Here is a 134,558-nt window from a genome sequence, read left to right as displayed (position 1 = left end):
TCTTGGCATGTCAGTGTGTCTGTTAGTCAAGGAGAGATTGGTGCCAAGTAGCTGTTGGATTTGTGAGGCCAGTGCACAGCGGACAGTCTGGCACTGTCAGCCCAGGAGCAAGTCCCCAAGAAGACACTGTTCCCATGGAGACCCCTCCTAGAGAGGCTGGAGAGTGGAGGGATTGGCTGCCACCTAGCTTCCACGCCTCCTTCCAGGGGGTCCAGTGCCACCCCAACTTCTGCTGTCCCAGCCGTGGCCCCAGGGACCACTCACCTGGCTTTGCGGTGACCCTTACCAGGTTTAAAGCTGTCTGGACCCGGCTCCTTGTGGCCTCCATCACCACTTCTCTGAGAGGTCAAGAGGTAGGTTTGAGGGGAGGTGGAGACACTCCTGCCTGCTGAGGCACAGGGTTGGCCTGTAGCCCGGAAGTCAGGGGCCCACCTGTGCAGGTATGGGCCATGGAGCAGAGGGCTGCCCACTCAGGCTGCCTGGGGCTTCTGCAGAGAGCATTCAGCAGGCATCTGCTAAAATACTCTGCCCACTGCCACAGGGTCAGGCAGGGCCAAAAGGCAAAGGAGGCCTGCATGGGGTCAGGAGAGACAAGGGCTATGGAGTGGTACCTCATGCCTTCAGCCCATGGGGGTGGAGATTTGTTGCCCAGAGTTTCTGGGGAGGGGGCAGAACCAGTCTATGTCCCCTCCAGTCCTTGGATGTCCAGGACGGACAGTCTTCATACTGCCCAGGTCAGGAAAGCACATTGAAGAGCCGGCAGGCCAGGAGGGAAGCCCTGAGGGCCTGACCCTGTGCAGGCTGAAGAATCTGGACCTGGTCTTGGTCTTGGACCACAGGGACTCCTGGCCAATTTTCCCCTGAGGTCTGTACCACTCTTGGGAGGGGAGAGGCAGGCTGGTGGCAGGGAGGCCTGGCCTGAGGACCTGAGCAAGACAGACTCCTTGTGAAACTGGGGTGCAGATGGTGAGAGACCTCCTGAGACTCTCGGCTCCTCTTCTGAGCCCTCAAAGCCCTGCCATTTGCCCAATCAGGCTGGTGGGTTGAATGAGGGGTTGGGGGGTGTGCCTAAGACATCATTTGGGTCATTGAGAGCCAGGCTCAGGCCTGGGCAGAGGCAGGGGTAGGGACTGGGGGTGAGGGTTGATGGTAGCTGGGGGCTGGGGGTGGGGCCAGTAGGTGGGAAAGGGAGGGATGGGACAAGTGTGGGGGAGTAGATGGAGGCAGGGCACCACTCTGATGACTGGCCTCACCCTCACCTCAGGGCCATGCCCCCTCCTCCCTGCCCAAGTAGAAAATGCTTGTTTTCATCAAAGGTCTTTGACTGTAAATCATCAAAACCTGCCTCAAAAGGTGGGGATGGTCATTCTGGGGTTTAGAGCCTGCAAAGTCCAGGCCAGCGCTCACTTTGAGAACCTTCCCTTCTCCCTACTCCCAGCTCCCTGCCTGGGAGTGAACTTGTCTAGTGGGACCTGACTACAGCTGCCAAGCACTGCTAAAATTAGCAAGAGTTCACAAGGGGGCTGGGTGGCTGGACAGAATGCCAGGCCCTCCAGCCAATGGCCCGTGTGGTCATCCCCAAGGAAGCCCTTGACATGATTGATCTCTTTCCCAAAATAGAGCAAAAAGGGCTTCACCAGACTCACATGTGACAGATCACTGTCCCACCAGACCCTGGCTCTGTGCCTCTGTCTTCACAGAGGGGGCAGGACTCATCCCTGGGTTTGGAGTCCCCACACTAGCCTTCTAGACTGGCCAGACCAAGGAGCAGCTGCCCTTCTCTTGGTCCAGGCTCACAGTACCTGAGAGGAGGATCAGAATCCCCCAGCTCTGTCCTCTGGGAGGCTGGAGAGGACAGGGCTGGGCAGAGATCAGTGAGCCCCTTTCTGGTTTCCTGGACTTCCGGGCCCTCTCCAGCTTGCGATTTGACCAGCGAGCATCCTTCCCCAGATCCCTTTCCCGGGCCTCCTCCTTGCACCTGCGAGGGCAGGAAGGAAGGAGGCCAACACCCCCACTTGCCTGCACTAGTTAATCCTCCAGAGCCAGACTCTCATGCCTCAGGCAGCTCTCCTGTGCTCCCACCACAGGAGGTGTGCCCTGTCTAGTTGCTTCCCTTTCAGGTGTGGGAGTGACACCAGAGGGTCAGCACTGGACTGGAGTCAAGGATCACTGTAGCAAGTGACAGACCTGTCCAGGGAAGAGAGGCCAGGAGAGGGAGGACATCAAAGATAATGGCTCCCGAGGGATGCCCAGGACACAGAGTTATCAGTATCGCAAGGGTTGTCCTGAGGAGGTTGGATGAATGTGGTCTCTGCTTAGACGTTCTCAAAAATAAAAACAACAGAGCTGCCCAGCAATGGGCTAGGATGTCTCAGCAGATAGTGAGCTCCTGACTTAATGGGAGAGAGAGAGATGTAGGGTATTAGAGAGAGTAGGAGCCGAAGGACTTCTATGTCCTAGTTAGTGTCCTCATCCTTTGGTTGCTCAAGGAGCTGGTTGATAGGCCTGATTTAATTTTCTTTTTAATTTATCTCTAGGAAATAATATAGCAAATTCAGTGATGGATATTCCAGGTTACTCTTCAAAGGATCAAAAAATGAAACATAATCCACACACCCAACTTTAAGAAATTGGTTAAATAAACTATGCTACATTTATATGCAGTCTTTTAAAATGATAAGATTGATCTGCCTCTGTTGGCATGGAAAGATGTTAATGACATTTTGTTTAAAGAAAATGTGGGACTTCCCTGGTGGTCCAGTGGCTAAGACACCATGCTCCCAATGCAGGGAGCCCAGGTTTAATCTCTGTTTAGGGAACTAGATCACACATGCCACAGCCAAAGATTGAAAATCCCGCAACTGGGATTTCTCTGGTGGTCCAGTGGTTAAGAGTTCACCTGCCAATGCAGGAGACATGGGTTCAATCCCTGGTCCAGGAGGATCCCTCATGTTGTGGGGCAGCTGAGCCTGTGAGCAGCGACTACTGAGCCTGCACCCTAGAGCCCATGAGCAACAGCTACTGAGCCCATGTGCTGCAACTACTGAAGCCTGAACATCCTAGAGTCCGTGCTCTGCAACAAGAGAAGCCACTGCAATGAGAAGCCCATAGCACTGCAACTAGAGAGTGGTCCCTGCTTGCCACAACTAGAGAAAACTCTCTCCCAGCAATGAAGACCCCATGGACTGTAGCCTACAAGACTCCTCTGTCCAGGGATTCTCCAGGCAAGAATACTGGAGTGGTTTGCCATTCCCTTCTCCAGGAGATCTTCTTGACCCAGGGATCAAACCTGGGTCTCCTGCTTTGCATGAAGATTCTTTACCATCTGAGCCACCAGGGAAGCTCAATGAAGACCCAGTGCAGCCAAAAATAAACAAATAAAAAACATTTTTTAAAGAAAATCCCACTACTAAGACCCAGTACAGCCAAATGAATAAATGAATATTTTTAAATGATATCTATAATAACAAAACAAAAAAGTAAACTTGATTAACAAGGTGAATTTCATTGCATGTATTTTATATCAACATTAAACAAAGAAGAGTAACAGATGAAGTAGAAGAGTCAGGGGTCCCAATTACAGGTGGAAAGAGACAGAGGCCCCTGGAGAGAGCTGCCTCATCCTCAAGCTTCCCTTTGCAGTGGTGTCTCCCTTGCAGGAACCATGACCCTGGAAGTCGTTGTTCCAGCTCCCTCATGGCACTTGGAACAGGAAGAGGGAGCTGGTGGACACTTGCTATCTACCTGATCTCAGACAAGTGATTCATTCAAAACTTCTGTTTCTGTGCCTATAAAAATTCCTGAGCCTTGGCCCTGGTCAGGTGGGTCAGGTGCTCCTGGGCAGTGCCCTAGACATGTGTGCTCTTGGGGGTGGGGGCAAACATTGTTTCTTGCCACCCACAGCTGGTTCCCTTTCATTCTTACTCAAAGAGCTTCTGTTTGTGGCAATGCACCCAGTATTGGGGGTTGGACCTGCCTGGCCTCACCCCCATCCTCTTCTGGAGACAACAGGAGGGAGGCAGCTAGGGAACATGTGGCAGTGGAAGCCCCACCCCTCTTGCATTTGGAGCATCACTGGATCTGTTGGTACCCCATACAGCCATGAGACGGAGGACAAGACAACCCGTGGGGTTGACCCAGAGTCTGACCTTGGGGTGTCATTGTATTAGGGTGGGAGCTACCTCTATTTTTTATGTGAGATTAGGAGCCTATCGATGAATTCAGTGTTAGTTGGGTGTCTGGTACAGCCTAATGGACCATAATTGCCACATGAGGACTAACAAGTTATTCTGCTTTTCTTCATCTGAGCAAGCCCAAAGAAGGGGAAGCAAGGGACAGTGGGGCACACGTTGGTAATCACCCTCAATAGAGTGGCTCAGGAAAGCCCCCAGGAGGTGAGGCAGGAACCGGACTCCACTCCCTTCAAGGTTCTGAAAACCCAGCTGGAAAATGTTTAACAACTGGCTCTCCAGGGGAAAAGACCTGAGTGGAGGAAATGAGCAGAGACGGGCTGCGGCCACCACCCCCGGCCTCCCTAGGGCCTGGTCCTCTGACATAGCTGGGCCACCTCGCAGAGGCTGTGGTTCTGGCAGGGGCTGTGTGACCATAGCACGAGGGGCTCTGCCACATGTTCTCCTATCACTCTGGCCCCACTACCTGCAGAAGGAGTGGGGGCTCTGTCCCACCCTCTGACTTACACCAGGTCTAAGGATGCCACTGGTCAAGCTAGGTCTGCTGCTGCTCCCCACATGGATTCTTTGCGTGGCTGAACTGTACTCACGAGCTTTGCAGTCACTTTGAAAACACCTTAGAGAACTAATTTACAACAGCAAGAGCCTACATTCCTTGTTTTAAATGAAAGGCAAATGATGTCCATCCAAAAACTCCATCCAATTATCCAGATATCACTAAAACTCTCTTCATATATAGCAACCCACCAGTGATTTTTGCATAATATAGGACATTCAAAACACCGATTACCTAATTATCTAACTCTTAAAGAGCTCAGTGGCAGCTGTAATTGTATGGAGTACACAGCAATCCTGTTCATGTCACAACCTATCACGTTGTAGATGTTAGAGGCTGCCATGACCCCCTTGTACAGACATTGTACTTGCCCCCACTTGTTCCAGCTGGCTGCCAACAGCTCACAGCTGGGCCCTTCACCTAAGACTTGCCTTCAATCTACAGAGTCATCCTGCCCAGAAATACCTGGGAGGTTATGTGCCTCCAGGATTGGCAGAGAAAATACAGTATGTTGAGCAATATTTGGGACATAATTAAAATTTTATTTGCTGTTTATCTGAAATTCAAATATAACTGGGCATTTTTTTTATTTGCTAAATTTTTATTTGCTGAATCTGGCAGCCCCTACCTTCCTACCAGGGCCCCCAACAATGACTGCCCAGTATAGAAGGGCAAAGGCTACCTGGCCTCAGGAGACACGACTCACACATGAGGCCATTCATGCCCCAGAGCTCCCCATGGGATCAGACTGCAGCTTGACTTCTGCTGAATGTGAATCTGCCTCCATCCCTGTCTTACCACGTCCCCCATGCACCCAGCCTCACCCTGTGAATTCTCCTGCTCTCTGTCACAGTATGGTCCCAAGAGACCTAAACCATCTGGTCTACACAGACCACTGAACATTATATCAGCTCACCACATTGATGACATCATCCTAGTTGGACATCATGCTAGTTGAACACAAGAGGCGAGTACCATGGATGCCTTGTGGTGAGGCACATGTGGAAAAGCCTCAGGGGCTGCCACTGCAGTGAAATTTGCAGGGGCCCAGTGGTCTGGGACATGCCAGGGACAATTGCTTTAAAGTGAGTAACAAATGATTGTGCCTTGTTTCTGTTATCGTTAAGAAAGGTGTGTAGTGCTTGATAGGCCTCTTCAGATTTTGGAAGCAGCATATTCTGCACTTGGCGATACTATTCCAACCTATTCATTGGATGAAACAGAAGGCTGATAGGTTAAGTGGAGCCAGAGAAAGAAAGGGCTCTGCAGCCAGTCAGCCACAGTCAGCCCTGACTCTGAGGCCATGTGACCTGGCAGCTGTGATACTTGAGATGTTACACTATGTGGAGTGTGATAAATCCCAAGAGGAGTGTCACAGACCGGACCCTGGGCTCCAGACCAAGCGTCCACCACCTGCCGCAGAGAACCAAATACCACTTGAAAGGCAGCTCCTGGTCTGTCACTGGGCCCCAACAGAGCAGAACATCTGACCATAGGACACTGAGTGACGGATCATGTGGACAGAATTGCCCATCCTGAGCTGGGTGATGTCAGAGCTGCTAAGTCATCAGATTGGGCAGACGCCACAGCCATCCATCATAAGAAGGAAGGAGAGCGTCTGCAATCAGGCTCAAGCAGGGGCAGGAGGCTCAGACCCACCTCCTGTCACTACCACTCCTGCACGGATGCCCCTGTGCTCCCCTCAGCTCACAAGGATGGTCTTCCCTCTGTCTGGCTTCCGGAAGGGGGCAAAACCCACCTGCTTGCTCCACAGACAGGTCAGCTTGGCCCATTGGTACAAGCTGGAAATGGGCGTCTGCCAGATGGCAGTCCCACTCAGGGATGGCTGTGGAAAACAAATGGGGAGAAAGGCTCTCAAGAGTCAGAGTTTGGAGCAGTCACCCAGTGCCTCCCCTTGTGAGGAGAGAGAAATAGCCCACAGGTCAAGGTACCCATAGACCATGGACAGGAGTGAACAGCTTAGCTGGAAGGAGAGAGATTAGAGGACTGGGCACAGGAGTGGGGTGGGGAGGAGGAGTATAGAGAAATCCAGGTGCTTGGGAACAAGTCGGCAGAGTTCCAGCCCATGAGAAACCACCTACTAGAGAAGAGACACTGAACAAGCATGCGGAGGGCTGGCCGGTAGCTTCTCACGTCAGCTCCGCGTTAACACGATGCCCTCACAAACCATTGCCCGTGGCGGCAGATGTGGAAGCTGTGTCTACGCCCCAAAGCATAGGCTCCGTCTTTCCAAGGCCAGCCTAGCTTTTGCTGTTGTCAAATGTATGACCTGCCAGTGTCAGAGACCAACCTTAAACCCCTGATGTGACACTGTTCCTCCAGGGCACCAACCGGCCACAACCTGGAACAAGTTGATCATACGGAACCCATTCCACTCTGGAAGGGGCAGCCATTCATCTGCTCTTCCAGGCACGTGTCTGCCTTTCCATACTTCAGTGTCTCAGCCAGTCCCACCACCCAAGGAACCACGGATCTACTAATCTGAGATCCCCCACAACATGACCACAGAGGAAGGACCTGCTTCATGGCAAAGGAGGCTTGGCAGTGAGCACACGATCAGGATGCACTAGTCCTCCCACCTAGCAGCTGCCTCCCTGATAGAGCAAACAACCTCCTGAAGGCACAGCTGAGCTGTCAGCTTGAAGATGCCCCCCCAGTAGAAGGGACCAGTGTCCTCCAGGGTGCAGTGTCCACTCTAACAGCCACTGGGTGATGCTGTGTCCCTAAAAGGTAAAATATGTGGCCTGGGAACCAAGGGCTCTTCATCGTTCCTCATGATTGATGTGGGGGGATCCGTTCTTTCTGTACCTGCAACCTTAGATTTTGAGGGCCCAGAGGTCCTGGTTCTCAGAGGAGGGACACTTCCACTAAAGATACAGGAAGAGCCCCACAGAGACCCTGCAACCTGGTCAGCCCTGCTCCTAGGGCCAGTAGCCAGGCAGGACACCTACAAGAGCCAAGTCCCAGGAGCTGGGCTGAGTGCAGTGAATGACTGGGTCTGGGGCAGCCAGAGTGTGGCGGCAGATTTCAGGCTGCAAGGCTATAATTTGGGCTGTCTTCTGAGGGTCTGGCTCTGCACTGAGGTCATGGGAGGCTCTGTGCAGGGGAATCCCCCCTGGAATTACACTGATATGGCTCACTCTGGACGCAGCAGGGAAAGTGAACTGACTTGCAAGGTGAGGACCTGGAGTGGGACGGCCAGCTTAGCTGGGTGGAGGGGGGAGGACAGGAGAGCAGAAAGGCTGCTGGGTGCCAGCTGGCCACAGGAGAACACACAGCAACGATGTACTTTGCAAGCCAGACAGGTGGTCTTGGGCCAAAGCTGAGAGCACGCCTGTGAGTGGCTTGGTGGGGGCAGCTGGGCTGCCTGGGGACCACACTGCTGTAAGGACAGGCATGGACGAGGGTCAGAGGGCCTGAGCAGAAGAGGACCCTTGTTCCATGTCCCCACACCAGCTCTCTGACTCCAGAAGGCAGCTGATTCTAGTGCCTCAGGGAGCCAGCGTCTTGGGAACTCCAGTGGGTGCGCTGCCCCAGCAGAGCCCCGAGTCCTTCCTGGGAATCGTGTGTAGCGGAACTCACGGAGAGGAGTTCTCCTTTTGCTCTGATTGTAACGCTGTAAGGCTGTGAGCCTGGAGTTTCTATGGCCACATCCCGGCCCAGTGGAGAACGCACTTCGTCCAGAAGGGAAAGCAACACCAGCCCCTGACAGAGGCCGACAGAGGGCCCTTGGCCATCCTTGGACCTCAGATCCTGCTCCCCTCACCTCACCTCTGCACATGGAACTTGGTCCCATCAGCCAGTCCATCCCCTCTTTGCTTCCCCTGCTTCCAATGAGTTTACATTGCTTATGGCCAGAGATCCTGACGAATCCCTGGACAATCATCTATCAGAGTGGCTATGAACTGCACTATCCAGGGTGGTAGCCACTGACTATATGTGGTTCTTGGTCACTTGACACGTGGCAAGTCCAAATTGGGAGACGCTGTATGTGGAAAATACACATGGCTTTGGAAGGCAATATAAACCACAGCGTGTAAAATATTTCATTAACAATTTTTATGTGGATTGCATATTTCACTGATAATATTCTGCATTTTTGTTTTGTTTTTAATTTTTTGACCATGCTGCAGAGCATGGATGCTGCAGGATCTTAGTTCCCTGACTAGGGATCAAACCTGAGCCCTCAATAGTGTAGTGGAGTCCTAACCACTGGAGCACCAGGGAAGTCCCAATAATATTCTGTTTGTGTGTGTTAGTCTCTCAGTCGTGTCTGACTCTTTGTGACCCCATGGACTGTAGCCCACCAAGCTCCTCTGTCCATGGAATTCTCCAGGCAAGAATACTGGGGTGGGTAGCCATTTCCTTCTCCAGGGGATCTTCCCAACCCAGGGATCAAACCCGGGTCTCCTGCATTGCAGGCAGATTCTTTACCAAACGAGCCACCAGGGAAGCCTTTAATATTCTGTTCATAGTGGGTTAAATAAAGGTTTATGAAAATTAATCTTCCTATTTCTTTTTACTTTTGTAACACGGCTAATAGCTGCTACTGCTAAGTCGCTTCAGTCGTGTCCGACTCTGTGCGAACCCATAGACGGCAGCCCACCAGGCTAATAGAAAACACTACATTTCCCCTAGACAGTGATGTGTGGAGTTGTGCCTGCGTTAGAGAGAAGGCTGACACCTTGAGAGTCACCTTTACACACAAGCAGAACACATGGCTGTGCACATGGGCAAAAGCAGTCAGCTCTGGGTTGCTGTCCCTTCATCCTCACAGACAGGAAGTATCAAGTCCAAGTACCCCTGCCCTAGGAAAGTGATTCTCTCCAGCACTAGTGATTCTTTCCTGTCACCCAACATGTCCCCTCCTGGATGTCCTTCCCACCTGCAAGCCCTCACAGACAGCCCAGCCTGTCTGGGCTGGCTTCCTCTACAGGTCCCTATGCAGTATCCCTTCTTGCCAGCCTTCCTGGCCAACTCACCTGGAAAGGAATGGAAAGGAAGGCCAGGACTTATACCTCATCCCAAACTCCGTAAGATGCCCACAAGCCATACTTCCTGGTCCTTAGTCCCTTCCTTCCACTGTTAGTGGACCCCTAGCCCCTCCCCTAGCCTGGCCCCTCCTGCCCTCCAGTGGGCCATGCAGGACACTGGTACCAATTCCCAAATGCAAGGAAAATGCAGGCTGTGACTTTGCATGGGTATGGGTTTGGGAAGCTTCCTCCTTTGCCCTCCTCAGGGTTGCCCATGAGGGAAAATAGCTCTGTGTGGTCTATTTTATTTTGACTAAAAGTGTCAGAATTTGATTAAAAGTGTGTGTGTGTGTGTGTGTGTGTGTGTGTGTGTGTTGGGATGGGGGAGGTGATGTACAGCTGAAAAGAAAAAGTCCTCGAAGCCAGTGAGCCAAAGTGTAAGGCAGGCATGCAGGGCTGAGCTCATCACTGAGGTGGGGGTGGGGTGCCGTGGGAGGCAGAGCCACAGCTCCTGAGACATTCTAGTCCTTGGAATCTGTGAAACGTGACCTTACATGGCAAAAGGGATGTGGTAGATGTTTAAGAACCCTGAGATGGGGAGATGGTCCTGGATTATTTCATGGGCCCAATAACATCATAAGCATCCTTGTAAGTGGGAGGCAGGAATGTCAGAGAAGATGTAATGACAGACCCAGAGGCTGGAGGGAGCAGCTGCTACCTTTGAAGCAGGAAGAAGGAGCCATGAGCCAAGGAATGCACACGGACTTCAGAAGCCAGAAAGGCCAAGAACATGGACTCTCCTCTAGAACCTGCAGAGGAACTGGCTCTACTGACACATTGATTTTAGCCCAGAAGACCCATTTCAGACTTCTGACCTCCAGATCCATCAGTTGATAAATTTGTTTTGTTTTAAGCCACTATTTGGGATCATTTCTTACAGAAGCTATAAGAAACTCATGCAGAGAAGGACCAGCATTTATATTTTTATATCAACTGTGTGAATATGTGCTCAGTCGTGTATGACTTTTTGCAATCCCGTGGACCGTAGCCTGTCAGGCTCCTCTGTCCATGGGATTCTCCAGGCAAGAATAGTAGAGTGGGTTGCCATTTTCCACCACAGGGGTTCTTCCTGACCCAGTGACTGAACCCACATCTCTTACGTTTCCTGCATTGGCAGGCAGATTCTTTACCACTATGCCACCTGGGAATCCCTTTTAGCAACTACTAAATGCATAAAAGTGTTCACATTAATAAACATATATCTGGGCAATTGTGCTTCCCAGACATACCATGAGGGATGAGCAGTGTTGTGGGGTGGGAAGGGATCACCCTACCACATGTGTCCCCGGCTGGTCCCTGCCTTTATGAGTACTGCCAAGCCTCAGAGTCCCCCTGGAGGAAGACTGTACACAGCAGCAGGCAGCCACAGGCCCAGAGCATGGCAGAGAATCTGCAAGGCCTGGCATCCAGGCTGAACATGTCCAGGCTTTCTTGGAAGTCCAGAGGTCTGGCTACATCTCAGCTCCGCAGGTGCCCAACTGTGTGACCTCGGGCATGACCTCTGACTGCTACTGCTAAGTCGCTTCAGTTGTGTCCGACTCTGCGTGACCCCATAGACGGCAGCCCAACAGGCTCCGCAGTCCCTGGGATTCTCCAGGCAAGAACACTGGAGTGGGTTGCCATTCCTTCTCCAATGCATGAAAGTGAAAAGTGAAAGTGAAGTCGCTCAGTCGTCTCCGACTCCCAACCACCCCACGGACTGCAGCCTACCAGGCTCCTCCATCCATGGGATTTTCCAGGCAAGAGTACTGGAGTGGGGTGCCATTGCTCGATTAATCACAAGCAAGTAAAGGTATAGAGGTGCACCCCACCCCATGGAGCAGTTTGAGCATAAACTGGCTGTACTACAAAAGGAGCAGACGCGGCCACCAGCACCTGCTGGACCAAGGCACCACGTGTGGGCATGTGGACACTGAACCCAAGGGTCTCAGAGAGAGGGTACCGGCCACTCTCTTATGTACCCCCCCCCGACACATCCTTCCCTGCCTGAGGTCTTGTGGTGACTTACGAGCGTTTGCTTATCCCATGGGACGAGAGGTGGGCCTGTGACAGACCTGGTCGAGCAGGTTCCAGGCAGGTGCAGAGGTAGTGAATGTACACCCACAGAGGGAGCTGGATGACACGGGGGAGGGGCTGGCACCCAGCCCTGCAATGCAGCTCCTGTTCGATAAACTCCTCCTGGGCAGACTCGGGCTCGGTCATTGGAAACCCCAAGTCCTGCCTGATGGTATTTTTTTCACACTACTATTATAATTTCCAAGTGATTTGCCTCTATCACTAATTATATGATTGTGTGTATGTGTGTGTGAACAGGGAAACATCCACTATTTCTTTGTAATGAACTGAAATCACCGCACAGTAGTGGGCCCCTCGTGGGCTATTTTAAAAGACATCTATCACCATTCTCATTGACTTTTTCTTTACAAATGTATGCATTGGCTTTTTTCATAGTATGTTCAAGGGACACCCTGCCTGCAGGTGAGTCTGAGGGGATTACACGGGCCAGGGCCAGGGGAAGAAAGCAAGTGCTTTCCCCCAGCACACAAACCTTGATGTTTCTCCCTGTGTGCATGGCCCACAGCTGAGACAATGCTGCCCTGGAAACTCTGGAGGAAGGCGGACCTTGGCCACATCCAGGAGCCACATAGGCAGGAACCACGGGGTGTATTTGATATATATGACACAGGTTTCATTTGAGCCTGTGGATGGGAAAATGATGTCCCAGGACATAGAGTGAGGATACTGTATCTTCTGGAAGAGGATGTGTCATGGTGTGGCATCGCCTTCCTGTTGCCTGTCTACTTGTGAGACTTCTCTGCCTTCTACTCACAGTGGGAAGCTCTTCTGGAAAGGTCGGCGCTTGGTAACCTAGCACAAGGGGCTCCTCTACTTACCCCTTTGAGAGGCGCACACTAAGGGGTTCACATGCCTTCAGTAGCCCTGGCAGGCCATAGTACAGGAGGGGAAACTGAGGTCTGGAGGGATTTCAAAGTCACCAAGTCCACCCTGCTAGGAAAGGGAAGAGTGGGTTTGAACCCACAGCCCCGGCAGGCACAGGCTGGGAGCAGAGGGCGATCCTTGGAGGTGGAGCCGGCCTCCTTCCCTCCTGGGTGCCCAGACTGGTTCTTCTCTTCTGGGAGTGTTAACCAAGGGAGTTCTTTATCTCCTCCCATCCTTCACCTCCCCTGGGGGTGAAGGATAGATCTACTGGATCCTCATGGGCAGGAAGCATGTCCACCCAGGTCTGTCTTCATTGCCCTTTGGGGGGTCAGCAGAGCTCCTCCCTGGCCAGGGTGGCCGGTAGAGTGGGCCCCCACGGGCCCTGCATGTAGGACCAGGGCCCATGCAGAACTAGCTCACCACTCCTCAGCATCTCTGTGGTTTGCCCAGGGCGTAGGGGTCTGCCAAGCTGTGCTGGGCAGGGTCAACTGGAAGGTCAGCAGGCGTCTATGGGCATTTGTTGGACATAAGGCTGTGGTCTTGACTGCACATCCCCAGGCAGGCTGTTCTAGCCATGTTGGAGTGGTGAGAAGCGCCTTCCTTCACAGAGTGGAATGGGTGTGGGGATGCTTCCTCCACCCAGAGCCCTGGGGCTCTCAGACAGCATAACTTCAAAAGCTCCTGGTTCCCCCAGTCTCCATCTGATCACGCTCTGGCCACACCTCACAGAAGTCTCCACATCCAGCCCATGCAGCACATGCTGCTATTAACCCATTTTACAGACCGGGCAGGTGAGGCCCAGAGCCACCCAGATCTCACCAGGCCTCAAGGAAGCTGACTCCAGAGCCCAGACAGGCTCTGCCCTCACCAGCAGCCGCCTTTGGGCTCATGAAGTCACTGCCTAAGAACAAACATACTCGCTGAACCCAGGTCTCCATCACTCACCCCTGTGACTTCGGCAACTCACAGGGCTTCTCTGCCTGCAGAGCCTTCTTTCTGTGACATTAGGGGCAGGACAGCCTCTGAGCACCATCCCCCAGAACAGCCAGTGATTGAGCATGGGCGGACCTGGCCGGTGGAGACCTGGGACCAAGGACCCATCACCGGGGCCCTTCCCCTCTGTGAGACTCCGGCTTGGGCCCAGCAGTGGGTGGTGGGGTGGCGGGTACTTGGAGCACTCCTCCCCTGCCCCCGCCTGGGCAGGTGTCAGCCAAGGGAGCAGAGCAGAGATGGACTAAGATGCATGAGGAGCATGGGGAGGGATTGGGGATCAAGAGTAAGGCAGGATGACTGCAGGGGGGCCTGAGGAATTGGGGTCCAGGGGGTGCTAGCCACCCACCTGGAAAGGTGGGCTCTCTGGTATAGCCAGCCCCCACACCTGGCCCCTCATCCTCCTTACCCCACAGGATCGCTCTGGCTCCAGGAACACCCTCCAGCCTTCGTGGCCTCTGTAGCCCCACTCCTTCCAGTGCCCCTTCCCAGTCACCTCCCTGCTTATGGCTGGTGTAATTCCCGCTGATTCCAGCTGCTGGTGGGACCCCCAGCATCCAGCTCAAGGAGCCTGTGGGAAGATTCAGAGCTGGAGCACCCCGGCTCACCCCAGCCCTCAGGAGGACAGCCAGGAGGACCTTCTGGCATCAATGGCTGGAGGAGGACAAGCCAGACTGGGGTCTTCTCTTCAGGGGTCAGGGAGAGGCCTGGACCAGGAGCTCAACTCTCTTGGAAAGGAGAGTCCAAGACCAAAGAGAGGAAATGTGAACACTTGTCCAAAAAACAAAAAAAGACACCTGCCACCCCACCCCCCCAAAAAAAGCCATCATCTGAGTCAAGGAGAAGTGGTCCATTTTCTGAGGCAGAAGGTACATCTCTTTCCAGATCAAAACCCTGCTTTTTATGAAATGTGCCAGGTGGGTTTAAACCTTACTGAGAAAAGGGGAGGTTGGAGTTAGTGCTGTATCTATATTTGAAACGTGAGTGGCTGCAGCGAGGGATTCCTTGGAGCAGAAGTAAACAAACAGAAATGGATCCTCACCAGGCACGTGTACTTACTGGAACTTAGTCCCATAAAACAGACTTCTCCAAACAGCTCGATGGCTGTACACAAACTGGTCGCCAGGAAACGGCTGCTCTTTCAGAAATGAAGGGATAGAATCCATGGCACGAGGGAAGAGGTGGCCGCGGTCAGAGCACCAGGGGCCTTGGCTGACGCCAAGCAGCTTCCCCAGGGGCCCTCAGAGGCTGAGGAGGGACTGGCCCAGGGACACCCCGGGGCTGAGTACAGCAGGGATGCAGAGGGGGGCCAAGGGGATTCCAGTCTGGGAGGGACCTGGGCAGGGGCAGACCCAGACCTGAGGGGGTGATGTGGAAGGGAGGGGATTTGGGGAGGAAAAGGGGGCCTCTTTTCACTGTGTGTCCAGCCAGAGAAAGAGAGAGAGACAAAGAGACAAGAGAGACAGAGACAGCGAGAGACACACAGAGACGAAGAGACAGAGACACAGGAGAAGGAGAGAGACAGAAAAACAGAGAGACAGAGGAAGAGAGAGACAGACACACACACACAGAACTGTATTGTCCTTAGGATCAGTATCTACCTGAGAAGGGAAGGGACATGAAGGTGGAGGGGAGGGGCCGGGCCTGCCCCTCTGTCACAGGATTGGAGGGGTATTCCAGATCTTTCCCTGGAGGGCCTCCCTTCATCACAACTCTCATCTCTCTTGCCTCAGGGTGGTTTCAGGGCAGCTCTGCAGAAACCGAGGGAGAAGGCCGAGAGTACTCTGTGCCTCTCTCTCTCAGCCCGTCTGCCCTCCGGTCCTGCTGTTGCAGGAGCAGGCATGGGCCTCGCTGGGTCCATACTGCCTCTCACTGCTGGGTCCCCTTGGCCGCTCCTGACCCCAGAAACCCCAGACGACAATGCTTCTCTGGAGCAGGGAGATATTCGGAATTTTAATTCTCTTTCTAAGGCACCTGGACCCTGGGGCCTGGGATGCAGGCGGCTTGCTCAGCATTCCTGGAGCAGTCTCTGCTTCATAGTCTGCCAGCCCAGCCCCCCTGCGGGACTGCAGGGACAGCGTGTCACAAGAGCCAGCAGCTCCTGCTTGAGAGGGGCCCACAGCAGGCAGGCATGGCCCCAGTCCCCACTGCTGAATCCACACCTTACTGGGTCACAAGAGCCCGGTCGCCCCATGCTCAGGGTCTTATCACCACTCTGTTCAGTGGAGCCATCTGCTCCTCCCTACTCTGGCCCCTCTGCCAACACATCTGCTTGGGGGCCACCTGGAGCTTTGTGTTCTCCTGAGCATCTGGCAGTAGTAGGGCCTCCAACCAGCTCAGGGGGCAGGGGCCCCAGATAGGCTGGGACAAGTCCTGCCGGGGAAACTGGGAGAGCATGCCTGCTCAGTGATGCACCCTCACCCCATCTCTGAGCCTTCTGCTTTAGCAGCAAAGTGCCCAGGGCAGCTGTGGAGGCTGAATGAAGAGAGGTCCGCCCCCTCCCTGGCACTCCCCCCACCCCCAGTGCTATAGACTGAATCGTGTTCCCCCAAATCCATATGCCAAAGCCCTAACCCCCAGTGTATAGTATCAGGGTGTGGGGCCTTTGGGAAATGATCAGAGTTAGGTGAGGTCGTGAGAGTGGAGTCCCCACAAGAGGAAGAGACCAGCATGCTCTCTTATCTCTGCATCCCCCCGCCACTATGTGGAGACCCAGCAATAAAGAAGCTGTCTGCAAGCCAAGAAGTGAGCCCTCCCCAGAAGCTGACCATGCTGGTACCCTGATCTCAGACTTCCAGTCTTCAGAACTGTGAGGAAGCAGTGTCTGTTGGTTAAGTCACCTGGTCCACAGTATTTTATTTTGGCACCTGGGCAGACTAAAACACCTGGAGGGTCACCTCCCCAGTTTTCCTCCTGAAAAATGCTCCCCAAATCCACCACACACAGCTAAATATACAGGCTATGGAGCCCCCATCCCTCCTGCCCACTAGCAGAGGGGCACAGATGAGAGAGGGTAAAGAATAGACCAGAAGCTTCCAAGGGTCTCCAAGAACCCAATCTGAGGCCACTCAGAAGTGGTGGCCGTCAAGAGATAGAACTCTATAGCAACCTAAATCTCCACTGACAGATGACCAGGTAAAGGAGATATGGTCTGTGTGTGCTCACTTGCTCAGTCGTGTCCGACTCTTTGTGACCCCATGGACTGTAGCCTGCCAGGCTCCTCTGTCCATGGGCTTATCCTGGCAAGAATACTGGAGTGGGTTGCCATTTCCTCCTCCAGGGGATCTTCCTGAACCAGGGATCAAATCTGAGTCTCTTGGGGCTTCTGAATTTGCAGGCAGATTCTTTATCACTGGGCCACCGGGGAAGCCCTAAAGAAGATGTGGTATATATATACAATGGAATACTACTCATCCATAAAAAAGATTAAAATAATGCCACTTTGTAGCAACAAGGATAGACCTAGAGATTATCACACTAAGTGAAGTAAGTCAAACAAAGACAAATATCATATAATATCACTTATATGTGGAATCTAAAAAAATAATACAAATGAACTAACTTACAAAACAAAAATAGACTCACTGGCATAGAAAACAAACACATGGTTACCAAAGGGGAAAAGAGAAGGAGGGAGGGGTAAATTAGGAATTGGGGATTAATAGACACACATTACTACATAAAAAAATAGATAAAACAAGGATCTATTGTATAGCATCAGAAACTATATTTAATATCTTATAATAACCTATAATGGAAAAGAACATGAAAAAGGATATATATATATTCAGTCCATGGAATTCTCCAGGCCAGAATACTGAAGTGGGTAGCCTTTCCCTTCTCCAGGGGATCTTCCCAACTCAGGGATTAAACCCAGGTCTCCCACATTGCAGGTAGATTCTTTACCAGCTGAGTCACAAGGCAGGCCTATTTATATATATATTTATATATATATATATATACACACATATATATATACACACATATATACACACACACACACACACACACACATATATATGAATCACTTTGCTGTATACCTGAACTAATACAAATCAAAAAATTCTTTTAAAAAAAGAAAAAGATATTTTTAACCTATCTACAGATGATGAAACTATGGGGAAAAAGATAGAGCTCCATGCCAAGGGAATGACTCAGAGTGTTGAGGTTCCACAGGCTGGAGGTGAGGAGAAGTGGCATCATAGGAGCAGGTCTGCTCCCAAGGAGCTCTAGAAGAACCATGTATGTAGCCGCCATCTCCCCACCCCGGGGAAGCCACTGAAAATGGTACTGAGGCCACACACTCCTGCAAATTATAGAGGAAGACTCCAGGTGATCTGAGATGTCAGCATAGGCAAGAGACACCAGGGAAACAGAAAGAGCAAAATCAGCCACACTTGAGGTCCCTCCAGTGCAACCAGAACACTCTCCTTCTGGGAGTCTGCAGTGGATACAGCCCCAGCTGACCTGCTGGGGACAATTTTGAAATTGCTCACTGCTCCAGGCCAAATGGCTTGTGGTGGGGATAGCATTTCCCAGGGGTGCAGGGCTGGACCTGGGCAGGCCTGGCAGCAAAACCTCAGACCCTTAGGATGGCCCTGTAACCAAGCTGAAGCTTCCCGGCTCCCAGACAAGAGGTGGGCCCTCTGGACAGCCAGGACGGACAGGAGGGGTATGTGCATCGCCAACAGCCCCCGCCTCCCTCATCTGGCCCTGGCAGCCTGCTGACTGGCGCTGTAAGGGCAGCCAGCACAGGCCTGAGTCAAGTGAACAAATCAGCAGTGCTTGGGCCCTCTTTCTTTGGAAATTTGGCATTTTGCTCATCAGAATTTTTTTGCATTGATTTTTGACTCTTTAGAATTTGCATTAAAATATTTATATTGATGACTGATGTTTCTGGTGCCCCCTTAAAGCATGGGCCAGATGAGGGGCCTCCCTCTCCTCGTGGCCCTGACAAGGCTGTCGGTGACCCCCATCCCCCCGGCGCTCTGGAGCCAACCAGCACCCCACGCATGTGGGACAGAAACAGTTTACCACAAGGAGGATTGTGTCCCCAGGACAAACAAGAAGGGGGCATGCGCCCAGCCCCTGTCTGATGTGGTGGGCTCCCCACAGCAGGCCACAGGCCCCACCTCTCACTGCCACCATGCCAGCTCTCTGCTTGTGCCTAAGACCCCATCTCCCTTCTCTCCAGCTGGCCCCCATGGCCCCTCTGCATAGGATTTCTCATCCAAACTCCAGCCAGAGCCCCGGTGACCAGCAGATGTGGGCTTCCTTCTGCCTGCAGCTTGTGGGCGCCCCGACCCGGGCTGGTTGTTTTTCTCCTAACATCATTAGCTCTGCCAGGAGCAGAACCAGTCCAGTGTTTATGCTGACCTCGTCATTTCACAGAAGAAGGAGAAGAAAAGACATGTGAGGGGGAAACCATGCCAAAGGGACTGGATCCGCGCCCTCTCCCCCATTTCCCCCGCCCCGCCTGGCTGAGGGGAGCGGGCAGGCGCTCCTCTCCGCCCTGTCGCCAGTTCTGGCTCCTTTCCTCACTGCTTGGGCATAGAGCTGGCTCACAGGATGTCTGGATTTTTCTTTGTTTTGGAAAAAGTAACTGCACTCCACTTCTTACCAGGAGGAACGGTTCTTAGGCTTAAGTGATTCTTGCAGGGAGGTGCGAGCATCTGAGAGCTCTCGTGATTTCTGTTGAGTCTTGCCTTGTGGCTAGGCAGTTGGTTCTGCCACTAAGATCCCACGTTCCCCAACCCCCCTCCCCAGCTGGGGTTTTAAATTCCCTAGACCCTCTACCCAACAGGGGTCACTTCCCAGGTCTCCTGGCAGCGGTGACTCCCAGGTCACAGGGCTGGACTCTAGAGCAGCAGGGAGAGGACTCAGCGTGCCCAACCAAGTCAATGCCCCACAATTCACTCCCAGCAGATTGTCCCTAAAGCGCCTGCGCATACACACAGCAACGGAGGCACAAACACTTGGTCAAGTTAAACAAACCACTGAATGCGAGAACATGGAAGAAATTCTTCTAGAAAACTGAATGTGGCAGAGAGCTACCTTTTCCTTCTTGGCGATCTCCATCCTGGCTCTGTCATCCAGCATTTGTACCACAGCCAGCCCAGGGGAGCTGGGACCCCTCAGCGCTCCTCGACAGGCTTCCAAGGCAGAAATATCCCCAGACTTCTCCCAACCAAGGGTCACGGCTGGCCCAGGTATCTGGTTGAGTATGGTCTGCCTTCTGGCTGGTTTCTGTCTTGATGTTCAATCACAGAGTTTCCTCCTTTTCATTGTTCTCCAGCTTTCTCTTCTGGGTCATAGTTGGGACCTTTCCCCACTGAGGCCTCGTCAGGCTAGGTATGGTCGGGGAAGGGCCATTGCTGGGCTCCCAGGGCTGGTCAGCTTTCTCTTTGGGCTGTGCTGAGCTGTGACAGCGTGGTGCTCTCTAAACAGACTCAGCAGAAAAGGTCCTCCTTCCTCCCGTGTCTAGGGGACAGCCTTTGAGTCATGAGGCTGCAGACGACTGTGCGTCTCTCACACACCAACCTGCTTCCCTGAGGCTCAGTCACCACCCAACACTTCCTGCTCCGACCAGGTGTGGAGTGGGGAATTCTCCTGCCAGGGCTTTCTGCACTCCTGCGAGGGCCCACGCTGCCATGGCAACCAGGAGCAGGCCTCTGTGCTCACACCCTCCAGCTTCTGCAGGGCTGACCATCCTGTCATTAGAGCTGCCATGCAGAAAACTGGAGCTGATGGCAAAAGGCCTCCATCTTGACATCACCATAGCAACAGCCCGATCACCTTATCGCTGTAGACTTTGCCACCTGTCCTGTTGCCAGGGGAGACTCACAGGGTCTTCCAAACTCATGTCCTAAGGGGGAGAGGCCCCCAGGGTCTGGGAGCCAGAGGAGAGGGGATGGGTGGCTTAGCCACTGGCATGGCCACACGTGCTCAGACCACTCTCAAGCTTAGTCACTGCCTTCCCTGCCTACCATCTGGAAATCTGAGCTCCGCTAGTATCCAGCAGAGGGAGCAAGGAAGAATGGCCAGGGAGAACTCTCCAAATGGATCTGCTGTAACGTTTTCAAACCACTTTTGTACTGATGGTCATCTGGGCAGTTTCAGGTTTTCTCCATTGCAAATCTTGGTCTTTTACCAGAGTCAACACATGCATGTGTTTCTTCTGGATGGTCCTAGAGGCTGAATTGCTAGGTCAGATACTGGGCACATTTTAGGATTGCTCAAAAAAGACTACATCACCCCCTCAAATGGCTTCACCAATTAATCTTTCCACAGTCACTGGAAGTTTGGTTCCATGCTGGCCAATCCATGAGTTGATAAATCTTTATGACTTTTACTTATCTGTTGTGTTTCATTATCATTTGAATAGCAAAGTGCTGGACACCTTTTCATATGTTTATAGTTATTTGTATTTCTTTTCCTAAGGATGATTTGTTTTTATTACTGAACTATTTTGTTATTAAATTGTCTTCTACTTTTCAGTTTGTATTAACTATTTTTATATTCCATCCATAATATCTAATAATCCGTTGCTTGTTAAATATGTTATAATACCTGTCCCCCATCTATTGCTAAGCATATGGCTTGATCTCTGATGTCTTTTATCACACAGCATTTCTTTTTTATGAATTTTATTCTTTGCTTTCTTTTGTGAAGCTCTTGTCTTATTAAGACAAGCATTTTCCACCCAAATTAGAAAAATGTTGTTCCACATTTCCTCCTAGTATTTTCCCAATTTGTTTATATTCAGCACTTTTGTCCCTCTAATTAGTGCACAGTCTGAGGGTAGGAGTCTAATGAGTTTGAGCAGGCTCCAGGAGTTGGTGATGGACAGAGAAGCCTGGTGTGCTGCAGTCCATGGGGTTGCAACAAGTCAGACATGACTGAGTGACTGAACTGAACTGAATTAAACTGAGGAGACTAATACTTGCTGGCTATCCTTTTCCCACTGACTTGTGTTGTTGACTGCACCACGGTTCGTGCTCCATTGTTGTATTTCTCTGTTGTGAGGGAACGGTTCAGCTCTGGTCACCCTGAAGGTGTTCACATAGGCTAAGTCTGAAGCACAGCTAGCCTAAGCACTTTGTGGTGTTCCAGGAAGTGAAGCTGGACTTGGGAGGAGCTGCACCGAGGCCACCTCACGCTCTTCTCCCCATCTGCCCAGGAAGCATCCAGGAGGGTTTCCCCTCCTCTCTGATTCTGAGATGGGAGGCTTTCTGCCCCAGCCCCTCAGCATGTAGCTGCCATCTTGACTGGGCTCCCAGCCAGAGGTAATGCCTTGAGGTGACTCGGGGAGCAGGTATCCTGCCTCTTTGGTTGAGTATCATCCTTTCCAGTACATGGGACAGGATGGAAAGCAGCACCTTTGGGTGCTCTCCTTTTGCTTTCTTTTTCTTTTTTAAGTTGCTGCCTGTGTTAGTAACAAATTGTCTGAATGTAAAAATGACTCTTAGAACTCTGCCTGTCCTGTCTTAGCCCCAGAGTTGTCTATGAACTAGACATCTCTCTGTCCATTCCTGTGGATACCACACTCTTTCAGTCAGCATAACTTTTTAGCTTTTTTTTATATCTGTTGGGACAAATATCTCCCTTTTTTCCCCCACAAAAATTTTTTTTTACCATAAGCCTCTTATCTTTCATATAAACCTTAAAATCTACTCATCCCTCTTCATTAAAATAATGCTGCTGATAATTGCACTGGAGAGGCATTGAATTTGTGGATTGGGAGATCCATTTTAGAGAACTGACATCTTTATAACATCAAGTCTTCTCATTCAGAATTTGGTACATGCCCCATTTGCTTAGGTCTTCTTTTATGCCCTTCAGCTTTATTATTTTTCTCTTATAGATAAATAAATTTCTTATTAGATTTATTCATAAAGAAAGGAAATGTATTTAATAGGAGAAGGAGAAATTGTCATTATAACTAATATTTATTAAAACGTTTATGATTGACAAAGTACTTTTGTATTCATTATGTCATTTGATCAGATAATCTTGAGGCAGTAGGCAGGGGTGGTATTATTTTCACCACTTTTTTCCCCCCACCACTTTCAGATAAGTTCACTGAGACTGGGGAAGTTGAAAGATTGGGCTGGAAAGAACTGTGATGCTCACCATCCCCCAAGGACAAGAGACAAGGCAATCCTCTTGCAGAGCCCTCCCTCCCTGGCCACAGTTGATATGTTACCTAATCCAAGGGCAGCCACACACTGCACACTGGTCAGAGCCTTGAGGGTGGCCCTACAGGAGACATTACCCAACAGAGACTACTTGAAACAACAGGTTGTAATTTGGAGGCCTCTAAAGGGCAGAATCTCTGGGTATTCAAGTCTCCAAAGTAAACTCCTGCATCTTCTCCCTGAGGGGAGGTAGAGGATGGTACATTCCTGGCTGAAGTATCTGTGGAGCAGGAGGGGAGAGAGCGGCTCCCTTTGCTTTCCCTGCCCCCTACCCAGGTCCGGGTGTTTCAGCCCTTCATTCTGCTAAACCCCCATCACCTGTACCTCTCATCAATTTAAACCTTTCCACCTTGGTTAGTATTTCCCATTTTTTGTCCTTCTCCCGCTCTCTTTGTGTCATTCTAGTAGAGTTCATATAAACATACTTATTTCATCTTCTATGTTTAACCAGAAGTTTGTACCTACTGTTTGGGGTTCACTGACCTTTTTCATCTGAGCAGGGATGCAAAGCTTCAGAGGGTGGAAAGGTTGGGGAAGGGGAGGGGACAGAAGGGGATGGAAGAGGCTGTGGAGGGGGCTCGCAGTCCTCTCAATAGCTTGTGCTTTTAGGTTCTTCATAGTGCCTTTTCCTTTGTGATGTCTCCCATTCTGCTTTCTGCTCTCAGAGGTCCTGGAGATCAGGCTGGTGCGAGGCCCAGACTCCTCTTTTGTGGCGGCCGGCTCTGTCCCTCTTGCTCGGCCTCCACTTGCCTCCCTGCCTTTCTTCCTGTTCTGCAGAATTTCTCCCACTTTTTTGTGCAGGTCAGCACCATAGTGGTAAATGTGCCTCAGGTCAAGTTACTAGTCTAAATGACTGTGTATCCAGCGTGGGCTCTGTATCCATCCCTAGATGCACAGCAGGAGAGTGGTGCCTAGTGTTGCAAATATAGATCCTGGCAAGGCAATTCTGAGGGGGCCGTCCCTCTATTCAGCGAACTCCCAGCTGGGTTCTGTCTTCCTTGGCTGTGATCACTTCCTGCTCACTGCCTCCAGGTAAACCTTCTCATAGTATACCCCGTCCCCTCATGCTCTGACATCTTCTGTTCCCTTTGGGCTGGTGGCAGAGCTATGTCTGTGTCTGTCTTCCCTGTGGCCTGGAGAACCTGGTGGAAGCACAAGACAGGTGAGTAAGTGTCATGGGAGTGAGCAGCATTCCTGGAGGCTGAGTCTGCTAGCAGACCCTGCCTGGTGGATGGCATCAGGTCCGTGCTCCTTAGACTTGGTGAGCTACTAAGAAAAAATTCTCCTCTGCCCTCTATCGTTCTCCACCTGGGCCAAAGAATTACACTGACAGTAACAGGAGAAATGCATACAGGTTTTATTTAAAATTTTAGTTGCATATAGGAACCTTCACAAGAGAATAAAGACCCAAAGAAGTGATGAGAAAAAAAGCTTTTATACTTTTATCTTTTTTAAAAAAAGGCAATAAATTTGTGAAGAATTGACAAGACAACGGTTTTGGGTAGGGAGAGTAAATTGCGGAGAAGTGACTAAAGAAGCTGTGAGTTGGTTCAAAATAATCAATATGTCAAAGCAGCATATTTAAGGTGACATGCTCTGAACTCTTTTGGAAGGCTGACTACACTGATGGCCCCCTTCAAGGCCCCTTTCCTGGGTAATCTGTGGAGGCTGGTGTTAGGCTTAGAGTGAAAACAGCCCTACTGCCCTAGCCTTGACTGGTCAGACAAGGGGGTATGGGGACTGAGGCCACTGAATGGCTGGGTTTCCCCCCTGGGCTGGGCCTCCTGGGGTATGCCCCTCAGCTTGACTTTTTTTTTTTTTTAATATTTACTTGTTTATTGGTTTGGCTGGGTCGGGTCTTAGTTGTGGCACGCGGGATCTTTGTTGAGTCATGCAGACTCTCCATTTGTAGCACAAGCACTCAGTAGTTGAAGTGCATGGGCTTAGTTGTTCCGTGGCCTGTGGGATCTTAGTTCCCCCAACCAGAGGTCAAATCCATTTCCCCTGCTTTGTAAGGTGGATTCTTAACCACTGGACCACCAGGAAAGGTATCTGGTTGGGTGTCAGCCCTTAACCACTGGACCACCCTAGAGGCTTCCGCTGTTCAGCTAAATTGAGCACCTACTGTGAGCTGAGCAAAGCCTCAAAGGTGGGTGGCAGTCTGCTTTGCCCAGCAGGGGCTATTTTAGAGACCCTCAGCCATTTGTCATGGACAGCCTTGTTCTAGTTCTGTCTATAACTGTGCCACCCCTGCCTGCGTGGGCGCTGCATGTATGACGTCAGCACTCCTGCCCTACAATCTTTCCTAGCCCCATAATTTCAGACTTACAGGACAGCTGCAAGAACAGTACAGCAAACTCCTGGATACCCTTCATCCTGACTCTTTTCTTTTTCATCCTGTCTCTTTAAACTTATCATATTTACCTTTAAATATATTATGGGTTTCCCAGGTGGCCCAGTGGTAAAGAATCCACCTCCCAAGCAGGAGACTCAGGTTCAATCCCTGGGTCAGGAAGATGCCCTGGAGAAGGAAATGGCAACCCACTCCAGTATTCTTGCCTGGAAAATCCCATGGACAGAGGAGCCTGGTGGGCTCCAGTCCATGGGGTGGCAAAAGAGTCAGACACAAATCAGTGACTAAACAACAACAACTTGTATTTCCTAAAAAAAAAAAGAAAGAATTCACTCACATAACTATAACACCACAATCAAATCACTAAATTAAAACAGATACAATACCATTCTGCAATCTATAGCCCTTCCTTAGATTTCAGCCTACTGTCAAATCTCCACTTCCCACAGCCTGCAGGATCCCTATAACCTACTATGATCTCTCCTCCTTTTTTGTCATGAACGATAACAATACACATAATCATCATTGTTAAGCATCTATATGACTAGAGCTTGGAATATAATGTCTTATCATTCCTAGCAATGTGCCTAGGGAAGGACATTTTTCCAGTTTTACAGATGAGAGAAAGAGACACACACACTCAGAGGGGTTAATGGTTTGTTCACTTCTGTGGTTTTGTGGTTTGTGGCAGTGCGAGGATTGAATCCAAGTTGAATAACTGCTGGGGTGATGAAGTGGAAGGTGGGTCTTACTTTTCAGTAAAACAGATGAGCTTGGGGAATTGGTAACCACATAGACCAAGAGAGGCTATCTGGGGTAATGGTGGCTGAGCAAAGCCAGAGAGTGCGGAGACAGCTGTTAGAGCTGTATGAGAGAGTTTGTTCCTTGTTTTGGTGTTGACACGTTCCTCTTACCAGCAATTTCCTTAACCTGAATCTCAGTTTGTATATCTTAAGGTGTTAATAGTATCTTCCTGTTTTTGTGAGGATTAAATGAGGTCACATATGGAAAGTGCTTGGTGTAAGGGAAACTTCAGGACGACTACTACTATGTTTCAAGTGAATACATTTAAATCTATTCCAACCAAACACTGTCCGCCTGATTCCTCCTTTTGTTTGACGTTCAGTGGCCAAAAAAAAAAACAAAAAACAAACGGACTCAGAATTTTCTTTGGAAATGGCTCTCAACCGCCCCCTACAGGGCAACTGTGTCAGTGCAGCCAGGATGGGTTACACACAGTTTAGCGTCATGTCTTTTTGAGACACTGGCCTGGCATTGGCCTCTCTGTTCCTGAGGTTTGGCACCAAAATATCGGGGATGGGAAAAAGCCCTTCCGCACACCCCTGTACTTTAAAATACCCAGGGTCGATGAAGAGGGTGCTGAGTGAAAAGGTAGGTGGTGGGAACTTCCTTCAGCCAGCAGAACAGTGCATTTGGCAATGTCCAGAGACGTTTTTCGGAGGAGGCAATGGCAACCCACTCCAGTACTCTTGCCTGGAAAATCCCATGGACAGAGGAGCCTGGCAGGCTGCAGTCCATGGGTTGCTAGGAGTTGGACACGACTGAGCGACTTCACTTTCACTTTTCACTTTCATGCATTGGAGAAGGAAATGGCAACCCACTCCAGTGTTCTTGCCTGGAGAATCCCAGGGACTGCGGAGCCTGGTGGGCTGCCATCTATGGGGTCGCACAGAGTCGGACACGACTGAAGCGACAGCAGCAGCAGCGACAGCAGCAGCGGCAGAGATGTTTTTGGTTGCCATTGGGGTACCACTTGCATCCAGTGGGAGTAAAGGCCTGAAATGCTGCCTACGGTGCACGGACCGCCCCCAACAACAAAGACTTATCCAATCCGAAATATCAACAGTGATAAGACTGAGACATTCTGATTTAGAGTCGTGTTTTGAGTGATGCTGTCGGTTTTTCAAACATACCATCTCTTTCCCATCATTTCAGATCTGGCTGCTTCTAGCACGATGCTTGTGTAACCTTCCTGCCAGTTTCCAAAGATCAAGGTCCTTTTAGCGTTATCTGTCAGTCCTGGTTGTTCATTGGAAGGACTGATGGTGAAGCTGAAACTCCAATACTTTGGCCACCTCATGTGAAGAGTTGACTCACTGGAAAAGACCCTGATGCTGGGAAGGATTGGGGGCAGGAGGAGAAGGGGACAACAGAGGATGAGATGGCTGGATGGCATCACCGACTCGATGGACATGAGTTTGGGTAAACTCTGGGAGTTGGTGATGCACAGGGAGGCCTGATGGGCTGCGATTCATGGGGTCGCAAAGAGTCCAAGCAAAGAGACACGACTGAGCGACTGAACTGTACTGTCCTGTCCTGCAAGATGCTTTCTGATAACATACCATTTAACAAACAAGAAGATAAAAGACGTACTACCCTCAAAGAACAGAGCCTCATTCACCCCCATCCAGTGAAAAAGCATTATTCCAACATTTCAAGCAAAGGTTTTCCAAGTCATGGTATGCCAAGTGCTCCCTCGGTTTGGAGCTGAATTTCTGCTCCTTTTGAAGTGAAATGGCTCTGCTACTCTGAGGTTAGCAGTTGGCTCCCAGATCAGTGGTTGGGCAGTTTTTTTCACAGGTAGTGGGCAGGCCCAGGAGACCTCAGGCCCGCAGGCTCGTGCTGAGGGGTCCTATGTGACCAGAGATTTACTCCCATGCAGGCAGGATGCAGGTGTGGGAAGGGCAAGAGAGGGTTCAATTAACTGAAAATGAGACGCAAGCCTTCACCTCCCGGCAGGAGCCTCGAAAAGGTCCCTGCCCTTCACTCAAAAAGGAGATCTGATTTACAAAACACTTTCCTAGAAGTCAGTTCGCGCATAAATCAAAGTCCCTGGTGTAGGGTTTACAAAGTACTGGCGTGTGGGTGGGGCTCTGGGTTTCACCGCTCAGAGGAAGAACAGCCCCCGTCACACAGCTGTTCCTACAGTACTCAAAAGGACTGGGAAGAAGCGGGGGGGCGCTGGTAGGACTCAGGACGGCCAGGGAAGAAGGGAGAAGGCCTCGGAGGGATAAGGACAGCGGGAGAAGGGTAAGGATCGCAGTGAGACAGCGAGGTGGCCGACGATAACCCCGACAGCCCCTCACGCGCACGCGCAGGGCCCTGCACCACCCCCTCGTTCGTGTATCCGGCCGCTTCTTTCTGCATCCGGGGCACGAAACGACTCCGTTAGGCCTCGGGCGGCGGCCCCTGACCGAAACCGGAAGTGAACCCCGAGCCAGGAGAAGGAAGCCGGTGCCGACCCGTCAGCAGCCGGCGGCGGCCTCGAGGGGCGGCGCTGCGCTGCTCCCTGCGAACCGGTATCGCGGCCAGGCGGGTGGCCGGCCCAAGGGCCCGGCGCCATGAAGCTGTACAGCCTAAGCGTCCTATATAAAGGCGAGTCCAAGACGGTGCTGCTCAAGGCCGCATACGATGTGTCCTCCTTCAGCTTTTTTCAGAGATCCAGGTGAGCGGGCCCAGAAGGGCGGCGCGGGGTCGGGGAGGCCCCGGGTCCGGGTTGGAGACCGCCCGGGAATCGAGGCCCGGGGCTTGGCCTCCCGCATTGGAGCCGGTGGCCTTTTCCTCGGCCTGCGGATTGTGCCTCTGAGAAAGTAGCCTTCTTTCAATCGTGAAAAGCCGTAGCCCATTCTGGATTGTAGTCTGTAATCAGGGTTTTTCAAAACTTCTGTCTTATAAAAATGACCGGGGGGCTTTGAAAAAGCCCAGATTCCCCCAGGTTCACGCCCAGTTGAGTTCCAGCAATCTGTATCTTAAACCAGCAACTCCCACTCAGTGGTTCTGACCCAGGAAGCTCACGTGCCACACCTTAAGCGCCACGTTTGTATTATCTGGCAGGGCTTTCCAACAGTTTGGTGTGAGAGTTCCTGGTACACTCTTTGATGTTACGGAGGAAGTCACTGAGGCCCCAGGAGATGGATACCAAACCAGCCAGGATTCCAACCCAAATTGTATGCTCTTTACGGTTGGGCTCTAGTGGTACAAAAGGGTTCTACAGTGAAGATTTGGAAGGAAGCATGGAGATTTTAGGGCTTACAAGCCTTTGAACATTTGCGAGGCACTTTAATGCAATCAAGTGTGTGTTAGAAGTACCACAGACACTTAACAGCCTGTTCGTGGGAGGGGTGGCAGTGACTCAGGCACAAAAGGAGAAGGACCCTACAAAGTCTGTGTCTGTGGTCACCCAGTCTCCAGGTCTGGATTGTTTTCATTACTTCAGTGAGGCTGTTTTGTTCTTGATGAGAGTGGCTTGCTGGGAGATCTCAAACAATTCCTCTTGTTATATTGTTGAAACTTTCTGTTTCTTTTTGGGTCCTTCTTGGTACTTAGCATTCTCTATCATAACCTCTAGTCTCTCTTCTGTGTTGCTGCTTTTCTGTGATGGAACTTTGGGTGTTAACTTGGTTAACTCTTGATTCTTTTCCTTTCTCTCTTTCCCCTACCCACATTTACTGACGATCTTCAGAGATTTCACTTTAGGACTTTCATCTCACTGGTTTTCGGTATCCAGAACAGTTTCAGATGATTAATACAACTGCAGTACTGTAGGGAAATCTCTACAAGTGTCTCTTAAAACAACACATAGTCCAGTTGAGCCCATTGTTTTTCTCATAAGACCTCCTCTCTTCTGTCCTGCCCACCTCATGATTACCAGAATGAGAACCTCAGACCTTCAAAACGTTTTCCAGCTTTTCTGGCTCTTGTGTGCAGAATGTCACAGTGAATGCAGTTCTTTCTTTGCCTAATTATAGTTCTACTCTAAGCTCTGTCTCTTTTTAGTTTTATTGCAAGGACTTCCTTATTTTCAGACTTTCCTCTAAGGGATTTTTCTGGTCCTATTCACTCTCTCAGGATATAATAATAACAAGTAATACTATGTGCCAGACATCATGCTAAGTGCTCATTTAGTCATCACAGCACGTCTCGATTTATAGACAAAGTGCTGTGCAGTAAGTCCCTTACCAGAGGTCACACATCTCGTAAGTGGTAGAGCTGGGATCCCAGCCAGGGAAGTCCACTGCAGACGTTGTGAGTCCTCACTCTGCTGCGTGGCTCTTGGTGTGATCTCAGGAGAGTATGAATCTGCTGGAACCAACTGTGGATTCCACCAGTCAGGACCCTGCGCTGACGGCCCTTTATATGACATTCCCAGTTAGAGGCTTCTTGTTAACTCTGGTTCCTCCAGCTGGACTGTTGTCACGTGTGACTCTTCCATTCTGGCCACATCTTTTTCTTGGGCCCATGAACCTCCTCCTCTCCCTCAGCCTTGGTACAAACCATTTTCCGTTTCCTTGTCTTGGCTGAGCCCTTGCCCTCAATTCCATCCCGAGTGTCCCGGGCCCATACCATGGATTAGCCCCAGCCAATCTGAGGCTAGAGCCAGCATTCACTGAGGATGCCTGTCGCATTGCAGGGTCCAGTGTGTAGCAGCTGCCATAACTTGACCGTGCATCCGCTGAACAGTTTTTGCCACTTAGGTGTCTCCGTCACAGATTTTATTTCTTCCCGCTTCTTGGTAGTTAGTGGAGCCTTGAGAACAGGAGCTGGCCTCTGCTTCTGCTGTGTCCCAAATCATACTTTGACCAAAATGTTAAATTAACTATAACCTGTAGAAGATTCCCCAGAATTCTGGAAGTGGGTTGTTTGGGTCTGCTCGGTAGCAAGCAGATGTGGTTTGAATGGTTGTGATGGTGTTAATTATCTGTATTCATGATCATCGACAGAGTGTTTATTGGTTCTTCCTGAGGTTGGGAAGGAAGGAATGAAACCAGGAAGCAATGTCTTCTTAGTGTATAAGCTCAGGGGTCACTTTGCATTGTGTTGGGGACAAGGTGACAGGAACAGGTAATATGTGTTGTGTTTCTTAGCGTTCAGGAGTTCATGACCTTCACAAGTCAGCTGATTGTGGAGCGTTCAGCAAAAGGCAGCCGAGCTTCTGTGAAAGAACAAGGTAAGAGGACCTACCACCTTGTAAGCATGTGCTGGCCCTGACGTGGTTGCCCCACCTCAGGTGGCTCAGAGCTCTGTCCACAGGAGGGGCCGCCTTGTGATGGAGAGAGCTCCCAGGACCACGATCCTCTGCTGGCTTCTCTCTTCCCTCCTCCTCCATTTCCTGTTACGCAAAATTCTGTGCCCACTGTTGGTATGTCGGTTGCTTGGTTAAATCACCCCCAAAAGCTTAGACTCGCTTGCTGTTAGGGTCTGCCTCTCTTGGAGCAGTAAGCAGCCTTCCTGCTTTGTCCTCTTTTGCCTTTGGAGTTGTTAACGTCTTAGAAAAGGATCTCCACCCAGCCCTGTTGAGGAAATACTGTATTCTGTGCTGCTTAGTGCTTTTGCCCAGGAACCTGGAGACCCCTTATTTTTCCTCATGACCTTAGTTTTTTCTTCTTCATGATTCAGGTTTCCTGTAAGAATTTTTAGTCATTTATTTTAGGGGCATTTGGTTAGCTATGTCATCTCTGAATCCTTTCCAAAGGACAAAAAACCATTTCAAGGATTGTGACTGTTTTGCAGAAGCCCTGTACAGGCTGTACCTTTTGATAATTCGATGACTTCACCACAGTCGTACTTGAGACCCCAGCCAGCAGTGGCTCATTTTTTTCTGGATGGGCTTTATCTCCTCCTCCCTCTCCTGCCCCGTCCCCACCAAGGCTCACCATAGTGGAGCAGGCTAGATTGCTAGTGAGGAAGCCTGGGGCCCTGACAGGTGATTTCCTGGCTTGAGCCGAGTTTTTTGTGTATATATGAAAACGGAAGCCGCTTAGCTTGTCCAGAGTTCCATCAGCTTGGGAGCAGAGCAGAGCACCTCTGAGGACTGCAGCTTCCAAAACACAGAGGAGCCTGACCTCGAGCTCGGGATGGGATTCGGACAAGCCCCCAGGGCTGTTTCCTGGGATGTTTCTGCGCCACTGGTGATCCTTCAACCCTGGCTTTGCGCACTGGGCCTTGGGACTTTCACTCACCCTGAAGCAGGTGTTGAGCCACACTGCTAGCAGAGCCCCTACACGTGCTGCCCTATGTGCAGGGCCTCACCGTAAACCTGGCTCAGAGCCGCTTTGTTGACCCAGAAGACAGAAGCCCAGCACTGTATCAGTCCAGCGGCTTTGAGGGGTGAGAAAGTCTAAAGCCCTCATGTCATCATCTTGTCTCCTTAGAATATCTGTGCCATGTCTACGTGAGAAATGACAGTCTTGCGGGAGTGGTCATTGCTGACAGTGAATACCCATCCCGGGTGGCTTTTACCTTGCTAGAGAAGGTGAGTTTGCAGCTTGGCTGGACTGTACTTGGGCAGACAGGCGTGGACTGGGGCCAGGAGTGACGTAAGGGATGAAATAGTGTGTCCAAAATGAGCCTGCTTGCAGCCTCCTCACTCTAAACCAAGAGACAGTCTGGGAGCCTGCTCATTCCTGTCTGTTTCATCCCGCCCTACCCCCACCCCCCCACTTATTTCTGCTTCTCATCCTGCTAGTGTCCCTGGGGCCACCTTGGCTCTCCTTGTCAGCCACAGAGTCCCAGCATCTCTCCTTCCCAGTGGAACCTTCTGGGTCAGCTCCGGCTGTGCTTTCGCCCCCACTCACTCCTCTTGCCCGCTCTGTTCCTGCTTCCGCCCTGAAAGTCGTGACTTTCAGTTCCTTCTGAGCCACACTAGGCTGCATGTTCTGCCCCATGACCCACCTCCCTTCTTCCCCTCCTCCCCTCTTTCAGGCCATCCCTGCACACTCCAGGCTCCTCCCCACCTGCCGCGCTTCTGCTCAAGGAGTCCCCCTGCTGGCCCATCCTGCAGTTACAGCGGCTCCTTTCCCCAGTGTGGGGCTGGTGCCTCCTCATTCTTCAGTGTGTTTCTTTGTGGTGCGGATGATAACTCCTCAAAGACCCTGCCTCCACATCCCCTAAAACACTCTTGCATATAAGCGCATGAAGTCTGGTGGCTGCTTAAATTCAAAGGACCTAATTACCTTTTTGAAGAATGTTTTGAAAAATTAAAGGTCCAATATCCTGTTTCCTGGAAATTCACAACCTGAGAAAAGTGGAAATCTGTAATTTGAATATCTAATAATTTATCATTCCCAGATGAGGTTCATATCAGGCTGGGCATACTTGGATTTTAATTCCAAGAATACTGAGGAAGAAGAACAGTGGACCTAGGTTTTCTCCCTTGCCATTAGCCATCCTCCTCTGCCTTCCGCTGTGGGTCCTGGGGTCCTGAGAGCCTCTTTCGGATGAGCACAGAGATGGGGCTGTTGTTGAGCTCCTCTGTCTTGCAGGTGCTAGACGAATTCTCCAAGCATGTCGAGAGGATAGACTGGCCAGTTGGATCCCCTGATACCATCCAGTACACAGGCCTGGACAGTCAACTCAGTAGATACCAGGTAAGGCGTAAAGGCTGTGAAACAGAAAAGCCAACGGCCCTGATGGTTGTGACTCTGGGTGATGTGGGGGTTGATGTCCTCCTGAAGATCGCAGGAACCCACATTAAGACCTGGAATCTGAGTTCCTAAGGCAGGCTTTTGCTTTTCCAGCATGTGTTTAAGCAGCCTGTGGTTTTAAACTTCTGAAAGTATATCCAGCTTGCTTGCCTTGTTTCCAGGCAGCCACTCCAGTCCTGACGTTTTTATTTTTGCTTCTTCCCTAGAATCCCCGAGAAGCTGACCCCATGACTAAAGTGCAGGCTGAATTGGATGAGACCAAGATCATCCTGGTAAGTAAGTAAATTAGGAGACCAAGTTCAGAAACTGAGAGGCAAAAGGATTTGCCAGCAGTCAAGCCCACGCAGCTGATGCTTGTTTTAATTATAGTCAAAGCACTTCTGAAAGTGGTGGTGGCCCACCTGTCCCTGTGCATCAGAAGCCTTGAAAGCCAGACTCACTCAGACAGCCACTCTGTGGTTCTGCCTCCATGATGCCTGCCTTAGCCTGACCCCACAGCCCAGCAGGTGCCTCCTTTTCAGAGTGTGGATTTCGGTGCAGACTGAGGCTCTCTGACTAAATACAGGTCCCAAATTGTCAGAAACAGGCCTGATTCAGAAGAGCAGGAACCTAGCATTTTATCTGAAATCTAGTTTGCAATTGCAGTTTTCTGCTTTTGTTTTTAAACTCTGAGCTACCTTTGGCTTTGGAATGGAAGTTAAGAAATGACAGTCTTCAGGCACCTCTCTGTCTTCTGTAATGTTTTTCCACGTTTCCTAACCAAGCCCTGTCTCTGCCTTCTGCTGCCTCAGAGCCTTAGTCTGTGAGCAAGCACACAGAGGCAGGGGACACACACGCACTGTCGTTCCTTGTCTCTCCATGGGTCCAGGTCACCCAGCCCATTCTGGCTGCGGTGGTAAAATCTAGATTACTAGTCACACTGCCTTTTATCCATCCCATTCATGTCTTGATCCAGTTAACTTTTTATGGTGGAAATCTGAGTTGCTTAGCTGTGTGTAGAGATAAAGGACATTTTTGCTCATTTCTCATTTTGTGCCATTTCATATGTCCAAACTTAGGGTCATGCCAATTGCCTCTGAGGGCCTTGCAGTTGAAGCAGTGGCCATCTGGGGTGTGGCAGGGCTAGGGGCTCCTGTGAGGACCTCCATTCCTCAAGTGTTTGAAAAGGGTCTGTCCGCACTAAGTGCAGAGGTGCCCTCACAAAGCTGATAGTGGTGAGATTTAGACACAGTTCCCCTGGGGGAAGCATGACACGGCTGTGCAGTAGGAATATGTGTGTGTAAATACGGGCTCAGGGGACCTCTCCTGGAGTGTGGCTATCTAAGCCTGTGCTTTGGAGGATTGGGGGGCAGTGCTTTATGTCCAGTTAGAACCTTCTAGATCCTTCAGGAAGGTCACTAGGCCATGTGTCCTCCATAGGTCTGGGTTGCTGTGTCTTGATGCTCCTATGTGGGGGAGGAGCCCAAAGGAAGCACTTTTCTATAACTAAGCTTCATGAGGGGCTGGCGTCTGCTCACCTTGTGAACAGAGCAAGGCATTCCTTTGTGTCTTTCCTCTTGTCCAGCACAACACCATGGAGTCTTTATTAGAACGAGGTGAGAAGCTCGATGACCTGGTATCCAAATCTGAAGTGCTGGGAATACAGTCTAAAGCCTTCTATAAAACGGTGAGTGTGGCCTGGCCGCTCCTGGGCACCCCTTCACTCGGCTCTCCCTGCCTCTGGGCTGCTTCCCCCCCTCCCCCAGCCTTCACAAGGTGAGGATGGGTCCTCCTCACCCTTGCTGTCTGAGGTATGCCACCTTCCCAAAGAGGTTCCAACACTTCTAATTTGTTCACTTGGACTTAAGTGTTTCACCGTTTGGGCAATAGGGGTGCTGCATTTACTTGGTCAACCCACACACGTTTGCTGTTGTGTGCCTTGGAGGGAGATGCCTGTGGGGTTAGGAGGTATCTGAACAGGAGGTGAGGGAGAAGGTAACAGAGGCCCCGTGAACCAAGTGGGTACCTCTCTGCTCTCTGAAGATATCCTTAGTAAGAAGCACCCGCATACTGTCAGATAGCTTTATGGGGAGTCAAGGCTGGAGCGAAGGAAGAGACATTCTTGTTCTTTATACTCAGCTAAACAACAGGAAGTTTCCTTCCTTACCGATAGCATTAATGGAAGGTGGACAGAATAATCTTGGGAGCGTGAACTACTTCTGGATGGCTTCCCTCCACATCTCTCTCCTTGGCAGTTCCAGAGCCCCTAGTAAAGCCAACTGGTCCCCTCAGAGCTCCCGGTTCTACATGTGCTGAGGTCCACCTCTTCAGCTCTGTTTTGTCTCTCAAGGCCCGGAAACAAAACTCATGCTGTGCAATCATGTGACGGCTGCCAGCAGAGGCCTCTGCGCTGGAATGTCGTCATCATTCACATCGGAACTACGGCCCCCCAGGAAGCAGAGCCACCTCGCAACAACCCAAGTGGGACAGACTCAACCTCGGCTTTGGAGCTCCTGGGAGAAACCGAAGGGTGGATGGGGACCTGAGGGTGGGGAACATTCAAATTCATATGTCTAGTTATTTTTGAAAAGATACTGAGGCCCCTAAATGTGTATTTGGGGGCCAGATGGAACCATAAAGCTCAGTGACTCCGTAGATGCTGCAGGGCTCGTTTCTAATCCCCTGAGAAGGATGTGGGCCCCTGACTTGTGCAAGGCCCATGGGAGGTTCAGAGCCAGCTCTTTGTGGATCTTCACATGTTTGGGTTTTGTCTGTACACTTAACTATTAACACTACAGGGAGCAGGGTGCCCTGACTCCAGGACTGGGGAGGGACAGCCACTGTGGGGCCGCAGTGGGCGTGGGGGCGGGGTGGGGGGCTCGGGCCAGTGCTTCCGTGTTGGGAGGAGACAGCTACTGGACTTACAAATTCTGAGACCTGGTTTGCATTCCTGCTGAGATTGACTTTGACTTTCTGCGGTACCCATCCAGCAAGCAAGTTCCAGAAAGAGCCCTAGAAGTTGGGGAGGGGGCTCTTGCCCTGACTTGCAGTTTGGCTTTGAGCATCTGGATCAGAGCACGTGTGCTGCAGTCTCGTGAATGGTTGTCACTTGCCTCTCTGATGACAAGAAAGACTGTCTGACAATCACCTGGGTCTTATGTCTTAGCAAGTGACCTTCACTTTGGCCACCATTACTAGGCACCAAGAGAAGATGTGGGCCAGCCTGGGGGCTCCCAACGTCTGCTTGTGGTCTGAGCTGCCCACACTCCAGCCCAGCCCCCAGCAGAAGCACTGCTGGGCACCACTATCCCGCCCCTGCCCCCGCCCCCAGCAGCATGAGGCATATGGCTCAGGCCCAGCCCTAAACACAGGTGCAGGGAGCAGCCCAGGAGGTTCCGGGCTCTTCTCAGCCTTGCTGGTCCCTCAGGCCATACTGCCATGTTGTAAACCACCTCCTAGTGCCCTGCTGCGCTTCCTGAGGACACAGGCTCAAGACACACTCTTGAGACTCAGTCTCCGTGGATGCCCCTGTTGGAGTGGTGTCAACCAGTGTGGCCGCGTCCTCCGGTGTCCTTCCCTGAGCCCTCTGTTTTTGCCCTGTTGAGGAGCACTGGCCTGACAGGAAGTGCCTGTGGCCCTGAATTCTCTGGCATGGGCCAAAAGTGGGATCTGCGTGGCCTCTGAGGACCCACCCTAAGAAGTTTACCTGCCAGCTGCCCGTTTTCTCTGGGCACCGTGCCGCCAGAGGACTTGGCCTAAAAGTAGCCTACCCATGTGAATTCTGCCATGTTTACCCCTGAAAGGCGCAGACCTGGCCTGCTCACTGGTCTCTGGGGTGGCCATGACCATCCCTTAGGGACGATTGAGAGTTGTCTGACTCCTCCCACTTTGGAGGGTACTGGGGTTGGGGGGTGGGGGGTGGCCAAGATTGGGAAGAGGGTGGCAAGGGTGGGTAGGGCTGGCCGAGACCTCTGCATCCACCCTTCCCCCAGCTCCTCTTGTCTTCTAATGTTAAGTCGTTTGGCAAAGTGTATTTTAATAACTGCTGCCTAACTTTTCTCTGTGTTCTGTTTGGAAGGTTCCTATCTGGATAAAGTTGTCTTTTGAAATTCCAAAATAGTCCTGTGCTTTGTTTTGGGCTTCCCAGGTGGCATTAGTGGTAAAGAATCCACCTGCCAATGCAGGAGACATAAGAGACACGGGTTTGATCCCAGAGTCAGGAAAATCCCTTGGAGTAGGAAATCACAACCCACTCCAGTATTCTTGCCTGGAAAATCCCATGGACATAGGAGCCTGGTGGGTTACGGTTCATAATCACAAAGAGTCGGACACAACTGAAGTGGCTAAGCACACAATGTGCTTTGAGCCACAGGGACCCCTTTCCATGGGAGCCCTGCCCCTCTTGCTGTGCCCCTGCCAAGTGTGGGGTCTGCCGTATCCTGGGGGGAGGCAGCCTCCACCTAAATGCCCTCATTCCCCTCCCCCCTCCCCACAGACCTTTCTAGCAGGAAGTGGAGGAGGGAGCCCCAGAGTGAGAAGTCCTGCTCTGAATCCTGTGACCTGGTCCTCACTGTACTGGAGAAACCACTTGGGAGGCTTCCTCAGCCACAGAGCCGGGGCCACACACCCAGAACCTCCAGATCGGAGTGTCTGCCTGGGTGTGGAGCGTCCTGTGCCCCATGGATCCTTGCAGGCTGGCGACTGATCCTAGTTTAGGGAATGTCCTCAGCAGTTGGTTGGTAGACTGTGAGTGCTTCTCACCTGTTTCATTGCTGGCCTGGGACCGACCTTGAGACCCCTGGAATAGGGAGTGGCCTGGGCATTTCCAGCTTTTCCTGCTCAGAGGACCCACTAGGGCATGGGCCCAGGGAGCTTTGCCCAAAGCAGGTGCTCTTTAAAATGACAGATGAAAGGCCCCTCGCTGACTTCCCTCTGCCTATCCTGCCATCTGCGCTGGGGAGGGGCCAGGGGACGGTTTCAGAGTGCTGGTCCACCTCAGGATTCCTGCAGGATCCCCAGCGGTGGTGGGGTGGGGCTGTGGCCGGTGCCCAGAGGGAGGCCTGGGCTGGAAAGCCTCCTCGGATTACAGCTGATAGGTGAGCAGAGCCCTAGATACTGTGGTGGTGGTGATGACTCCTCTGCTCACTGGCTCTGTCCTAGATTCTCTGCGCAAGCTCTCCGATGTGCACTGGTGCTTCCCGGGCAGCCCTCATACCCGCCTGCACACCTGACAGCCTCTGCCAGGTACCACCCACAGGGCCAGGAAGCTAGCCTCCTGGCCCATCTGAAGGTATCTGCAACCAGATGCCAAGGCTGAACAAGGAGGCCTATTGTGCCCTAGTGGACAGGACTGAGCGGGTCTGAGGCAGCACCGCCTCATCAGAAGTCACTTGGACCCGTTGGGTGTGTTTGGTGTATCAGTTTGTTTGGAAGCCCGTATTTCTGTCCTGAGAAAGCTTAAGGCGTGAGGTACAGACAGCGGCACCTGGGGACCAGGTGTAGAGGGGAGGCTGCCCATCTCAACATGAGGGTGTCTCTGGGGTGTCAGCAGGACTGCTAGGCACTGCACAGGAGGGAGGAGGGCATGAAGCCTTCGAGGGGCCAGTGGAGCACAGGCAGGTCCCAACAGCCCTTGCCTGGCAGGGCCTAAACATGTGCAGCCGTGAGGGAAGATGTTCATAGAAGCAGATGGCCTTGCATCCATGTGTCCATGCAGCTGTGTGGCCCCATGGCCGCGTGGTCAGAAAGCCGTGGAGTCAGGCGGCCATATGGCTATGTGGTCAGGCAATCAGACAGGTTGGATGGCCATGTGGTTAGGCAGGCACGCGGCCAGCACTCACTCAGACAGTGCAGGCCGAGAGTATTCCCAAGGAAGGCCCAGAGGCTTTGTATCCCTGTGGTGTGGGGGTGCAGTGGGCGACTGGGTGCCGCGTCCCTCCCTCCATGTGGGGGGTGAGCTGCAGAGGGAAGGCTGGTGGGGAGCACCTGGCTCTGCCCACCTGGGCCCTCAATCCCCTCAGTCTGGGGCCACTTGGGAGCCTCTGTACCTGGCATCTCTCTGTCTCCCAGGTCTCAGCTCTGGGCTTCTGCTGTTCGGGTCTCCTCACGGAGCCTCTCCAGGCCATGTGTCATCTTTGCAACTCTGCTGTGTCATCTTGGCATCCCAGAAGCCACCACTCCTGCTCCTGGCGTCAGTGTCTCATGTCCGTGTGCTGTCCACACAGCCCAGCGTGCAGGCCCACAGGAGCAGCCCCGGTGGCTGCAGGTACCAGGTGTCCCAAGCAACACGCACAAAGACCAGATAGGTGGAGGGAGAGAATGGACAGGGCAGCAGGGCTGGGGCCTGGAGCTCTTCCCATATAGATGTGCCCTCCCGATCTAATCTTCAGAGACCGCTAGAGTGACCAGAGGTTGGGGGGTCCTAGGACTCAAGGCGTCATTTTTGTTTCCTGTGTCTGGGGCTAACAGAGGCCTTGGGAGGACCAGGGAGGAGGGTGGGAGCAGCTGGCAGAGTTTGACCTGCAGCCTCATGGAGGGGCCCCACCTGGGCGTGCCGACTACCCGAGATGGGCTTGGGAACATCTGGCCTAGGGCTTCTGCAGCCTGGCCAGCCCAGGGCCCACACAGCAGGGCCTCGAGGGACCTGCCTAGAGGAGAGGGGTCGGCTAGATACTGGCAGAGAGCCCCCAGATACACTTGAAGCAGTTTGTCCTGTTTTCCATTTATTTGCAGTTTCCCGAGACAGAACAAAATAATAATTTTGTACACTTACAAGGCTCAGAAAGAAAAGACAATGAAACTCAGCAAAAAGAGAGAAGAGGAAAGGCCGGCCAGCACCGCGGGCAGCCGACCCTCTGCAGGGCGGGCCGGCCGACGCCGCCACACCGCAGACATCTAGCTAGAAGAGCGGGTGTGGCTTGCTCATGAGGGGTCATGCAAAAGAACTCTCCCCCAGAAAAAAAAAAAATCCCCAAATTATCCCAGACAGGCAGCTCCCTGGAGAGGATGGGTGAGCGGGGAGAGGAGGGGAGGAGGCCCCAGGAGGTGAGGGCAGCCTGGCTGCACACTGTCCATGGCGAGCCCTGCCACTGCCCGAGGACCAGGGAGCCCTGCAGATGTTTACCCTGTGTCCATGGGTGGGGACGGCTGTCCTGAGCACAGCTGCAGACAGGCAGGTGAGCGTCCACTCTGAGTGTCTGTCCATGGACAGTCCCCCTTGGAGACCAGCATCCTGTGTCCTGTTCCCCACTCTGGGCCCCTCCCTTGGCTTGTGTGGGGGGAAGTTAAAGAAAATCCTTGTTGAAAACAACATGAGTTGAAGGGGCAGATATTGGGGTGGGGGGTGCATCCTGCACCTCTGGGATCACGGCCCCTGACCACCCCCCGAGTATAGCCCAGGAGGCCAGATCATACCCACCCCCATGCCCGGCCAAACGCTTTCAGCTCTCTCTGCCACCACTTGGCCACGAGGCTCATCCCAGAGGCTCACCAGAGTGCCCACCAGCACACAGGGGGACCCGCCTCCCCACCTCAGGGTCCCTGTTGCTCGCAGCCCAGTGCAGCCCTCTGCTCCCTGCTGCTCTGGCTCAAACTCTAAAAGCGCAGCCTCTTCAGCAAACACTTGCCTGGCCTCTGCCTCGACCTGGAAGCCAGAAACACCCGCCCAACTCTGACCCCTCTCTCCTTTCTGCCCCACACCTACATGGGGACGGGGAAGAAGGTGGGCAAAGACGGAGAGGTACCCGAGCAGAAGAGAGGCCAGCCCAGGGGTCCCTTCCTCAGCGGGCTGCTGCCAGCACTGTCCTCTCCCATGTCTCCTGCCAGGTGTGAGATCTGAAACTAAGGTGTGCCTCCCTGCAACCCCTCCCCCAGTGCACCTCCCTGGCCCCAACTGGGCCAGAACTGGATCCCTGGGCCTCCTTGGATGGCTCAGCACCCTCCCAGAGAAGCTGGCCCAGTCTCTGCACTGCTCACCCACGCCGGGAACACTGGGAGCCCACATCCACACCTTCTCGGGGAAGAGAGGAGGGAAGGGAAGTGGGAGGGAAGACAGCCGTGCTCAGGCCCCCTTGCCACCCCCCCAGCCCTCCCCCAACAACACCTGACACTCCTGACCAGGAGCCATGCACGGCAGGGAGGATGCAGACTTCTTGGGGGGTGGGCACCACCTAGCAAACACTGTTCCTCAGGCGGCAGGCCCTGGTGGGCAAGTTCATTCCCCCAGCCAGTCCCCGGAGGAGGCCAGGAGCGGACAGACACGTGGAGCTTGGGTGGGGTGCGGCCAGAAGGTTCGAAGCCCCACAAATGCCAGTGATTTTTACAGCTTTTTCCCTTGTTTAGTTTTTTTTCCATTTCATCGACGTCAATTTTGTGTGTGTGGTTGTCGTTGTCATCTTGTTTTTAAAAAGAAATCACATCTGGTCTTGGTTTTCTGCAGACACAGGCACCAGGGGAGGAACGAGGCAGACACAAACATGCGACAGGCAGGCCGTGCGCCCGAGGGCAGCTGGGCTCCAAACACCGAGTCTGTCCCGTGGTGAAACCAGCCGCAGCAGCTCTGAAACAGAGCGGGCGCCAGGGCGGGCAGGTCAGCTCTGGGGGCAGCTCTCCGTCTGAACTGGGTTTGGTGGCTGCTAGGTGGGCACCTGCAGGGCTGCCCTGAAAGGGGCCTGGAGACCCTGACCCAGCACCCCTACTCCCCTAACACCAGGCTTGCCTTACGCCCAGGAACCTGCTGGGCCACCCCTTCCAGCTGCCGCCCCCCAGGCTGCAGCCCCCCAACCCCGGGCTGCGCTCCCCTCCCCCAGGGTCTCACCTTCACTGCAGCGGGGCCACGGGTGCCCCCGAGCAGTGGAAGTGCACGTTCTGCCATTTGCCATCTCGGCGATGCCACACGCGGGTCTCCTCGGACTGGCTGGTGCGGGGCCGGCCCTGCCCGTCGATATACTGCGTGAGGCGGATGTAGGCGATGCAGGCGGCGTCCTCGCCGATGACGTGCACATGCGGGTTCAGGATGGTTGTGTGGATCGGCTTGCTGTTCTTGGCGAGCACTGCAGGCGGGCAGGGGCTTGGCATTGGGCCTCCCCTCACCCAGCCCCTCTACCAGCCCAGCCTCCTCCCCCAAGAGCACCATCTGGCTCCCTCTCTCTGTCCCCGTGTGTCCTCGCCCCTCATCCCTGTGGCCTGGGGGTTTCTGCCACAGAGAGCGGAGCAGTGGCCGGCTGACCCTGAGTACAGCGGGGACAGGGCTTCCCTGGGCCCCTGACTGGGGGTCCGTGGGCTCTCCAGGGGCACCTGCCCTCTTCCCTGCCCCCCCGCCCCACACTCACAGTTCTCAAAGTAGAATCTGTGGAAGTCCATGCCTTCAACCAGGTTGCCCAGGGCTTCAGGCTCAAATGAGGTCAGGCCTGGGTCGCAGATTTTCCTAGGGGGCAGACCCAGGTGAGGAGGGGCCCCTCAGAACCGGGTGCTTCCATCCAGCCCCCTCCCTGTGGGGAAGTCCTCCAGGTCCACCCTCCACCCCCCACCCCAGGACAGGCCGGGCGCCCCGACTCACGCGTAGGCCTCGAAGTCACCATTGTTGACGGCCTCGATGAGCTGCTCCGTGATCTTGATGATCTCCTGCTTCCGCGCTGCGGGGAGACAGCTGCGCAGTGACCCACACACCACCTGTGCCCACCCGGGAGGGTCCGGGCAAATTATCCTGCCCCCATCCCCATCTCAAGGCTGCCCAGCTCAGACTGCTCCCTTCAAGGCTACCCACAGCTTCCCTGTTTCCAAGTCCAACGAGCTTCCATCTTGTTTGTCTTAAATACAGTATCCCTGAATGACAGACATACTGCATCCATAGCACTACCGGTCTGGAAAATGCAGGACGAGGAAGCAAAGCCTGCCCAGACCACCCTGCATGCCCAGTGCCCCCGGCCACGTGCCCTGCGCCCTCAGCAGGGGATGACCCTGTGACACTGTGACCAGCCTTCCTGGCTCCTGCCCCCCAGGCATTGCTCTCTAGTCCTCCGTGCACCCAACAGCTCTTGGGGGGCAGGTGTCCACTAGGGGCCGGCTCACAAAACAGGGAGGGGATTGGAGGCTGCAGGGCCACGCCTCTGTGCGAAGGCCAGGAAGCAGAGCCCAGTGGAAAGCTGAGCGTGGGCCTCACTGCCTTCTCTCCATGGAAGCCCACAGACTGCTGACTGGCCTCCCGCTGCCTCCTGCCTCCACTTGTTTGTGGTCCTGGGCCCCAGGCCAGTCCTCTGGCATCATTCTTCCATCCTGCACCCTCCACCTGAGGCCCTGGGCCGGCAGCCTTCTCCAGGTTCCTGCCCACTTGACCTCTGGTCCTAGACTGACCCAGTCCCTGGGGTGCTCGCCTGGGGGCCCTCCTTTATCTCTTTAACTACCGTTTATTTTCAGGCTACATATTTTAAACATGTGGAAGAAGCACAAAGAATAATATAGCCCACACTCTGCTGGTTCACATCTAAACAATTTTCAGGTTTGCTTTAGATTTCTTCCAAAGAGAGAAAAGCTTCCACATAAAGATGCAGGTGCCTGTGTTCCCTTGAATCTTGTTCTACACTCACTCTCCCCAAAGAAGTACCATCCTGAGTTAGGTGCTAAAGCACTCCTATGCAGATACATCGACACCCAAAGGCACAGAGGAAACACACACACATGCACGTGTGCACATAGCCACGGACACACCCACGCATGGTGATTCCGTAACGCAGTAACACGCCAGCAGTAAAACCCAGTCCCAAGAAGCACACCGAAAGCAGCACCCCTGTTCTCTCCACAGCCCCTCCCCAGTCACTGCCATGCCAGCCACACATCTGTGCACCCTCACGTGGGTGCTCGTGTCCTCTCTGCTCCCCACAGTACGTGGGGACCACAGGCACTCTGCAGGGCCACTCCTGTGGATGCTCATCCCTGCTCAACCAAGCCTAGGGCGTCTGTCACTCCCCAGTGTCCAGCTGCCAGTGCAGCTGGGCTCAGTACACGCGTGAGTTGATCCATGGCCTACATTCCCAGAGTGCAGGTTGCCAGCTCCCAAAGGGTGCACATGCCCAAGGCCCTCCCATCAGCACCTTCAGCTGTCTGGGTGTTCCTTTCTCCCAGGCGCTCAAATGGGAAGTGGACAGAGCCCACGGCAGGAGATGCTGCGTGTGAGCAGGGGCGTGCCCATGTGTGAGCTGGCAGCCTGGGTCGTGCAGCACCGGCTCTGGACAGTGGCTGCTGGGTGAGCTCTGTGACACCTGAGGGGTCCAGTGCACGCACACGCATGCATGTATATGTGTCCCTTCGTGCACATGGGTGCGTCCTTGTGTGTGTGTCTGTAGCGCATGTGCACACCAACCTGCCAGCACACATGCGCTTCCCCTGTTCAGAAGAGACCCTCTCTCTGCACTGGCTGTGCTTCTGCTGGCTCCTGTTTCTGTTTCTTATAGAACTCCATGTCTGGAGGTAACAGGGTTTGGGCTTCAGGCTGTCTCTGCAGAACCCAGGCGCCCGCTGGACGTTGGCCTCCAGGAAGGGGGCCCAGCTGCCCTGATGCCCCCGTCCCACCCCGCAGAGCTCTGTCCCAACATGACACGTGCGGGTGGTCCCTGTCCTCACCTGCTGGATATTTCCCACCTCCTTCGGCACACCCACTTCCTCCTACGCCCACCCCATAACACAGCTTCTCCCCTCTCAGTGCTTCCTCCACAGCCTGCCCACCTCTCAGCCCTCTGCCTGGGCATTTCCCAATTCTGGGCGGCCCTCTCTTCTCTGGGACCTCATCAACCCCCAACCCCAGTTCACCTGTCATCTTCCTGGAAGTGGCCTTAAGCCTCAGGCTCTGATCTCCCACTGCAGCCCAGCTCCCCCACTAGATGCCACCCCGAGGGCCAGGGCCCCTGGGCTTGTCTGATCGCAGCACCCGGCGCCTGCCCTTCCCGTCCCTGCCCTGGGCGGCCGGTCACCCTGGACCCCGCTGCCTCCCTCCTGCAGCACCACGTCCAGCCCCTGCTCAGGAGCACCCACCTCCCACTGTGAGCCACTCTGCCAGCTCCAGGCCATCCTGCTAATCTCGCTGAGGGGACATCTACACATCCGACATCCCAGACACTTGTCAATCCCCCTCTTGACAGACAGTGTGAGCTGTCTCCCCTCCCAACGTGAGCCCTCAGCCGACGACCTCGCAGCTGGAATTGAGAGACCTTTTTTTCTGTTTTGATTCCCCAAGCACTCTGATTTTATAGCCACCCTACTGCACCGTGGTAAGTGGGCTGAATTTCCACTTGATGAGGTAATATTGAGTATTTTTAAACAAGTTGTAATTAAAAATGGAGTCAGTGTAAAAAGAAAGTATTAAGTAAATAGAGCTCTAAGGTTACAGAACACATTGCAAAGTCTGAAGTTTGGGAAACAGCCCCCACGCCCATTCTGCAGATGGGAAAGCTGAGGCTGCACAAGCCCAGCCACAGCCGAGGAATGAGCCAGACATTCCTGACCCATGGAGGGACTCTGCCCTCTCCTTCCTTGCCATACAGAGCAATCCTGTCTCCCCAGGTGACACACTACACAAAGGGACTCCTGGCGGGGGTGGGGGGAGGGCTGGTTATCAAGGACAACCTGCCCCCACCAGGCAACTCCAGAAACACAGCTATGGTGCATGGGCAAGAGTCTGGCTTGGGAGAAGTCCCAGAGTTGAACTGTAGCCCTGCATCTACTCTGGCTCTCTTGGGGAGAGCTAACAGGCCAGGGAGGCCCAGACACTAGCAAAGGGTCCAGGGGGACCCTAGTGACCCCAGGTGGACCCCAAGCAGCTTCAGGGGCGTCAGGACGTCCCCAGCCACACCAGAGAGGCAGCTGCACAGGATCAGCCTGGATTGTGCATAATCCCCGATTATGGAGAACTCAGGGCGGGCCAATGGGCACAACCGGTTTACCACTGAGACAGCTGGCGGGTTGGCTCCGGGAAAGGAGGCTGCTCATGACCCAGCCCAAGGATGGCCCTCTGCAGCCGGACCTCTGCGCCAGTGGGGGCAGTCCCTGGTCCCAGAACTGGGAAGGGGGGCCACTCCACTCTGGCATTCACCCACTTGGCCCACTGAGTGCCAGAACTCACCCCGAAGTGGCTACTCAGAAGTCCCTTCTCCAGGCTGGCCCTACCTGCATCCCTTCACCCAGGATCCCCACACACAAGGGAGCTGGTTGCTGGGAACCCCAGGTGGGAGGGCAGGAGGTAAGAGGACCCCTCTTTCTGAGGGACACTGATAGGGGCCGCCCCTCCTCTCGGTGCCCTCCCCCCAGCACTCTGTCCCTCCCCTGCACCCTGTAGGCCCGGCCACATGTGCCAGGAGCCCAGGCCCTGAGGTCCCCTCCACTCAATCCTGGTCACAGCCCCTTCTGCGGCCCCACCTCCCAAGTCAGGCTCAGGACAGAGCCCTAAAGGGGCAAGCCTGTGCTGTGCCTCCCCCTCCTCCACTCTGTCAGCCTATCCTTGGAGCTCCCCACCTGGGCCGGGCATGCCCCAAAGGTGGGTCATGGCCTTGGGCTGGGGTCACATTGCAGGGGACCCCTAGGACACAACCCTCCACATCTGCTACCCTCAGCTTCGTTATCTGTGAAACTAGGGTCCAGGAGGGTCCTGGATTTGGGGGCACGGAGGCCTCTAAACTCGAATAAGACCCCGCACAATTGGGGACGGGCACAGGCTCCGCTGTGTGCCCACCAGCGAGACTCTGCTGTCTCACCTCTGAGATGCATTTCCACTTCCTCTAGCAGAGCCTGAGTTCAGGCCACAGCCCCCCACCCCCAGCCTCCCCCTCTGCTGCCAGGGCCTCCCTCCCACCCATCCACCCCCGCCCTGGCCCCCAGGCATGGCTGGCAGGAGTGGGCGGGGGTCGGCACCCCCACACCCCGGCACTCACCCAGCCTCTCCCCCGCCATGCCCGGGCCCCGGCCCTGAAGCAGCCTCGCCTCTGAGAGCCCGCCCGGTGTCTCCCTGGAGGAGGGGGTGGCTGCCGCCCTGGGATGTCATCCATCCCTGTAAGCGATACTGGTGAGCAGTCGGCAGACGGGCTGCAGACGGCAGCGGTGGCTCCTCCCTGCCCGGGGAGGCGGGGAGGCGGCCCAGCCCAGCGCCCATCCCCAGCCAACCTCCCCCGCGCCCTAGACTCACCAGCCAGGGCCACCCCAGATGCACGCGCCCCATCCTCACTACCACTATGCAAGAAACCTGCAGCTCACAGCCCCTGGGAGGGAGGCTCTAGTTCAGGGAAACCTGCCTCCTGCTTCTCTCCCCACAGGTGCGCATCTTTAGCCGAGTGGCAGCTTTGGGTGGAATTTCCTGGGTCCCCCACCCAAGAGCCGACCCCTTCCCAGAGCCAGGGGGTGGTGCACCGCAGCTGGAGGTCTCCACACCCGAGAGGCCCCAGGAGCAGCCAGCGGGCCACTCAAGGTGCTACTTACACGGGGTGAGTGGGGGGCCTGGGAGAGCCGGAGACGGGCAGGGTGGGGGGCCCTGGGCTTCTGGGGTCCCCGAACCCCTCCTCACCGTGTTCAGGATGTCAGAGATCCTGGGGGCTGGGGTGGAACAGACGAGACGTGAACACGAGGCAGGCGGGGGACACGCAGGAGAGAAAACCTATGGGCTGATGAGCCAAGCCAGAGAGAGTGGGGGGGACGGAGGGGTCATGAGGGGACATGGGGGACAGAGAGGGATGGAGAAGGGATGTGGGGGGTGGAGGGGGGCGTGAGGGACGGGGGTGACAGAGAGGGGCGTGGGGGACGAGGGGGAAGCTTCAGGGATGTTCAGGCAGCTGCACCTGTCTGACCAGGTCGGGGTGGGGAAAGCTGCTGTGGGCGGAGGGTGCCCTCCATGAAGGGCAGCCTGGCCTGGGAGAGGAGAGAGTAGTCCCACACAGGTGGGCGCCCCTAGGTGAGGACAGGATGGGTGAGCGGAGGAGTGCACAGGACGCCCGGCCCCTCTGGACAACCAGTTCTGCAGGGAGGCCGGGCCCTTTCTTCTCCCTTGAAACCCACAGGCCTGTGGTCGAGAGGATTTCTGTAACAGCTCCTCATGCCTAGATGCCCGGCGTGGGGCCCATATGAAGTCAGCGTGACTGACAAGATCATGGCCCATGGCCCAAGGGGCAAGGTACATGGCTGCTCCGGGTCTGGGAGACCCTCAGGGAGTGAGGTCTGGGGCTGGACAGCAGTGCAGGGAGCCGTGTGGGAGGTGGGGGCGGGGGAGCCGGGGGAGAGCTGCCTTGCGGAGTTAGCACGTGCGCCCCCTGACGCCCAGCCAGGCTGGACACTTAGCCAGGCCTCGGCAGCCTGGTCCAGGGGCAGCTGAGGCCGTGCATGGCAGGATGCGGGAGCCACTTGGCAGCAGAGGCAGCAGGCCTGGGACACTACTTACTTGGGGTGGGCAGGGGGCCCTCGGCTTCTGGGGTCCCCGAGCCCCTCCTCACGGAGCTCAGGATGTCAGAGATCCTGGGGGCTGGGGTGGACAGGAGCAAACATGTGAGGAGGCGGCGGGCCAGGCTGGTGGAGAGGAAGCAGACCTCCCGCTCTCTCCCGCCCCAGGGCCTGTCTCAGCACCAAGGAGCCCCGGCCCTGAGACCCCCAGGCCAGTGGAGAAGGCCCGGCTTGAGGGGCAGAGGTGCTGGGGAGCTGCATTGGGGGGCTGTGAAGGGCAGGCTGGTGCCTGAGTTTGGCTGGCCCTTGGCCCTTGAGCGAACCCTCAGAGGAACTGCCGGCCCCTCCAGGAGACCCCCACAGCAGCAGGGCCCGGCTACTTACATGGGGTGGGCAGGGGGCTAATGGGAGCCGGAGATGGGCAGGGCAGGGAGCCCTCGGCTTCTGGGGTCCCCGAGCCCCTCCTCACGGAGCTCAGGATGTCAGGGACCCTGGGGGCTGGGCAGACAGACGAGATGTGAACACAGGTAGGTGAGGACACGCAGGAGAGACGAGGGGGTGCAGGAGGATGAGAGGAGGCTAAGCTGAAGAATCACACGGTGGGGTCCAGGGCTCCTGAGGCACCGACCATCACCCCCGTGTGCCCAGGGCTGTGAGATCACAGCAGATGTGTCAGGAAGACACAGGACCACCTGCAGGACTGGACCAGGAGTGGGAGGGTTGTGTACAGTGCCCGCCAGGACCAGCAGAGGGCAGGCCTGAGCCCACTGGGGCTTCTCTGCATCTGATGGATGGCATAGCTGAGGCTGAGATGCCCCTGGCCCCTGCCCTGTGAGGCCCTTCAGGCATCTGCCGACCATCTCCCAGCCAGACAAGGAGTTGGCATGAGGCTGGGTGGCTGGCCCTCTCCCCTGGACTCCTGCAGTCTCGGGCTGTCTCAGGCCCCCGCCTGGTTGGGACGAGGGCAGACGTGCGAGGACAGGGCCTGGGGGAGATCTGTGTGACCTCCAAGCTCCATGCCGATGGCTCAGGGCCTGCAGTCTGGGGAAACCACACGAATGTCCACTTGCTCTACATCCAGAGGCCAAAGCCTTGTGCTCGCTCACTTCCACTCTGGGGCAGGGGGGGATACTCAGGACAGGGTCACTGCATCTCCCACCACCGGCCCAGCGCTCATCTACGTAGAGTGTGGCCGAGAGGCGGGCTCCCCAGGCAGGGGCCAGTCACCTGGCCTAGGTGGAATGAAGACCAGATCCCCTCTCTGGGGCAGCTGAGAAAGCTGAGGGTGCAAGAGGGGCGCCAGGGTGAGCACACAGCGCCGGGCACCCTGGGGCATTGGTGGGGCACAGACAGAGCCTGAGCCAGCTCAACCTGGGATTCCTGAGTGGGGAACGGAGCGCACGTCTCTGCAACCTGCCCCCCAACAATGAGCCCAGGAAATGCCCCTTGGTGCCCATCCACGTATCAACTGCCAGCTGGGTAGGCACAGGTTTAAGGACCTTTGAGAGAAGAAACAGCAAATTCAACCATGAAAACTGGGTGCACAGCCCCCAGAGCAACTTGGGAGCCCATGCAGAGAACCGTCCCATCCAGGGCAGTGGCTTCCACGCTGGTCAGGGCACCCAGGTCCGCCAGGCTCTGCTTGGATGCTCTGCCCAAGACTGACCAGTGCCAGTCTGTACCCAGGCTCAGGTGGGGCTGTAGCCCTGAGCAAGTCAGCCCCTCACCGCAGGACGTGGCCTTTGCTGTCCCAGAGCCCACCCTCCAGTGGCCTGCCCCCAGCTCCGCAGGCAGGGAGGTTGGATACCTTTTGTGTCTTCATCTTCTATGGTGGTGTGGGTGCTGTCGGAGGACTCCTGTGGAGACATGGGGAGGCAGTGGGTCAGGACGTGGCCTCTGCCCCCACGGGGCCCAGACCCCAACCCCAAAATCCCACAGGCAGCAATGGAGCTTCACGCCAGGCCCAGGGGTCACCCATTTCCAGGCCGGGCCACCCACATCCCCAACAGCTGAGGACCCCAACTTCCCCTTCTGCCAATGAGACACACCCAGTGGAAAGATTAGCATGCTCAGAAGACACTCTTTTAACAAGATGAAAACTGTTTTGGTTTTTTTTTTTAATTCCCAGACTCCTGGGGAAGCAGGAAAGCATCCACAGCCTGCCCACTTTGGCAGACTGGGCGGAAGCTTCCAGTGGGTCCTCGGGAAACTTGACCTGGCCCAGTTAGAGTACGGCAGCACCATACCTCCTCCCCAGGTCTGGGCCATCAAGCCAGGCCTGGCTTTACCTCTCAGGTGGCCTGAAGGGCAGAGAGGTAGCCCCAGCACCTCCTCCCTCACCCCTGGCTAGCTGCCCTTCAGATATAAAACCAGATGCCCTCCACCTGTGACTGAGTTCCCAGAAAGCTTGGTTGCTTCTCAGAAGGAATCTCCCCCAAAGCCCCCTTACTGGACACTGCTCTGGGCCCTGGGCCAGAAATGGGGGGGTCTACTGGTTGTAAGATCAGGGCCCACATCACAGAATGTTGTCTCAAGGCCCCTTGCAGGGAAAGGGAAAGCAGGGCTCTCACCCCAGACACCGGGTCCCAGGCACACCTATCCCTGGCCTGAGTCACAGTGGACACCCAGGCTCTTCCTAGCACCTCGAGGCTGGGTCAGCCCAGATGCAGTGGCCCATGGCACCCCTGTCCTGGTCCGTGGCCGGGATGTGCGGGGACCCTTTGAGGATCTCAGGCCCAGGTGGAAGTCTGGGTGGGGGTAAGGTAGTGAGGTCCTAGAAATGCAGCTGGGCTGCCTACCCAGCTCTCCCACCACCCCAGAAAGCCAGCCCCTTCCCTGGCCGCAGGGTGAAGATGCTGATGGGATGGGAGTTGATGCCAGAGCAGAGAGGAGGAGCAGGGGAGGGATCAGCTCAGCAGGAAGCACTGGGTGCGGCGGGCAGAGGTGAGCAACTGGTGAGGGCAGGAGGGTCTGTGATGCCCCCCTCCTCCTGGCCCCACACTCGGGGGGCACGCAAGGCAGCCCCCATCGGCCCTTCTCCCCTGGAACACCCAGCCCTTGGCCACACACTGCGAAGGACACCCAGGCTCTTTCTGGCACCCTGAGCCTCTGAAGTGGGCCCTGCCTTCGGCTGCTCCTGACCAGGCTGGGCCTGGCCACCCCCAGGGCAGGATGGAGAGGGTCCAAGAAGTGGACCCCACTCAGGAAGGGAGGAAGCCCAGGCTCCTTTGTCTGCCGGGGACTTGGTACAACCGTGCCTCCAAGGGCGGTACCTGGGGCTTTTCCCCAAAGAAGCAGCCCGTGGACTTGGGGGCTCTGTCCTGCCTCGAGCGGAGGGCAAGTCACAGTACACCTGTCTGAGCACAAATGCTTCCCCACGGTCAACATCCCAGACCTTCCCCAGGGCCGGGGGTCTGCCTCCCAGCTGGGCAGACGCCCCCAAGAGGGTGGCGAGGAACGCGCAGTACCTTGATCCCGTCCACTGGGTTATGAATGACGGTGGTTTGAGGCTCCTACAGAAGAAGGAAGCACAGAGGAAGGAAAGAGTGCAGTGAGAAGAGGAGGAGAGCAGAGGCCCCCCCGGCAGGAGCCTGGGAGAGGAGAGGAGAGGGTGGCAGCAGAGCAGGATGGAGGCAGATGGCCAGCAGGGAGTGGAGCAGCTGGAGAGGGACCTGGGGCGATGTGGATGGAACGAGCAGACCAGCCTGGGGCCTCGAGCGCAACAGTGGCTGGAGGCCGATGCAGAGAGTGGGACTGAGGGCAGGGGTGAGAAGCCGCACGCTGGGGTCCCTGCCTCGGGCGCTCTGCCCTCTCCCTTTGCTGCCGGACCTCCTGCCCGGCATGGGCAGGGCACAGGGTTAAAGATGTCATGGGGTGGGGGTGGCACATGGGATGGACGGGTCCAAGATGGGGCTGACTGTGAGGCCGGCGTGTGGGACCCTTCCCTCCTGGGCCAAGGCCACCTCCAACACCTGCACTCGCTGTGGATGTCCGTTTGGCAAATCTAGCCTCCCCACGGGCCATCCAGGGTTCACTCCCAGAAGCAGGGCCTGAGGCCCGTGGGGACACCAAGTGTACTTTCAGCAAACTCGAGACCTGTGGACCAGCAAACCGCAACCTCTTGGGATTGCCTGCTCTACACGAGACGCCATAGGCACACAGCAGCCTGGGCAGGAGGGCCATGCTACTGGCCACAGCCCTACACCACCAGTTCCGTTCCCTGGACAGGACCCTCCAGATGAAGGCTGGAGCTGGTGGGTCCCTGTGATCTCATGTCTACCCACCCCTCCCCATCAGGGGAACCCCTGAACCCGCCAGGCAGCCACAGGCCAGCACAGCCATAGATGCGTGTCTACCTGTACCCACCTCGGCCCTGTAGGACACGGACTCTGACAGGGAACACCACGGCTGCCACTGCCCTAGACCCGACAGCCACTGCTAGGCTGTCACCAGGGAAAGCCAAGGGGTCTCTGTCTCCCTCCAGATCACTGGGTGGGCTCTGAAGCTAAAGCCAGACTCACCCATTCTCCCTGGGGAGAAACCCAAACCCGCCCCTCCCAGACAGTGCATCCCTGCAGCACCCAGGAGAGGGGCTGGCAGTCTGTCCCCACTCCCAGCCTGAACCATTCCCCCTGCAGAGCCAGCCCCGCTGAGTTCCCAGCCCGCCTCCTGAGAACAGGGGAACCAATCGAGGTTGGTGCCTGGACCCTGGGTCTCAGTCTCACTGGACCCCTGATGGTTCCCACTGCTGACCACAAGTCAGCAGGGGCCTGTCCGCTGCACCCGAGACGGCTTCCCTGGTACTGCATGAACTGGGGTCTTCCCTCTCCCCCACATCGCAGGGCAGAGGGGCTAGAAAGGCTAGGTGTTGTCTGTCAAGAGACAGGCTGGGAGCCAGACCCTGGCTTTACCCCAGGCCTCCTGACAGGGGCCACCACACAGCCGGGGTACAGGAGAGGATGGCCAGGAAGTGGGGGGCAGAGGGGTTCAGTACCAAGGCGGCTGGAGGAAGCGTCCCCTTGGGGCTGGTGGCGGCTGCACTGTTTTTGGTGCTATTCGTCTGAGGCTGCAGAGAGAGGAAGAGAGGCCATTAGGGAGAGAATGAGGGCTCACACCCCTTCCTCGAGATGGGTGAGGCCCAGAGGAGCTTTGGAGACTGGGCCATGATGCAGGCTGGGGCAGGGGGCCAACCACTGCCCCCTGGGCCAAGCCAGTGCCTCACCTTAACTCCATCTGCTTTCTTGTTGAGTAAACTCTTGGCTGCTGCATTGGAGAAAACAGACATGGTGAGTGAGGGGCCTGGCTCCCACTGCAGCCCACCCACTTGGCGTGAGGCAACCTTGGGCGCCTGCAAGGAGACCAGGTCCCCAAGATCGAGTGAGCGGGCCACCCCAGGTCCCAAAGCAGGGTGGCTTCTGCCACCTGGGGCCTGCTGGGGGCAGAGCAGGTCTGTGCCCAGTGCTGAGCAGGGCCACCCTGCGGGCGGCCTGGCCAGGGCTGCCTGAGGACCCTCGTCCCCAGGACAGGGGCTTCCCCCAGCCCTCCCCCATGACCTTGGAGGACACCAAGAATTTTCCTCCCACCTGAGACCACAGCTTCCAGGCGGGCAGCACGTGGGATCCCCTAAAAGGAGGGCAGGGCACTGCCCTCGCCTCAGGTGAAAACACAGGACAGGGCAACAGGTTGGGGTGGTGGGTACCTCCCGGTGATTCTCCATGTTCTCAGGCAGGGATAAGCGGGCTGTAGCTGGCCACTCACATAGGGAGGGACTTGTCCCAAGCCCAGGTGCCTGCCTGCTCTCAGCATCCCAGACCCCCTCCCTCGGCAGGCAGCATTCAGAGCTCTGCCCCCACGGCCAGGCCCCAGGCCATGCCTCTCGGTTCAGAGCACGCACACACGGGGCAGCCTCGCTCTCCCTCCTAGTAGCCCCTTGGGCCACTTCTTGGCCTTGCTCTGGCAGCACTGACAAGGCCAACACGGGCCTCCGTGCCCATCCACCAAGGACCTTGAGCTCTGAGTGAGGGCAAGAGGAGGACACACCTGGAGGAGGGTCCAAAAGGCCACCTGCACCCCAGGGTCCCACCACCTCTCAGATGCGCAGCAGACGGCCCATCTCACCCCAACCTTCCACCCCACCCAAGAGGTCAGGATGGCCCACTCGGCGACTCCGCCTCTCTGTACACCGGCTTGAGAGGCCCTGACCTGCCACACCCCCACAGGCCCTCAGCCTCCAGCGCCTGCCCCCTCCGCAGCGGTTAATTTTAATCACAGAATTTAAAAAAAAAAAAAGAAGAAGAAGAAGTCAGCTTACCTTATGGAAAAGGAAAGGTGAGGAGAGGAAGAGAGGGAATGAGGAAGGAAGGAAGAGAGAGAGAAAACAAGATTTGTAGAGGTTCAGGCAGGCAGCGCAAGTCTGCAGCCCAGGATTCAGCGGCTCCTGCCTCGCCCTCCCTGCCCACGCTCACGCCAAGCGGTGCCCCAGGACGGCCGGTGCAGGTTAGAGAAGCAGCCCGGGTCAGACGCCGGGGGCAGGGTCCCTTGCCCCGGAAGAAGGTGGCACAGCCCCCATGGCCGGCTCCGAAAGCTCTGGCTAACCAGCCCTGAAGTGAGGGCTGCCTGCTTAGAGGGACCAGGGAGCCCCAGCAGGTCTGTGGGGGGACACTTTGCTGCTGGGGACATCCCTGGAGACCATTGACTCCGGACGGCACATCAGAAAGACTGGCACTCAGACCCAGAGGGATGCAGCAGTTATCAAAGTGGGCCCGCTCCCCACCAGCAACATCCGCATCACATAGCCTGGGCTGGCCACAGACCTCCTGGGTGGGCTCAGTTTAATTGTTCATTTGCTCTGGGGAATCCTGATGCTGTTTCAGTTTGAGAACCACTGATCAATGTCCCCAGTAGGGTGGCCAGGCCAGTCCCCGGCTGCTGGGCCCCCACCTGCTGATGGCCTTTTCCTGTCCAGGTGGCCATCGCTGCCCTCTGGGCTTTGTATGGGGACACCGATGACTGTCCCCAGCCAGAGGGCCCTGTGGGGTCATCGGAGAACCGCTACACTGGGCCCAGCTTCAGTCCCCAGGCTTCCTCCCCAATAGCCCCCCAGTACCCTCGTTTTTCTCCTAGGATCCACAAGGCAAAGTTTAATGAAAAGCTGGACTCCTGGCCCCTCCTCTTATCTGGCGGGCCTCACCCCATGAGAAGCACCACAGGATCCCATTGAGTGAAGGGACCACAGGCGTTTCCTTGTCCCCCCAGCCTGGCCGCTCCGCAGTTCATCCTCCCAAGGGAGAGGCCTCACTTGGTGAGGCTGGTCTCAGGATCACACCCTGATGCCCAGGCAGCCCTGCCCTGCAAGCGTCTGGGGCCACATCCCATTTCCACTGGGAGGACGCTGGAAAACCTCCCCTGGTGGCAGCCACGTCTGCTTCCCTGTAACTCACCACAGAGGAACCGCCCAGCCCGTCAGATGTGGGAACTCCTGAGCCTCCAGGGCCAACAGCCTGACTCCTGAGTAGCAGGCCATCCCTGCTGACCTCACCTCTCTGCTCCCTTCCCCACCTCCAGTGCGCAGGGAGGGTGCCACTGCACCTGAAGTGGGAGTCATAAAGTGGTCGCAGAGCCCAGGGACCCTGTCTGTGCTGGCCAACCAGCTGGCCGGACAGGTCTGGAGGAAAGTGGCATCCACCCCATCTTGAAGGCACTTGTCATGAGAGCTGAGCAGGTGAGCAAACTGACCCCCAGCCCCCAACTTAAGGTGGGCAGTCTGGGGAGAGTCACCTCCCAGTGCCACATAGCAGTGATCAGTGGCGCTCCCAGCCAGCTCTTCAAAACCAGCTCAGGCCAGTGCCAGTCTGAGAAGTCCAGCCGGGGCCAGCTCACGGCCCTGGTGGAGGTGGAGTCAGCTGTGCCTTGGGCTTCCCCTTGGGCAGGAAAGGGGGCCCATGGGAAAGAGCCCAGGTGGAGGCAGATGGAGACCCTGGGACAGCCCTGGGTCTTAGGAGGGTCCCCTTCATTCCCTGATTCTGTCAGAACCCACATTCCAGACCATGCTATTCAAGACAGTACCAGTTCCGCTCCCTAAAAGCCATCCATCCGGGGACACAGACCACACCACAGTCCAGGCTCTGGGAAGCCTGCAGCAGACACATGTTCTTTGAACTGACTCCCACATGCTCCTCCCTGGGAATCCCCAGACCTCCGTGTCTGGACACACAGCTGCCCCTATCCTGACCACAGCTCTTGACCACCACGTTTCCTAGAAATTCACATCTCTGGCTGAGATTAACCAGAATCCTGTTGACTCCCATCTACACTAGCAGTTGAAGGCATAGGGAGTTTCTTCGTGTCTTCTCAAGTCAAATTCATTACTCTGCGGCAGGAACTGAGGTGAACCAACCAGGTACCCTAGACTCCCTGGGAGACAAACAGTGGCCCTGCCCTACCCCGCCCCGGGTTCTCAGGGCCACGCCACGCCGTCACTGCACCCCAGCAGTTTGCCTGAGTCTCCTCTCGGTGAAGGCCAAGTGGGACCGACCAGGATGCTTTGATGAACTGCAAGAGATCTACAGACACCCAGTCTTCAGCTGGCCGAGCGCTCTATGTCACCCCAGAGGCCATCATCCACAGAGAAGCAATGTCCCTGGGACTGAGCCCCCTCACCTGCCATGTCTGCTGGGTCCAGCACATTGGCTGAGGTGAGCTGCACTAGCTGGGGTGTGAGGGCTCAGCCCACAGGGCCCAGCCGTTACCTCGTCCCCTAGCTCATCACTCACGGACAGCCATGCTGGGCTCCGTCCACATGCATGGACCATCCCAGGACACAGTGGCCCTGGGCGCCCAGGGCAGAGCCGCACATGCTCGCGGCCTCATGCACCGACGTCCCACATCCACTTGCAGGCAGCGGGCAGTGCAGGCGGGAGCCCCGGGTAGAGAGTGGCTCAGAGGCGCCTGCCTCACTCACCGCCCTCGGTCTTCACCAGGAGCCCCTAGTCTCGCCGTTCCCTGCCCCTCTGCCCTTCCCTCCCCCCAGGTGCTCCAGAAAGGCCCAGAAAATGAAGCTGACTCAGGATAGCCCCTGAAGGCCGGCCCACTGGACCTGTCCACTGGACTCACAGGAGGAGCGTGGACCCTTCTACCCAGGATGGCCCTGCCCTGAGCGCCCCAGGAGGCAGCACTTGGGGTCCTCTGGGTGGGCAGGCAGGCCTGTGCATCCTACAGGGTCAGCGGAAAAGAGCCGGGCTGGACATGTAGGGAAGAAAGGGCCTGGGCTTGAGAGTGGCTGGGCGTCTGCCCTGTCCCCGCGGACACTTGAGGCAGCAGCAGGAAAAGAGGGCTTCTTCTAGCCACACAACCCCATCTGGGGAGCACCTGGTTGGCCGTCAGCTGCAGCTCCGCCCCCCTAAGCTCGTGCCGCTCTCAGCTTGGGTTGGGGCCGTGGGACCCCTAGGAGGTCTTGGGGTCCATTAGCCTCATGGGGTCTGGCCAAGGTCACAGTCGGGTGATTCCCTGGGGGGTCTGCCCTTCATAGACAGGGGCACCAGATGGGCGGACTCTGCCTCTCCCCTCATGGGCTGGGGACGAGGTGAGGGGCCTCAGAGTAGGAAACCAAGATGAGGCCTTCAAAGGCATTCTCCGGGAGGCTGAGGGCCACGTCTTGGGGCTCACAGGGCAGACATATGTGTTTGAGACTCAGTATGGACCACTGGCTCTGTATGAGTGGCCGGGAACACAGTGCATGTCTCTGAGGGCAGGTAGGGGCCAAGTCCCAGGTGGATGGGGTGGCGAGTGGGCTCTCATGGGGCAGGGTCTCTGCCCACGCCCTTCTCCCCAGGACTCCCATTCGGGATTCAAACTCCCCAGCAGCAGCCCCAGAAAAGAGGTTTCCTGTCTTTCTAAATAGGCTTTTGACAGACAAGTGGGGAGTGAGCCTCAGAGAGCAAAGGGCTCGGACCAGAAGTGGAGTGGGGGTCTCCCGACCCCCAGACTCAGGAACTGGAACTGGGGAATTCAGTCAAAGGCACGCAGGGTGACACGGCTCGGTGGTCACCTCGGTTGGCCCCTCCTGTAACAGGTGAGGCTGCTGGGACATGGGTGCTCGCTCCCTGCCCAGGGTGGGAGCTCTGGGGGTGTGTCCACGGCGGGAGCAGGGGCTCCCGGGGCCTCTGGGGTGGCTCTCAAGGCCCTGCTGGCGGCTGCGTGCAGCGAGGGGAGCTGCATGCCGACAGGCGGGACGTCTACCTTGTTCCACCAGCCCCATGGTGGTGCCGGAGGCCGCGGTGGACATTGTGGCCGGAGCGGTGGTCTGTCTGCCCACTGTTAGCACCGGGTTAGAGACGAGGGGAGGGGCGGACACAGACGAGGGGTGGGCGAGGTGAGGGAAGAGAAGAGACAAAGGAAGCAGAAGAAGATTAGAGTCAAAGTTTAGGTGACGGATGGTTCCAGAACCCCTTTCACAGGAGCGTGAAAACAAGATGGAGACCGATTGACATTGGAAAAAGCATTTGCCTCCTTTCTCCTTGGAAAACCCCAGCGGGGCCTTCCGGGTGCCCGGCCGGGCGTGCGACAGGACATGTCCTATTAGTATTGGTGTGACAGCATGCCCCCCGGCCCGGCAGCACAGTATCACAGCAAGGTAACAGGATGGGGCGGGTGCTGATGCAAACGGACAACGAGGACAACCACAGACGCTCCCGCGCCGGCATCACGGGCAACAGACAAGCCACAGGAGAGCGAGGGGGCGGCAGCCCCGCCCGGGGGACGTTGTCCCCACTAGGCCTGCCCTGTCCCGAGGCCTCAGGGTCGCCGATAGACCCTCGGAGCGGCCACACACCCCCAGCCCTGCCCACCCTTCGTGCCCAAGCAGGCAGCCGCCAGCCAGCGTGTCCGAAGCCTCTTCTCGCCTCCCCTCTCCCAACACAGAACGGGTGCTCAGAGGATTCAGGACAACAACGAGGCCACAGAGGTGCCGACCAACGCCTGGACAGACACATGGAACTGCGGCCCGGCCGGCAGGCAGCTCAGACACAGACCCAACACGCAGTGACGGGTCCTCGGGGGGCCCGGCCAGAACCCAGGCCTCCTCTGAGGCCCAAGGGTCTCAGAGGGAGGAAGGCAGGGCCGGGCCGGCAGCAGAGGACGGGACTGTGGGGGTGAAGACAGGGCAGGCGGCTGGTGGCGGGTCACTCCCCAGGCTTCCCGCCGCAGGCCTGCTGCTCCTGGAGATGGCTGTTCTCACCTGAGAAATTCCGTGTGGCCAGCATGGTGGTGAGGATCGCACCCTGGAGAGAGACACATGGCTGAGGCCAGGCGGAGACCCCCCCCAACAATCTCCGGACCTGGGGTCAAGGCCTCTTAGAGAGGCAAGAGTTCTACACGCCCACCAGCTGTACCCAGACAAGTCACCTCATGCAGAATTAACAGTGACCTGTCCTGGGCCCTAAACTGTCCATCAAACCAAGCTTCTAAAGTGCTTCAAGACCCCTGGAGGCACTGAGGCTGGGGGTCTGCCTCTCCCCACAGCCCTTCCTCTCCCTGAGAGGTGCATGCCTAGCAGCCAGGGGCCTGGTCAGGCCTGAACACTCGCCCTCAGCACAGAGCAGCCTGTAGGCAGGACGGGCCTGGTGCCCAATGGCCTCCTTACCCAGGGCCCCCTCCCTCCTGCCCCTCTGAGCAGCAGAGCTTGGCTACTCTCCTGACCAGAAGTGCTCCAGGTCAGAAGCTTCTCAGCTCACTCCCACCCAGACAGCATGACCGACCACAGGGCATGCCTCCCAGCCCCCTGCCACAAGGGAGCCCTAGGAACACCTCACGGGCAGTGTGGGAGACTGAGGAGGGGCCAGCTGACATCTAGCCAGGCCCACACCTGGGCACCTTTGGTGTCATTGCCATGGAAGGGACTGAGTCCACCTGACACTTCTGGTCTGGAATAACACCAACGAGCAGCCTGTCCTGGGTGGCTAGGACCCCTGCCAGGCCTGCTGGGACCCCTCTAGCCACCCTCAGTGAGGGGCGCTTGGCGCCTCCAGGTAGGTGAGTACTTGAGCCGGGCAGGGCACCCTGGCCACACACTGGGGTCAGCATCTTACCTTGAGCTTCCTCCGAGCGTTGAATTTTTTCAGGCACTCCACGGTCTCCTGCCTGTGCATCATGGAGGCCACAGTGGAGCGTTGCTGTGGGGAGGGAACGAGGGAGAGCGTTACTGCAAGGAGCCCCGATGGGCATCAGCTTTGTCCCCAAGGTGGGGCTCAAAAGAGGGAGGTCAGGGAGAGGCTCAGGGCAGCAGCACCCCTGGGGCTCTTGTGCCAAGAGCTACCAGCTACCCACTGCAGCCAGAGGCCACCTGTCCCCACTGCCTGCCTAATCTCCCAGTCCATCACCTCCTATGGCTGTCCACTCCGCCTGTCTCCACCACCACCTGGCCCTCACCCTCCTTGCAACTCCATCCCCTCACACGCTGAACTGCACCTCCTCTTCTCATGGAGCTCCTGTCCTCCCAGGGACTGAGGCCTTTAAATCACCAGCACGTCCCAAGCCACATAGCCCTCAGGAAACCACGGGACCAACCCATTGGATTTGAGGAGAAGGCCCAAGGTCAACATGCTAGGGGGTGGTCTGGGGCTAGTATGACTTACGCAGACCCACGGGTGCTTCAGCGCCTCGTGTGCCGTGATGCGCTTGGCGGGGTTGATGGTCAACATCTGGTTGATGAGGTTTTTGGCTTCGGGAGTGACCGTGTCCCACTCAGGGGACGGGAACTAGAAAGGAAAACCAGGCACAGGGGAGCCTGAAGCCCCCTCCCCAGACAGGAGACAGAATTCTCCAAAGGGCTTCATCTGAAAACAGGGGTGTCACCCCACACCCTGCCTCTTCCAGCCTGCCTCCCCCAGATGGGGAGGGATTGGGGATCCTGGCACTCACATCATAGGCCCCGGCCTTGATCTGCTGGTACAGCTTGTGCTGGTCCTCGTCCCAGAAAGGTGGGTAGCCCACCAGCAAGATGTACAGGATCACCCCTGGGGAGAGCCAAGAGCCCAGGGCCTCATGCTGCTGCCCTCACTGCCCACGCCCAGCAGCCCAGCAGCCCAGCGGAGCCCACCAGTGCAGCCACACACCAGTCTCATGCTGCCACGGGGTGTTTGGCATGTGATCCCAGGATAGGAGTCAGATGCCCAGCTATGGTTCTTAACAGCTACAGGAACCTCAGCTAGTTTCTCAGCATCGGCTAGGGTGGGGGTCGCTGCCCAAAGCCAGCAAGTCCCATGAGGACACTAGGGTTCTCAAGCACCCCCTCCTCTCCATTCCCACAGCCAGCGTCAATCAGTGTCCCTTTTTGGAGACCCTCATGTTTGCAGAATAGCATAAACAGCTCCTCTGCCCCCACACCCTACTTCACAGGGGAGGCCCAAGAACAGCCCCCTCCACTGCACTGATTGTGGGGGAGACACCCCTGGCAAGGAGGCAGCCCTGCCAGGGTGGTCCACACAGCCCCTGCCCCTCCAGTATCCATCTACCATCTGGGCACTTGCTGCCCCTTCTCCAGACTGCTCTGCCGAGCGCAGGGCAGCCAATGGGGTGGTGGGCTTCTCGGCAACAGCCAGGGTTGTGTTAGTAATTCCGGTCTGGGTGGGGAGGGTGCTCCCAGTTGGGGGCAGCCAGGTGTGGGTCTGGTGCAGTGCTTATGGGGGCAGCCCCACCTCGCCCAGCACACCAGCCTCACCGCACGCCCAGATGTCCACCGGCTTGCCGTACGCCTCCTTGCGCAGGACCTCTGGAGACAGGTAGCCCGGCGTGCCAGCAAACCCTACCACGAGGGGAAAAGGTGGTGTGAAGGAACACAGGGGCGGCCGACACCCCCGCCCTGTCCCCTGGCCAGCCGGCTGGCCAGGTACTCACCAAACCACGCCTGCTGGTCTCCCTGCACCTCAATGGCCAGGCCAAAGTCCGCCAGCTTCACCGCAGCCCCTTTGCACTTGCTGGCCAGGAGCAGGTTCTCGGGCTGTGGGGAAGGTGAGCAGCCCAAGGGTGTGGGGTTTACACCCAGGGGTGTCACCGGAGAGAAGGGGACAGAATACCCCTTGGCAGGTGGGGGCACACAGGTCCCCTGGCCACATGGGTGTCCCCCCGGCATGGCTGACACCTTTGGCTTGAGTGCACTCCAGAGCCTGCACCCCACAGTCTGTCTCTGTCCCCCACTCGCCAGGGGCAGGAACATGAGCCTGAGAGCTGAGAGAAGCTGGTTCTCAAAGCGCAAGCTTGGAAACTCGGGGCACTGGGACCAAAACAGCACACCCTGCACGCCCCAGCAGGCCGTGTGGAGCCCAGACCCCGGCTGTAGGGGGGCTTCCCTCCCCCTACAAAGGCTGGCTGCACAGTGAGAGCAGTTTCTGGAAGGTTCAGACACTTCCTGCAGGACAGAGACTCTCAAAGGGCAAGGAGGAACAACCAAGGGCCCCCGTGGCCTGAGCAGTGTAGGACATCCAAGTCCCACCAGCCCTGGGCTGGCTGCCCACAGGAGGGGAGGGTCCCGTGCCGACCTCCTGGTCTTGGGGAGCAGCGCGCTTGCTCATGCCAGAAGAAAGGGTATTCATCCCTGTCCTACTGGGGTGCCAAGGAGGCTGCTGCCCTGTGCTGGGAACACTTGGCCCCGAAGGCCCGAAGAGTTCCCTGTACACTGTGTCCTGCTTGCTAGGCTCCTCCATCCCAGCCTGTCCCACCGGCCTCGCCACCTCCCAGAGGGCAGCGCTTAGAGCTCAAAGCCGCTGGACTTCCTCATCCTTGGCTGCCAGGGGCTCTCCGGGCCCTCAGCCCCCTCACCAGGACACCCTCCCGACAGGACGGTCTGCTGACGCCATGCCGCCCACCTTAGTGCCACCAAGAAAGACAAATGCTGCCAACCCAACTGAGTTAACCCTGCTTGGACACCAGGGGTGTGAGGATGAATCATGTAGCACAGATGAAGCATGCCAGCCCATGAGGCAGAAACCAGAGCTTCTCTGGGCCCCACACAGCTGGCGAATAAGCTTCGTCACTCCAGGTGACATGTGCTAGGGATACTCAGCCCTGTCTGCCCAGCACAGCCAAGAGGCCTCTGAACACCTTGATTTTGCCAGTGTGAGTGGGGCAGGGGGACCCCTACCTCCCCACAAACCCCACACCAAGAAGTCTGAAATAGACATAACATTGCAAATCAACTATACTTCAAGTTTTAAAAAATTGTTTTTATAAAAAAAGAAGCCTGAAATACTATGGGTCAGGGGCTGCAGCTGGGGGCTTGACCCAGCTTCTACGGATCAGATTCCCCCCACCCCAAGGAAATAAACCAGCATTCTTTGGCTTCCCAGGTGGCGCTAGGGGTAAAGAACCCGCCTACCAATGTAGGAGACATAAGAGACGTGGGTTCGATCCCTGGGTCGGGAAGATCCCCTGGAGGACGAAATGGCAACCCACTCCAGTATTCTTGCCTGGAGAATCCCATGGACAGAGGAGCCTGGTAGGCTACAGTCCATGGGGTCGCACAGAGTCAGACGTGACTGAAGCGACTTAGAATGCCTCTCTGGGAAGAAGGAGCTAAGGGAACCTGGGAAGAGCTGGGCAAGAAGGCTCCTCCCTGGGAGGAGAGGGAGGGGACCCAGCTGGGTTGCATGGGGATGTTCCCACCCACAGGCTCCACCCTGGCTCCCTCACAGCCACCAAGATGGCACCAAGCCCCTCTGCTCTCTCCACCCTCCACATCTTGGCTGAGAGGAAACCCACCACAGCACTGCTTCTGGAGGTCTGTCTCAGCCAAGATGACAGAAGCCCTTCTAGAGGAGGAGGGACAGCCTGCTCCCCCTAACACCTAGTGGGAGACAGGAGACCAACTCGTCCTAACCCCTTTTTCTTTTTCTCAGCAAGGATTCTGTATGCCCTCAGGTCACACGTGGGCTGGGGAGAGCAACCATCTACACTTCGGAGCTCTGGGCTCCAGGTTTGTTATGTATCGTGAGGTCCAAGATGAAGGAGGGATGCGTGCCCTCTTCCCTGCGGCCCCTCCTCCCAGAGGCCCCTGAGTGAGGCCCATGCAGACAAGACACAGAGACAGAGGGGCACCCACAGGACAGGCAGTCAAGGGGGGGGAGGCTGGGCAGACCCATGAGAGAACAGGGGACCACACAGCACATGCAGAGTGGGAGCGGGGACACATGAGGGCACAGGGAGGGTCCCAGGCCTGCTCCTGCATCCCCCCAAGAGCAGCTCCACAAAATCAGCTCACATACACACACACACAAACACACACACACACACACCTCTGGGTAGCCCCAGGATGATGTGACTCCACTCAGCCCTAGCACCCACGGAAAGGTTGGTCTCAAACACCACCAGCAGGGATGCAGGCCCAGGGGTCTCCCCACCCCCTGCAAAACCAACAAGAGAAAAAACTGACCCGAACTCAGACTTGGAGAAAGCTGAAGTCAAAGAAAGGAGGAGAGATTGAGAGGAGGGGGAAGGGGGAGGCGGAAGGGGAGGAAGGAGGAAGGGGGAGGTGGGAAGGCTGCAGCTCCTCCTGAGGGCCCCTCCCACTACACAGAGGCAACCCTTGCTTTAAATGATTTGTGGTGGGTGACAACCCTTGTTTTAAATGATTTGTGGTCACTTTGCCCAGAGCTGAGCCAAGGGCCACAGAGGCGAGTAGAAAGGACTGGAAGTTTGAAGAGACCAAACTGGCCCCTCCACCCCCTGCTCCCGAGGCATGTACATTCTCTGTGTCCCTCCTGCCAGGTCTGAATCTCAACTGGAGCCCAGAAAGCGAGACCCCGCATGGACATGTGCTACTAGGCTGATTCTTGACAACTGTCCCCTCTCAGCCCTGAAGCCTAGAGGCATTGGGAGGGATATGTACAGACACATGCATGCATGCACACATACAAACACACATGCACACACACACAGTCTCACACACATGCACAAATGCACATGCATATGTACACGTGCTCACACATACATACAAGTCCATGTGTGCGCACAGACCCACATTCTCACAAGCATGCACCTTCAAACACAAACACATGCACACACATACTCTTATATGTGCCAATGCACATGCACACATGTGCACACACATTCTCATAGGCAAACACCTTCACGCAAAAACACACAGGAACACACATATGCAAACATCACACACACACACATGTCTTCTGATGCACTGCCCTACCCCCGAGCCTCCCCTTAAACACGACATGCAGGTACAGACGACAGACACCTGGCACAGAGTGGGGGGGGAACTCACCTTGAGGTCCCTGTGGACGACCCCCATTTGGTGGCAGTGGAGAACCGCCTCCAGGATCTGCTGGATGCAGTGACTGCAGCAAACAGCAGGCTCATTAGTGCGGGTGGCCTCTGAGGAGTGGGCGGGGTGCAGGAGAAGGGTGCTGTGTGGGAGTGGTGGGGTCTCCAGCCCAGTGGGGGCCCGGGGGAAGCAGGGAATCAAGGTGCTGCCTGCCACATGCGAGATGAGATGCTGGCCAGGAGAGGGCCTCTGGGGCTCCCTCTTCACCCCCAAAGGTCAACACAAGGCACGCCCTCCCCTCTAACCAGGACCACAGAGGAAAGATGCCTGACACCAGTGCACTCCACCCCAGGCTCATGCTGGCCATGCCTGGCCCTGAGCTGGGTGCCCTCGGGGAGGGAGACCAGGGCTGAGTCTACACCCTGCAAGGCAGGCTGGAGACCCAGACAATGGAAGGGGAGGGTAGAGGTGAAAGGGCAAGGGAGAGAGGGCAGGCCAGTGCCACAGTGTGGGGGTGATGCCCTGGGCAACAGGGCCCCTCTCTGTTCTGAGGCTGTGCTAACGCTGCAGTCACCGGCACGCATGTATGAGAGCGGGTGTCATTTCATCAAAATAAACTTCACGTCCACACTGGCTGCTGGCTGCCGTGCTAGACAGCTCAGCTCCATAGCAGCACTGGGGTCGCTGGGGGTAGGCTGGCACTATCCAGGGCCCCGAGCCAGGGGCTTCCTTACAGATTAGGGAGAAGGCCCAAGTCTTCTGGGGCATCACTGGTTGTATAGAAAAGTCCAGGCTCTCCCCAGGCACCTCCCACACCCGGGCTTCAGTAATGGCCCTAGACATCAGACCCAGGTGCCTCCAGACCTAGATGCCCCCGGCCCCAGTGACCTGCACCTGCCTCCTCTAGGTGGTTGGGAAGTGTCCAGCTGCCCCCAGAGCCAGGCACAGACCCCTGAGTTTCCACAGTGCCCCTGCAGCATTACCAGCCACCAGAGACAGGTGTGCCACAGGCTGCCATAGTCCATCCCTGGGGTCTTGGCCCCAGCCCCTCTGGTGGGGGCAAAGGAGGCACAGGCAGGACTACTCCTGCCGCGGCTAGACCGGGGAGGTGACTGAAGGTCAGCTGGAGGGAGGGACTTTGTTTTCCTAACAGCAAACTCAGAGAAGGGACAAGAAACCAGCCCATGTTCTCAAATAGCTCTGACCACACCTGGAGACCACCTCCTGGTGGTCTCCACCTGCTAGAAAAGTAACCCTGAGTGTCCACCCTGAAGAAACCTAGACCTCAGAGTCCTAGTGATGATGGGCTCCTGAGCTTTATGGGGTCAGAAGGAGCTAGGCCCAAACCTGTGGGTAACAGTCCCCCAGCAGCTCCTCCCCTTAGATGCCTCTAAGGACTGGGAACCCCACCCCCACCCCAAGCCCTGAGCTCTCCTGTCCCACCTGCTCCCAGGGCCTCCCTCCCTGCTCCTGTCCCTCCCACCACGCTCTCATCTACTAGCCTCGGTCTTTTGTGGTCCTCACCCTCATCCCTGTATCCCCAGCTCCACATCCAGCCACTACCAGCCCTCTTGTGACTGTAGACACGGGCTCAGCCCCTCCAGGCTGCCCCATCAGGGCAAGTTCATCCTGGGGCCTCTTTCCTTGTGGGCAGAGCTCAGCCGTGAGGTTTTTGGAGCTCCTCTGAGGTCAGGACAGGCCACTGGGTGGAGGCAGAGGCCAGAGGAAGCCCCAGCGCTTGCAGTTGAGGCCACTGAGCTGGGGCCCCGGGGCAGGGGGCGCTGGCTTTCCCAGTTCCTGGGAATCTGAGCCCCGGGGAGCCGTGCTAGGGCATCACTTCATCCTCCTGGAGCTCAGCCCCGAGTCCCTGGACCACCTGCTCACTGCAGCACCCCACCCCACCCAGGGGCTCAGGGACCCTCAGGTCAACCAGCCCCTGCCTGTGCTGCTGTGACCAGACCCTGGTTCTGCCCCTGGGGGTGTCCACCTGAGCTGTGTACCCTGCCATCCATGTGGAACCTCAAGTCTTCCTCCACACCATCAGCAGTCCTCACAGCCACAGGCTGGAGTCCCCTGGGCCACTGGCCACTCCCTGAAAGCCCTGGAATGACCTGGCTCCAACCTCAGGCCTGCTGAGACCCCTGCAAGTCTTGATGTTAGCTTTGAGTCAATCCCATCTTCTTTCTTCACCCTCGTGACCTTGCCTCCACTCTCAACCTCAGAACGCTCTCTAGACCTCCTCTCTAGACCTGCCTCCGTAATAGACCTGCCTTTGTGTGGAGTGAGGTTGGGGCTCCCACGTCATCCCCCTCTGCAGTCACATGGTGGCCCTGCACTCTGGGTGGTGTGCATCTCTGCACTGGACTGTGGCCTCCGTGACTGCAGAGAGACGTGTTAGTTCTCTCTTCTCATTGTATCCTTGGCCTTGCATGAAGGTTTCTTGGACCTGGGAGGCACCTGCCGCAGTACCAATTGATACATCGGCTCAGATGTGGGTGGGCTGTGCCTTCTGTCCTCCTCCACGTCCCCTCCTGAGGATTGAGGGCTCCAAACTAGTGCCAGGATGGGGTGACTACACCTGCTGAGCCAGCACCAGTCTGCATTTCTCCCCAGGCATCCCAGGACTCAGCTCGGCTGCTGAAATCAAGCCCTACAGCTCTGACACAGCCCTGTCCACCCATCCCACATGCTCCGCCCCAGAGAAAACTGTGCAGGGTATGCCCCTTCTCACAGCCATTGTGGCAGAACTGGCCTGTCTCCCAAGCCTTTTCTTCACAGCATCTCTGGGACCGACGGGCAAGTGGCCTCCACAGCCAGCAGGTGGACGGGACTCTCATGTGCCTGGAGAGCAGCCCATTCTGGGCAGCCCACCCTCCAGGGATCCTTGGAGACCGCTCCTGGTGCCCTTCTCACCCTGCTCCCACCCTGGTCTCGTCTGAGACCAGGGCCTTGGGGAACATGAGACTGACTGGCCCGTCACGAGGTCCCTTCTGCCTTCCATTTACGTTATACCATCTTCCTCATGAGGACTCCTTTCAAACGAAACAGTTTAGAAAGTCACTTTGTGGTCAGATTTGTTCCCCAGCATCATTCCAGATGCTGGCTGGTCCTGGACATTATTCTCCTGGTTCTGGGCTCTGCTGTTACCTGGAATATGATCCTTCCCCTCCCTTCCCCTTCCTCCTCCTCCTTCTCCCTCTCTCCTCCCCCTCCCCCCGCCCAGGGTCAGCCAGCATTCTCACACACACACACCCCCAAGCACCTCTCATGAACCATACTGTTTTCAGGGTTTTTTAAAAATGGATTTGAACTCTGCTTTTCCAGGTTTGAAAAAAAGACCCCTCATTTTCCCCACAAACTCCAAAATAAAGATTCCACTTTCTCTTCAAAGGAATCTCCAGCCTTCTTGGTTACAAAAGGGTTCAGAAAAGCAACTCCTGCCTTGCGTCCTCTTCCTCTAGAGATGTGACACTTCAGGAATTCATCAGATGCTCAGCTCTGAGCACCATGGCCCCAGGCAGGGCCCTGGAAGGGGGTGGGTGCGCTAGACGTGAGCCAGACTGCATCATGGTTAGGGGGGCGCCCACCACCCCAGCCAGGTGTCTAGGGCTCCAGCTTCAACACAGCCCAGATCCCTTTGAGAAGAGATCCCCAGGGGAAACACCCTCCCAGAGTGGGTGAAAGCCTTTACCTCCCCTTTCTGCCAGAGCTCCTGGTGATGCCCATGGGCGACCCACCCACGTGGGCATCCACATCACTCTCTCAGACCCTCCTGCCTATAGGCTAAGCACCAACACAAAGATCAAACACACAGTTCCAGGGGCCAGGATTCCCGGGAGAAATGACAGCCAGACATACGGGTTTAATGAGTGGGGCTAGCTGGGAGGGATCCTGAAGAGCGGCTGCCTCTCACCCTCTTCCTCCTAGTCTGGCTACCAGCAAGGCGGAGCCTAAGGAAACCAAGCATTTGTAGCGGTGGGAGCCCAAACTCCAGAGGAGCCTCCACAACAGAGACCCAGGGAGGAAGATCCAGATCTCTGCCACCTAGACTAGCAGGAGAGAGCTACAGACTTGGAAGGGTGGGGTGGGGCGGAAAGGGGGGCATTGGAGTAGATGAGGACAGGAGGTGAGAGTGGGCAAGGATGGAGATCCAAAGACAAGGTGTTGGGGGACTGGGGGATGTGGGTGGGGTGGGGGAGGGAGTGCGGGGGTAGAGGGGGGCACGGGGGCCTCCCAGCCAAAAGCGAGGCTCCACTGTGGGTCACATCCCCTCTCCAGCGAGACCGTCCCCAAAAGAGTGCAGGAAGGTGCCAGGCCCCAAGCCGTGCCCCGTGGTGGGCACTGAGGACCAAGGAGCCCGGTAGGATGCTCCAGGAGGGGGAAAAAGAGAACAGCTAAGGTAAGCCCTCCCGCACCCCCGAGGCACCCAGGAGGCACCAGAGGTAGAACCGGAAGGCAGCCCTCCTCGTCCGGGTTCTGCCCCAAGCCGTTCCCAGGCTGTTATGAAAAGTGAACACCCTTCTTCAAGGAGCCTCAGGAAAGCAGCCAGTGCCCATGTACCCTCGGAAGCCAGAGCCCTGACCGGCCGGCCCATCCCACCATAGACCCCAACACCCAACCCAGCGCCCGCCAGGTGCATGGCCTCGTGCTGCCCAGGTGGGGGCCTGGGTGACACCAGAACCCACTCCCACCCTCTCAAGGGGGCTCAGGCTGTCACTGACAGGCAAGGTTGTCTGGGGGTACAGAAGCCAGTTACAAATAGCTACTTGTTAAAATAATGTTGATTAGAAGGGGAATATATATATTCATTAAAGACAAATTTTAAAACAGACAAAGAAGATTCAAAAATTTTAAAGCATCTGAAAATTCACTGCCTAGAGAGGACTGCTGCCAGTCTTTTTATTTTTTTCTTTTAAATGCATGTTTCTCTGGGAGCCCGGCGGGGTCAGGCTGGGCTGTCTGGCAGCAGTGGCCCAGAGATGCACTGTCAGGAGTGACGTAACTGTCATGGGTCAGGGTGGTGTCTGGGCAACAGCATGGGTCATGGGGGGGGTGCCCACCCTTCCGGGCGGGGCCCTGCCATTCCCTAGCAGCCTCGCTGCAGACAGCATGTCTGAAAACGTCAGTCCCCTTTAACTCCCCCGTGAGGGCTGATAACGTCCCTTTACCCCCCACTTCAGGCCCTGGTCTCCTGCTCACTGTCCCCCAGGGAGCCCTGAAGGAGGGCCAGTGGGCACCTTTCCCACCAGCCCAGGCCCCCACGGCCCTCCCTTTCTGCCTCCAAGGTGGCCCTGGGAGCATGTCACAGAAAGGGGTTCCTGGCCTGTCTCTCGGGCAAAAGCATTTGGAAACCGTGAGTCTCCACGGGGAAGGCCTTGGTCGACGTCCAAGGGGGGCAAGAGGAGGCCCACCACCACCCTCTGTCCGCTCTCCCCCCACCAGCCACCCCAAGGAGAGCCTGTCTGTGGGCCAGTTTCCACCCTCGCGCAGGCTTGGGCCCTCCCTGACTTGGGACACACGAGCTGCCCGCCCCCACCCTGGCCCTAGGACCTCCCCAGAGGGCTCTGAGCAGGGGTCTTGCCCAGCTGACCATCTCCCTGGACCACGTCAGGGACAAAGTGCACGAGAGAAGACGGGGGCCAGAGGAGGAGGAGCAAGGCCTAGTGAGGGAGGGCCGGGCAGGAGAAGGGGGGGAGGGAGCGTGCGAGGGCTCTACACCCACCTGGCATCCGCCTCACTGTAGTACTCTCTCGCCACAATGTCCTCAAAGAGCTCCCCACCAGTGACCCTGTGAGAAGAGCACAGAGAGGTCCCCTCCGTCACCATCACCATCTCCACCACCAGCACTGTCACCTCGACCTCGTGCTCATCATCACCACCACCATCTCCACCGTCTTCAACCCCACATCACCAGCACCACCAGCACCTCCAGCACCTCCATCTCCAGAGTTACTCAGGACTGACACATTTTAGTCTTCACACCCCTCTCCATGACATTGGTGCCTTAAGCTTAGAAAACTGAGCTTCAGTGATCTCAGTGACTTTCCCAGAGTGGGCAGCCCAGAAGTTTGTACTAGGCCTCTGCACTGTTATCCAGGCTTTGTGACTAATTCCATGCCTGAGAAAAACTGGTTTACCCTCCTCGAACCCCCCAAGGCCAGCGATGCGGCCCCTGCACAGGACGGAGGGGCCAGAAGAGACAGTGCCTGGATGTGGCCTTCCCGGTGGGTGAGGTCACAAGGTGTTCAAAGTCCCATCTCCAGAAAGAGAGTAGGACTTCCATCCACACACTCTCTTGCCAGTTGCCCCCCAGCCAGGGAGCAGCCTTCAGGTTCTAAGGTCAGGATGGTCCCCCTGCCCAGGGCAGAAACCACTGCCTGGAGAGCCTCAGGGAACCCAGCAGGGATCTCAGCCACTCAGGATCCCCTGGCTGAGAATGTGGGTGTGGACAGCAAGGTGAAAAGCAGAGGCCAAGGTTGCATACACAGGGGAGCAAGAAAGCTCAATCCCTGGGTCTGTCCGAGCCCCTCATCCTACTCGGCCAGCTCCAAGTCCACCAGAAGGTCCATCTAGAGCTTTTCTACCCCTGCAAGGTCTAGAGTCTCCCTCCCATGTCCAGTGGGGACACCAAGGGACGCTCCCTCTGCAAACACACCCTCCTTCCTCACCCCCTCCAGCTGTGCTGGCCCCACATGCTGGGATCTCTCCACTTGCATCTCAGTTCCCATTCATTCTTGGGAGTTGGGGCTTGGGTTGGCCTTGTTTTATGCCCAGCACTCAGGGCCAGGCTGGTTCATGGTGACCACAGGTATGGGCACTGCTGAACAGTGGCCCTGGTGTGGGCAGGCTCTCTCTTAGAGAAACACAAAACTGAGGATGCAGTGGGTGCTAGGATGCCCCTGTTGGAGGCTAGATGCAGGCCCTCAAATCCTGTTGGAAGCCAACTACCCCAGTAATGAGGAATTTTTAAGGTTCCACTTCGCCATTGGAGGAGACTAAAGATCAGACCCTGATGATGGAAAGACTGAAGGCAAAAGGAGAAGGGGACGGCAGAAGATGAGATGGTTAGACAGCATCATCTACTCAATAGACATGTATTTGAGCAAACTCTGGGAGACAATGGAGGACAGAGGAGGGTGGCGTGCTGCAGTTCATGGGGTTGTAAAGAGTCAGACACGACTGAGCAACTGAACAATAACAAGGCTCAGATCAGGTGACTGTCCAAGGGAGCAGAGCCTCATGTGTCTCTGTGTACTTGTGTACCCATGTGCACATGTATGTGTGCAGAGCAGGAGGATGTAGTACTAGGTCAAGCTCAGAATAAGAGGACTCACTGTTTATTTTTCTGCACCCACAGTTCACAGGTCAGGCTCCACAGGCCCCGAGTCCAAGCACAGGGCAGAGGGGAAAAGGCCACGGGTACTGACCGGGGCTGCAGCAGGGGCACAGGGAGCCCCCCAGCCCAGGAGGCCCTGCCCAGAGCCGGGGACAAGACCTCTGAGTCCCCACATCCACAGGAGGCTCCGGCTGTGCTGACGGGCATCAGGGGCCTTGTTCTCCAGAGCTGCAGGGCGAGGAGTTGGTTGTGGGGTGGAGGGGGATGCCACCTCAAGCTGGCCAGAAAGGGCGTGGTCTGGAAACCAGCATTCTCCCTTTCCTCAGGTCCCTGCTCAGCATGGCCAATTCTGGGCTGCAGCCACAGCCCCTGGGGGACCCCCTTCCTCTGTCCCCGGGCCTGGTCCCCAAGGCCACGTGACATTCTGAGGCATGGAGAATGGGGAAATCTGTCAGTCCCCGAATCTACAGAGCCCCCCAAGCCGCCTAGGTCCAGGGGCCTCCTGAAGGTGATGCCAACTCAGGACAGACACTTCTCCCCAATTCTGGGGCCACAGAGTCCCAGAGGGTCTGCAGCGTGGCACAGGAGGGCTGCGTGGGGCTGGGGGTGGAGGTGGCAGGGCTTGGCAGCATCTCCACGCCTCCACTCCTCCTGTCTCCCTCCAGCCCCTCACTCCATGCAGGCCCTCCTGCCCCCACCAAACAGCTGCCTGAGGCCCAGCAGTGTCCTGGATACCCCCAGAGAGGCAGTTTCAACAGGCCTGAGGGCCACAGTGGTTTGCGGGGAAGATGTGCAAAGCCCAGGGCCTCCCTCCTCCCACCTGCTCCAAACACACCCGCCAGTTTCCTCTCATTAGCCCCCCTCAGAGCCTTTCCCACACCTGCCTGTTGCTTGAGCCAGGAGAGTCAAGGCGCTCCCACACTCGTGCATGCACTTGTATGGGTGTGCACACATATACACACATGCGCACCTGCACACACATCATTTTCTCCCTTTTTCTGCTCCTGAATCCCACACAGCCTCCTGTCTGACACCAAGGGCCTGGACATGGCCACCCTCCAGCCTGAGGTCTCTATATTTCCTGGAAAAAAGCTGGTGGAGCTTTTGGGTCTGGGGACCCATGGGGGTGACAGCAAACTGGCCACCTCCACAGGGTCCATGAAACAGAACTTTCGGGACACAGCCTTGGCCCAGCACAGGCAGTTGTATCACAGGTCAGCCCTGGTCACCTGGCTGGTGTCTCGAAGTGGTGTCTTGTGGGACATGGGGGACTGTGGGAGACAGTTCCAGCATCTCCTAACCAGAGGACCCCAAGTAGGCCAGAGGTTCATTCTTCAGGCCTCCACACCCCATGGCCGAGGCAGCTGTCACTTGAGGGAGGAGGTCCCTTCAGAGACACATCCTGTCCCCATGGCCAGGGCCCCCAGGCTGGGCTTCCCAGAGGCCACACGGAGCCACCCCAAACTATGACCTCTGGCCACCACAGGGTCCTGAGTCACACTGACTCAGGACAGCTAAATAGAGCCCCGTTCAGCCGGAGCTGTCAGGAAGTGAGGTGATGAGATCACTGCTTCTAAATCCAGCAGGAAGTGAGACGAGGCAGGGGCCCCAGATGCTCTCACTCAGCACGGCTCACACACACATGTGTACACATATACACCCATGTACACACTGAATGAATCACACATCCATCATCTATCTACATCCACCCCCACAAATCACACATGCAAATGTGCACACCCGTGGACATGCATGCAAACAGGTACATTCCCCCACAAATCACTTGCACACTCACACTTGAGGCAATCATACACACACACTTCCATGTTGACACCAACATACACCCATGCACACATCTATATGTTCACACCCCACATGTCCATACCAACTCACACACACATTCACATACATACACATGCACACACACGACAAATCACACGTGTACATGTGTTCATACAATCATACACACATGCACACACTGAAACCCACTCATGCACATGCCCCCACAAATCACAACCACAGATGCCTGCTCATCAACATATATGAATGCACACACACAATCACAAACACACAGGCAGTCTTATGCATCCAAGCATACACTCATGCCAGCCCGTGGGCCCCAGAGCAGCAGTGATGAGAACACCAAGGAAGGTAACAGAAGACCGAGGGCCAGACCATTCCTCCGGGATCCTTGCCTCCCTCCTTCCCCTGCCCTGGCCTCCAGCACACCCTGTTCTGGGTGGTTGGGAAGGGGCCCAGCTGGGCAATCCCATTCCTGGGGGATTCCATACACCAATGCAAAGCCAACAAACCAGTGAGGTAGGCTGGGGGCGAGGTGACCCAGGAGTCAGGGGACTGTCTGCAAGGGCTGCAGAAGCCGAGGGGCCCAGTCCAGGCCCAATGCTGGGAGCAGACGAGAGCCCATGTCCCTGGGCTCCGGCACTTACAGATCGAAGACCAGGTAGTGGAAACCTTCCTCGGAGATGCTGTCATGGAGGCGCACTGTGGGAACAGGAGAGGCCATGAGCAGGGGCAACAGCCCGGAGCCCACCCACGCTGCCCAGCCACTCATCCAGGCCCATAGCCAGCAGCACAAGCCCTTCAAGGAGGATCCATACACCCCATCAAGGGCCTGTGGCTTCCCACAGTTTGGGCTGGGGAGGGCCCAGCTGGGCACTGCAGGCAGAGTCTGAGGGGTGAGCCATGGGCCCTACAGGCCAACTGACCCCAAGTCAGCATCCAAGGGCCTCAGGGGTCTGGTCTTTCCTATCTTTTCTTTTCCTTTGCCAGAAGGAGACCCAGTCCCCTCTCAGTCCCTAGCCAGGTCCCCTGCTCCCAAATGCAGCAGAGAGCAGCAGGAGGGAGCGGGGCGGGGACAAAGGCCCACACCACCAGGACTGGAAAGGAGCTGCTGAGGGACTTCATGGGAGAGGAGGGCGGAGGGCTCCACTGCCAACCTGTCAGGACAGGCTAAGGTGGCAGGGACCCCCGGGGGAGAACCACCTGCCCGGGGCCCAGTATGGCATCACTTCCGAAGAGTCAGACCCTGATTTCCCATTCCAGAACCTGCAGGGTCAGCAGAATGGCGCCACAGCCATGCACGCCCTCTCTACTTTAATTGGTTTTCTCCATCTCCTGAGCCTGGAACAAGGCCTGGCCAGAGCTGTGCTGGTTAGGAGTTGACAAATGAATGAATGAGGCAGTGAATGAGTGAGTGAACAGTGAGGAAGATTTCAGCACAAAGAACACAACTCCAAGGCCTCCTTTTCCCTGAGCTGGAGATATGCCTGGCATTAAATGGCAGGTATTTCTAGGAAATTCTGGACACTTCCTGCCAAGTGATGGGGCCTGCCTTCTGTATCAGAAGCTACAGTGTGCCCATCAGTAACCATCCCAATCATCCTGAGAGATTACAGATGCAGCAGTTGGTGCACCGAGAGGGAGTGACTGGCTAAAGGTCACACAGTTCACACAACACTGAGCAGCAGTGTGGACAGAGCTCCCGCTTGGCCCCTCTGCTCCCTGGGCCTCACTCAGCAGTCTTGCTCTCCGCCACCATGATGGACGGGGCTGCGGGAGCTGGAAGAGTGAAGAGCAGGCTTCTCCCAGGCCCCACAGGTCCCTTCCTCATGCCCTCGAAGCCGCTCTGGTTTTTAGCTGACTGTCGGCATCCTTCCTCCTCCAGCTCTGGACTTCCTAAGGGCCCGCCAGTAAGGTCCTCCCATCAGGAACCGCAATCTGGCTACAATTGCCCCCAACCTCAGGCAAAGCCTGGCTCGGGGAGCAGGCCTCACTCCCAGCAGTCAGGGCACTTGGTCACTAAGGACAAAGTGCACGGGTGGCTCCGGGGGGCACCTCATCTCACACCCTGCTTCTCTCACCATCTCCCCACCTACTGTTCGCTCTGGATCTCTCTGCTCAAGGGGCCAGTATCCAGCTTCATCTGACCCAGGTCCTGGGGCCAACGCCTGGCACCCTCTCGCTCCCACCCAGACCTCAACTCCACCAGGCGGGTCTGCACTTTCCTAACACACAAGAGACCGCCAGCTCACTGCGCCCTCCTCCAGGACTCTTCACTGAGTGAAACTCTCCCCGCCATGCTGACTCGTTTCTAGTGGGAGCCCGGCAGGTGGGCCCCTCTGAGCAGCCTCCCCTGCCCCCAGCCGCTTCCCCTGGAACTCTAAGCAAAGACAGGCCCAGGGTGGAAGGGGGAAGGGAGTAGAGGGGTCTGCCTCCACCACCCTGCCAGCCCTGCAGACAGCACCCCGAGAGGGACACTCCTGGGGGAACCCTTTTCTCTTCCCATGCAAAGGAATCCTCCTTCCCCAGGGGAGTCCCGGGGGTCCATAAATCTGGGGGCCTGCTGACCTTCCCCTCCTCCCCCACCGTGGAGGCCACTCCTGCCCTCAGGCCCTGCCCCCTCAGAGCAGGTGAGAGGGAGCTGGCAGGATCCTCTGCCTGAGAGTCAAAGCCACATGCACACACTTTCCTTTTTTTTTCACTTAAACATTTTTAACGTTTAAAAAATAGTTATGTACTACTTTAATAGTTTAGAAGAACACCCACCTAGCACAACAGACCCGTGATTTCACAGACAGGGCTAAGTAAAAAAGGGAATTGTCACAGAATCTATTTAAGTAAAAACAGTAAGTAAATAACACTGTGGGTGACATACAGCGGCTGCAACTAGAGTCCAGGTAGTTCCTGAGAGTCCAGCCTGGGAGCAAGGGGTTGGGGGACACCAATAGCCACCAGGCGGCATCGGGAGCCCCGGGACAAGCCTCCCACTGTGGGGCTTGCTCCTCCAGGGACCACACGGAGTCCCAGGCCAGGGGGCTCTCAGTGGGGGTGGTCCTTCTGCCCCTCCCAAGCTGCCCCTCGAACCCCTCCATGGACTGCAGTACTGCGACAGGAGGAAGGACCCTGGGACCTATCATGTGATTGGCTTTGGGAGGGAAGGGCTGTGGATGCCCGGTTGTCAGTGTGGCATGGGCCCTGAGCTGTCAGAGACTGGAGACCTTTTACCCTCCCCTTCTGCACTGGCCTCCTCATCTCGGCAGGAAGTCCTCCCAGGGCCATCGTACTCGCTGGTGCCCACCTGCCCAGCTCCTAGATGGACTATCCTGCAAGGGAGGGCAGTTCTAGCCCTGGAAACCAGGAGGTGGGAATTTTCCATCCATGAGCCAGGCCCAGGAGAGAGAGGGTCAGTGTGCAGAGGGGAGGCTGGAAGGAGGCTGAGAAGAGGATGGAAGGAGGCCGGGGGAGGCTGAGGGCTGACTCCTCAGAGTCAAGGCTGATGGCTCTACTCACTCCCGACGGGGCCCATTTTAAAAGGCTGTAGATGGTTCTGCCTACCATGGGCTCTGCTTAATTCGTCACCCACAGCTCCAGGGGCAGGGAGGGAAGCTTGGGACACGCTCACCTGCTAAGTGGCAACCCCTCAGGGTGGCCGTTGAGGTGAGAGTGGAGGAAGCCTTGCCCTCGGCTAAGTCTCCACTCCAGGCACCCGCCGGCAATGGGAAATATGCACTGAATAGGAATTCCAGAGGCCCCAGGTGGAGGGGGCCATCCTCACAGACAGTCGAGTACAACACGGACATGTGTGTGGAGGGCACAACCCACAGTGAGGCCCTGGAGCTCATGTTCATCCTGGACACCCTGGCCTGCTTCCCAGGGACCCACATGGTACAGCGGGGCTGCCCAGTCCCCACAGTGTACCCACATGGGGCACTACCAAGGAAGCCCACACCTGTCTCCTCTGCCCAGGTGCCCACTTGTCTCTGAACGGAAACTAAAGCCCAGAGAGTGGTGGGGGGCTCTGCCCGTGGGCTGCTCCCTGGGGGCCCGACTCTGGGTACCCACTCCTAATGGGACGGCCCAGCCAGCAGCCAGGAGACACCATGTGCTACCGTATTGGTTGTGAGAGGCATTCACATCCTCTAATGAGCCTCCTTTAAGGGGAGAACTGGGCTCCTTCAAACAAACAGGATAAGGCAAGGTGACGGCATCACCCCTTCCAGACCAAACCATCAACAGGCATGGTGCTTCCTCCAGAAGTTAAACACAGAAGCACCATATGGTCTAGCCATTCCACTGAAGGTTTACCCCCAGAGGACTGAAAGCAGAGATCCAGAAAGAGACTTGTACACCCATGTTCATGGCATCATTAGTCACAATAGCCAACAGGCAGAAAAAGGCCAAGTGTCCACTGACGGATGAGTGGATAAACACAATATGAAACATACACACAGTGGAATATTATTCAGCTTTAAAAAGGAAGGAAATTCTGACACCTACTATGACAAGGATGAGGCTTGAGAACATTAGACTGAGTAAAATAAGCCGGTCCCCGAAAGACAAACACGGTATGGTCCCACTGATGAGGTTCCTAGGGTGTCGAATTCATAGAGACAGAAAGCAGAATGTTGGGTGGCAGGGCCTGGGGGTGCAGGTGGGGGTTAGTGTTAACAGATGCAGAGTTTCCACTGGCGATGATGAAAAAAGTTTTGAGTACAGATAAGGGCAATGGTTACATAACATGTGAATGTACTTAACGCCACAGAACTGTACACTTAAAAATAGTTAAACTGATAAATATTGTTATGTATATTTTGACACAATTGGGGGGGCACTGTCTTCCTTGTTCTCCTTCCCTCTCCATCTGTCTCAGTCTTTACCTCTATCTCTGTCTTTTTCTTTCTTTCTCCATCTCTCTCTGTGTCTCTCTGTTTCCCTCTGTCTCTGTCTCAGTCTGTCTCAGACTTCCGTCTTTTTCTGTCTGTGTCTCTCTCGCTTTCTGTCACCCTCTCTGTCTCTGTCTCTGGAGCCCTGAGCAGGGCTGGCTCAGAGCCAGGCCACCTGCCCAGCTGCCCCAGGCCCCCAGACTCAAGAGAATCCTACCTTGCTGTTGCTGTCTTAAACTTATAATAAGTATTGAACAAAGGCATTGATCCCATAAAATGTGTGGCAGCCTCAGTCACTCAACTGAACTGCTCTTGAATCCACAGAAAGAGAGAAAATCAGTGCCTGTTGATTGAGTTTTGGGGTAATTTGTTGTGAAGCTTGGACCACTGACACACTTGTGAAACATGCCCAGTCCATGAACAAGAAGACTGGGGCTCAAAGAAGTTCAGTGATTGCTGCAGCAGCTTCTCGGGAGCGGGGCCCGAATCCAGGTCTCTGAGCTCCAAACCTCTACACACTACCTTGGAAATGAGGGCCCTCACAGCTTATGCCCTGCTTTCCAGGGGAGCCCTCTCAGCTCTTCCCAGGGTCCCTCTGGGCCCTCCCTGCGGCCGAGGCCCTGGTCTGGGAGTGGCATGGACGCGGCTGTTCAGCACAGCCTGGTGTACCTTGTAAACAGAGTCCTGGGCACCATCATGGTACACCTGAGTCAAACGTGGGCGAGAGGGCCCAGGAATCCACCCTGACAAGTTCCCTGGGTGCCTCTAAGGCCACAGGCCCACTGTCCCCTCTGTGTCTCCTGGCTACCTCCCAGTGTGGGCAAGGTCTGGGTCCTGGGCTCTTCAGAAGTCCCTAAAGGGATGAGAAGTGAAGAAGGACAGGCAGCTGTGCTGTGGGGTCAAGGGGCCCCTCACAGCTGAGATGGGTGGGCAGAGGCTGACAGGCCCCAGGAAATCTGCACCAACTTCTGGGGTCTGGGGTCCCAGCAGCTCCTGTGACTGTGTCTGGGCTGAGTCTGTACTCATTCTGGGGGTTGCAGAAAGAAGGGACCTACCGCAGGCAAGGCAGCCACATTCCCTGAGGCCAAGATCCGGATTCCGGGGACTCCACGGGCCCCCAGGGCAGCTGATCCCCACCCTAGACAGCAGTTCCAAGAGCCCTGGGCTGGAGGAGAGCAGAGGTCCTCCAGAATCAGACCTTGGTCCTCAGACCTCAGAGCTCAGGCTGGGGCTGGGCCGGGTGTGGTCTTTGACTGGTCTTTGGTTTCCAAACTTTTTTCTCTGTAATCAGGCCATCACATTGCTTTTCTGAAGTGTCAGAATGTTAGGCCCCTGTGTGTTATCACCAGAATCTTGGCACAGAGTTACAGAGTGGTGAGCAGGGACCCATCCAGGAGGAGCCCAGCCTTGACCTCCCCCAGGGGGCTGCCCCAAAGTCTGTGCAGGAATCCCTCTGGGTCAAAAGGAGATGTTTCCAGGGGCCTGAGGGTGGGAAACTTCAATGGGGAAGGAAAGGGACGCCTTCAGGGTCCTCCTGCTGTCTGTAATGGGAGAGCTGGGACCTCCCCCCCATCTTCCACCCCTCCCTAGGCTGCTCACCAATGTTGGAATGCTTCAGAAGACGGCAGATTCGAGCCTCTCTCTCCAGCTTCTGGTGATCTGGAGAAAGAAAGGGACACAGCATCACCTTGTGGCCCTGCAGCCAGTGGCACCCTGGAGCCCCTCGACGGCATGCTGGACGGGCCGCCAACCATGAGACTCATGGCTGGGGGACGTGGTCAACGCTTCCTGTGATGTCTACCCGGCTGACCACCACCTGCCCAGGGGACACGTCAGGTTGTGCCCCCTACCCACACCCGGACCCCCGGCTGGCAGCGCTGGCGCTAGATGGAAGAGGCTGCCCAGGGCCTGGAGTGAGAGGCCCACGGGAGGCATGGTTGGTGCTCACTCGGGGCCAAAAGTTTCCCCCACGTGATGCAGGAAGAGAAAATGCCGGCTGTCAGCAACAGAACTGACAGCACCAGTTTAATCCTTTCCTTATCTGTCCTAATTCTGTTCTCTGTGGAGCTTTCTGCTGAGGCCTAGTTTGTTCATCAGAGGCAGCCGCAGGCTGGCAGAGCAGCGCTGTTGGCTGACTGGGGGCGTCCGACCAGTGTGCGGGGTCAGCCTGGGGCCGGGCCTTCCTCTGGAGGGACATCTGGGGAAGGGATGTGTGACCTGACAACCCGCCCCCCCACCCCACACACAAACCTACAAACACAGGCCTGGATTTTGACGGGTCCTGGTGTTGATGCCACATCAGCAGGAAGAAGAGTCAAGGCCTCAGAGGACCTTCCACAGGATCTAAATTTTTACGCAGGTAAGATGAGGCTCCCTAAAATTATGTTTTAGAGAGTGTTTTTTAAATTTATGAAACAAAGTGGTCATGGGTATGCAACATGATCCCCAGATTTTCAAAAGGGTAGACTTCAGACCAAGTCTTAAAAATTACCAAGCATTACTCAGAAAGTTTGAGAGAAATAAAAATTCCCTAAGTCATCAAAAAAAAAAAAAAGCCTCAGAAGGAAGCCGCCCCAGGCAAGACTGCTAGTGATCCTGAAACTACCCCTCCTCCCTCCAGCCCTGTGTACCTCCTTCCACCCCGAGAAGCACAGAATCTCAATTCCCTGCCCCCAAGGGCTGAGCAACTTATCAGCCAGAAGTTTCATCTTTCAAACAAACAGAGGTGCCAGGAGGATTTTAAAAGCTGATGAGATTATAATGGCAAAAAGCTGAAAAAAACAAAAACCTATTTCCACTGACCAGAGAAGGCAGAAATAAATCACACAACAGAACACACCCATCCGAGTGCGTATCATCCCAATCTCCCCACGTGAGGCCGAGTGGAAGACGCCGCTCACAGAGGAAGACACAAACTGCACTTACTCACATCGAGGCCAACAAGCAGGGCACTGGCGCACGTGTGGCCGGATGGCGAAAAAAGGCGGGGGATCAGGAGGGAGGCTGCCCCGGAGTGGAATGCGACTGGAGAGGGGCTGTCCCGGGCCTGGAACACCTGCCCCCGCCCCTGCTTGCCCTGGGCCCTTCACAGTGAGGGCCTGCAGAGGACAGTAATAGACCAGAGAAGACCACAGGATCACCTGATTCACCAGGGAACTCCTGACAGCCCCACTAGCGGGACACAGTTAATGGGCTCATTAAAATATGTTATCAGAACCAGTAAAGCCACTGGGCAGGCCTCCTCAGACCTGCCAGCCCATCCCTGGCTCTGCTGGGAGGTGGGGGTGGACTGGGGGTGGGGAAGACCCAGCCACCACCAAGTCTTCCTGCAGGAAGGGCGCCCCCTGGCCCACCTGTGGTCAGCTCTCCCTGGGCTGCTTGATGGTGGTGGGCTGGGAGCCTCAGGACAGCCCTGAACGTGGATATACCTGCAAACAGGATTGTGCCCTTCCGGAGTGGGAAAAGTCATGCCTACAGACAGAACCTCTCCGGGAGATCCAGCAGGCTCTCCCTCCTCTCAGGATGGGCAGTCAGACCCCCCGGAAATGCTAACACCTCCCTGAGCTGCTCATCTGGCTCCCACCTGTCTTTCCAGATCCCTTGGGACTGGGAGGGCTCTGGCAAAATCACAGTGCAGGGAGTGGGCCTTCAGGACAGACCCTCATGTTTTGCCTCGTTCCATCTCTCGCTCCCTCACCTCCATACCCAATAGAGCAAACACTCCCCGTCCTGCTGGGGGGTGGGTACAGCATCAGTAGACAACATGCAGCCCAAGAGTCGGAGGGATAAGTGGAAAACAGCTACAGAAGAACACAAGTGGCATGGCTTCCACTTTTCCGTCTGTATGAAGCTCATAAACAGGCAACACCAAACATAATGGGGTGGGGGTCGGGGTCCTATCTGTGAGGCTCACTCTAGAAGGGAGAGGAGTGGTCCTTGCAATAGCCAAGATGGCAGCTCCCCCGCAGGCAGGAGTAGGGAGGCCTGGAGGTGCAGGCTGGTGGGTTCGGGGGGTTGTTCTGTTCTTGCTTAGCGGGTTTTTTTTGACACTATCTAAAGACTTTTCAAACTTTAAGCTTCAAGAATAGCACAAAGTGCTAATGGACAGGACATTTCTGTATAATCTCTGTTCTTCCTATGCACGTACTAACTTCCTCTGCAGCATGAGCGTGTAAGCCCCACACTTCACGTCCTTTTACCAGGTTAACAGCTCGGTGTGTGTTTTGTAAGAACAAGGACATTTTCTTACGTAATCTCCATGTAGTTACCCTACTCACTAAATCCAATGCAGATACAATACTCAGTCCAACCTACAGTCCATATTCCAATTTTGTCCCTGTCCTCATAATGTCATAGCTCATTTCTTCCTGATGTGGATGGCTAATGAATAGCTCACCTACATGCAGACAGGGCCGGAGCAAGGTTGAGGTCAGAGAAAGCCCAGGGTGGTAAGGTGGTAAGAGCAGGGGTGGTCGTCTTTCCTGGAAAAATTGCCTGATTGCAGTCATAAATAAAAGTCAGGAGAAAATCCACGTGGGGACCCATCTTAGGGAAGCAGATAACTTAAACAACCATATTACTGAGTCTTATCACTGATGGCAGAGCCTACCCCAAAAATCTTGACCTACTCCTGAGTGTGTTTGGGGGATAAATTACTTGTTTGGGGCCAAGAAGGGGCACCAGATGCCCAGCCCAGGTGCAGATGTCTACCCCATGGCCACGCAGGTTTTTGACCCTCTCGGCTGTCTCCTTTCCATATAAGACACAGCAGTACTTGATCAGAGAGCAGCTCTAAAACTCTGTATCATGACACATGTTCCAAGTTAGTCAAAGTCCAAGGGCAGACATCTCATCAAGATCATAACTACTCTGCTCTGGGTGGCAGAATTATGAATAATTTTTATTCTTTATATTTTTTCCCCAACTTTGACAATAACCTTGTGTTACTTTTGTCATAGGGAAAAATACTATTTTGGTTTTTTCTAATTTGGTCCTGTCTCCAGTAAGCACAAAGCCAGTGGTTAAATATGATGAGAGTGTGTCATAAAGGCTGCTGAAGTATTTGCGCTGAAATTAAAAATCTAAGTTGATGTTCTGTGACCTTGGATGGGAACCAGAAGCCATAAGAAGGGGCTGGAAGAGGAGGCTGCTCCTCTTGGGTCCAGTAGGCTGACCTCGGGCCAGGCATGTGGCCGTGGGAGGAAGAACCCAGCATCCCAATTTTGCCCACATCCTCTGATTTGCTTTCGGATCTTCCCAACACAGGAATTGAACCGGGGTCTCCTGCATCACAGGTGGATTCTTTACCAGCTGAGCTACCAGGGATGCCCCTCTACAAAGTCGAGGAGCTACTATCTCTGAATTTCAAAATTAACTTCGTATAGACAACCATAGACATGGTTGGGGGAGTCAAATTTAACCCAGTCTGCTTCGCACAAGAAGTGCAACTCAGTCCTAAACTGTCAGTGAGAACCTGGGAGGACACTCCACCTAACCCATCCCCTGGTGGACAGCAGGACATATGACGGGCCGGCGGCCCTGAGCAAGCTCTGTGAATTCTCGGGGCCGCCGCACCTGCTCAGCCTGCCACCTGCCTCTCTCCCAGAACTCTGGCTCCAGAGACCTGTCTGGACTCAGAAGACCACAGCAGTGACCACCGAGTGGGCCCAGGGAGAGAACATGGTCAGAAGGCTGCCCACCCCAACCAGGACCCCTCAGCACGCTGGGCACCCCAGTCTAGTGCTCCCTTCTGAGGGAAGTCCAAGAGTCTTCTTGAGCAGCCAGACCCTGCCATGCCCACTGCAGGGCATGTCCTGGCGGGGCGGGCAGTGAGCGACCCCAAGAGGGGCCAACCAGTAACTGCCAGGGCTCCAGAGGTCATGGGGGCATTGAGCCCAGCCGAGAGGCTCAAAAAGGCCCTCCCAGAGCTGCGGCCTGGTGGCCCTGAGGGTCTGGGTGTCCAGAGTTGCCCTGAGACCCAGGCACCTGCTGCTTGTGACCCCACTGCCATGTCACCTAGTGTCTAGTTACTAACCTTGGTATGTGGTTCGGCACATGTCCCACACCTCTGCAGGTTTGCATCCAAGGATGAGTGAGTCCTGAGAATCCACCCCACTGACACCCCTACGCATCTTGCCCCCAGACAGTGTTGTGCCCCCTCTCCAAGGTTGGTCCCTTTATCTCCCCTCATGCATACTGGCTCTGGGGTCTCAGGGTAACCTCCGAAACAGGGTGTGGAAGAATGAGGGGCCAGGGAGTGAGGGCACAAGCCAGGCTCCCTCCAGCCTCCAGAACCCCACCTTGTTGAAGGGAGGCCTCTCTGCCCTCCTCCCACCCACAGATTGAGCATGTCCCGGGAAGCCAGGAGACACCCATCCTGGGTCCCAAGGAGCAGAGCAGCAGTACCATGAGCCCCAAGGACAGCAGGGTTGAGGGCGGGAGGACTCACAGGGGATGCCAGAGGGGGGTTTTGGAGGAGTCTGCCATTCCTGGGGGTACAGCTTCAGTTCTCACACCCCCTCTGATGTGAAGCTCTAAAGGGGAACTCCGGAGTTCAGCCATCTTGTAAAAGCTCAGGCATCTTATAGATCTGCACCCATGGAGACCCACCTAAATACCTGTGGGCCGGTAGCCAGAGATGACTGGTGTGGTGCGTCTGGGGCAACCTGACACACGCAGGTGACATTTACACCCGCTTCCCAGACAGAGTCAGCAGAGGCAGAAACAGGCTATTTATTTCTCTTGCCAGAGAAACACCCCATTGATAAAACACAGCATTCACTTATACCACATGAAAGTGCTTATCCAACAAAACAAAAAGAACTTTAGTCAAAGACACCAGCTACACGGGACCTGTGATCAGCGGTTCCTGCACCCTAAGCTCCTGCCACAGCCCGTGAGGCTTCACCTCGCAGTTCTGCAGCCTGTATCCCTGGCAATGTGGGGCCTGGAAGCTTCTGAGTGATTCTACCTTGAACTTAGTGCCAGGCGCACCCCACATCTTGGAGGTCCCCAAGGTGGGTGGCCGGGGGACCCGGGAAGGGAGGTGGCCCAGTGAAGTTCCCAGACCCCAGGAGCCCCCAGGAGGCAGGGACAGGTCCATTTGGGGCTGCCATAGTGCTGTAGCTGGCATCCACCACCCACCGTGAAGGAGATGGGCAGGAGATCCCCAAGGAGCAGGAAGAGACTGGCGCTGCCACACACAGCCATCGGGCCGTGGGCGCCATCTGGTGGTTTCAGGCATTAGCTGTTTAACACTGATAATGCCCTGGAGAATGGCAGCAGGAGACTCAAACCAGCTCTGTACTATCCTAAACTCATCAGTGAGGCGGGTCCCCCCAGCCACAGACCCCCAGATGGGAGAACCCAGAGCTGAGTCAAGAACGAAGAGGAGGCTGCTGAGGGCGGGAGGGGAGATGCAGCCCTAGGAGGCAGGAGAGGATGTCTGCACCCTGCAGGGTGGGGCACAGTCACGGTGGAGGAAACCGACACCCAGAGAGCTGTGTACCCGAGATCAGGACTGGACCCAAGGCCCAGTGACAGCTGCCTTCCCAGTCCCCCAGCCCCCACCTGCTCCCTGGCTGTGGGTGACTCACAGCAGAGCGGGGTGGAGGGTGAAAGGAGCCAGGAGAAGGGCGACAGGAGGGACGTGGGTGGGTGGCTGGCCCCTCGCCAGCTGCCAGGAGCAGCAGCAGTGCTGTCATCGGCAGGACACCAGCGAGGCGCCGGGCAGGGGCAGAGGAAGGACAGGAGGCCCAGCCACCGGGAGGGGCTGCCACCCACTTCCCCCGGCTCAGCCTGGGACAAGTGAGGCCACATCTCAGGAAGTCAGAAGTGAGGACATGTCATGCTGGACCGAACGTGAAATCCTGCGTGGAAGGTCCACACTGCCCAGCACATGGAGGGGGCTCTGGGTTGCTCTCTCCTCCTGGGTGGCTACTGGAACCCTGGCCAGGGACAAGGAGGCTGGAACATGTCAGGGAACCAGCTAGAGGTCACAGACCCCGCCAAACCTGGCAGCTACTGGACACTGAGTAGTGGGGGTCCAAGCGTCATATCAGGGTCAAGCCCCCACCTGGGGTCACCCCTGCACGAAGTGTGGAACGCCCACCCCTTGTGGCTGAGATCTCAGGGGTGAAGGGTGCCCACAGGGAAGGGGTGGACAGGCCGGCTCTCAGGCTATGAGGTGTGGGAGTGTGTGTGTGTGGCCAGGCCCCAGGTAGCGACTTGTCTACAGAATCACCCGCCTGAACATGCGGTGCAGGCGCAGCAGGAAGACACAGCTGTGGGGTGCCCAGGCAGCAGCCCCTGCCCTCGGCTGCCTTCCTGTCCTCACCTGAGTGGCTGTGACCGAATGCCAGGGGTCCTGCACCAGCCAGAGACAGAGCCAACCCTCTCCCGGATCGGGGGATGCCAGACACTGAGGCTGCCCACCTCCAGAGGTTTGAGGAGAGCCATAGCCTTCAGGGGGTGGCGGGTAGCTCCCACATCCTATCCCATGTCCAGCTGTTGGCTCCACAGGGTGGGTGCTGCCCAGGCTCCATTCCCTCCAGACTAAACCAGCGGTGGGCTCACACCAACATCATCAAGCTGGGGCATGGGAGGCTCACTTATGGGCCAGACTCAAGTGACCATGGGGATACTGGGCACAGGGCCCTAAACATGGCCAAGCTTTGTGCTCCGAGTCAGTTTCCCATGTGTGAAAAGGGTTAGGGGGCTGTTTCCAGAGAGAGGAAACCCCCACTGTTGGCCCTTCCCCCAGCAGCTATCCCCTCCCCGCAGTCTGCCCTGTGGAGCTGGGCACCCGGCCTGTCATCCTCCCTGCTTTTCCTGCTTCCTTCCTCCAGCCTCTTTCCAAGGCAACTCTCAGGACCCCAGCAGTTGTCTCCCCTCTCCTCTCTGGGGGCTTCTATTCTTCCAAAGGGAGGGGGGAGTCCATGACTGCACATGAGAACAAGGACCCATTGTCCCCAGGTGACCCGCCCTGCTGGGCCCTGGGATGTCTCATTCAGGGTTCCTCCTCTCCTTCCCACCTGTCTCCACTGCCTACACCATCAGATGGCACAGAGAGCTTTCTAGAATCTTTGGAGGCTCATGGACATCCACATCCCATTTCATTCAGGCTCATGTTAATCACTGTCCAGCATCAAGTCCTTAACTCACATGTCCCAAAGCTGTCAGGGTCCAGAGGGACAGAGCAAGCAGCTCTTGTTCTGAGCTGCTGGGTCAGAATCTGACAGAACACCCTGGACATTCAGAGCAGCCAGTGGAATCCACAGGAGAAACTCTGGTGCCCTCCACGGTGCCCTCAGCCTGGGCACTTTGTGCCACCACCTACAGGATCCTCAGGGTCCCAGGAAGGGGGTGGGCAGGCCTGGGGGTGGGTGGACCAGGGCAGACAGGCCAGTTCAAGTGTAAGCACCAGCATCTGCTGGTTTGAGCCCACTGCTGGTTTAGCCTGGATGGAATGGGAGCCTGGGCAGCACTCACCCTGTGGAGCCAACAGCTCGACACAGAACAGGACATGGAAGCTTCCCCCTCCCCCCAAAGGCTACAGCTCTCCTCAAACCTCCCAAGATGGACAGCGTCAGCATCTGGCCTCCCCCCACCCAGGGGAGGGGTGGCTCTGTCTCTGGCTGGTGCAGGACCCCTGGCGTTTGGTCACAACCACTCGGGTCAGCAACGGTGATGCTGGAGGCTCCGATCTCAGCTTCATCCCCTTTCTAGGCACAGGATGGAAGGCTGCAGAGGAGGACAGGTCTTTCAGGAAGGAACGGCAAGCCAGGGCCTTGGCAGCTATTGCCTCCTGACAGGGCTCCCAGGCCTGGGACATGTGGGACAAACCAACCCGACCTCAGAGGCAGTGCAGTGTCCTACAGCAGGGCCTGACCATCCAGTCATCATTGCCGGGTACAGGCTGGTTCAAGGGGAGGATGAAGTTCGCAGGGGAGTGCTGTCTGAGACCCTGGTGGTTCCTCCACTCCAGGGCACAGGAGTGCCTCGGGTCCACTGCAACTAGCGCTTGCTGTTTACAGACCAGCTCTTGGGCTCTTCACAGGCCTGCAGAACTGCTGAGGGCCCTCCTTGAGGTAGAGCCGTTATTAACATTGCTCCCAACTTTCCGACGGGGCACAAGAAGGCTGGAGGGTGGGGGGAGTGGAGCTGGGCCACCACCCAGGGGGGTTGGTCCAGAGGCCTCAGCCATCCCAAGGCTTTCCCACCAGGCTTCTCAAGCCTTCATCAGGCTGACACGCTTGAGCCCAGCCTGCTCACCCAGGAAGCGCCTAGGGTCCTGGGGGCAACTCAACTTGCTCTGCATCCAGCACTGGGGGCCCCAGGAAAGTCCAGTCTCGCTGCACCCCCTGGTGGCACCGGCAGGGCCATGAGGATGAAAAGAACGGCTGCCACTGTAGCTTCTTGTAGCGGATTTTGTTTCTAAAAGGCAACCAGCAATTATCACACCAGCATCACCGGGCAGCCACGCGGCCCAGCAAGGGCGCCTGTGTGCGTCCTGCAGCTGCCATTGACTCTCTGCAACAAAGAAAGGGCTCTCGAGGGGCACAAACAAGCTGCCAGGTGCCCGGGAGCTCGGCCGGCATCCTATGGCTCCCCACCCCGCTGCACTGAGGCCTCTGAGCCGGCCATGTGGTCCTCAGAGCCCTCACTCCACGGTCCCGCTGGTCTGTCCTTTCAGCGGCTCCTCCAGGGAGCAGAGGTGCCCTCTTCAGGCTCAGAGCCGTCATTACCCAGCATGTTACCACTGCGGAAAGACGTGGCATCTCATGATTGAGGCCCCATGTGATGCACCGCCCTGAAGTCTGGTGAAACCGGGAGGGCCCTCAACAGCCTAGCTGTAGACACCCCACCCTGCTCCTCCAGCCAAGTGGCGCTTCTCCCAGGCTTGGACATGACCTGTCCCCCACTGGTGGCCTCAGCCCCCTGCAGGCAAGCAATTATTCAAACAAGCGACCACGGCCCCCTGGGGGAACGAGTGGCACCCCATTCTCTCATCACCATGAAGCCTGCCTCATGGAGTGTGCTGCTCACTCTGTCTTGCGTGGCTTGTGTGACGTGCAGTGACCTCCCCGGGCCCTGAGCCTGTGTGGTGCAGCCTGCTGTCCACCTCAGCTCTCTGGGCTCCATGTCCTGTGTTTGGTCATGCCCACGATCCTATGGCGGGCTCCCACCTTGACTAACGGGCAAAAAGGAAGTGATCTGACTATAAATGACTATCCTCTCATGTCCTCAGTTTTGTCAGCTGTAAAGTGGGACAGAAATAGGGTCCTCAAACCTGCGGGTGCCCCTCGGACCCCTGGAGGGGGCTCTTGGTGCATGTGGGGAGGGCAGGGGTGGCAGGAAGGAGCTCTTCAGATTGGGGGATGACAGGAACAACCGATGAAACAACCTCCAGAGGGTCCGGGAGCTCAGGAACATTTCCCAAAACCCTGGACCACCCCTCCTTTGGGAGCTAGGTCACCTCCCCACACTCCCTTGACCTTCTACAGCCCAACGAGATGGGAACTGCTGCAGCCTGCCTACACAGAGCTCTTGTATCATCCAAGCCACCAGGCTGCAGAGCCCACGGAACCCAGGATTCACAGGGACAGCCATGTCCCAGAACCAGACACACCCCAGAAGCATCAGCAGGGCCACAGAGCTGCCACTCTCACCTCCTCACAGGTGAGGCCACCAGGAACACTGAGTGGGTGTCCACGAGGACTCCCGCCCACAAAGCCTGGCCTCCACCCCTTTTCTTCTCCTCCTCTGCCTTCGCCCAGTTTGGGGAAGTTGTGACTTAGCCTGTTTGGTTAGCAAATTAATAACAAAGACCTGTTCTCTCAACTGTTCTGTTTAGCATTGCCTGATAAAACACAAAATGACCCGTTTGGGACTTCTCTGATGGTCCAGTGGTTAAGACTCCATGCTGCCGTTGCAGGGGTCCACAGATTTGATCCCTAGTTGGGAAACTAAGATCCCACATACTGCATGATGTGCTCAAAAAAAAAAAAAAAGGCCAGTTAAATCTGAATTTCAGATAAGCAACAAGTATTTTTAATATAAATATGTCCCGAGTGCAGGTAAACAGTTTTCTAATAGAAGCATGTCCCATGCAGTTTGGGACATATTTGTCTTCAAATTTTTTTATTGCCTATCTGAAATTCAAATTTAACTGCAAAATCTGGCCACCCCAGTCTGGTTCCCTCATTGCTCCCCCACCCTCCCAATGGGATGGGAATGGGGGGTCACCTTCTACAAGGGCCCCCAACTTTCCCTCTTACTCCCTCCCCACCTGCACCAGGACACCCGCAACTCCACATAAACCCACACCCTGGCAACAGAATCTGGGAGAAATGGGTCTGTCCAGTTAAAGATTGACCCTGGGGGAAATGGAGGGACCCCCACTCCTTCACACCCTCTGGGTCCCTAGGGAGACCCCCTCCCATTGCCCAGGGTCCCCTGGAGCCCCTACTCCAGAGCAGGGTGCACCAAAGGCTGGCTGGGGGCCTAGGACATACTTATTCTAAAATATCATTTTTTATTTGAAATTAGGACATTATACAGTGAGGCCCTGGCTGGGGCCATGGGACCCTGGGAGCTGCAAGGGAGGGGACAGGGCTGCGGAATGGTCCCATAAGGGTGCTCAGGTGAGGGAGGGAGAGGTGGAAGGGGAACGGAGGGGAGGGGAAGGGAGGGGAGAGAAGGCGAGGGGAGGGGACAGGAGGGAAGGAAAAGAGGGAGGGAGCCCCAGAGCCCGCTGCGCATGCTCAGCCGCCCCTGCAATGCGGTGCCGGCGCCGCGTCCTCCAGTAACCCAGTTCCGCGGATTCCCGGCGCCCATTATCCTCTGTCTCGGGATGTCTTCCCGCTTGTGGGTCGTGGGGGCCGACAGGAAACCAGCAGCACGGGTTGCAGCAGGAAGGCAGGGGCCCGGGCAGGTTTGGCCAGGGGTGCAGGCTCAGCCCCAGAGCCCCTAGAGACCAGATAACTCCTCCCAGTTACACCGCCGACAGGGGCGCCCCCCCAAGGCAGAAGGGGCCATCGGGACCCTGCGAAGGGCGTGACCCTATGTGAAGGTAGCCGGAGGTAAACCGAGCATCAGCCTGGGGTCAGGAGGAGGGTCAGAGGTGAGCCTCGATCTCATCTGTGGCCTCAGTCTCCTCACCGGTAGGGTGAGTCCCCCACCTGTGTGGTGAGCACCCACTATGAGGTCAGCCTCCCACCTGGGAGGTCAGCCCCCACACCTGATCCCCCTGCGACCCTCCGCAGCTGGGTGAAAACTGGAGCTGCCAGCGTCCCAGGCTCTGCTCATCGCAACTGAGGTTTCCTGGGCCAGACTCTGCTTCTGTGGGGTTCTGTTTCCTCCTCTGTGGCACAGGCCTCCCACCACTGACCTCATGAAAATGCTGCTGAGGGTCCGGGCACAATACCCAGGGGCCTGAGCCCCCGCTGCTGTGCAGCCCTGTCCCTCCTTCTTCTCTCAAGGTCAGCCGCTGACCGGGGTCATTTCTGGGACACCCGCTTTGGGCCAGTGAGTACTAAAAAGACACTCGGGGCCAGTGAGTACTAAAAGAGCTCGATCCACACGGTGTCCTCCAAATGGCCACCAAACAAGCCCTAAAGAGTAGCCACTTGGTGCTGATGAGGAGGGAGGGGAGGGGAGGGGGAGGCGGGAGCAACAAGAAGTGGTTTTAAGACTCGTGTGCCTCATGATGATCGTCTTACCCCCACCACCCCCGTCAATTAATTTTCCTCTAACTGCTTTTGTTAATGGTAGTTTAATAATCTCTTTATTATTCAGTACATTCACAGACTCTGAATGTCTCACAATCCTCTATTTAATTAAGTATTACATTTAAAAAATCTAACTCTTAACTGCCTTTGGCACAAGCTGGATGTAATCTGCAGTGTCCTCGTGGCCCCAAGAACTGTCAGTTACCAGGTGGGACAGTTTTTCTGTGTCCAGTGCCAGCATCCTCCTCCTGCCACTTTCTTTATCACTGGAAGCCTTGAAGGACTAAGCTAGTCTCCTTGGACAAGGAGGGGACCCCCCTCACTGCAGGGCTGGGTGAGGCCCCTCCACATTGCACTGAAAATGAAGCAGGCAGAAGAGGGGCTTCCCCTCTGACCTCTGAGTCCAGTCTCCACTTCCCCACTCTCCCACTTGCCTAGCAGACTCCCCATCCATGGATCACCTACCCCCACCTTCCAGGACAACAGCTGGGGCAAGCATTTCTGAATGGCCTCTCTGGGGAGGGGATGCTGTCTGGAGTCAGGACTCTCTGTGTGGATCAAGTCTGACCCTGCAGGATGCCGCAGATGCAGGCTGCGAGGTGAACACCAGGACTCAGGGAGGAGCAGCGGGCTCCGGGCTTCCTCTCCTTGCTTCCCGATCACTCTCTGGCTTCACCACAGAACTTCTCCTGGACTTGGACTTCCCAAGTGGCCAGGGATCTCCCTTGCAAACCCAACCCTGCAGCACACCTTCTTCTAGACGCTGCTCCACCCAATCCCTGTCCCAGCTTCACACCTGGGAGACTAACCTGACTCCAGCACAGGCTGCACACCCGCTCCTTCAAAATCCACTCACTCAAAGCATTCATTCATTCCAAAAGAGTTATGGAGAGCTCCCCACCTCTCAGGGCCTGGGTGGAGGGTAGGAGATACAATGGTGAATGAAACATGAAGTCCTGCCTGCAAGGCCCGGCAGTTTAGCAGGTGAGACAGCCATCAAATAAAAACAGGGTGCTTGGGTCCCAGATTCCTACTGGAGGCTCAAGGGAGACTCCTTTGAGGAAGTGTCATCAGCAGGAGTTAAGCAGGTACAAAGTTCAGGAAAAGTATTTCTAGAAACAAAGTAAAAGTGTTAGTCATTCAGTTGTGTCCAAGTCTTCGCCACCCCATGGACTGTAGCCTGACAGGCTCCTCTGTCCATGGAATTTCCCAGCCAAGAATACTGGAGTCGGTTGCCATGCCCTTCTCCAGGGGATCTTTCTGACCCAGGTATCAAACCCGGGTCTCCTGCATTGCAGGCAGATTCTTTACTGTCTGAGCCTCAGAGAAGGCGTGTGCAAAGGCCCTGGGGTATACAGAACCAGAAGAAACCAGTGCCCGAGCAGAGCTGCTGGGAGAGAGAGAGAAGACAGGGCCACAGGCAGAGTTTCAGGCCAGGTGAGATCTTTGGCTTTTATGTAGTCAGCCCTCAAAGGGAAGTAAGAGGGTGGGATGTTCTACATGTGTTTTCCCAGCCTCTGGGCTGGGACGTGAGAAGGTACAGAGATGAACTTGCTGCATTTGCCCTCAAGGAGCAAATGATCAATGGAAAAATTCATACAGTGACTGCTTTCAGGCCTCTGGGTTTCTAAGCTGGTTGGGAGGACCCAGGGAGGCTTCCTGGAGGAGGAGTCCTAGAGCCTGCAGGCTGGGCAGGATAGTCTGGCAAGAAAAGGGAAAGAAAGCAAAGGGTGTTCGGACAGCACTGTGCTAGGCTGACTCCAAAGTACCTCACTCCTCTCTCCCTCACAATGTCCTTCTGAGGTAGTGATTAGATTTATTCCTATCTTACAGCTGAGAAAACTGAGGTACAGGGTGGCTAAGTAACACGGCAAAGATCACACAGTGAGGCAGTCAGCACCATGTGGCCAGGGCCATGTAGCGACCAAACCAAACCTATCAGCCTAGATACTCCATTTCTGGCCCACACTCAGCATGAAGATGAGGGTTGGGGGTCCGAGACCCTCTCCTCTTACCCCTCCAGCTGCCCATTCTCCTCGAAAAGGGGCTGGGGAGGGTCAGAAGACCCTTGGGCCCCTGTACAGGGAGGTGGCTGGTTGGTTTTAGAATCCTTTTCCATTAGAGAAACACACTGATCACTGTGGTGAAATGACAGGTGGTCTGGGATCTGCCGCAAGATATGCAAGTGGGGGTGGAGCATGGGGAGGGTTGCAGATGAAACAAAATTGCCCGAATGTTGAAAACTGTTGTGTTGAAGCTGGAGGCTCATTCTATCATTTTATCTATATTTGAGGGTGGTTGAAATTTTCCATGATAATGAGTTAACAGGGTGGGGGGAATGCCCAAGACCTTCACAGACCTGAGCAATGCAAGGGCCCAAGTGTAGAGGCAAAGCAGCGAGTGTCTTCACGGGGGAAGTGCTCCTGAGGGGAGGTGACAACAGGTGAGAGCTGGCTGCTCCAATTCCAGACCAGCCCTGGCTAGCTGCCCTGCCTCCCACCACCCAACCCAAACTGCATCCAGCTGGGACACTGAGGCCGGAAGCAGGGCTGATGGAGCCCCAGGTCTGCACAGCTCCACAGAGGCGCCGTGAGCCAGGATCTCTTTGGCCCAGCCTCTGGGACTCAAGGGCAGAGAGCAGGCTGGCTGTCAGGAAGCGGGCAGCAGGCCTGCTGCTGCGGGGGCAGAAGAAAGAGCAGGTGGTAATTGTGGAACACGGGGGAATTTCAGACTTCCACTGCTCTTGATCCTCAGTAAAGAATCTGCTTGCAATGCAGGAGACCCAGGTTCAATCCCTGGGTTGGGAAGATCCCTTGGAGTAGGAAATGGCAACCCACTCTAGTGTTCTTGCCTGGAAAATCCCATGGATAGAGGAGCCTGGCAGGCTACAGTCCATGGGGTCGCAAAGAGTCGGACATGACTCAGCAACTAACACTTTCACTTTAAGGGTATAAACAGGGGAGTGTGAATATACTTGAAAGGAGCTGCCGGATTCCACGGAAACATACTCATACTCAAGTGGTTTTCTGCTTAAGTCTCATAAACTCCTATTCATCCTTCAAGACCCATCCAACCTCCTTGTGTCCTCCCCTGGGCTCCCACCCCGAAGATGGGGCTGTAGTGGTTTCTTTGGATGTGTTTGCTCATCACCCCGTCCTCAGTGCTGGGCACGTGGGAGGCAATGGGTAAAGCTGGCAAATGAGTGAAGATCTCCCTCAATAGTCCAGGGGACATCTGAAGGTGGGCTCTCTCTCCTCCTGTGGCCTGGCACAAGCCTAGGGAATGAAGCAGAGTGCTCCTCCTGCTTTAGAAACTCCACGTATGCGGACACAGCTCCCAAACACATGTGACAACGGTATCCGGCCAGTGCCGCCCACCCAGTGTCAGGGAACACAGAAGCAGCCCTGCATCTGGCAGTACAGTACACACAGCAAACGCTTGGTAAATATTAGCCTTCGTGTTATTGCTGTTATCAGTCTAGCTGCAGGATCTGAGCCTTCCCATCACACAAGCCCCAAGGCTGCCCTGGCTCCAAGACCTCCTGTCTCCAGTGCCCTGTGTCACCCCTGTCCCCTCCTAACACCAGCAGCAAAAACCGAGGACGCAGGACTGACCCCCCTGGTGCACAACCAGCCTCTCAACATGGGCTGGGACTGGAGCGCCTGCCCCTGGCAACACTCAGCCTCGAAGGCCTGTACACAGCAGGCACCCGAACACCCACACGCGGATCAGCGAACCACACAGCAGGCTCAGCCGCTCGCCCCCGCAGGCTGCTGGACTAGAAGCTACAAACCCCACAGACGGAGGCGTTCTCTGCACCAACTGCGGGCGGGATGTGGGCCAGGACTGCTGACAGTCAGGGCCTCTTGGAGGAGAAGGAGCTTCTCAATTAGATTTGTGTCTGGATGCTAACCAGGGTTGTGGGTGTGCCTGGGAGGAGGTGGGAGAGGGCTTAACTCAGCACTGTCTGCCCAGGTCTCACCCAGCCCTTCCTGTCTAATCCTGGGTTGGAGATCAGTGGGATCCCCACAGCAATGGAGGGTGGCAGGTCCCGCCGGACTCCTTCACTGGTTCCCTCACCTCTGTGTTCTGAATTCACTTGCTCGGGGCGGCACCTCCACCATGGCCTTGTCACACTCACTCACCGCATATCATTCCCCTCCGACACACATCTTGCCCCACCCCCACCACATGGAACACCACTGGATCAGGGGTCTGTCTGTCTGCCCAGAACAGGCCGTCCCCCTTCAAGGGCCTGGGAAGTGCCGGATGGGGTGAGGCCACATGCCCAGGGCCAGCTTGTGGCCAGCATCACATCTACCCCTGCAGGCACCCCACCAGCCTTCCCAGCACAGTCAGATGACTCCCCACGTGCATCCCTGGGTCCGGAAGACTGGCAGGGTCCAAGTCAGGAAACATGCCATTCAGGTGGCCCCTCAAGCATACAAAGTCTTCAGGTCCCTACGTCCTCCTCTGGCCCACATTCTTGGGCAGATGACACTGTCTGACCACGTCAGCCACCTGGTTGCATGCCTCTCCCCTCTAGCCCCAGGGAGAAGAGATGGGGGTTCCTCGAGCCCCTACACAAGAGCGAGAGTACAATTCCAGATGTGAGGGTGTGTGGGTGCCTCTTGCTCCTGGCCCCACGCAGCTGTGAGCCACGTTCACACTCCACTGCAGCCACGAATCCCGCTCCAACTGTGTCGCCCGGGAGCCACAGGCTACGCCCCATCCCCCAGCACAGGCTCCCCCGCACCCGGCTCCCACCAGCCAACACAGCCATTTCCTCCCTACCTCTGGCTGACAGCTTCTTGGTGTTGATGATCTTGGCCGCATACTCATGGCCGGTGCAGAGCTTGACACAGCGTCGAACCACAGAAAAAGCCCCCCTGGGGGAGAAACGGGGAAACAGAGACAATTAATCCCCCCAGTGAACACCCAGCATTCAGTCATGATGCCCAGCCTTGGGCAGAGATCTGTGTGAGGAAGGGGTGTGTTAGCTGGTGTTGGTGTTAGTTGCTCAGTTGTGTCTGACTCTTTGTGACGCTATGGGCTATAGCCCGCCAGGCTTCTCAATCTGTGAAATTCTCCAGGCAAGAATACTAAAGTGGTAAGTCATTCTCTTTCTCTAGGGGACCTTTCCAACACAGGGATCGAACCCAGGACTCCCACACTGCAGGCAGATTCTTTACCATCTGAGCCACCAGGGAAGCCCCAAGAATATTGGCGTGGGTAGCTATGCCCTTTTCTAGGGGATCTTCCTGACCCAGGGATCGAACCTGGGTCTCCTGCATTGCAGGCAGATTCTTTGCCATCTGAGCCACCAGGGAAGCTGAGGAAGGGGCACCCCTCCCCAAAAGACTCCCAGCACCCCCACCCCTCGTGCCAGTCCCACAAGGGCCTCTTTTCCAGCAGCTGGCAGATCCCAGTTGACTGGCACACTCAGCTCCTGCGAGACCCCCGGCCTCGGCATCCTCACGGACCAGCAGGACCGAGGGCCTGTCTGGGGGCCTCTCAGCGAGCACCCTCCTTCACTCTATGCCAAGTCCTCAAGACCCAGGATCCTCCCAGAGCAATGAACCTTGGCCCGGCTCCAGACAGTGGAATAGGGAGGCGCAGCCTGTGGGGACTCACTGAAGGTTCTGGAGGGAAGGAGAAGCACCACATAATTACGCTGCAAAGCTGGAGGCGAAGGGCCCTCCTCCAGATCCTCCACCACCATTGTACAGCAGAGGCGGCCAGTCCCACAGCAGAGGAGACATTCACCCGCCCACAGCATCAGGGCTTCTGAGAGGAGCAGGGACCAGCCTGGAGGGCCGGGAGAAGGAAACCTGAAAAGGGGGTGACCGCTGCTGAGGTCGTTGAGATGTTGTGCATGTAACTCCTCAAACACTGACCCTTGTGAGGAGGACGGTGTGCAGGGGGTGGCAGAGCAAGCCAGAGCCCCAAGAGCAGGCCCATGAGGGTACGGGGCAGGCGGGGAGCACAGGCCAGAGGGAGCCTGGGGTCCATCAGAAGGTCCTCCACAGTATTCAACTTGTCACCACCGTTGGTTTAATTTGATTTGAGATCATTTTCGAAGAACATTAGACCCAGAATGTATGAGACAAAGCCAGAACAGGAAATGTCTGGGGAAGGGTCCAGACTGGAGGCTGCCAGGGGGAGGTGGGCACAAAGGCTGAGCACATGGACCAGTGGGGCGGAGGACACCCCTAACCACAGGCCCCTCCTCTGTCTTCCCTCCCCAGAGGCCCTGCAGGCACAGCCCCCATCGGAACCCAGCACCCCCCCGCCCCTGCTGCCCACAGAGCCTGAGAAGCCCACCAGCTGCCTGAGCCCAAGCTCCAGGTGATGGGAAAGCAACGTCTTAAATAGAGAACACATTTCTGCTATAATCCTTTTTGTGATAAAACTTCCCTGGTGGTCCAGTGGTTAGGATTCTGCCTGCCCTTCCAACTCAGGGGGTGCAGGGAAGATCCTGCACCTGGTCTGGGAAGATCCCACATGCCATAGAGAAACTAAGCCTGCATGCCACAGTTATTGAGCCTGTGCTCTAGGGCCCAGGAGCCACAACTCCTGAACCCACGTGCTGCAACTACCAAAGCCCTCATGCCCTAGAGCCCATGCTCCGCAACAAGAGAAGCCACCGCGACGAGAAGCCCACACACCACAATGAACACTCAGCACAGTCAAAAATAAATGCATGAAATTTTTTAAAAGTCTAACTTACCTTTAAAAAATAGCAATAAGAATAATAAAATATTTTTTAAACCTTCATTAAGATGGATTATTCACTTCCTTGGGAAAAAAGTAAATATTACACTAGATCTAATTGAACATTTTCTTAACATCCCACGTCTTTATGATCAATAGGTGTGCTTAGAGCTATATTTTTGCTTCTTCAAAGTCAGAACAGGGCAGTGGCTGCCTCTGGGGGTGCAGGGAGCTGGGGGCTGGCACACTAGTCACTCCACATCCTCTGTCCTGTGTGATTTTTCTCACTGTGTATGATTTGCAGTCTCAAAATATTATTTTAAGAAAAAAACATAAAGAAAGGATTTTTTTTTTTCATCAGTGACACTAGCTTGGGAGAGAGCATGTTAAGCGTTCAAGCATGTCTGGGTTTGAACCCTGCTCTGTCTCTTCCTGGCTGCACCTTCTGAGCCTGCTTCCCCACCCACCCAAGGAGCAGCAAAAGCTCATGGGGCCACTGCAAGGGCTGAGCCAGGCCCCAGGTGGCTGTCTGCCCGAGGGTGCTTTGGCCTCCTCCTCACCAGCCCGGCCCACCCTTGGTCCTCGCATCCACTTCCTGCCCAGGAGGGCAGAGGGTATCAGGTGTACAGGGCCGAGCTGCCACCTTAGTGCTCTGGCCCTCGAAGGGCATGGACACCCAAGCACCAGCTCACAGGCCTCCACGGGATAGTCAGGGCTTCCAGTGCCAGAATCCAATCCCCACTGATGCTGGAAGTTCCAAACGGCCAGAGGGCTGCTCACAAGCCTGGTGGGTGCCGGGTGAGGCACCATGGGGCCCGAAGGTGAGCTCATCCCCAAAGTGGGGAGGGGCCTACAGGGCCTGTCCACCTGCTGCTGTCCAGCCAGGGTAAGTACAGGACCAAGGGACAGTGAGAATCCTCCTGGGAATCCTCCTGGGTACACGGCAGGGTGTGTCTAAAGTGAACAAGAGGAGCAGCCAGATGGACCATCCCAGACAAGCTGCCCTGCTGCCCCATGTCCTTCCAGGTCAGAGTCCGCTGTCTCTGGAGGCAACCAGGAAGGTGGCAGGCAAGCTCCCGGCCTCCAGGAAGCGCTCAGTAATGGACTTTATAGGTGGCACTCGGGCTGGAGAAGGGCCTGCTCTTGGATGCAGGTCTTTCTCTCCCAGAGTCCTGCCTGCTGGGGGTGGGGGGGTGGGCACCTCTGGAAGCCCCTATGGGGTAGGGTTTCTCCTGCTCCTGTGGCCCAGTTTGAAAAAAGTTTCTAGAAAGAGATGACCTACCCTGCCCCCAGCCTGGTCACCCCACCCTGGTCTGCCTGGTCACCCAAACCTGCACCCCAGTGTCCATTAACTCTGACAGTGAACCTGGGCCAGCCGAGGCTGTGCCTAGAGCAGGGAGGAGCAGCCAGGACCCTAGGGAGCCCTCGGAGCTCAGTCTTACAGTTCAAGACCCATGGAAGTTGCCCTGAAAGCTTGGTCAGGTGCCTGACAAACCTCACAAGCTAGAGGACTCTCCATGGCTTAACTCCCTGGAGTGAGAGCACGGGGAAGCAGTTTGGCCCCCAATGATCTCCGCTCCTCAGACCAGTCTCCCCCACATCCCCTCTCCCATCCTTGAAGCCAGCTTCTCAGTCACCACCATTCCCAGTCTTCTTCTGCCCCCACCCCAGGCATCCACCCCCTTTTCAGTGGCTCTGCCAGTTGCTTGATGTGGATCACAAGCTAGCCCCCTAGAAGAGCCAATGCTAAGAAGCATTTGCAGTGAGGACCACGGGCCAGGTCCCCAACATCTCGAACATCAGAGACAACAGTCAGGCAAGCACCTCAGAACCTGCAGCATCTGCCCACCTGAAACTTAGAATTACTGAGACAATGACAGGGACAAAGAACCCAGGTCTGTATCCTAGAGCACAACCCCGCTGCCACCAGGCAAACTCCTATGCACCCTTCAAGACCCAATTCAATACCTCCTCTTGGAAATCTTTCCCAGTTGCCACAGAAGGTCAGCTCGGTCTCCTCCGGACCCTGTACTCTATATGTCTCGGCTCACTTTGCCCACTTTATTATGATAATTTATCTGTTTCTGGCCCTCCCTTTATGTGGCTCTCTATAGACAATCAGGATGCTGGGGATAGGCAGAGGGTCCAGACTGTGATGAGAGAGTAAGGACTGACCTCCAAGCACCATAAGTGGAAGTGAGTGGAAGTGCTGGGCTTCAGCACACATCAGATCTATGGGACGAGAAGGGGCAGTCTTCTGGGAAGACAGGGAGAGACTGGGAGGGGTCAGACTCTGAAGAGCAGGCCAGCAAGGGAGGGTGAGCGCCCAAGCCCTCTCTGGATAGGGAGGGGGCGTCTGGTGGGGTGAATGAGTGTCTGTGGGAGGGTGGGGAGCACCTGTAGGTGGAGAATGTCTCCTGCGGGGCTGAGGCCACAGGGCCCCTGATCAAAGCAGAAGGCCACCAGTGTGCCAGGAGCCTGGCAGACCTCCACCCTGCCCACAGGGGATGCAGGGCACAGACCAGGCGGGTGGTGGGGCAACAGGTCCCTGGACTGCATCTAGATAGGCTTCCTGATGCTCCAGTTGTCCACGAATGGCACGGCAGGTGGCAGCTGGCTGCAGGGTCAGAAAGGCACCTGGGGGACAGCTTGTGGGGGAGAAGCCAGAAAGGTGGGGGTCTGGGTGGGGGTGAAGTTCAGGGAGAGGGCATGGTGGGGGCTCCCCTGAACCTCAAGGTCACCGTGCGACACCCGGTGGGGCACCTGCTGCTGCACTCAGGTTTAAAGTTATCTGAAGAAGGTGATCAGATCAGGAGCCTCCTGGGTGCCAAGCGGGGGCTCTTAAGAATCAAGTAAAGCTAATGAAAGAAAGAAAACACTTTCGCATAAAGCCATTTATAGAAAGTCTACTGAGGAACCACAACAGCAGAGAGGCTGGCCAGGGGATGGGGGGTGGGGGTGGGGGAATGAACCCTGGATCTGCCTGGGGTCTGGTCAGCTGCACGTGGGTGCCCAGCACTGCTGCGGCTGTGCCAGCCCATGGTGGCACTCGAGGGTCACTCTCCTGCCACACTGGGCAGAAGCAGCGAGCCAGCAAGTGGCTCCAGCCCCATTTACTCTCTCATTCCTCCCCATCCAACCTGAGGGTATGCCCCTGACCCCCCCTCACCTGGACACAGAGAGCCCACTGGCCCTCAGGGGCAGAGTCCAGCTCAGGTTTCCACCTGCAGGGCTCTTAGCTGCCCCCATGCCTGACCACCTGCTGCCACCTGGAACTTGCCCTTGACATGGATTACCTGCAGTCCCCACGGCACTTGCTTTGGGGACCTGCCTCCTCCCTGCTCTGCTGGCTGAGCCCAATGGCCCAGCCTACCCTCTGCCCGCTGAGCTGAGCTGGTGTTGCTGGGAGATGCTGATGGGCAGGAGGGTCTGGTCTTGCCCTGTCCCCACAGTGGGGGCTGCAGAACAGGGAAATGCTGACGATGGACATCACTTCGGGACCCTGCACCCTGGGTCTGGGGCTTCCTCACGCAGGATGTGTGGAAGCCCTGGCACAGAGCAGGCATCAGACTCATGTAACCGGGGAACCCCTGCTCCTGCTCCTCTGTGGCCACTCGGCACTTCCACTGCCTCCCTCCTGGTGCACATTCTGGGGGTGCAGCACCTTCTCTCTCCACCGCCCCCATCCCTGTGGTCCACTGGAGGACACGGCCCCTGCACCTGACTCCAGCTCTCTGCCCTGTCCTGGCCTCGCAGGTACTGGCCTGGCTGCCAACAGGGCTGACATGGCCCTGTTGTAGACACACCTGGTGGCTGAACAACCTGGGAAATCCCCGTCCATACTCTGCTAACCCGGATGCTCGGGAGCAGGAATTCTTGACAACCAGCCAGAGCCGAGGGCCCACATCACACGTGGACCAGTCCATGGGTTTCTTAAATTGTAGAGCCAAAAACAGCCAGGAGTGCTGAGTAAAAGACCCAAACTCTTGTTGATCTGTTTTGTAAAGGCTCCCACTCAAGCCAGATGCTGGGGTGTCCTCTCAGTGAAAACAGCCATCCTGGCCCCCTGACTTCCCTGGCAGATCCACGAAAGATCTTTCTGGAACAGGCTAAGCAGGCGGCAGATGCACTCAGCTGGTCCAACAGTTTTATTTCCCATGTAAATTAACAAACGGGTGTTCTTTTCAAGCAGCCTGAGGCTGAATACACTCATCCTGCCTAGCCCAGGCCGCCCCAGTGGGCTCAGCTCAGAAGAGTCTGGGTCAGGGCTCAGGTAGGGAGGTGGACAGCCCAGCAGACACGCTCACTCACCACACCAGGCCCTCCGCTTGCTTAGATTTGTGGATTTAAACTAAATCAAGCTGCTGCTTGTTTGTGTGTTAGCGAAAAATTTTTTTCTACCTTTGATTAAAATGACAGGGGAGGTCTGTTTATATTTGTAATCTGGACCTAAGCGATTTGGTAGACAATAGGAATTTGTACATGAAATTGTTGTGGGGGCTTTTTCTTGCTTCTAATAGTAATTTTAAAAACAGAATCCATGCTTGAGGCAGAAAATGGAGTAAACAAGGTGGTTTCAATAGAGCGAGTTGAAGCCGCCTCCACTTTCGGAACCCATTGCTAGAGTCCCACGATGCTCTGATGTGTCTTGGTGAGGTCTACACCACAGGAAGGCTTTCCTCATCAACACTCAGGAATCTCTTGCTGTTTATATTCTGCTTCTTCCTCTTACTACTTCCCCACCCTGCAAATGACTCTTCCACAGTACCACCTGGCTGTTACATACTGCTTTACTGGTGGGCACCAGGAGGGTATGCGACCCTCCCTGGCTCCCTGGCCTCAGGGTTGGGCAGATGAGGAGAGCGTGCTGGCTCTGACAGGACTTGGGCAAATGTGTGCCATGCTGGGCAGGGGCAGGAGGGCCCAGTACAGGAGTGATGTCCAGGCCGCAGGCCCATGAGGGCTGTCCGTCATTGACGGCCCACGGAGCTCAGGGAACCAGGTCCCCCTCCTGCCCTGAACCCAGAACATCCTGGGTTCCAGAAACAGGACGTGAAGTAGCCAAACTAGCAACCGATGCTAGACAACATTTAATTTTGTTTGTGAACACCCAAATCGCTGTGGTCTCTGTAGCCTCCCAGCATGCCTTTTATCAGCGGGTGAGTGCCGGCTTCGTGTTTGGCCTTTTATATTTAACATCACTTCACACACAGTTCCCATTCCCTGACCTAGATCATATACGTGTCATCTTCATAGTAGAGAACGTTCCTTCCATGGATAGCCGAGCACTTCCTGGATTGGCAAGCATTTGGGATGTTTCCAATTTCCCTTCTCGTAAATGCCTGCCGTAAACATCTCGGTTATTTCTGTAGAGTTGATTTCCAGAGGCACAATCGCTTGGTGATTTACAACCACACCAGCGAGGAAAATGCCAGCTCTTGCCACTGCCCCACTGTCCATCCTTGGCCTTTCCAAGGTCCTTCTCTGGAATCCCGGCAGCTCCTCAGCCCCGACCTCTGAGCTTGGGCCAGAAACTCAAGTCATAAGTCATCAGTGCAGTGCTAGTGAACGGGGTTCACCACAACATGGTACACAGGCTGGGCAGCTGAAACCCCAGATTATTGTCTCACAGTTCAGAGATCAGAAGTCTAAGACCAAGGTGCTGGCAGGGTCGGTTCCTTCTGAGGCTGTGGGAGACTGCTCTAGGCCTCTCACCAGCTTCTGGGGCTTCGCTGGGGATCCTGGGCTTGCAGAAGCATCACCCCCATCTCCACCTTCATGTTCATATGGCATTCTCCCTGTGTGTCTCCCTGTGCCCAAATTTCCTCTTTTTATACGGACACACAGAAAAGAGGAGGGGGACTTCCCTAGTGTTAAAGAATCTGCCTGCCAATGTAGGAGACATGGGTTCGATTCCTGATCCAAGAAGATCCCACATGCCGCAGAGCAACTGAGCTCAGCTGAGCAACTGAGCATCACAACTACTGAGCCTATACTCTGGAACCCGAGAACCACAGCTACTGAGCCCACATGCTGTAATTATTGCAGCCTGCACTCCCTAGAGCCCATGCTCCACAACAAGAGAAGCCACAGCAAAGAGAAGCCCATCATGCATCATAACTAGAGAGTAGCCCACACAGCAATGAAGACCCAGCACAGCAAAAATAAATAAATAAAAAATAAGGACACAGTCATACTAGATGAAGGCCCATCATCCACTTCACCATAACTAATTACATCTACAACCACCTTATTTCCAAAGAAGGTCATATTCTCAGGTACTGGGGTTAGGACTCCACATCTGAATTTTAAGAAGACACAGTTCAACCCACAGCACATGCTGACCCTCCATTCTGCCTTAGGGAGTCAGAGTCTGCCCCTGTGTGTACCAGGCAAACATGTCCCAAATTACCATCCTCAAATATTAATTCCACAAGATGCTAACAGATGTTAGGTACAGAGAGGACTCTGTGGGCAAATAAGTTTAGAAACCAGTAAGTTAAACAGTATCTTCCTCCCTTCCTTCCTTCCTCCCCTCCTTTTCTGTTGCAGAACTTCCCAGGGCCTTTAAGATGGTCATCTGCACTGTGAATTTCCTACTAGTGAGTGTGAAGTGCAGCCTTTCTCTACTTCTTTGATCAGGGAAATCTTTACCCAGAGAAATCTCAAGAGGGCCAAGAGCGGGTAGGGTAGGGAGGTCTTCTAGTCTGCAGCTTCAGCATCAAATGAATCCATCAACAAACAAATGGTGAAAGTAGGACAGAAATGCCACCTGAGGACATCTACCCACACACAAGAATGGCAGTGCTGCCCATGGAGTCTGTGGGTGCATCTCAGATGGAGAAAACCCAAGTGTGGCCTCCTCTTCTCTCTGCCCCTCTGAACAGAGCACCCAGGCCACAACGGCCGCCCCTCCCATCGGATGCCCCCTCCCCAACCACACGGGCATCGAGGTCCCCCCACAGCCCTCCTCCAGACACCCTGGAGAATGGAGTTTCAGGTGGATGAGCCAGGAATGTCAATTCAGAGAGGACGTTTTCTTTACATTTCTGACAATGCTGAGAGCAGATGGAACACTCCGTGAGCAGAGAGGGGCTATGTCCTGACCACATAAGGCTTATAACAAAATGCACCCTACAGCCTAAGGAGGTTTAGATGTAAATTACCATGAAGGGTAACCCTTTCATGTTTTTTAGGCACTAATGTCATCATCGTTACGCTATACAGTCACATCAAGTTTATGAGTCCCACACAGACGAGTATAACTCAACTTTGACACATGTCCATGACACTGCATTCCTCTTAAACTCTCAGGCCTCACACTTCACACTGTCACCCTCAGTATTGCCCAGACTCACCCACCCCCCACCCCCCGCCATAGCCGGGGTCCTCAGGTCCCAGTTCCACCAGATATAGACATCCTTTAGAAGCTTCCAGGAGGACTCAAGGCAGCAAAGCCCATGGAAACAAGAGGATGGGCACCAGCCCAGGGAACATGGTAGGGGCTAAAGGAAGTGGGAAGCACTGAGATTATTGAATGGGTACAGAGTTATTGTTTGGGGTAATGAAAAAGTTCTGAAAATGGAAAGCTAGTGGAGGTGATGGAATTCCAGTTGAGCTATTTCAAATCCTGAAAGATGATGCTGTGAAAGCGCTGCATTCAATATGCCAGCAAATCTGGAAAACTCAGCAGTGGCCACAGGACTGGAAAAGGTCAGTTTTCATTCCAATCCCAAAGAAAGGCAATGCCAAAGAATGCTCGAACTACCACACAATTGCACTCATCTCACACGCTAGTAAAGTAATGCTCAAAATTCTCCAAGCCAGGCTTCAGCAATACGTGAACTGTGAAATTCCAGATGTTCAAGCTGGTTTTAGAAAAGGCAGAGGAACCAGAGATCAAATTGCCAACATCCGCTGGATCAGTGAAAAAGCAAAAGAGTTCCAGAAAAACATCTATTTCTGCTTTATTGACTATGCCAAAGCCTTTGACTGTGTGGATCACAATAAACTGTGGAAAATTCTGAAAGAGATGGGAATACCAGACCATCTGACCTGTCTCTTGAGAAACCTGTATGCAGGTCAGGAAGCAACAGTTAGAACTGGACATGGAAAAACAGACTGGTTCCAAATAGGAAAAGGAGTATGTCAAGGCTGTATATTGTCACCCTGCTTATTTAACTTATATGCAGAGTACATCATGCGAAACGCTGGGCTGGAGGAAGCACAAGCTGGAATCAAGATTGCTGGGAGAAATATCAATAACCTCAGATATGCAGATGACACCACCCTAATGGCAGAAAGTGAAGAAGAACTAAAGAGCCTCTTGATGAAAGTGAAAGAGGAGAGGGAAAAAGTTGGCTTAAAGCTCAACATTCAGAAAACTAAGATCATGGCATCTGATCCCATCACTTCATGGGAAATAGATGGGGAAACAGTGGAAACAGTGTCAGACTTTATTTTGGGGGGCTCCAAAATCACTGCAGATGGTGCTTGCAGCCATGAAATTAAAAGACACTTACTCCTTGGAAGGAAAGTTATGACCAACCTAGATAGCATATTTAAAAGCAGAGACATTACTTTGCCAACAAAGGTCCATCTAGTCAAGACTATGGTTTTTCCAGTAGTTATGTATGGATGTGAGAGTTGGACGGTGAAGAAGGCTGAGCACCAAAGAATTGATGCTTTCAAACTGTGGCACTGGAGAAGACTCTGAGAGTCCCTTGGACTGCAATAAGATCCAACCAGTCCATCCTAAAGAAGATCAGTCCTGGGTGTTCACTGGAAGGACTGATGTTGAAGCTGAAACTCCAATACTTTGGGCACCTCATGTGAAGAGTTGACTCATTGGAAAAGACCCTAATGCTGGGAAGGACTGGGGGCAGGAGAAGAAGGGGACGACAGAGGATGAGATGGCTGGATGGCATCACCGACTCGATGGGCATGGGCTTGGGTAGACTCCGGGAGTTGGTGATGGACAGGGAAGCCTGGCGTGCTGCGATTCATGGGGTCTCGAAGAGTTGGACACGACTGAGCGACTGAACTGAACTGATGGTTATACAATGCTGTGAAGAGACTCAATACCACTAAACTCCACATTTGTTGTTGTTGAGTCACTAAGTTGTGTCTGACTCTTTGTGACCCCATGGACTACAGAATGCCAGGCTTCCCTGTCCTTCACTATCTCCTGGAGTTTTCTCAAATTCATGTCCATTGAGTCAGCAATGCTATCTAACCATCTCATCCTCTGCCACCCTCTTCTCCTTTTGCCTTCAACTCTTCCCAGCATCAGGGTCTCTTCCAATGAATTGGCTCTTTGAATCAGGTGGTCAAAGTATTGGAGTTTCAGCATCAGTCCCTACAACAAATATTCAGGGTTGATTTCCTTTAGGATTGACTCGTTGGATCTTCTTGCAGTCCAAGGGACTCTCAAGAGTCTTCTTCGACACCACAGTTTGAAAGCATCAAATCTTTGGTTCTCAGCCTTCTTTATGGTCCCACTCTCACATCTGTACATGACTACTAGAAAAACTATAAAAGTTACATCTTTGCTTTTTAATATGCTATCTAGGTTTGTCATAGCTTTTGTCAGCAAAGTTACATCTTTGCTTATTAATATGCTATATAGGTTTGTCATAGCTTTTCTTCCAAGGAGCAAGCATCTGTTATTTTTATAGCTGCAGTCATTGCCCACAGTGATTTTGGAGTACAAAAAAGATAAAATCTGTCACTGCTTCTACTTTTTCCCCTTCTATTTGTGATGGGATTGGATGCCATAATCTTAGTTTTTTGAATGTTGAGTTTTAAGCCAGCTTTTTCACTCTCTTCTTTCACCCTCATCAGGAGGCTCTTTAGTTCCTCTTTGCCTTCTGCCATTAGGGTGGTATCATCTGCATATCTGAGATTGTTTCATTATAATACACCAATCCTATCAGATTAGAGCCCCATCATTATGACCTCTTTTAACCTTAATTACTTCCTAAAGAACCTATCTCCAAATACAGCCATATAGAGGGTAGGCCTCCAACCTATGAATTTGAGGGAACACACAGTTCAGTCTACCACAAGCATTTACCAAAAAAACCTTCAACTAACATCATAGTTTTGGTGAGAAAGTAGGTGAATTTTAAATTAAAAATACAGTACTATTCACATTAGCACCAAAAAATAAAATACTTAGTTATAATTCTACAAAATATGTACTATACTGATGAATGAAATAAAAAAAGTAAATGAAAGGAGAGATATCCCATGTTCATGAAAAGGAAGATTGATGTCAGAATGTCTGTTATTTCCAAGTTGATCTATAGAGTCAATGTAATCCTAATCAGAATCGCAGCAAGTTATTTTATGGCTATTGAGAAACAAATTCTAAAGTTTATATGGAGAGGCAAAAATCACTTCTCAGCCTTTTGGTTCAGATCAAGTGTAGCAGACAGAAAGGCAAAAGACCTAGAAGAGCCAACATAATATTGATGAGAGAACAAATGTAGAGGATTGACACTATCCAACTTCAAGACTATAAAGCCATGGGAATCAAGACAGTGTGATTTGGTAAAAGAATAGACAGTAGATCAATGGAACAGAATAGACAGCCTAGAAGTAGGCCCACACAAACACAGTAAACAAATTTTTTACAAAGAAATAAAGGCAATTCAAAGAAGAAAAGACTGTCTTTTCAAAAAATGAAGTTTGCTATGGACTGAATATTTGTGTCCACCCCCTCCCCATCCCCCACCACCAAAGTCATATGTTGAAATCCTAACTCCAGTGGGTGGTATTAGGAAGTGAGGCCTCTGGGAGGTGATTAAGTCATGACAGCATAGCCCTCATTAACAAGACTAATGCTTTATAAAAAAGACTCCAGATAAATCTTTCTACCCCTTCTGACACAGGAGAAAGATGACCATCTAGGGAACAAGTTCTCACCAGACTCTGAATCTTCCAGAGCCGTGATCTTGGATTTCCAGTTCCTAGAACTGTAAGAAATAAATGTGTGTTGTTTATAAGCCACCCAAAAATCCAAAAAACTGCCAACACCAAACGCTGGTGAGGATGTAGAGTAACAGGAGCTCTCATTAACTGCTGGTGGGAATGCAAAGTGGTGCAGCCACTTTGGAAGACAGTCTGGCAGTTTCCAAAAAACTAAACCTACTCTTACCATATGATCCAACAATCATGCTCCTTGGTATATGTCCAAATGAGTTGAAAACTTATGTCCATACAAAAGCTTGCACGCAAATGGTTATAGTAGCTGTAACTGCCAAAACTTATAAGCAACCAAGACGTCCTTCATAGAATGAATGGGTAAATGGACATGGTTGGGATGTCCTGACAATGAAGTATTATTTATCTCTAAAAAGAAACAAGCTATCAAGCCAGAAAAAGACATGACGGAATCTTAAATGCATATTACTAAGTGAAAGAAGCCAATCTGAAAAGACGACATACTGTATGATTCCAACTACATGACATTCTGGAAAAGACAACATTATAGTGACAGTAAGAAGTGGTTGTCTGGGACTCTGGAGGATCGGGGGGTGGGAATGAATAAAGGAGCACAGAGGACCTGAAATACTATAACGACAGGCACATGACATTTTATCTTTGTCAGTCCTGTAGAACTGTGCGGCACAGAGTGACCCCTATGGCAACTGTGGACTTCAGTTAATATTAACTGAATGCTTTATAAAAAGCATACTGAGCTATACTGGTCACCAGTTGTAACAAGTGTACCATGTCCGAAGGGAAATGGTTATAGGAAAGGGAATTGGGGCCCGGCTGTGAGGTAAATATGGAAACTCTCTACTTTCCATACAATATTTCTGTAAACATAAAACTGCTCTAAAAAAGAGTCCATTCAATCTTTTTTTAAAGTATAAAGAGGAAAACTAAGTATTTTTATGACAGACATTGGGGTTGGGGTTTTTTTTAACCACATGTAGAAAAGCCTAAGGAAAATACCAGTATATCAGTCACATCGAAACCTTGACACTCCAGCGTGACAGAGGACCCACACAATGTGAGAAGGGTGCTTGGGGGTGTCACAGACGCTCCAGACCCGACAGCTCCCAGGACTACCCTCTACAGTTTCCAAAGTGTCTGTCCCCTGGGCTCTCAGGACCCCCAAGGAAGATGGGGAGGTTGGGGGCACCAATGCCTTGCTTGCGCCCGTGGCACTGTGAGTGGCAAAGGCGGGACCTAAATGCAGACCTCCCTTTGATCTTCCCTCATAGCTCAGTCGGTAAAGAATGAGACCCGGGTTTGATTCCTGGGTCGGGAAGATCCCCTGGAGAAGGAAATGGTAACCCACTCCAGTATTCTTGCCTGCAGAATCCTATGGACAGAGGAGCCTGGCAGGCTACAGTCCACGGGGTTGCAAAAGTCAGACACGACTTAGCGACTAAACCACCACCACCGCCACCCACCCTTCCTGCACATTCACCTACCAGGTGCCCTTTGTTGGCTCAAAAAGAATTGGGGGTTGGGTGGGGATGGATGGAATATTCCATTGAGGGCAGAGAAGGAGCAGGAGAAGCTGCATCTGGGAGAGGAGGGGCTGGGGGCTTGTGGCCAGAGCCAAGGCTCAGGGGCTGCCCTCCCCTCGCCACCACCCAGGTGTCTGGCTCACAGGCCAGCTCTTACTGGCTACACAAAACCAAATGTTCTGGTTGATGTCAAGCCTGACCTGGGCCATGATGGGTGTATTTACACCACAGGAATGGGGAAGCACCATGGATAAGGATACTGCCAACACAGCTGTTAACACTGACCAGGTACCACTAGAGAGGGGACCACAATGGGGAATGCCACCACTCCCCACCCCTCTGTGGATGGCGTGGAACGTGGGGAAAGGGGTGGGGTGGATGAGATCCTGGCCAGGCCAGAGGCCTCCTGAGGGCAGATAGTCCAGGCTGTCCCAGGACAAGAGAGGGCCCCAAGGTAAGAGCTGATCTCCGCCAAGGGCTCCTCTCAAATCCAACCTGTCATGTGCAGCCTCGGTGGGCACACGCCATTCCTGGGCTTCTTGTGGGATCGGGCTCATGCCTACATGCTCCTTGCTCTCGCTCACCCCACCTTCCCTTCTCTGTGTTGGTGTCTGACTCTCTCCTTCTCCCTCTTTCTCTCAGGTACAATCTTTAGCAGCAAGCTTCCAAGATGACTCAAGTAGAGGGTTTGCATTAAGCAAAGACCAAAACAAGGACAGAGGTGGGACAGGACGAAGGGAAGCCCCGGACCACCTTAGACCCCTTGATGCCTCGGCACCCTCCCCCCCACCAGGGCAGGGCAGAGCCTGCAGTTCGGACCTGGCCTTGCACTCTGCAGTGACCTCTGCAGAGGGGGTTGGGGGAGAGCAGGTAATGGGAGAGTTAGAGCCCCACTTGACCCATGGTGAGGGGGCGGTGGGGGGGCACATGCTGACAGGACAACAGGAGAATGAGTAGGAGGAGGGGGTAAGCAAGGCCTTCTGCAACTGCACAGCTCAGTACTAGAGGAGGAGGCACCCGCATCTCTGGAATTCCTCTCCTGCCTACACTGAGAGGCCTCAGCGTGGCCCAGCCCACCCATACCCAGGCCCTCTTTTCATCAGCTTCAGGGTAGCTGAGCCTAGAGACTGACCGAGGTGACCTCATCAGCCCACAGGTCACCTGAAAAAACCATCTCATACCTGAAGCCCGAGGTGAACTCAGGGACAAGAGAGCAGTGGCTTTGGTTTCATTTCTATTCTTCATGTTTTCGCCACCTGAAAGAACTTCCATTTCATCTTCTGTGAGCTGCCTGCTTATGTCCTTCATCCATATTTCAGTTGGAATTTTAGCTCTTTTTTTATTGACCTGTAGGACCTCTTTATATGTGAAGGCAACCCTTCTTCACTGCATGCAGCCCCCGTGGCCACCTGCTAGGAGCAGGAGGCTTGTTACATGCTTGGGAGAGAGGTAGCAAGGCATATTTTTGTTGGCCCCTGAAATAAAGTGGGATGCTTCAAGGGCAGGGCTTGGGTCTTCACTTATTAGCCCCCAGAATCCTGACAGCACAGGATTCCAGCTTGTCAAGGAAAGCTGGCAACAAGCTGGGGAGCAGGGCAGCAGGAAGCCCCATCCAGGCCTGGAGAGGCCTGGGGCCTCCACCACCCTGTGTGCAGGCGGCACCCCATTCAAGGCCCTTGTCCTGGGTCTCTGCCCTCCTCTCCTTACTCCCGGCCCCATGCCCACCTGTGATACCTGGATCTCCACCTTGAGTGCCCAGCAAGCAGAAGTCAACTCACCCTGAATTATCAGACACCAGTGACCATAGAAGTTCCCAGAACTGTTATGGAGTTTTCACCTGTTTTCCATCAGAAGAATCAGCTCAGAGAGAGGACCCTGGCCATACCTGGACACCCACACCTGCCCTTGGTCCAGCCATCTGGGGTGCTCTGGACAGAGGCAAGGTGTCACATCATAGGCCTCCCTTTCACTAACACTTGGACAGAGAGGGCCAAGTTGTTTCACCACCAAATGCTTGGTATTTTCACCAGCATTGAACATATTATGGGAAGGAAGTAAAAGTCCCCTTGATTGTGAAGATGACAGAACTGTGTGGCCATGGAGGTGCTCGGCTAGGAGGCTCTGGGGAGCTGCCTGCCCACCTTATCCCACAGATGCAGAGACCTGCTGCCTCAGCAAAGGGGTTCTGGGGTGGGGGGTATACACGCGAACCCTGAGGGGAAAAGCTCACCCCCTCAGGTTTCTGGTCCAAAAGGAAATCTGAATTTGGGAGTGCCAGAACCCCCAAGGCTAGAGGCCGAGGCTGTGTGTACCCCCAGGAATCTCCATGGTCAGCAGCCCTCCACTGATGGCCAGACCAGGCAGGCCCAGGAAGGTCCGGCAGAGGCACCGAGGAAGCTGGTACAGGAGTTTCCAATGAGAAGCAGCTCACACCTGCTCTGCTGGGGTCCCGGTCAGCCCACCTGCACACCTCAGACTGCCTGTCCTGATCTGGGGACACTGACATCGCTTCAGGGCCACTGTGCTCTTAAGATGCCCCCATCAGAACCTCAGGCCAGAGCCCTGTCCAGCTGTGCCTCCATCTGCTACCTTCATGCTCAGAGGCCACCCTGGAGAGCCATGGAACCCAGCTGGCATCCCCACAGCTGGATGCGCCCAGCACCACTGCTGGGCCTGACGCAGCCCAGAAAAGCAGGCCACGTGGCTGCCCTCCTAGTGTGACTGTTGATGGACCAAGGGCCGATTCAGAAGCCACGGGACCACTGGATGCACACACAACCGCAGCAGCTGGGACCATGTTCCCAGCCTGGGTCTGTGAGCCAGCGGCCCACAGAGCAACCTTCAAAAGCAGCTCTTCAAAGCCGCGTCCGCCCCATTCGTCACAGTGCCAGGCAGTCACCGACGGGGACAGAACTGAGTCAACCCCCTAGGGGCCTGAAATTACTGCTGAGGCCACGCAGCTCAGAGAGGACAAGCAGGAGCAGACAAGGGAGGAGGGACAGAGACTGGAAGGTTCGGTGGCCCTGGAGGGAGGCGGGGCATCTGGGCGGGCATGGGAGCAGCACCGCCTGCCTGGACAGATGCTCTGAACACAGACGGCAACTCACCACCCATGGTGGCCCAGACTCGCCAGGATCTGGAGCTTAGGAAGATGGGCTTTGTGGCCATTTGATTCTTTTTTCCTGGAAGGGGTGGGTATATCCATTAAAGCTCTATGGGGCTTGTTTTTCTTTTATGTTTCAGGTCAATCAGACTTCATCCTCCTTAAGTTGTATTCTCCAAGAATGCAAATACCTGTGTGATTGGCCCACAGACACCCAAGCATCTGACAGGTGAGCTTTGTGGCAAGTCTCAGAGGAAGGAAATGGGATTTCCACAGAGTCAATTCATGGAGCCACAAGGGACCTCAGAAGGTCATTTGACCCAAACCTCCTGGTTTATTGGGCTTCCCTGGTGGCTCAGATGGTAAAGAATCTGCCTGCAATGCAGGAGACCTGGGTTCAAACCCTGGGTCAGGAAGATCCCTGGAGGATGGCAACCCACTCCAGTATTCTTGCCTGGAGAATTCCAGGGTCAGAGGAGCCTGGTGGGCTACAGTCCACAGGATCACAAAGAGTCAGACACGACTGAGCCACTAACACTTTCACTTTTCACTTTCCTGGTTTATAGAGGGGGAAACTGAACCCAGAGAGCTTACATGGTGGCCCAAGCCACACAGCCCAGTATTGAGAATTCGTGGCCAGTGGGAGGAGACCATGTATTTTGTCCTTTAAAAAGGCCGCAAGGCCCAAAGTGTCCATTGACAGGTGAATGGATAAGCAAAATGTGATCCATCAATGAATATCATTCAGCCTCAAAAAAGAAGGAAATTCTGACACATGCTAAAACATGGGTAAAAGTAGAGGACAGTGTGTGGAGTGAAATAAGTCAGACACAAAGAGGCAAATGCTGTGTGCTTCCACTTACATGAGATGTTCAGAGCAGTCAAATTCAGAGACAGAAGGTAGAACGGTGGGTGCCAGGGGTTGGGGGAAAGGAAGTTCGTGATATTTAATGGGGACAGAGTCAGTTTTATCAGATAAAAATGCTCAGGAGATGGATGGTGGCGATGGTAACACCACAACAGGAATGTACTGAACACCACTGACCTACACACCTAAAAATGGTTAAGATGGTAAATTTTATGTTATATATATTTTACCACAATTAAAAAAAAAGAGGAAGACTGGTAGGATATGTAGCTGTATGTCTAAGAAATCACTAATAAAAAAAAAAAGAGACTAGTACTTGTCCTGCTAACTTTAAAGTCAAATTTTCAAAACTAGTGCCTTTAGAACCACGTGGCATACCTTAACCTCTGCTGACAAACAAGGAACATTTAGAGGAAAAAAGCATAACAACCCCAGACAGAAAACCATGAACTGAAAGGAACAACTGTGATGGGCTCAGTGCTCCCAGGCACAGGCAGGGTCCCTGATCTGTGGGCCAGGCCAGGGCAGAGGCGACCGAACGGGCAGGAAATGCCCGCCTTGCCCATGGATGTCCTCCTCGTCCCACCTGGCCTGGAACCACCTCCTTGGTTTTGGCACAGAAAAGTGGCTGGTCCACTGTGCCAACTGCACTGCACTGGCATCCTGGACAGCCCCCTCTTCGGCTCTGGGTTGTGTCCTCCTTAATGGTCACCCCAGCCCCTCCTCCCAGGCCCTGGCCGCAGAGAAAGCTGAAGCGCCAGAGGCCTCCAGGCCTGGCATGGGCTCTGCCCTCCCTGCCACGTGGCCAGCTCCCTGCACTGTGTGACTGACCTCATGATGACACACCCCCTTCACAGATGAGAAGACTGAGGCTCTAAGAGGTGACCCTTCTTCTGCCCAGGTGTGTGGCACCGACCCACTATCCCCAAGAGAATACACTTGTGACTGTCCCCTCCTGCTGGTAAGGACCCACTTTGACGCCCCTGCCACAGAGAGCCCAGGCCTCGGTGTCCACTCACCTGGGAGTCCCAGGCTGACTTAGGCACAGCGGAACCTGGAGACTGTGCAGGGATTCCACACAGACAGCACCCCAGTGGGGAACCAAGGTGAAGACCCTGCGCACTCCAAGAGGTGATGCAAGAAGTCCCCAGTGAGAGCAAGACCCAGACCCCCACCCAGTGCCTGTACCGACCATCAGGGCTGGGAGATGCAGGAGATGGGAAAGCAGAGGGGACTGGAACTCAGATGACAGCTTAACTCAGCAGAGGAGCCTGAGAACGGGGAGGCCGGAGAAGGCAACCCCAGGATGGCCTCAGGAGAGACCCCTTTGTTGTGCAGTCGCTAAGTGCCATCCACCTCTTTGCGACCTCCATGAACTGCAGCACACCAGGCTTCCCTGTCCTTCACTATACCCAGGAGTCTGTTCAAACTCATGTCTGTTGAGTCAGTGATGCAATCCAACTATCTCATCCTCTGTCATCCCCTTCTTCTCCTGCCCTCAGTCTTTCCCAGAATCAGGGCCTTTTCCATGAATAGGCTCTTCACATCAGGTGGCCAAAGTACTGGAGCTTCTGGTTCAGCATCAGTTCTTCCAATGAATATTCAGGGTTGATTTCCTTGAGGATTGACTGGTTTGATCTTGCAGTCCAAGGTATTCTCAAGAGTCTTCTCCAGCACCATACTTTGAAAGCATCAATTCTTCAGTGCTCAGCCTTCTTTATGGAGAGACCCCGAAGCATCCTTTAAGTAAGGAAAGGAGAAGAGAAGGGAAACGGATGGACCAACCCAGCCCCTAGTCCCTGCTCCACAAGGTCCAGCTAGCAAAATGGAAGGAATGCCCATCGGTCACCACACCAGGAAGAGCCTGTACGCAGATGAAGGAGGAAGGAAAGAAAAGTCTAAACTTGAGGCAGAAAAGAGAGCTTAACTCCCACAAGACAGGCCATCCTAGGCAGTGTGTCCCTCAGGCAATCAGTCAAGATGAACACTTATTCATGGGTCAGAAAATAAGAGAAAGAAATTGCAACCCACTCCAGTATTCTTGCCTGGAGAATCCCAAGGACAGGGGAGCCTGGTGGGCTGCTGTCTATGGGGTCGCACAGAGTCGGACACGACTGAAGCAACTTAGCAGCAGCAGCAGCAGAAAATAAAAATGCAAGTGTATGAATGCGCCCACTCTCAGGCCACAGAGGAATCATGAAAAGCACCACCTTTCAGGCACCACAGTCTGAAAGCTAGAAGTCTCTCTGCTGCTCCACAGCCCCGCCCAGACCTGAGGGGCCAGAGATCCTCAGGGAAGGAAGGGGCATGGATGAGGGGACCCTGGAACCCACCCCACGCTGGAATGACAAGGATGCTGGGGCCCTGGCCTCAGCACCCAGGTCCCAGTCCAGGAATCATGGATGGTACAGTCCCAAGGGGACCACTCAGGACAGAAACAAGTGGAACCCCAGCACACGGGACAACACCAGGGCCAGAGCTCTGAAGCCAAGGCACCTACAGGTCCCTCGAAGTGGAACCCTGAGCTTGAGGTGTTCCAGTGGGGTCCATCCCTGCACTGGTCTCCACAAAGGGTGGCAGGACCCTCACCCCGTGTGGCACCTGGCCTCTGGGTTCCCAGCCGGAACCTGCTCCTAGGGACTCCCGGCTGCTGGACCTCTGGGGCCTTCCTTGGCCAGGGAATTGGGGATGAGGCCAGCAGGGTTCACAGCCTGCCCTGGGGGTGCCCCAGGGGACAGAAGAAGTGGGAGACATAGGAGTCTGGAAAAGGGGCCAAGGAGAAGAGAAGGAGGTAAGGAGAGGCAATGGGGAGGACCAAGGCAGGAAGGAGGAGCACAGGGCAGGCCCAGAAAGGAGGCAACCAGATGTCCCGGAATCACAGAGCCCAGAGCCGGGGGTTTGGGGTTTGGGCTCCACCCCTACTCCAGCCCTTCCCATCACTGCCAATCGCACTGACAGCCTGTCCTCCTCCTCCACCCTCGCCCATCACCCCACCCACTGGGACCCACCCCTCCTGCTCCCAGAGGAGCCTCACCCTCCAGCACCCATCCGGCATAACCCCCCTCCCCCAGTCAGGGCCAGGAGAGAGGTGAGAGGATGAGGCCTTCGGGAGCTGTGTCCAGGCGCACGGTCTGGGTTCGGGGTGGGGGGGGGTGCGGCCTCTTGCTCCTCATCATGGCCTTGTGTGCACTCTGAGACCACTCTGGACCCAAAGCCAGTCCAGGCCGTGGGAAATGAAATACCAAGACCTGGCAGAGTAAGAGGGGAAGTCTGTGGGTCTCCCCTCCCAGCCTCTCATTCCCCACGGTCTAGCTCATACCAGCCTCCAGCCTCCAGCTCCCAGGCAGCTCTCAGTTGCTTCTGGGCATGCCGACAGGTGTCCGGGTGTGAGACGGAGCAAAGGCTGGGGTAGAGGGAGCCGGGGGACGGTTCACTGTGCCTTGGCCATGGCGTTGCGGACCCTGCCTTCAGACACCACAAGTTGACTCATAATGTACTCCATTTCTTTTTGTGCACAAATAATTCTTCATTGTGTGGAAATAACACATTTTCTTTATCCATTCATCAGTTGATGGACATTTGGTTTGTTTCTACTCTTTGGCTATTGTGGATAATGCTGTTATGAACAAGTTGTTGTGTGGATGTATGCTTTTTTCCCCACAAGACATCAAATACATTAATATTTCCCTGTGCTATACAGTAGGTCCTTGTTGTTTATCTGTTTTATACATAGTAGTGTGTATCTGTTAATCCCACACTCCTAATTAATCCCTCTCTGGCTCCTTTCCCCTTAGGTAACCATAAGTTTGTTTTCTATGTCTGTGCATCTGTTTTGTAAATAAGTTCATTTATCATTTTTTAAGATTCCACATATACCATATAAGTAGTATCATATGATATTTGTCTTTCTTTGTCTGGCTTCACTCAGTATGATAATCTCTAGGCCCATCTATGTTGCTGCAAATAGCATTATTTCATTCTTTTTCATGACTGAGTAACATGCCATTGTATATATGTACAATATCTTCTTTATCCATTTATCTGTCGATGGACACTCAGGTTGCTTCCAAGTTTTGCCTATAGTAAACAATACTGCTATGAACATTGTGGTACATGTATCTTTTCTAATTAGAATTTTCATCTTTTCCAGATATATGCCCAAGAATGAGATTGCTGGATCCTATGGTAACTCTATTTTCAGTTTTTTAAGGAACCGCATACTGTTCTCCATAATTGCTGCACCAATACATTTCCACCAACAGTGTGGTTCCCTTTTCTCCACACTCACTCTAGTATTTGTTATTTATAGACATATATTTTCTGATGATGGCCATTCTGACTAGTGTGAGGCAATGCCTCATTGAAGTTTTGATTTTTTAACTAGTTGTATGTATTTATTTTTGACTGTGCTGGGTCTTCCTTGTTGTTCAAGGGCTTTCTCTGGTTGCAGTGAGCAGGTGCTACACTTCTATTCTGTGCATGGACTTGTTTCAGTCGTTTCTCTCTTATTGTGGATCATGGACTCTAGGGTGCATGGCTTCAGTAGTTGTGGCACATGGACTCGGTAGTTGCAGCACTTGGGCTCAGCAGTTGTGGAACACAGGCTTAGTTGTCCCACGGCACGTGGGATCTTCCTGGACCAGGAATCGAACTGTGTCCCCTGAGCATTGGCTGGCGGATTCTTAACCACTGCACACCACTAGGAAAGTCCCTTTAGTTTTGGTTTGCATTTCTCTAATAGTTAACAATGTTGGGCATCTTTTCATGTGTCTACTGCCCATCTGTATGTCTTTGGGAACATGTTTTCATATCTCTTGAGTATATACCTAGGAAGGGAACACTTTGAGAAACTGTCAGACTGTTTTCCATAGCAGCTGCACCATTTTACATCCCCACCGTAACACATGAGGGTTCCAACTCCATATCCTCACCAACACCTGACATTGTCTTTTTGATTCTGCTCATTCTAGTGGAAATGAGGTGAGATCTCAATGTGATTTTCATTTGCATTTCCCAAATGACTAATGATGTTGAGCATCCTTTTGTGTGTTTATTGTCTACTGGTATATCTTCTCTGGAGAAATATCTTTTCTGGCCCTTTGCCCATTTTTTAATTAGGTCATTTGTCTTTTTACTGTTAGGTAGTAAGCTCTTCAAATATTTTAAATACAAGTTCCTTATCAGATATATGATTTGCAAATATTTTTTCCCTTCCATGGGTTGTCTTTCCACTTTCTTGGTGATGTCCTTTAAAGCACAAAAGTTTTTTATAATGTTAATTAAGTCCAATTTATTTTTCTTTTGTTGTTTGTGCTTTATGGTGTTGTACCTAAAAAAACCATTGCCAAATCGAAGGTCACAAAGATTGACTCGTAAGTTTTCTTCCAAAAATTTTTTGGTTTTAGCTCCCACAATTAGGCCATTTTGAGATAACTATGTTGAGCATCTTTTTGTGTGCTTGCTGACCACTAATATATCTTTTTTGTTTTTATTTACTTCTTTGTAAAAGTTTGTTTATTAATATTTATTTATTTTTGGCTGTGCTTGGTCTTTGTTGCTGCAAGGGCTTTTTCTCTAATTGCGGAGAGTGGGGGCTACTCTCTAGTTACAGAGCACGGGCTCCTCATTGCAGTGGCTTCTCTTGTTGCAGAGCACAGGCTCTAGGTTGCCTGGGCTTCAGTAGTTGCAGTGATGGGCTCATAGTAGTTGCAGCTTGTTGGCTCCAGAGCACAAGCTCAGTAGTTGTGGCACACGGATTTAGTTACTCCATGGCATGTGGAATCTTCCCAGACTAGTAATCAAACTCATGCCCCTGCATTGGCAGATGGATTCTTTACCACTGGACCACTAGGGAAGTCCTATCTACTTTTGTATCTAGCATTAGATAGCGTTCCAACTTCATCCTTTTGCACATGGATGCCCACTTGTCAACTGGTTAAAGGAACTATTATTCTTTTTCCATTGAATTGACTTGCCATCCTTGTCAAAAGAAATCAGCAGACTATAGAAATATGAGTTTATTCTAGACTCTCAATCATATTCCACTGATCTATGTGTTCATCCTTTAGTCACACTATACCCACAGTTATGCTAGACAATATCCGCTCTGACTTGACTGATGTAACAGTATAGTTAGTTTTGAAATCAGGAAGTATGAATCCTCCAACTTTGTTCTTTTTCAAAATTGTTCTGGCTCTTTTGGACCTCTTACATTTCCCTATAAATTTTATTTTTAATTTTTTATTCTTTTTTTAAAGGTAGCTGGAATTGTAATAGGTACTACATTGAATTTATAGATCAATTTGGCATATACTGCCATTTTAACAATATTAAGTCTTCAGATCATGAACATAAAACGTCTTTCCATTTATCTAGATCTTTAATATTATTCAACAGTAGTCTGTAGTTTTCAATGTTCAACTCTTGTATTACCTTTTTAAAATTTTCTTATTATGTATTTTATTCTTTTAAAATATGAATTTTTTTCCCTAATTTTATTTTGGGATTGAACATTGCAAGTGTAATGAAACATATTGGATTTTTGTATCTTGATCTTGTATCTTGCAATTTTGCTAAATTCATTTTTTAGTTCTAATAGCTTTTCAGAGATTCCTTGGGATTTTCTCTATACGAGATCATGATATCTGTAAAAAGAGGTAGTTTTACCCACTCCTCTCCTATCTGAGTGCCTTTTATTTCGTTTTCTTCCCTAAGTGCCCTGGCCAGAATCCCCTGTACAATGTTGAATAGAACACTCTTGATTGTTTCTGGCCTTAGGGAGAAAGCATTCAGTTTTTTGCCATGAAATATGTTAGCTGTGGCGTTTTCATAGAGGCCTTTTATCAAGTTGAAGAAATTCATTTCTAACCCTATTTGTTGAGTGTTTCTAGCAGGAAAAGGTATTAGATTTTGTTAAATGCTAGATGTGTCTGCAGCTATTGAAATGATCATACACTTTCTTTGCTTAATCTGTTAATCTGGCATATCACATTGATTGAATTTTGTATTTTGAACCAACTTTTTATTCCTGGAATAAATCTTGCTAGCTCATAATGAACCTTTTTTTATGCTGCTAAATTTGTTTCACTAGTGTTTTGCTGAGAATGTTGCATCTGTATCCAAAAGGAATATTGGTCTATAGTCTTCTTAAGATGTCTTTCTCTGGCCTTAGTATCAGGGTAGTTACTGGCTTCACAGAGTAAGTTAGGAAGAATTCCTTCCTCTTCTATTTTTTGGAGAAGTTTGTGAAGGACTGATATTAGTTCTTCTTTAAATATTTGATAGAATTTACCAGTGAAGTTATCTGGACTGAAGGGACTTTTTTGGGGGGACATTAAAAATTTATTAATTTATTAATTATTCTCTTTAATTGTTACAAGTCTATTTAGAGTTTCCATTTCTTCTTGAGTCAGTTTCAGGTGTTTCTGACTTTCTAAGAATTTGTCCAGTTCATCTAGGTTACCTTTCACTTGGTACACAGTCATTCATAGAACTCCCTTATCAGCCTTTTATTTCTATAAGATTAGTTGTAATGTCTGCTCTTTCACTTTTGATTTTGGCAATTTGAGGTTTCTCTCCTTTTCTTGGCCTGACCACTGTTTTTATAACTACAACCTTCCTGCTAACTGGTATTCTTGAGTTTCCTTAATCCCAAAGCAGAAGTATAAATCACCTTCTACCCCATCATATAATTTGTTTAGGGTATGCCACTTGTTTCTCCCACCAGTATAAGCTCTATGATAGCAGGCACCCTCAACTTTGTTCACTGTTTCCTAAGCATGCAGAAAATGCCTGGCAAATGATAAGTGTGCAGGCAGATTTGCTGGATGTGTGAAGGAATCTGAAGTGAAGCAAAAGAAACCAGAAAAGTTGCAAATAGTAACAATAATAATAACAGGAATGATCTTAAAGCTCTAAATGTGTACGGTCGAATACAGTAACCACTGCCGATGTGTAGCCCTAACAGCCTGAAATGTGGCAGGTCCACACTGAGAAGTGCTGTAAGTGTAAAAAGACACAACAGATTTCAAAAACAATATATTTTTAAATTTGAGATAGCTTAACAATAAGTTTTGTATTGGTTATATGTTGAAACAATATTTTGGATAAACTGAGTTAAATACATACACTACTAAAGTTCTTTTCACCTGTTTCTTTTTAGGTTTTTTCAAGTACCAGAAAATTTTGAATTACACATATGCCTGACATTTGTGGCTCAAGTTTTGTTTCTTCTAGAAAGCTCTGCTCCAGATGACTTGGATAGGGTCAAGGGGTAATATCGAGTGTCTGAAAAAAGGAAGGCAAATTCCAAATGCATGGTCTAGTAAGGCTCTTACAGAGCCCAGGGAGGGAGTGGGCGCAGGCACCTGCCCTTGGGCACAGAGGCCCCTTGCAGGGTCTGAGTCTGCGCTGCCCACTGATCACCACTGAGGGGCAACCACCCTCTTCAGGTCTGATTCAGCAGGTCTGGGGTGGGGTCTACAGGTGCAGCCGGGGGCTAGGATGCACCACCCTGAACGCCTTCTTCAGCAGGTACTGCTCCGAACTTGACCGGGACTCTTCACCTGGAAAGCCCCTAACAGATGTCCCAGATCGAACCAAGGGCTTTGAAAATCAGGCTGCACCTCAATGTACAAGAACAAAAACCACATGAAGAACTTCACTAAAAAATGGGCAAAATGTTTCAACCCCTTGGCATCCAGCTCTGCAGCCAGCACCCAAGTCATGCCACCCTTCACCACGTGACAAGACAGGTGGCCACGCAGGCCAGGCATCTGAGACCCCCGAGATCACCAGCACCTCCTGCTCCCAACCACCTGAAGGGCCTCCATCTTTTAGTGGGTGACATAAAGCCACTTTGTTGGGCACCACTATGCACTGGGCATGGTTCTAAGCCCTGGAATTCAGCGTGGGCTGAGTGACAGGGAGGCAGGAACTGCCCCTTGACTCTTCACTAGAAACAGGCACCAGCCTGGATATGCCCAACACCATGGAGGGTGTTACATCCAAAAACAGGACACCTTTCCTGTTTCATGGAAATGGTCACAGCCTCTCCTCCCCTCAGGGCTCACTGGCTGTTCATAAAGCAGGGAAAGGAGGTGGTTCTCAAATTAGGCCTGTAGAACAGCATGGTTTATGTATCCTCCAAAAAATGTTCTTAAATCTATGCCCAGCTATTGCCAATCTGTTCTGAATTCAACAAAAGCTTGTATCTGGCTTAACAAAGAATCATAACTTTAGTTATTTTAGGATCATTATGTCAATGCAAAAAAAAAAACAGTCCATCAGGAATTTCGGCCACTGAACGACCTAGTGACCCTCTAACCTAGGAGACAAAGGCCACGCAAAAGTTAAGAACCTAGGAACACCACTAGCTGCCAATAAGGATGTTTTCATTTTAAATAGATTCAGATCTTTATATGAATAAAATATACATTTCTCTGTAACATGCCAATATGGTAATTTTTGGAAAACCAAGTTGATACATAATGCATTTTTACATTTCTACACTAACAAAGTGACTTGCAGCTGTGAAAGATGCTTTAAAAATAACTAAATCGGATTCCATTTTGAGGCAGGGAGAGAGAAGGAATTAAAAATTTTGAAAATATATTTGAGATCTCCAAAAAGGCCTCATCTCTTGCCTTGGACCAGGTGGCCTCAGAGAGCAGTGGGAGGGACAAGATGTTTCCAGGGAGCAGACGCTGTTCATGTCACCTCCACTTGGTCTTTCTTATTCAAGCACTTGGTAAATTCCAGGCAGCTCAATATGGACTCTCTAAGGGAACCATCTCCAATAGAATTTCACTTTAGGTAGAAGAAAGAAAATCCAACATTGCATCTCTCTTGCCTAGGCTCTTGGGGGATCCCTCAAATTAAAAAAAAAAAAAAAAGGAGAGGAATACATTCTTGGCTTCTTTTTGATCAAGACCTCTGTGCCCCAACCCAGGGCCCCACCAAGAAGTGCTCCTTCATCCACTACGATCATGCCCTCCTGATAACCCTGGGAGCCCCTATTTCAAACACAGCATCCTCTCTTCCCTCTCTCTTGCTTGTCAGAGAACAGGTCCCCATTAGGGGTTTTAAAAATAAGGCCACCACATATACATCCATCTCTTGATTCTAAGAGAACTGGCAGGCGCTTAGCTGTAAGAAAAGTCTCTCTGACATTAGGGATCATCGTGAAAAAGTGTTAGAAGCAAACAAACTGCAGAATCACATCTTTGGTGATTCCATCGTGTTTTTAAACCATATATGTGTGTGTGTGTGTGTAACGTATATGCATGTATACAAATGTGTACATATATATACACCACACATATCCTTATACTAACATTAAAACAGGCAGTCCAGGTTCCTCTGTGGAATGAATAAACTTGAGTGTGAAGCAGTCACATTTACTGAACATAGTTATTTATTGATTTTTCTTTTAAGATATTATCCCTGTTGTCTACTTAATCATTAAAACCAAATAAGCCTTGCTGGCCCCAAATGGGGGTAGAGTATTGCTTGTCACAGAGGGATGACCAAAGGAAATGATGTTTTTATAAAAAGGAGCCATAGGGCAATGCTTTGTGCTGGAAAAGCACAAAGAGGGCTCAGCGAGCATCCTGTTAAGAACAAGTGAGACTCTGAGGAGCCCAGGGTCAGAGTGGACCACAAGCGGGCCATGAGTCAGCCAGTGGAATAACCGCCTTTTAAAAACACAGAATGGAGTAGGGTCATGAGCTTCTGAGAGAAGCAGAAAGTAGATTCTAGTTAACAGCCTGGACTCAAACCCTAGCCCTGTGCAAAGCGTCTCTGAGTCTCAGGCACCTCTTCTCCAAACTGGGAGTGATCACGGTACCTGTTTCACAGATCAAGCACCTTAATGTAATAAGCACCATTTAACTGCTAGCGACTGTTACCAGGAGAGAAAGAGTGCAGGTAGCAAGCGCAAGATATATTCTTAGCTCTCAGCAAAGTAGGTTATGGTATAAAAATACCGTTCAATAGTAACTAAACTAGCCTCACCTTCATGTGCATCTCACAGCAGCCTCAACATGTGCGACTTCTTCTCTAAATACCCTACATTAGGCATCTGGACTCCAACCCTGGGGTCCAGCCCAGCAGGCAGAAGCCACTGGCAGGTTCGCTTACCCTTTCCTCACTTGTGCAGGAAACTCCACTGTGGGCAGGGCCAGACACCCACCCGCCTTTTTGTCAGATGGTGCCCAGTGACAGGGGAAGACAGAAGCAGGGAGAGGTTAGGTGGGGGAGGAGCAGGAAGTAGGCCTGAGAACCTCTCCAAGGGAGCGGCCAGGGGGATGAGCTGTGGGGACATCAGAGGAGGGGGGAACAGCACTGGCAAAGGTCCTGGGGCAGGAAGTACCCGATGTGCTCGAGGGCGGGAGAAAGCAAACACAGTGATTCCTCCTCCACCCGAGTCCTCTCTTCCCTGGCAACCAGGCTTTGGAGCTCAGGAGGCTCACCATTGATTTGCTCTGAATTTCCTGAGTTTATCTATTAACCACCAAGCAGGCTGGTGGCTAGTGGAGAGGACATCAAGAAAGCACAGAAGGTGGATGGTGATGATCCTCCCGCTGAGGGGTCACACCCCAGGACAAGACCTGCTCTCCCCCAACTGGGGCACACTGAATAGAGTCAAGGACACACCAAGGTCAGCTCAGGGCCTGCCTGAAGTTCGGGGGAAGCTGGGAAGGATGGGGTGCCCTGGACTGGGAATGGGGGCCTTCCTGGCTGATGGCAGCAAGTTTTCCACTCTCTCTGAGCTGCAGTTCTGTGTCTATAAAATGGGGAGGGGGGAGTATGACAGGGGGTTCCCGAGCAACTCGAGTCAAATAAAATCAAGCGTTCAAAGCGATGTGCCACTTAGAGGTTGTTACAACGGGGCTCACCTTCTCTCAAGGGGAGGGATCCATGAACCCCTGAATTACATCCGAAGCCATGTGGCAGCTGCTTTCTCCTGGAGAGGAGGATCCCTCAGATTTTAAAGGGGATAACTCCCCAGAGTCTAAGCTCCGGGAGCCTGAACACAAAATGCACAAAATTCCTACCCAACAAACAGCCAGACAAGGAGGTCAGCATCGAGCCCCGGAAAGGGGCTGTGGGGGAGTGGGCCCAGGGGAGACACAGAGAATGTCCAGACCCCCACTGGCACCCCCACCACCAGAGACAAACTCTGAGGAAACCCTCACCCCTGGGCATCAGCAAACCCACTGTGGGACTGGAAGAAACACTGGCAACACGGAGATTGCCACGAGGAGATGAACACGATGTACTACAGGTACTACGGTCACTATACAGAGCAGCAGGGAAAGGCCAGACAGTGTCCCCACATACAGACGCCCAGAAGACTAAGCTGAGGGAAAGCACAAGTTTCCAACTTTTTATATAAAGTTAAAAAGAAAACACCCCCAAAGAATCCTGTATGTTAGTTGTGAATCTATCTGCCTGCAAATGAATCAAGAGTCTAAAAGGATAAATCTGAACGCATCACAGTTGTTGGTGGAGAATGGTTACTTAACATTTCTTGGTAAGGCTTTATTTCTGTTGATTTTTTTAAAAAGAACTCTAAAGGACAGGGAGGCCTGGTGTGCCACAGTCCATGGGGTCACAAAGAGTGGGACATGACTGAGGGACTGAACTGAACTGAAAGCCAAAATGACAAAAGAAGAAAGAGTTTCCAATTCCAGGTAGAAGAGATACAAGTGTTTATTTTATTACTCCCGGAAGTTCTTTCCAGTTAAAAAAATCTATCCAACACGAAACATTTTTAAACCATGTTGCTGGCCAGTTCAGTGTTGGGCTGAGGGTTCCGCAGCCCTGATCTATAACTGTCTGTAATTTAAAGCCAAAGTTAAGGCTCTTTACCTCTATGCTGGTGTTGGGGAGCCGTGCCCTGGCCAGGCAAGGAAAGGCAGAACCCCAGAAAACAGCTTTTCCTGGCCTTTGAACCCAAAGCCCAGGCCCCAAAGGGCAGATCCCATGCAGAGACAGTGGCAGGAGGGAAGGGGGGTGGAGGGGCTGGCGGGATAGAGAAGGGACAGGGCAGAAAGGGGACAGTCCAGTGCCCATGTCACGCGAGCAGCTGTGGGCCTGTAGCCCGGCCCTTGCCGGGCAGGGAGCTCAGTGTCGCCTGACTGGTGCCAGGGGCTGCAGCTTTAAATAAACTTGGACTCATCCACCTGGACCAGGAAGCAATACCAACTGTGTGTCGGGCAGGCCAGGCATTGTCAACAACCGCCAACATGGCCACTGAGGACCCCAGCCCTGGGCCGAGGCGACGGCCCCAGTGTCGGACCCTCCCTCCTGACACCTACCCCACTGCAGCTCCTCCTGCACTGGCCCATCCTCCTCCCCACCCAGCGGGGACATGAGAGGCTCCTGGGCATCCCTCAGTGGGCCTGGTGCCTGGAGGCTCTGCCAAGAGGTGCTGGGCCAGCCCATGCGATGGGGTACCTTCCCCTCCTGTCCCAGGCCCCTGGTCCCCCTCAACAGCTACACTTCCTCACCTACTCATGTGAGGCCCTGGCTCCCTTTCCACAATGGCTCACGGAGCCTGGCTTCCACTGCAGGGTCTTCCACCACCCCCCATACCCTCCCCAAGGGCAGTCCCAAGGACCTCCATCCCCCAGTGTGGGTGTGGACGGCAGCAGCCAGGACAACCAGTTGTGGCCGCTGGAACTAGAGGCCTGGGGTTGGGACGACCACCCAGCTGGGCCGCTAGCCCAAAAAGGTTCACAGAAAAGTGAAGGAACGGTCAGTGGAGCCAGCTTCAGGCTGAGGAGATGGGGTGAATGGGAAGAGGCACTTCTGCAAAGGGGACCCGGGGTGCTTGGCGTGAGAGCCTGGGCACAGAGAAACAAGAAGGTCCCCTAGAATGGGGTGACTTTCCCCCCACTGCTGCCCGCTACTTTGTCCCCATCTGAGAACCACCAGCCCATCACCCTATCCTCACAGGCTTGGTCCCAGACAAGCCCTGGAAGCTTCCTCAGAGCCTCGGATGTATATACAATCTGGGTGCTGGACCCCTCCTCCCCTTCTCTGCTCTGCTCTCCAGGTCCCCCTGCCCTGGGCACAGGCACCCAACCAGCCCCCACCTGAGGGTGAGGAATTTCAGAGTCCCCAGGGCCCAGCCTCCTCCAACCCCATCATGGGCTTCCTCCACTCCACCCCTCCACTCCTCAGCCCCCCAGGCCTGACTGCCATCCTCCCCCACGTGCAGGGAGAACTGGGGAATTCACATGCCCCCACACTCCTCCCAGCTCTCACCCACAATTATCAATGATCAGCATCCCTCGCCAACACAAGGTATCACCACAGACGTTTCTTAATAAAGAGGGAAAAAGGGATCTGCCGCTGGAGGTGTAAGAGGAAACCTTGCCAGCGCCCCCACCATGCCGAAGGGATGGGGGAGGATGGCGGAGAGCGGGGCTCTGGCCTCCGCTGAGCTGGAACCAAGGGGTTTCAGGAGTTCTGGAGCCAGACCAGGAGATGCCAAGTGAAGCCACCTTGATTCATAGAGTGAAGACTCCCAGGCCAGAGAGGAGCCCCCGATCGGATTTGGGGTAGAGCCCGGCGGCTGAGCCCCATCTAGGGCCCTACATGGCTCCCGTCGGTGAGCAGAGCCCAGGAGCCACCTGTTCCCTCCACGAGGCCCTACCTGAAAAGAGCCTTCAAAGTCCGTCCTATTGCCTCCCCACAAATAACTCTACAGAACTGCGCCCCCACCTACCCCCACGACCCTAAAACCCATCAAGCTCCCACCTCCCCTCCCCATCTTCACCCCAGTGACCTGATCCTAGCTCCCTGACCTCAGCCCCCAGCTCTCCAGACTCCTCTTTCCAGAAGGATCTGGGGAAAAAGCCTTCAGAACCCCAGATCCCCTGAGGACCCACAGCAGAGGCTGTTCCCACGCGGCGCGGAGCGCAACGGGCACCCCCCGCGTAGATGAAGCCACGCGGAGAAGCAGGCGCAGAGCAGGTCCCGCCGCCCCCGCTCCCGGCCGCCCGGTGGGGGTGGGGACAACGTGGCCCGCGCTGGGGACGACACTCCGGGCCAGGGCCGCCCCCTCCCCCGCGCTCTAGGCCCCGCGGCCGAAACCTCGCGCTGCTCCTCTCTGACCTCCCGCCGCCAAATGCGTCACGTCTGCCGGGCGCTCCGGGGACACCTGCTGCCGCCCCCGCTGCGCTGAACCCAGCGCCTCGAGCCGGGGCCTCCGGTCCGGCGATCGTGCCGGACAGGGCCCGGTAGGGCCGCACGCGCCGCTGTCCGGTGGCCAGGCCCCGGGGCCCGGGGGTCGAGGCCGCGCGGGGCCGTGCGCTCCGGGCCCCGAGCCGGGAGCAGCCGGGGGCGCGCGGGGCCGCAGTGCGCCCGGAGCCGGCGGCGCAGAGAGTCTGGGTCGGCAGGATCACCGCCCTCGGAGAGCAGCGCCCTTCGGGGTCCCCGGCCCGGCCCGCACGCGCCGCAGCTCTTACTTGCCAATATCCTCGTAGAGCTGGTACTCGTCGGTGAAGCGGGTGCAAGTCACCGTGGTGGCCATGGCGGCGACGGACGGGCTCGGCGTGCGCTCTGCTGCGCTCGGGCGGCGGCGACTCCGGCTCCCGCTCGCGGGCACGGCGGCGACACGGGCGCGGGCGCGGGCGACACCTCGGCTCGCGGCGCCGAGCGGGGGCCGGGCTGGGCTGCGCCGGGCGGCGAGCGCACGCGAGATCTGCGCGCTCCGTCCCCGCCAGGAGCGCGCCGCACACCTACGCGCGGAGAGCGCGGGCGCCGCTGTCACCGCCGCCGCGCCCGCCCCGCCCGCCGCCCCCTGCACGCGCCCCGCACTCCTCGCATCCGCGCCCTGCACCCGCACACGCACTTGAGCCCTGCGCCTGCACCTACACCCGCACTCGCGCCCTGCAAACGCTCTCGCACTCACTCCTGCTCCCGGCATTCGCACCCGCGCCCTCGCCCTGCACTTGCTGCGCTGGCACCCGCACCCGCGCCCAGGCGCCTGGGGCCACGCACACGGGCAACCGCTGGCTCCCTGAGCTGGCTTCTCCGCTGCCTTCTGGCGACTCCCTTGCCGCGCGCACATACACAGGGGACTGCACGCAATGAACCCAGCCCCCTTTCTCCTCTGAAGGCCTGCTTCGACCTCGACCTCAAGAGGGGACGGAGGTGCTCATGAGGAGGTGGGGAGAGCCCTCCCTCCACAGACTCATTCCTAACACCCCCACGAGGAGATGCTACAGGACCCCCCCTGCCCGGCCCGGGTCTCTACCACTCCACACACCACACGGTCCAGCCTCCCTGGCAGAGCCACCCAGGAGCCTCCCAGACCAGGTGTGCACACTGGGGACACAGGGAGTACTAGATGAAAGGGTGGAGGCTGCCTGCTCCACCACAGTCTTAGCCCCTCCCTCTTCCTAGCAGTTGGCGCTGAGGGCTCCCCAGCAGAGGTCCCAGGAACAGACATTTCCTATTCAGAAAGAGGTCCCTGAATCGGGGAAAAATGTTTGGTCCGTCAGCATCTTGGGGTCCTGAGAGCTCACAGCCCCCTTGCCCAGGTAGAGGTACACATTCTTCCTCTCCCAGGCATAGTCTGCCTGCCTGCTCCCAGCTCTGGCCTGGAAGAAGACGGTCCATCTTGAGAGCGGCCCTGGAGAGGAGGACAAGTGAGCAGGAGGAAGGGCAGGAGAGGTTGGGCTGACCCCGTTTCCCACAGAAGAGCCTCTCCCAGGGCCACACCTAGGCGGCCATCTAGGACCAGGACTCCAAATTCAGCAAAGACAATCTACTGGGTTCCACACCCCCACACTCATCAGAGAGGAGAGGGCCAGAGTGAGTCCTAGGCAGGCCCAGAGGAAATGAAGCTTCCAGCCGCCAGCCCTGGATTTGGGTCATTCTGCTGCCCTGCTAGGAGCCACTTACTGCACCGCAGGCTCCCCAGGAGTAGGGTCTGGGCCTGTCCTGCTCATCTCTCTCAGCTTGGTGGCCAATCCAGGGCTGGCTCCAGAGCCCACAATAAATGTCTCCTGGATAGAAGATCTAATGCAGGGATTAGGGGGCAGGGGTGGACCCAGGGCCTCCTCGACCAGCATTCCTTTGGCACACAGCTGTCAGGCAGGGGAGCACACCAGGTGGTGACCAGTCCCAGTCCTGGCTGGTTTTACAGACCCAACTTGTACCCAAGAGAGGGCTGGAGGTTGAGGCACACTTAGGGGACAAGGTGAGATCAGGACTGGGGGCAGATAGGGCCCCATGGTGGGC

At 54.6% G+C, this 134,558-nt stretch overlaps 2 protein-coding genes and 1 long non-coding RNA gene across 21 annotated transcripts; 1 reads left to right on the top strand and 2 right to left on the bottom strand.

Moving 5' to 3' along the window:
• Nucleotides 1–22,659: 22,659 nt before the first annotated feature.
• Nucleotides 22,660–28,444, bottom strand: LOC145523979 (uncharacterized). Its single transcript, XR_014067004.1, has 2 exons — nt 25,352–28,444; nt 22,660–24,069 (listed from the first exon to the last, which is right to left on the bottom strand). It is a non-coding gene; the product is annotated as an uncharacterized LOC145523979 (long non-coding RNA).
• A 76-nt stretch (nt 28,445–28,520) lies between these two features.
• Nucleotides 28,521–37,820, top strand: YKT6 (YKT6 vesicular SNARE protein). 3 transcript variants are annotated; one of them, XM_081535281.1, is made up of 7 exons: nt 28,521–28,746; nt 31,173–31,248; nt 32,453–32,553; nt 33,563–33,667; nt 33,931–33,996; nt 35,289–35,390; nt 36,054–37,820. In XM_081535281.1, the coding sequence occupies exons 2-7, from the start codon at nt 31,179–31,181 to the stop codon at nt 36,087–36,089; spliced, it is 480 nt and encodes a 159-aa protein (XP_081391407.1). In that variant the 5' UTR covers nt 28,521–28,746; nt 31,173–31,178; the 3' UTR covers nt 36,090–37,820. The 3 variants fall into 3 exon arrangements, with proteins under 3 accessions (XP_081391407.1, XP_081391406.1, XP_081391408.1); XM_081535280.1 differs by having other exon boundaries at nt 31,166–31,248; XM_081535282.1 differs by lacking the exon at nt 35,289–35,390 and having other exon boundaries at nt 31,166–31,248.
• A 2,588-nt stretch (nt 37,821–40,408) lies between these two features.
• Nucleotides 40,409–133,127, bottom strand: CAMK2B (calcium/calmodulin dependent protein kinase II beta). 17 transcript variants are annotated; one of them, XR_014067003.1, is made up of 24 exons: nt 132,779–132,978; nt 98,921–99,015; nt 81,996–82,055; nt 76,161–76,215; nt 72,100–72,165; nt 66,378–66,450; nt 63,002–63,104; nt 62,826–62,909; nt 62,027–62,121; nt 61,741–61,863; nt 61,195–61,278; nt 60,345–60,387; nt 59,348–59,422; nt 54,333–54,370; nt 54,105–54,176; nt 52,579–52,623; nt 50,919–50,967; nt 49,496–49,609; nt 49,113–49,193; nt 48,161–48,274; nt 43,260–43,335; nt 42,998–43,127; nt 42,519–42,879; nt 40,409–42,260 (listed from the first exon to the last, which is right to left on the bottom strand). XR_014067003.1 is itself a non-coding variant. In XM_081535266.1 (24 exons), exons 1-23 carry the CDS (start codon nt 132,841–132,843, stop codon nt 42,521–42,523), a joined length of 1,941 nt encoding a protein of 646 aa, XP_081391392.1. In that variant the 5' UTR covers nt 132,844–133,115; the 3' UTR covers nt 40,409–42,260; nt 42,519–42,520. The 17 variants fall into 17 exon arrangements, 16 of the variants coding, with proteins under 16 accessions (XP_081391392.1, XP_081391393.1, XP_081391388.1 ...); XM_081535266.1 differs by having other exon boundaries at nt 42,519–42,753; nt 43,033–43,127; nt 54,333–54,373; nt 132,779–133,115; XM_081535267.1 differs by having other exon boundaries at nt 42,519–42,753; nt 43,033–43,127; nt 132,779–133,115.
• Between the last annotated feature and the right edge of the window lie 1,431 nt (nt 133,128–134,558).

The sequence above is a fragment of the Giraffa tippelskirchi genome, chromosome 10 (genome assembly GCF_054371585.1).
Source record: "Giraffa tippelskirchi isolate mGirTip1 chromosome 10, T2T-mGirTip1v1.2.pri, whole genome shotgun sequence".
NCBI classification, from domain to species: domain Eukaryota; kingdom Metazoa; phylum Chordata; class Mammalia; order Artiodactyla; family Giraffidae; genus Giraffa; species Giraffa tippelskirchi.
This window is presented reverse-complemented; position numbering and strand designations above follow the sequence as displayed.

Coding starts and splice junctions, on each gene's coding strand:
- YKT6 (XM_081535280.1), top strand. CDS start 28,643: ATGAAGCTGTACAGCCTAAGCGTCCTATATAAAGGCGAGTCCAAGACG. Junction 31,249..32,452: donor AGCTTCTGTGAAAGAACAAG/GTAAGAGGACCT, acceptor TTGTCTCCTTAG/AATATCTGTGCCATGTCTAC. Junction 32,554..33,562: donor CTTTTACCTTGCTAGAGAAG/GTGAGTTTGCAG, acceptor TCTGTCTTGCAG/GTGCTAGACGAATTCTCCAA.
- CAMK2B (XM_081535262.1), bottom strand. CDS start 132,843: ATGGCCACCACGGTGACTTGCACCCGCTTCACCGACGAGTACCAGCTC. Junction 76,216..81,995: donor TCTGAAGCATTCCAACATTG/GTGAGCAGCCTA, acceptor CTGTTCCCACAG/TGCGCCTCCATGACAGCATC. Junction 61,864..62,026: donor TCAAGGCCGGGGCCTATGAT/GTGAGTGCCAGG, acceptor TTTCCTTTCTAG/TTCCCGTCCCCTGAGTGGGA.